Source organism: Mytilus californianus, unplaced genomic scaffold (assembly GCF_021869535.1).
Source record: "Mytilus californianus isolate M0D057914Y unplaced genomic scaffold, xbMytCali1.0.p SCAF_3, whole genome shotgun sequence".
Lineage (NCBI taxonomy): Eukaryota > Metazoa > Mollusca > Bivalvia > Mytilida > Mytilidae > Mytilus > Mytilus californianus.
In genome coordinates, this window is record NW_026262679.1 from 89,646,581 (window position 1) to 89,790,759 (window position 144,179).

Genomic DNA, 144,179 nt, shown 5'->3' on the forward strand with positions numbered 1-144,179 from the left:
GGCTAATTAATTAGTGTATTTAAGCCACTGTACATAATGTGAATATGTTTAACATTAAGCTACAACTAATGTTATTTTAAATTGTAATTGAACTGTGGCAAATATTTTTATCTTATAACAAAATTTTCGACATCCATTTGCATGTACATAGCGCCACAGTTCCGGGATATTCCACACTCCGGCACCGGAGTCTTTCCCGTATACCAGGAAGAAGAAGAAGATAAAAGTAAACCATTATAGGTCAAGGTACGTCCTTCAACACGGAGCATTGGCTCACACCGAACAGCAAGCTATAAAGGGCCCCAAAAAATTACTAGTGTAAAACCATTCAAACGGAAAAACCAACGGTCTAATCTATATAAAAACGAGAAACGAGAAACACGTATGAACTACATAAACAGACGACAACTACTGTAATCAGATTCCTGACTTAGGACAGGTGCAAACATTTATAGCGGGATTAAACGTTTTAATGGTACCAAACCTTCTCCCTTTTCTGAAACAATAGTATAACATCACAACATAGAAAAACACACTATAAAATATCAATTGGAAGGCTTAACTCAATCAAAAAACGTAAATTAACACACAATGAACGAATAAATTTGACCTGTGACACCTGAATGCAAATACACAGTTAATAAAAAATAACAAGGGATAAATAATTAAAGTCAAAAGTAAATAAACAGGTTTAAACAAAGTTAAAGTATGATATCACTGTGAAATTTCAAACTATTTATAGAAAATCATCACTTTTGAAGAAACCTGCGTCATATTATACACTGGTAAATGAAAATAATTTTGTTGTTTAGTATACTGCATGTATTTAGGATAATTATGTTCTTATTCGCCAAGCTTAACCGAACATAAATTATTTAGTCAATAAAACTCAACACATGTATACTATATAGGAATGAGCTCTCCTTGTGAGTAGCACACTTTAATACTTTATTCATTATCAAACATCAAAACCATTTTATATCAAATATTCTTTTAAATGTTCTTCTACATCTAATAACTAATCTCAGAAAAATATATCACACAAATTTCACCAATACACAGTCCGTATCGGAACTCCATCCAACAAAAATCAAAACCTACGACAATCTACAAAACACAATAAATACATCATTATTACAATTTTTATATCACATCATTAAACTGGCTAACTAAAATCTATCAAATGGGTGGGGTGGGGTGGGGGTTTATGTATAACGAAAATAAGTAAGTAAGTAAGTAAGTAAAACTTTATTTTGATTCGGCATATTGACAAACATACAAACATAAGCTCTAATGAGCTTTTCACCAAATATAAAAACATGTGCAATAACAAACAAGAAATGATTGTAACAGGATGCTGTTACGAAGTCTCCCAAACGAAGCTCCCATAATTTGTAATTCCCAGTGTCGCCTGACATTGGACAAAGTCCAGTGAAAATTGGTTTGGTCCAGTAAAGTTAATGCATTAGTGATGCCTGGGGACTAACCCTGTATACCATTCAAATCATCTTGGCATGACAAACCAGAATATATATGGTTTAGGGGTGGGGATCTCGACCATTTACAAGATACTAGAACATTGGGGGTGGGGGGAACCCCTGGGGACTGACCCTATACATCATTCAAATGTTCGAGAAACGACGAACAGGAATATATATGGTCTAGGGGTGGGGATCTCGACCATTTACAAGATATTAGAACATTGGGGGTGGGGGGAACCCAGTGGGGACTGACCGTATACATCATTCAAATGTTCGAGACATGATGAACAGGAATATATATGGTTTAGGGGTGGGGATCTCGACCATTTACAAGATATTAGAACTTTCTCAAATGGCAGGAGGTCGGCATGACCCCTGGGGACTAACCCTGTATATCATTCAAACTATCTTGGTATGACAAACCAGAATATATATGGTTTAGGGGTGGGGATCTTGACCACTTACAAGATATTAGAACTTTCTTAAATAGCAGGGGGTGGGGGTGACCCCTGGGGACTAACCCTGTATATCATTCAGACCATCTTGGTATGACAAACCAGAATATATATGGTTTAGGGGTGGGGATCTTGACCACTTACAAGATATTAGAACTTTCTTAAATAGAAGGGGCTGGGGGTGACCCCTGGGGACTAACCCATTATATCATTCAAACCATCTTCGCATGACAAACCAGAATATATATGGTTTAGGGGTGGGGATCTTGACCACTTACAAGATATTAGAACTTTCTTAAATGGCAGGGGGTGGGGGTGACCCCTGGGGACTAACCCTGTATTTCATTTGATGTGCTTTATCATGACAAACCAGAATATATATGGTTTAGGGGTGGGGATCTCGACCATTTACAAGATATTAGAACTTTCTCAAATGGCAGGGGGTCGGGATGACCCCTGGGGACTAACCCTGAATATCATTCAAACCATCATAGCATGACAAACCAGAATATATATGGTTTAGGGGTGGGGATCTTAACCACTTACATTAGAACTTTCTTAAATGGCATGGGGTGGGGGTGACCCCTGGGGACTAACCCTGTATTTCATTTCATGTGGTTTATCATGACAAACCAGAATATATATGGTTTAGGGGTGGGGATCTCTACCATTTACAAGATATTAGAACTTTCTCAAATGGCAGGGGGTCGGGATGACCCCTGGGGACTAACCCTGTATATCATTCAAACCATCTTAGCATGACAAACCAGAATATATATGGTTTAGGGGTGGGGATCTCGACTATTTTCAAGATATTAGAACTTTCTCAAATGGCAGGGGGTCGGGATGACCCCTGGGGACTAACCCTGTATATCATTCAAACCATCTTAGCATGACAAACCAGAATATATATGGTTTAGGGGTGGGGATCTTGACCACTTACAAGGTATTAGAACTTTCTTAAATGGCAGGGGGTGGGGATGACCCCTGGGGACTAACCCTGTATTACATTTAATGGGTTTTATCATTTAGAACATTTTCAATTAAAAAGATTGTGTCTATCACAAACGGTTTTCAATTTATAATCATTTGAAAATTTAAAAAAATAAAATCCCATAGGGTTCTATAGTAAAACCCTCTTTTCTTTTTTCCCCTCAAAGTACCCCTTTATAAACCCCATTGCATAAACAAAACCCTGATTGCACCACTAGACATGTTAGTCTAACATATTGTGAAACCCTAAGTTAATCTGACAAGCGGTTTTGGAGAACGGGTGCGGACAAGTTCAAATTTAAAAGCGGCGGAAGAGGAAGAGGAAGAGGAAGAAGAATAATAATAATAATAAGAACTGAGCAAAAACAATAAGTCTTCCCAAACTTCGTTTGGGAGACTTAATAAAACAAGGCATGCAGCATGCAAATAAATAATAAAAAACAGCACCACATTTAACTCTAGCATATACATGTATCTTGATAAATGCCAAAACATATATATGAAGCACTAATACAGGAATTTAAGTTTTTGTTGCCCATTGTCCTTAATGTCATTTTCATTTGTTCAGTGTTGGCTTGAAAAACTAGTTTTTATACGACCGCAAAAATTGGTATATTGTTATGACGTTGGCAATAACTTAAGTTTAAGTGAATGGATCTCTATGCAATTTTACCATAAGGTTTAATACCACAAAAGGAAGGTTGGGATTGATTTTGGGGGTTATGGTATTAACAGTTAAGGAATTAGGGGCCAAAAATAAGCATTTTTGTATCTTCCAGACAATAACTTGTGTTTAAGTGTATGGATCTCTCTGAAATTATACCACAAGTTTCCATACCACAAAGGGATGGTTAGGATTGGCTTTGGTGGGTTATGGCTCAAACCGTTTAGGAATTAGGGGCAAAAAAGGGGAAAAAACAAGGGTTTCCTGGTTAATGGACAATTCAAAAGCAGTGTAAGGGAGGTAATCCAAAAACAAAATTGTACAATGTTGGATTACCTCCCTTACATTGCTTTTAAATTATCTATTTAAGACTTTTATGATGCATTTGAATTGGTAATTATGGTTGGAAACTCCATTGGAAATTTGAATTGAGATTATGACCATATCTTGAGGGAGAGAATTTTTTTTTTGGAAAAAGGGGGGGGGGGGGGGGGAGAGAGGGGGATAAAAAAGAAATTGTGGGGGGCAATTTTTTTTTTATTTCAGATTTCAGAAATTAAAAAGAAAATTTCTTCAAATATTTATTTTTTTTGCAAAAAAAAAGGGGGGGGGGGGGTAAAAAAAAAATTTTTTTACGGGGGAGGGTCAATACGCAACAGCATAGTGTATTTCACAAAAGCAAAAAAAAGGGGGGTAATTTTTTGTTTTTTGTTTTTTTTGTTTGGGGGGGGGGGGGGGGGGGGGGGGGGGCGGGCGGGGGCAATTCGCAGCAGCTTTCTAGATTATTAAATAGATTAACAGTAACCCAACTATTTAAAACAAACGGACACTTTTGCCGACTTCACGCACCTTTATCCTATTTAAAGTTAAAGTTCATTTTTAACTTTATTCTAAAAACTTAGATATTTAAGAAGACAAGAAAACTATTAAAAATTCTGACTCCGTTGAAAATTGGAAACTGGAACAATATTAGATTCCTTTAGAGGAACTGCAATAAATAATTAAATTGCATTTATAATGCAATATTCAGGAACTTTAAACTTCTGTATTAGAGAAACTGTACCTTCAAATTTAATCAGACACGTCAATATTTATAAGCTGCTAACCGGCGATAGGGACACGCTGGAACTGAAGTAAAATACAATGTTTGTTTTAACGAATTACTTTAGATTGTTTTAATTGGATTAAATTAAGCATCGCGTCATTATAACAGCTGATTTTACGTTAGGATAATTCTGACCATAAAGTTAGCCTCTATATTTGCCATGTATTATCTGTTTCATTGTCAGGCCAAGTTATTCTATAATATCTTTCCATATATGACAGAGTTCGTCTGGAATATATTTGAACGTTTGCTTTACCTGATTATTTTTTGTAAGAAATTTGCATCTTTCTCATATCTAGCACGGTCTATTTCAAACCGTAGCCATTGTTCATCTTTAGAATCTTTTGAAAAATATAACATAAAATTGAGATTGGAAACCGTGAGGAATGTGTCAATGAGACAACAACCCGACCAAAGAGCAGAAAACAGCACAAGACCACCAATTGGTCTTCAACACAGCGAGAAGATCCGACACCCGGAGGCGGGCTTCAGCTGGCCCCTAAACAAAAATGTATACTAGTTCATCGAAAATGGACGTCACATTAAATTCCGAAACATATAAATGAACCAAAATTTAAAAAAAAACATACAAGACTAACAAAGGTCAGAGTTTCCTGACGGGACAGGCTCAAAAATGCGGCGGGGTTAAACATGTTTTGCGAGATCTCAACCCTGGCTTCCCCTATACCTCTAGCCTGAGACTACTATAACACATGTGTTATAGTAGTCTCAGCTCTAGCCAATGTAGAATAAACAAACATACAGCAATACGCACAGTAAAACTCAGTTTAAAAGAAGTCCGAGTCCGATGTTAGAATAGGTAACAGAAAAAACTAAGCAAAATGACAATGATCAACATAAATTAACAAAAGACTAGCCAGCAGTTACTGACATGCCAGCTCAAGGCCTCAATTAAACTGATTGAAAGATTATATCTTTATCATATGAAAATCAAGCACAATCCCTCCCGTTAGGAGGGGGTGGACAGGGGGTACCCTTCTCCCACCTCCCACTTTTAAAATCTTTTTTTCTCCCACCTATTTTTTGTCTCCCACCTCCCGCCCCCTTCCTCCAACCTCCCGTCCCCTTCTCCCACCTCCCGCCCCCACCTCCCACCTCCCTCAAAAGCTGTCCACCCCTCAAAGATGATAGTCCTACAGAATGGAGGAAACTTGATGAAGAGGCAAATAATATAGTACTCAACCATATAGATACACAGAGAGGTCGCAGAGGCATAGTCATGACCTTGCACCATGGAATAGGGTAAGAGTACATTTTTATTTAAATAAAAGTTGTGTCATCATCTTACAAAAAGGAATAGGGTAAGCTAAGGTTTTTATTTAGAAATTATGACTCTCTGTCAAGAATATGTATTATCTGACATAATAATAATAGTGGAAATTGGATCGAGGGGGGGGGGGGGGGGCTAATTCAATACTTAATTGATAGGGGTGCCGCTGTTCTGTTACCCCACCCTTTTCATATAATTTAGATTTTAAAAATGTATACCTTTTCATATATTGCGTAGGTAAAAATGTAACATTTTCCCATATTGTTTGGGTTTCATGTGGTGTGTAATGTAAGAGTGGAATACCAAAGTGTCAAAAGAGAAAAATTGGTTGATAAAAACAGACGGGAACACCAAGAAAGATGACAGACGAAGAAGTTATGGGAACTTTATTGACCTTATCATATATTTTGGATAATTTTCCCCGACCTTTTCACATATTTTCAAGCTTGAAAAGGTGACCTATTCCAGCGGCACGTCCTATCACCTTGTACATAGGAAGTGGCCCTTTCGAGGTAGCTCCAAAAGTATTATGATGAGATGTGTGTGTTCTATGATAGATAATGATACTTGATGATGTCTCAGTAAAGTTTCCACCCAATGTTCAAATTTCATTTTACAAAGGGATGAAAATTGGTCCATCTGATAGAATAAACCACATAAAGTAAAAACTGAGTTAAAATACATTTTTGTATTGAAATTAATTTGCCTTTTCATACCTGTTAATAAATGAAAATAATGTATTTGAAGTTCCAGAATTATCTTTTTTTTAGAATCTGTTTGTATTTGTATCTACATGTATATTGAATTATTTTACAGTTATAACTTTGACCTTGACAAAATGGAGTATGTAAATGTAAATGATTCATCTATAAAAGGAGAAATAAATTTTTTACGTAAGTATTCTTAATTATGACAAATCATCTCTTGTAAGAAAATGATGTTTAACTCGAAAGAATTGGTTCAAATTTAGGATTTCTATGTTTTATTATGCTTCCTGAAAATAGTCTTGCAAGCAGCTTGCCTATCTGTTTGTCCCATACAACTTATTTCTGTTTTTTTAAGTTCCTATTTTGTGTAGGACCATATAACTTAGCAATACATGTACTACCTACCATAAAATGCATTTGAAAGTTGATTTCTACAGTTGCAACAATCACTGTCCCATAGTTATACCCTTGATTTACCTCCGAATGGTAAAATGGTTTTTGGATGGTACTTCAAAAGTTAGCTTTAGTGTAAGACTTTATAACAATACTACCTTCAATGAAATGCTGGTCAATTTACTGTTTTAGATTGATGCTTTCAAATTTTACACAATAGTAAAATATTATTGAGCATTCAGAGTTATTCCCCTTGAAATACTAAAAAAAATGGTAAAGTCTCTGTTGAATTATTAATCTAATATTCAATGGTTTTGTATGAGTATATATGTGCTTAAGGTGGTACCCAACACCTTGACTAATATTAATTTGGCTCGTTTAATTTTCATAAAAATTTGACAAAATGTTTACTTTGACCCTTTGACAAAAATATAAAAATTTCAAAAAATTTGAACCAACCACTTTATCAGAAAAATTTCATTGGTTATATAGCAATTTGACAAACACTAATTTTGATCATTGTGAAGCTTAATATTTCCTTAACAATACAACGTAATTAAAACGTTTAGCTGATTTTTACAGAGTTATCTCCCTGTAGTGTTAGGTACCACCTTAAATGCAATTTTCCATCCTTTGAAAGGCTGTTTTGAAGTATTCAGTTTATATAATGAAGAATTTCAACAGAATTTGGTCAACATCCCTTTAGGGCCAAATCCTGTATAAAAGATGGCAGGGGTGCCTTTGATGTAAACATATTACTTACCATGAAATACATGTTAAAGTTTTATATTTGACTGCTGCTGCAACTACCATTTCAAAGTTGTGATCACTTTAACTTGTTTCTTAGTGAACATAGTAAAATTCGGTTTCAGAATAATAACTTTAGAATACTATGAGCTATAGCTAGCATTTCATTTTTTTGTATAACTCTATTAACTCTATTTATCTTTTACTTTAGTTCAAATGATCTTATATATTAAAGTATAGAATATATTGAAATTTTAGCAATTTGGAAACAAAAAGGAATCCATACAATATGTTTTTCTAGATTCATTTATAGTTCATCCCTATGTTAAATAACTCAATACTTGTGTTATCCTTGTCCCGTTACACACCATTGAACTAACGAACAGGCTATACTTAATTTAGCTTTTTGTTATAACTTATTAATTGAAGTTGCTTTTACTTATCTAGGTATGTCAGTAGATGAACAAGATAGACTTAGAAAACATGAGTGGGATTTGTGTAAGTATTTTACTTACTGTAATGTAATAAGATGTTTTTTATGCATATTATTGTTTTTTATTCCCTCATCATTGTTTAATTGGGTGATTTAGCAAAATTCGCCATATGTCGAATCTTCTGCTTGGACACACTTTTTTGTTTGCATAGAAGCATTTTGGGTAAAGGTTTACAATATGTAAATCTTTTATCAGTACTTACACAGAAAAAAATCAACAAACAGTTTATATAAAATCTATTGTCTGATGTAAAAAAAAAACCAAGGAGTTTGAGATTTGATTCTTGTTTACATGAAAACTTGTCAATAAGTAACTCAATTTGATTTAAAAAAAAAAATTGCACGAAGACTGCATGTGAAGGTGATAATATGATTGGAGCCATACTTTGACCCTTGAAATTGTAAAATATTAAAGATATTCAGTCCTTTCAATAATATGTTTGACCCAAATGTCCTCCCATAATACATCTGTATTGCATGATCTCATTATCATTTTAGATAAAGAAAAAAAGATGAGAGCTCAACAGGCACAGGCAGGCGGTGCAGGCGGAATGGATTTCTTAGCTCAACTTCAACAGGGTGGAGGAAGAGGTGGAATGAATTTACTGAATCAGATGGCGCAAGGAGGAGGGGGAGGGTTAGCAGGACTTATAGGTCAGGGAGGGATGGGTGGACAAGGCCTGGCAGGAATGATGGGCCAAGCTGGAATGGGGGGACAGGGCTTAGCAGGATAAATGGGTCAAGGTGGATTGGGAGGTGGACAAGGAGGTCAAGGACTGGCAGGAATGATAGGTCAAGGAGGTCAAGGTCTGGCAGGAATGATGGGACAAGGAGGTCAAGGTCTAGGAGGAATGATGGGGCAAGGTCAAGGACTTGGAGGAATGATGGGTCAAGGTGGTCAAGGACTTGGAGGAATGATGGGACAAGGAGGTCAAGGATTTGGAGGAATTCCAGGGCAGGGAGGTCAAGGGTTTGGAGGAATGGGAGGAGGTGGTGGACCAAAATGGAACTGTGCACAATGTACTTATGAAAATGGACCAAATTCATTACAATGTGAAATGTGTCAGGCAGTTAAAGCATAGAAATGAAAAATGTCTCTTGACTAAATTAACTTGTTATGGTTGAAGTTTGTGAACAGTCTTATATATATAGAGAATATCATATGGCTTTTTCAATATCACACCTGTGTCAACCCGAGACACCAATATAATCCAAAGAGCTCTGCTCGAAGGATTATATTGGTTGAGGGTTTGATTTGGTGTGTGATATTGAAAAAGCCATATCATATAATACCATTTATTATATATATCAAGTAGATTTTTTTTCATGTAATGTGACGTCATACAGATAAGGGGTTTGATAAAGCCTTTGCAACAGTGATTGATATTGTTGACGTGACGCCATACGGATTAATGGTGTGATAAAGATTTGATTTGATTTTTGTGTTTTTAACGCCACTTTTAAGCACCGCTTTTGGGCTATTTCGTGGCGGCCAGTTTTTATTGGTGGAGGAAGCTGGAGTGCCCGCAGTGGCGTAGCTAAGCCATTTTTAAGTGTACGCCCGAACCTCGGCGAAGGGTTTGAGGGTCCCCAGCGGGTACAGGGCAAGGGACCACCCAGCAGGGGTCCGACGGAAGCTAACGATATATTGAGAGAGAGATACTATTTCTGTCATTAAAACTCATCAATAGCAACATACTTTAAAGTCTAATTTCTTGATTTTTTCATGTATAATAACGAAATCCGAGATCTATATTTTAATTAGATTGAATTTATTCAGTGTGTTGATTTGGAATCTAATGGCCAATAGTTGTTACTATGAAATATGTTTAAAAGGAGATGTGGGGTAAAACAATCAATCGACCGAAGATCCAAACCTTTCGAAATATAAAAAAAGCAAGTCTACATTTTCAATGGTGTCGTTCTTTTGATTATTATGACTTAATCTAGTTTTCTCCCCTTTTATGCGCAAATTTCGTTAATGGATAAGTACATGCAATAATAAATTCTCATAGATGGTTATGTGTAATATAAAAATACTCAAAGGGTTCCGTGGAATCCTGTGTTTCGCCGCCTGGGATTGCTGCTGTCGGTTAAACTATAAAAAGTGAATCCATTTATCAGTCAAATACAGGATTTAAAAGAAATCAAACGTTTTCTTTAAATGTTTTTCTTGATCTTGGAAGATAAGCTTCTGTTCAAGTTTCATAACAATCTATGAAAGTTTACAAATGTAGCAGGTGAAAAATATTTAATTCAAGACCGTCTGCTAATTGCTCCCCAAAAAAAATTTTTAGACTGAAATTTGCTGACTGTTGTTAATGTTTTGAAATCATTTAAAAATAAAGGAATATATCTCCCCCATGCAAAGCTCTGATTCTTTGTCCGGAATTGGCTATACTTTAGGTACGTTTTATTTTGATCAGCACTTCCAATGTTTTTATTAGGTTTTGGATTTTCAAATATTTCGGCCTCGAGCATCACTGATGAGACATTCATTGTCGAAATGCGCATCTGGTGCAAAATAAAAAATTTGTAGAGTTGGTGTTAACATTTTTACATAAAATTCGATGAAGTTTTGACAAAGTAATTGATGCGTAACAAACAGTATCTACTTGTTAACTAATAAAAACAATGTTCTTTTCAGTAAATTGCGGAAAAATTAAAAGTAAATTTTCATAATTATGCTCTGGATACTCTTTTGATCATAAAAACATTTCTGCCTATATTCTGTAAAATTTCATAAAGGTTTAACAAATTTATTGATGTTTAAAAAAAAATTTAACCACAGGCTGAACATAAATATTGACGACGCCAACGCCGATTACGGAATGTCTCGCAGGCTCGACAAAACTGCATATCGTATCTCAGCAGATAATGAATTGCTTTAAACTATAGGAAAGGGAGGATAATTCACAGTAGATTCAGATTTTGACAGAAAACGAACAAATAAATAATATGATACAATTTGATTAAAAAGTAAATTTCCTCCGACTGTTATCTTCAATTACAAGTCAGTGGAGAAAGAACTACAAGGCTCATGTGCTTTTGGCCAGATATTTTAATTTATTTAGATTAAAATATTTTTTCTCCAAAATTCATTTGTACGCCCGGGCGTTTTGACGTCAACGTAGCTACGCGCCTGGCCCGGAGAAAACCACTGACCTTCGATAGGAAAACTGACAATCCTAGTCAATTAAGATTGGAATCGAGTGCAACCGCACGAGCGGGGTTCGAACTCACAACCTCAGTGTTGACTGGCTAGTGGTTACAGTAGTAGAACTACTTAGACCACTTGGTGTGATAAAGCCTTTGAAACTGTAATTGATATCGATATCATGTATTCACTACTAAGTATATAATAAATTATTTTATTGTGATTCTTTTTCATTATTGTAGCATTTGTGATGTAAGTTATTTATTATTATGATTTATTTTGTCAGTGAGTTGAATTGAAAAAATGTGTCTAATAATGAAACAACACACTTATATTCACCCATAATAAAATTTCTTATATTGTCATTCATAAAAATAAAAAAAATATCTAGTCTGTTAAAAAGTATCTTAAACAGTGTCCATATTCCTATGTTGCAACCTCTAGTCAAACTTTTGGATATTCAGTTCAGTGTCTGGACAAATTCTCTTCATATTTGATTAACAGCAGTAAAAAAAGCATTCAGCAATGGAAATATATTGGGAAAGTCTAAATTCAAAATTTATTCATTTGATTTCTATCAAGAAACAGCAAATTTCAAACTGGCTGACCTCAATCTGACTAAGAACAAGTTTCACTTTTGCCAAAATATGGCCTTGAGTGTCAACTTCATAATAAAGATTAAAAAGGTCACTGTTTGCTTCTTCAATGGGTCCATTTAAAAAAATATTGCCAAGCCATTACAAATCTCTGAATAAAAGTACTATTAGTTACATAGTGTGCTAGTGACCTAATACGATATATATGGGGTCAGTAAATTCAATATGGGGATTCGAGCTTCGCTCTCACCCCATATGGAATTTACTGACCCCATATATATCGTATTAGGTCACTAGCACACTATGTAACAAATTTATCTTACCGACTATCTTAACATGTGGTATTTATACTAGTGACCTATCAAAGTGATCAAGTCTTCAATACCGTTAGTATTAAGAACCTACTTCAATTAGCCTATACAAAAACAAATGCCAACAATAACAACTTGTTAGCTTTAAATGTGTATTGTGAATTTATTTCAATTGTTCATCATCAATTTCTTCGTCTGTTGAAACCTTTAAGATTTTTCCTCAACATCGTGTTGTTTTTATAAAGGGACGTAACACCACTACTAACCGTGTATTGAAATAAGCCCCGCCTACTAACCCAATATGAAATATACACGGTCTCCATGCGGTTGCTTTCAACCAATCATATTCCTAGAAATGTAGAGGAGGTAAGATAAATTATAATACATGCTCCAAGGTTAGCATATTTCTAATATGTTTATATTATCCCTAGACACAACAATAATTCCTAGATCCGGAATTGCAGCCAAAAGTAACTATTCAAAAACTGTTATAAACTATAGAAAATTGGACGTTTCAACACAAATTATGAATAATTAAGGGGTCATAGCAGTTACTTCATAAATTATAGTGTTATGTTCCAAATAGATAAATAGTTATATCACAACCATATCCATAAACTATTTGTAATACTCCGGCTAGATTAAAAAAATATTTAAATCTTAGGACCAATTTTGACCCTTCTGCTCTTATGGGTTGAAATTTAAAAAAAAATTTATGTGATAAGTTTAAGGTATACCCAGTTAGTGTTTCTATTTCCTGAAAATTACATATATGTTTATGCTTTATGGCATTATATCAAGTTTATTATAGAAATACTTAGAGGGTATGCTATTAACCTAATGACAAATATGTCCAATTGAATTAAAAGATATTTTTCTTTTGCATCATGGTTTTAAAAACACAAAATATCAAAAATTAAGACTTGTCAACACCAGCAATGGATCCCGAATTAGAAACGCAAAGGATATGGGGGTATTCATCCATGACACAAAATCAGTGTATACACAGCAAAAAAACACACAAAAAGCCAAGGAACAGCACTTGTATTGCTGTTCTTCATCTTAAAAGTCACAGTATGGCCTTCAACAGGGAGCAAAAAAAACCCACAAAAACTCTCACCTAACTGCAAGTTTGAGACAGCATCTAGCACCGGTTTGAACATAACTGATTCAGATAGACTTTGAAGTCATTTTTGAGCTTTTGCCATCACTTGGCTTCTGGCGTCGTCCGGCGTTGTCGTCCGTCCGGTGTAAACTATTTCAAACATATTCTCCTCTGAAACTATTGAACCAATTCCAACCAAACTTAAGCTGAATGATCCTTAGGGTATCCAGAATAAAGTTTGTGTTTTATTTTCTGTTTCGTCAAAAAACATGGCCGCCATGGCTAAATATAGAACATAGGGGTAAAATGCAGTTTTTGGTTTATATCTCAAAAACCAAAGCATTTAGAGCAAATCTGACATAGGTAAAAATGTTCATTAGGTCAAGTTCTATCAGCCCTGAAATTTTCAGTTGAATCTAACAACTCATTGTTGGGTTGCTGCCACTAAATTGGTAATAATAAGGAAATTTTGCAGTTTTTGGTTATTATCTTGAATATTATTATAGATAAAGATAAACTGTAAACAGCAAAAATGTTCATCAATGTAAGATCTACAAGTAAGTTTAATGACCAAAATTGTCAATTGACCCCTTAAGGAGTAATTGCCCTTTAAGGACAATTTTACACAATTTGTTTATCATGTTTTCTAACTTTAAAAAATCTTCTCCTCTGAAACAATTGAACCAATTCCAACCAAACTTAAGCTGAATGATCCGTAGGGTATCTAGAATAAAGTTTGGGTTTTATTTTCTATTTAGTCAAAAAACATGGCCACCATGGCTAAAAATAGAACATAGGAAAAATGCAGTTTTTGACTTATATCTCATAAACTAAAGCATTTAGAGCAAATCAGACAAGAAGTGAAAGTATTCATTAGGTCAAGGTCTACCTGCCCTGAAATTACCAGCCAAATCGGGTATCTGATTTTAAGTTATTGCCCCTGAATTGATGATTATAAGGACATTTTGCAGTTTTCAGTTATTATCTTGAATATTATTATAGATAAAGATAAACTGTAAACAGCAAAAATGTTCAGCAAAGTAAGATCTACAAATACGTTTATATGACCGAAATTGTCAATTGACCCCTTAAGGAGTTATTGTCCTTTAAAGACAATTTTTCACAATTAATTTGTTCATCTAATCTAGTTTGCTTACTTTAAAAAATGTTCTCCTTTGAAACTGCTGAATCAATTTCAGCCAAACTTGGGCTGAATGAGTTTCAGAGTAACTTGTGTACATTTTGTATTTTATTTATTTTTTATAAAATGGAACATAGGGGTAAAATGCATTTTTTTGCTTTTGAAGAAAATATGACAGATACAAATAACATTTAAATGGCATTTTTAAGCCACTCATTAATATATATTGAAAAGCAAAAATAATCATTGATGAAAGATTTAAGCAAAAATTACAGGTGAGCGATTCAGGCTCTTGAGAGCTCTTGTTTTAATTCCAGTTCAAACAATTGTTTATTTTTTTTATAAATTGGAATATATCCCAAAATATAAACAAGTTGTATTAGTTTAAAATGATATAAATTTTTATCACATTATCTTATTGTTGAATTTTATTTGTTTAAAAGCAATTTCCCTTTTACAGCAAAATGCCTTGAGTGTGTAGGTAAAGGTTATATCTTTGGTTAGCTTGCTTGCTAGCTTAACCGTGAAGTCATTATTAAGTAAGGTTTACTATCCTCCTTTAAGAGTAGACTAGTCCGACAGATAACCAATCTATCTGTCTGTAGGACTAGACTACTCCGAAAGGAGGGTAGTATACCTAACCTAATAATGATTTCACGGTTCAGCTAGCAAGCAAGGTAACCAAAGATATTACCTTTACCTACACACTCAAGGCATTTTGCTGTATTCGAAAGTTTTAGTTTATTGAAAGACCCTTTTGTCCGATTTTTTAAATTGCTTTTTGTTTAAATGTTTGAAATAGCCCTCCACATGACATAGCCATTTTTTGCGCTGTTACACATTGTGCTCCCCTGCACAACTCTGTCCTTGAACAAAATACAGCATACAGTGAACCTTGTGTCATATTGAATTATAATTTACTCAATAAATGATAGAAAACTTTAAAAGTCTATATCTTTCCTACTTCAATATTGATAATTTCAACACTCAGTACTAGTACTTTGTAATATAAGAAAAAGTCATGAATATTTAAAAAGCCAACAAAATTGTTATAACATAGACAAGGGTCTGGATGGGGTTTACAGACTAGAGAATGATTGGTGAAATGTGCAGAATAAATGGCCAAATAAATAAAGCATAAAGAAAAGTAGGACAAAAAAATAAAGAATAGAGAAAAATTACGTACAAAATTAAAAGAATACAGAAACGAGGGACCTCTCATCCAGACCCTCATAAACATCTTCCGATTTTTTGTCTTGTTGGTTTGCTGCCACTTTAACATACACTCTAAATCTTAGTCATATAGCACATTGTTATTAAAATAAAGGATTTACGCAGATGTAAAATAAATTTTATTATGTACATCTTATTTATTTCTTTAAAGGAAATAACCTACATGGGTACTGAATACCTTATGCCTGTCTGGTTTTTTTTTCAGGGTAAGCAGCAACCTTAATTGATTGTTCTTCTAGACAAATGTGTTATTTCATTCATATCTACTTGAATGTTATATAAATTTACATCATCTTCTGTCAACTTGCATTTCAGACTGATTGCAAAATAAAATTTAGGAAAAAATATTGATAATTAGCTGATCATCTAGTTTGCATTATTTTGTTTCATAATAATAAAATTGTATGTTTTAGTACAACTATATATATGGTCTATAATATGTTTGTAAGGTGTACATTGGTTGTCTGGCAGGTCTCAGTTGACCTTGACTTCTTCAAATACTTCATGATTTCGTACTTGGATTAGTCTATCTTTTACCGGTCAACAGGAGACATCTCACCCTTGACATCATTTTAATGATTCAATTATAAATCTATGGTTTCGTTCTTAGACCAATTTCTTAGCATTAAATATCTAGAAATGTTTGCCACTGGACATTAAGTAAGAAACAATCAATTAATCAATCATTGATTCAGGTGAATTTTCTTGATACATTGACTAGATATAAGAAGATGTGGTATGAGTGCCAATGAGACAACTCTCCACTCTCCATCCAAGTCACAATTTGTAGACAGTAAACCATTATAGGTCAAAGTACGGCCTTCAACACGGAGCCTTGGCTCACACCGAACAGCAAGCTATAAAAAGGGGGGGGGTTAAAATTCTCTCTATTCTTTATATTTTTTTCCCATTATTCGCAATTCTATAAACCCCATCCATATCCTCATATAATGTCTCTGGTAAGATTAAATCAACATGATCCTAATTTTTAGTACATTTGTAAATTTGTCTACAAAAGACTGAATCAAACTCGCAACAGACTCTTTAACGTGAAGTTATAGTACACATGTTTTTGAATTTTAACTTGATATATTCCTTAGGTTTCTTGTGGACAAGAAGATTAATTTCAATGTGATATTGTGTGGCATTAAAGGGTTCCATGTAAGCATAGATGTATAAACCCATTATACATCTATGATGTAAGAGACACACGTCTACAATGGAAGACTTATATTTGAGTAATTGTAGTAGATAAAATCGGAATAAAGGGACATTTTTTGGGTTTGGCCAATGAAACAACAATAAAACAGCAAATAAAAACGAAAGGCATTTTACGATGTGGTCTTTAAACAGATTCTAAAAACGTCAATAAATTTAACCAAGGATTTGTAAAGTGAGAAGGATTGGAATCTCGTGGACTATTTGCATTGCCTGTATTGAAATAAGCTGCGTATGATGAGATTTTGCGAGATTTACCGTGATGCATCTCGTTAGTCGTTTGATTTAACACAGACTTTCAAAGATGTACCATCAACAGTAATTTTTCAGATAAAATCCAGCTAGGTTTGTCTGTCTATTAAAAAGCAATCATCAATTAAGGATAATGTGCCCTTTTGGTGTTTCTATGTTGAACATATGGGAATTTTATTTTTAAAAATCCGCTGCCTTTCCCCTAGTACTCCTATATTTGACAATTAGGTGCTTAATAGATATAGTATTATTGCATGCAGCGCTAGCAATGATTCCCCTATAACAAATATATATATTTAAAGATATTGGGTAAAACTGGGAATAGTATATCTGTCAATATATATCTTCCTGGGTAAAACAAGTATAAATAAACAACTGCGCCATGAGCGCATGATACGCCCGTCCCCTTTTCAAAGAATAAAGTTGAATAACTTTTCCATGTCATATTAGAAACTTATGAAAAACTAAAGGGAGGTTATCTTAATAGATATAAATCAGTCACCAAAGTTGATGAAAACTGCTCAAAGCACTTTAAGGATATTGTCCGAAAACTGGAAAACTAGTCACCCCTTTTTTATGAATAAAATCCCATAACTCGGAAAAGTAAAATCTAAAATTTATAAAAATCGAATGGGAGCTTATATGAATGACAATATATATAAACAATTTACCAAAGTTTCATGAAAACTACTGAAAGCATTTTTGAGTTATTGTCCGAAAACTGGAAAATCCCCCCTTTTTTAATGAATAAAACCCCATAACTAGTAAACGTAAAATCTGAAATTTATAAAAATCGAAAGGGAGCTTACGTCAATAGATGTAAACAATTCACCAACGTTTCTTGCAAATTGGTGAAAGTGTTTTTGAGTTATTGTCCGAAAACTGGAAAATTCCTCTTTTTTTAATGAATAAAAACCCATAACTCGGAAACGTAAAATCTAAAATTTATTAAAAAAAAACGAAAGTAAGCTCACGTCAATAGATATAAACAATTCACCAAAGTTTCATGCAAATTGGTTAAAGCATTTTCGAGTTAATGTCCGACATGTTGACGACGGACGGACTGACAGACAACGGTAAACCATAATACTTCCCGTAAACGGGCATATAAAAATGGACTTGTTGATCTACACCTTCTAGTATAGGGTGTACTCGACTTTAGTTTTGGATTGTAAAGGTTGTTTATGGCTTTCTGTAAACAATTAACGCCAGCACATCAAGGACCACTGTCTGTAATGTGCGAATCCTGAAATGCCATGTTTACTGTATCCGTGATGAATTTCTGATGACGAATGATAAATAAACAGAAGACAAATTCATGATTTTTGTCGAGCCTGCGACTTTTGTCGCAGAAAGCTCGACATAGGGATAGTGATCCGGCGGCGGCGGCGTTAGCTAACTTCTTAAAAGCTTTATATTTTAGAAGCTAGAAGACCTGGATGCTTCATACTTTGTATATGGATGCCTCATGTTACGAAGTTTCCGTCAGTCACATGTCCAATGTCCTTGACCTCATTTTCATGGTTCAGTGACTACTTGAAAAAAAAGTTAACATTTTTTGTAATGTTAAATTCTCTCTTATTATAAGTAGTAGGATAACCATATTTGGTATGTGCGTACCTTGCAAGGTCCTCATGCCCGTCAGACAGTTTTCACTTGACCTCGACCTCATTTCATGGATCAGTGAACAATGTTTAGTTTTGGTGGTCAAGTCCATATCTCAGATACTATAAGCAATAGGTCTAGTATATTCGGTGTATGGAAGGACTGTAAGGTGTACATGTCCAACTGGCAGGTGTCATCTGACCTTGACCTCATTTTCATGGTTCAGTGGTTATAGTTTAGTTTTTGTGTTTTGGTCTGTTTTTCTTATACTGTATGCAAAAGGTCTTCTATATTTGGTGTATGGAATGATTGTAAGGTGTACATGTCTAGCTGGCAGGTGTCATCTGACCTTGACCTCGTTTTCATGGTTCAGTGGTCAATGTTAAATTTTTGAGTTTTCTTTTTTTCTAATACTATATGCAATAGGTCAACTATATTTGGTGTATGGAAATATTTTATGATCTATATGTCAGTCACGCAGGTTTTATATGACCTTGACCTCATTTTCACGGTTCATTGCTCAGTGTTAAGTTTTTGTGTTTTGGTCTGTTTTTCTTAAACTATAAGCAATAGGTCAACTATATTTGTTATATGGAAGAATTGTTAACTGTACATGTCTGCCTGGCATGGTTCATCTGACCTTGACCTCATTTTCATGGTTCATTGGTCAATGTTTAGTTTTCTTGGTTAATGTTAAGTTTATGTGACAGTTGTAATAAAGCTTTATATTTAGAACTATCAACATAATATCAATGATTAGTAAAGAAGGCGAGACATTTCAGCGTGTGCACTCTTGTTGAAAAAAATAAGAAATTATATATAATATGTATTGTTATTATAAATTCATGATATAGATATGAGATGCGGACGGGTTTTCATCGCGCCTACAGCCATCCAGGTGTAAAATTGATACACAAGTAGATAAATATAAGGAATAGTTCACGAACAGAGCGCACACGAGATTTATAAGTAGCAGTTAAGTTTCATTTGCAGAATTTGTTTTTTTTTGGTGCTTTACCGCCACTTGTAAGCACCGCTTTTGGGCTATTTCATGGCGGCCAGTTTTTATTGGTGGAGGAAGCCGGAGTGCCCGGTGAAAACCACCGACCTTCGATAGGAAAACTGACAATCCTAGTCAATTAAGATTGGAGTCGAGTGCACCCGCACGAGCGGGGTTCGAACTCACAACCTCAGTGTTGACTGGCTAGTGATTACAGTAGTCACTACTTAGAACACTCGGCCACCGAGGCCCCTTCATTTGCAAAAAATGTATACCTTTTAACATAATTATTAATGTTGTATAACTTAAAACAGGTTTTGTTATTAAGCTTGTTGATACGGAATCAAATTCCACTATGCTGTTTTTGTGATGCGATTCATGTTTACTGTCGAATAATGATATTAGACTTTCATTTTCACTCTAGGGCGATTCATTTCTATTGTACATGCGATGCATTTTCACAGAAGGACATTAATTGATTTTCATTATTTAAAGTCTTAATTCAGTCAACTCTCTAACAAAATTTATGAAGTCAGAAGGATTGATTATATATGCATATTTAGTGAGTGAAAGTCTGAGGTAATATATCAATAAATTCCGTAAAAAGGCATTTATTGCTTATATAGTCAATTCTATTTTCTTTAATAATTTGTCCAGATCCAGATCCAGATCTATATGTAGGATTAAATTTATCCTTTCCTATGACACGCCATCGTTGAATAGATATATCTTGGACAGCTAAGCGAATCCACGTCACCGAAAAACGTCATTAGAGCTATTTTCCTAATGCTTGTAGTTTAAAAGTGTGGTTGGTTGCTTAAGGATTGTAATTAAGATTACGCATACATTTATACTAAAAAAAAGCAAGCAAGCCAACCAAACCTTTAAACTACAAGCATTAGGAAAATAGCTCTAATGGATGCATCTTAGATAAAACAGAGCAGTCACAAAACGATCTTCATTTCAGTGATAGTTATACACTGAGGGATAGGTGTTTCTTATCCAGACACGCCGTATCCCGAAGTGTATAACTATCTTACACCCGATGCTAAACCCTATATTTGTTTACATTGAATACTAGTATTAAATGAAAAAGAACGGATAGCATTTTTATTGACAATATCAAACCATGATTAATAAGAATTTTTTTTTTTAAATGAAAACCCACTTGTAACCTTATTCTGACGATCTTCATTCAAACTTTGACAATTTGGCCGTATCGTGCATTCTCGTATGCAGTTGTCAATATGGACGGGTATAAGACGGACGACATTATGAGTCAGGCGTTTGATTTGGCAGAAGAGACTGAGGATAACGCAATATTAATAACCCAAAGTACTTACATGTATCAGTTAAATGAAGGTAATCATAAATGTATTATACATATTACAGTTTTATAAAAAAAATCCCCCCCCCCCTTTTCTCAACATTAATTATAAACATTCATATTCGAACATACTGAGGGATAGGTGTGTTTGGATTAGAAACCCGACAACTGGATGCGCTTAACCTTCAAAAATACAGATTGCATACTAGTATGTAGGAACCCCCCTTTTTGGAAATAAGCCCACTCCTAGTAAAATATGTCTTGCACTTATTTTCCTATGAAAATTTTTATATATCCGTATTCTCATTTTTTTTCAATGAAAAAGTCCCTGTTAAATTTTATTTTTAAGACATTCTTTAAATTAATTAATATTAAAATTTAGAAAGGAACAATTATAATTATGTACATCATAAAAATCTGTGATATCCATTTTCCTATGAAAACAAGTCCGTGTAACTAAATAAAAAAACGAACACCCATATTTTTTTTATATATAGTGAAATATTATTGTCTGTTACCAATTTTAAAACATATAACAATTAAAAAACAAATTATTTCTTTCATTACAAATTTTCCTATAAAATTAAAGGACATGAATTTTATGCATCTTATAGATGTGTTTTTACTTCAATTATAGTTTGAAGCTTCGAGATATTTGTAAACTTTTAAATTATAGACACATTTTCATAAAAAAGTCGAATGTGCATAAGCAGAAATTCCGCCGAAAAAAAATCCACAGAAAGAGAATAAATTGATCTTTTTAAAGTAATAAGGATGGACACCTCAGTCTGAGGAGCCAAACATTTCTAACTTTTTTCTTTACCTGATTTTTTTCATTTTTGTTACTGTAAAAAAGTAATTGATGAAGGAAAAGATCATATGGTGGTGCACTTCTTATTTTGCTTCGGCCATTTGAATTACCCCATTTTTATGATTTCGACATTTGTCATCAATTTTTACCCATTTTTGGGCTATTATCATGAAAAAAATCAAAGTTATAAAATTAAACTCTTGTTCATTCTTTGACTATAAAAGACGAAGTGGACCAATCTGAATAATCTAGCTTTAAAAAACGAATTATAGATCGTGTTAATATAAGAAAGTTTATAAAATGTTGTTGCTTTTTCGTGTCAAATTGAACATGCTTAAAATTTTTAAATTTTAAGATTTTTTTTTACCAAAAAGCATATTATATTAACTTTTTGGCAATGAATGATTGAAAAATACATATCTAAGAAATTGAAAAGAAAAAAATGACATGGGATGTACATATTTTTGGTAAAATCACTTCTTTGTACAATTCATCAATTTTCTCAACATTTTGGATGATTACACTGACCGGATTGCTTATTAAAATTAAAAAAATATATATCTAAAAAACTACTTATTGTTAGTACACAATTTTTTCACATAGTTCAGTTTGATTGTAATATTTTTTTAAAATTCATTGATATTTTCCACTTGTATCACATGTTTTGGAAAAGAAATCCCGAAAGAGATTTCAACGTGACTGAAACAGCGGAAGAATACATCCTTTATTTGCATCTCTGCCCCCGGCGACAGTTTTTTTTTTGAAAAAAAATCCTAAAAAGGATTAAAAATTTCATCAAAAAAGAGAAAGTCGAGTGCACCTTTCTATGTTCAGGCGTGTTTGAGTTTACCATTCTGTCTTGAAAACTTATAAAGCAAATATATTTGATACATGATCTCGCATCATATTCTATTAGTTTTATATTTTAGGATACAGGTTGATTTAATATCATTAAAAAATCACAGTACTAAAAAATGAAATATGTGGGTCAAGTGAAATACCTTTCCGATGAGTCATAAAAGCAGAGTGTGTTCGAATAACAAATTTTTACTAAAAGTACTTGACGACAGACTTTTCAAGTGGGTCTTTGAAATGCATGATTTCTAAAAAACTTTATTTTATGTGCGAGTTATCTTGGGTTATTTGTCTTCAACCTTTGAAAATATTTAGTCTGCCCTTCCACGAAATATTTAATTAGAATTTTTAAAATGTTTTTGAACTTTCGAAAATTACACCTGACAACAGATTAGACAATAATTGTTAAGTTGACGAAATGCAGAAGTACGAAATGATGCTCAAAAGCTAATAGAGATACACATGTCTTTTAAAATACAACTTGCATGGTCGTTATGTTGCTATGTGGATAAATTTGTCGGTTTTCAAGAACTAAATTGGCAGCGCGTCATCCCTATAATAGCTTCCATTTTTACGATTGTACAAATTGGCTGGCGTAATTGGGAGATATTTTTGACGGAGTCGAATCCTGACTGATTAAAAGATTAATTCACAACTGTTACAGAACATAAAAACATAAGAATTAAAAATAAAAATCCATTGTTAACATGTAAATGATTTCTTTAATTTCACATTTTCTGAGTAAAATAAAGGACATGGACGTTTTTACTTTGAAATATTGATGACCTGAACATGAATTCTTATGAAAATTTGTCTGGGGACATACATTACTGACATCGGACTCACGACTTAATATATTATTATACTTCACGTTAAAATGCCAAATTTTGATTGGCTTATACGAGGGTGTTAATTCACTCTATCACATGGCTGAGCAGGTGACAATTTTTTTGAATGTCACCCTCTCGTCCAGACCAATCAAAAATCGATAATTTAAAGGACAATAAATTGAATTTACATCAAGTTATTACAGACGATGCTTAAGTTCTACGCTTTGGCTCACATTCTATTATTTGACTGTCAAAATAAAAAAATAAAATATCTTGCTTCACTTCTGTTGATTTTTCTAATACCCGTAACGTTGTTATGTACGTGACGTCATAGAAAATACTTTTGAATAAAATTCATCTGTAAAGACAATAATGATAGGACATTCAGTATAATAAATTAAATAACATATAGCTGAGAGGGTGATAGAGCAATTTGGTACCCCTCGAAAAAGCATTGTCAACCTTGGCTTCGCCGCGGTTGACAATGTTTTCTCGGGGTACCAATCTGCTCTATCACCCTATGTACATTTTATAATGGTAATATTTCGGTGTCCGCCCAGACACATTTATTAGGACTAATTTATCTATTACACTTGAACACTAAGTATTTGTTTCTTTTGTGACAACCCTGTGATGAAATATAAAAGTTCAACAAACGCTATAACTGTTTTATCTTTATGAAACTTCTTTCTGGTAATATTTCTGGTGTTGCTGCGGACAAAATATATTGTTTCTCCTTGCCTTATAAAAAGTTCAACTATTTTTTTTTATCAGAAGTTGCACTTGGCTCATAATAGGTTATTTGAAGTATTCCCAGGATGGAGCAACTAAATACATGCTTAATTCGATTCTTTATAACTTACGGTCACAATTAACTCGGTAAATCCGACAGAAGCCCAAATAAAATTAACCGAAATCTAATAAAAAGTGGTAATGAAAGAAAAAAAAAAACAAGTCTTTTCAAGAAAACAAAAGCTGGTGTAAATTTATTATATTTCGAAGCACTTCTCCAATATTAATCTCGTGTTTTTGATAAGTTTTGTTTTACTGTAAAAAGTAGTCTTTACAAGGGTATTAATAACAGAGACGGACTTAGAGGAGGACTCCGAGTGGGGGTCCGCCCCCCCCCCCCCCCCCCGTTTTTGTGGAAAAAAAATTTGGTTGACTATATAGGGAATAACTGAAGCATGACTGGACCGGCCCACCTCTTAGGCAGTCGGTGGACTCCCCTTATGAAACTTTCCTGATCCGCCACAGTGACTGAATAAGCCAGGTTCTTCATTTTGTATTCTTCGCTCATTTTTTTTTAATCATTCGCTCATTATTCTTTATCTTTAAAACTATAATTAATTGATAACTGTATTCTGGACTTTGTTCTGTTCTGTAATCAGTATACATAGCCGGATCCAAGGGGGTGGCCTGAGGGGCCCGGGCCCCCCTTTCGTGGGAAAAATTTGGTTGATTATATAGGGAATCACTGAAGCATGACTGGAGCGGGCCCCCCCCCTTTAGGTCAGTCAGCGGCCCCCACCCCCTTATGAAAAGTTCTGGATCCGCCACTGGTATAATTTTAACCCAATTCTTTATTTTTTGCAGTTATTCATGTTCTTTTCTGTAATCGGTATATTTTTTATCCATTTCTTTAATTTTCCCAATTTTTCTAATTATTCAGTTTATATTTTAGCACTCTACTATTCTCTATTCTTTATTATGTTTGCCCATTTTTCTCTATTTGTTATTTTTTTTGCCATTAAATAAATTAATTAAATTAAGGTAAACCCCCTTCCTTTACGGTTCATTGCACCACATGCATTCTGTTTTTTATTGGCTACTATTGGCGGGATTTTCTATTGTTCTAATTTTTCAACTCTTGCTGGTGAATCCATTTTGATGTTCTAGCTAACACGTTACACTGAACGACTGTTCACACATTTTACATTTTTTTTGAAAATTTCATCTATAAGGTAGGTTTTATTCTTTCTTTATAAATAACATATGGTTTAGTTATGTTCGCAGTGTGAATATCAAGTTTTAAATGTTGCACAGTATCGGAATGTCAAGTTTAGTTTGGTGACTATCGAAAACTTGTTGTAATCACTTTATGAAAAATACATTTGTGAATAAAGATAAGAAGGGAAGATTTCATCATTCAACATGCATCTATAACTATAACTAGCCAAAATACTCTCATTTTCCAGTGGGAATCTAAATTTCCCTTAGGCCAAATAAAAATATGTGTGGTTCCAGTTACCCTATCTAACCCTATCTTTTTGTCTCAATAATAGCCTACCCTAAATATTTTTTGTTGTCTAGTCTGCGACTTCTGTCGCAGAAAGCTCGACATAGGGATAGTGATCTGGCGGCGGTGTTAGCTAACTTCATAAAAGCTTTATTTTAGAAGGTGGAAGACCTGAATACATCTTATCGCTATTCTCGCTTGACCCGAGAATCTGTCCCGCTTGAACTTTTGACGTCATACAACAATCACTTTTCCATTGTGGCGTCAGATATTTTCTATAATGACGTCAAAATTTTACCGGAACTTTTGTGATGTCCAGTAATGGCGGACAAATAGTGATAAGGTGTATGCTACATACTTTGTATATAGATGCCAAAGTTTCCGTCTGCCATATGTCCATTGTCCTTGACCTCATTTTCATGGTTCAGTGACTACTTAAAAAAAGTTCAGAGTTTTTGTAATGTTAATTTCTTTCTTATTATGAGTAATAAGATAACTATATTTAGTATGTGCGTACCTTGCAAGGTCCTCATGTCCGTTGGACAGTTTTCATTTGACCTCGACCTGATTTCATGGATCAGTGGACAAGGTTAAGTTTTCATTGTCAAGTTCATGTATTATATACTATAATCAATAGGTCTACTATATTTGGTGTATGGAATGATTGTAAGGTGTACATGTCCAACCGGCAGGTGTCATCTGACCTTGACCTCATTTTCATGGTTCAGTGGTCAAAGTTAAGTTTTTGAGTTTTGGTCTTTTTTTCTAATATAATATGCAATAGGTCAACTATATTTGGTGTATGGAAATATTTTATGATGTAAATATCAGTCTTGCAGGTTAAATTTGACCTTAACCTCATTTTCATGGTTCATTGCTATTAAAGTGTTAAGTTTTTGTGTTTTGGTCTGTTTTTCTTAAACTATTAGCAATTGGTCAACTATATTTGTTGTATAGAAGAATAGTAAGCTGTATATGTCTGTCTGGCAGGTATCATCTGACCTTGACCTCATTTTGGTGGTTCATTGGTCAATGTTAAGTTTTCATGGTTAAGTTTGTTTCTTAGCGATACTATAAGCAATAGGTCAACTATATTTAGTGTATTGAATGATTATTAGGTGTACATGTATTTCTCGTTTGGTTTATCTGACCTTGACAGGGCTCGACATTACCGTTTGTCCGATTGTCCGGGACAAGTGGACACAGGCGTCGGGCAAGTAGATTCACCATACTACTTGTCCGATGGGACAAGTGAAAAATCGAGGTAAGATGTAAAATAGATCAAATTCAAGACTTATATAGTCCCAAAAATATGAATGATTGTTTTATTGATCATACTAAATGAAATAAATATTCATTCATTGAACCAGAGACATATAATACTTGTATAATACGTCTCTGATTGAACGTATTTGAACATGCTGGCAGCTATTGACCGGGGGAATATAAGTAAAGGGGAAAGAAACGAATGTTAATGCTTCTTCTTAGTATAAGCCTCCTTGCATTAGGAGCACCTCCATATGGAGTTTTACCACAACTTAAAATTTTTAAGTTAAAGTATGTTTCATTTGATTTTGCTTTTATGCATAACAATACATTAAAAGAGGTTATATTTAATAAGATCTATATATAAAAATAATACGTTAAGATGTAAAAATCAAATAAAATCTAAAAAGGCAGATTTTTTAGTGAAATGTTTTATGTACTTCATGATCATATATCAATGTATATACAAATAAAAAAAAAATGGTAAAAGCTTGTTTTGACACCATTAATAAATTAAAAAGGTTTAATCATATACAAGGTGGCCAGGTGTATTTACATCCTTAGTTTAACCCATACCACTACTACAGAATGAATAGGTCCATAGGAGAACCTAGTGGTTTGGGAAGAAATGATGATTTAATGATCGACACATGATAGTGACATTGAGTCAGAGAACTCAGTCTTGCAAATAATCTTTCAGTCTGAAATAATAATATGAATTTTGATGTGGTATTCATATAACATAACAAAATGCTCCCTTTATTAGATACAATCAAAGCGCAAGTGTTATTATTGCATATCATCAATATGTAAGATTTTCAATTATGAATTCGGACAAGTCCGAAGGGACAAGTTAAAAAAAATGATAATGTAGAGGCCTGCCTTGACCTCATTTACTTGGATCGTGGTACTTGTAGTAAAGCTTTATAATTAGGACTATCAAATCAATGATTAGTAAAGAAGGCGAGACATTTCAGCCTGTGCACTCTTGTTTTTCATTAAGCACTGTGAAAGTCAGAATGTTGCTCCCATAGGCCTGAGGTAAAAAAAACAACATAAAATAAAAAAAAATCCCTACCTACCTACCCTTACTTATTTTTAGATGTAAATGGAACCACACATACTATTTTATTTGGCCTTTCCGAACATCCAGAGACCACTTACAGGACTTACTTTTTGTATTTGTTGTTAATTTGTTCTTGTCCTGAATATGCATGAGATATTTGCCACTGGACGTAAAGCAAAAAATGTACCCTTTGGCTTAGAATTTTAAGTATAATAAATGGCTAGTGTTTTGACCTAAACATTTACTTTTGACTGCTGTGTATCTGGAAAAGTTTTGACAAAGCATGGACTAGATAATTGAAATTCGAATACATTTTCTGTTTTAGAAAAATTGAAACTTAAAGTTAAAAAATTCATGAAAACAATGGTGATAGTCTTTTTTTTGTCTAAATGCCTTCACATATTTAGCTGATGTTAAGTATGTGAGTTTACAATGATGATGGTTATACAGTCTTTTTAGCTTACCTGGCCAAAAACTGTTCTTAATAGAGGAATTTTGATGTGGGGGAGGGGGGTAAAAATGTTCAGAATATTGAGCTCTACCAATTGTTCCATGTCAAAACTGTCAGGTGAATTCTTATAGAAGTTATTGCCCTTTAATGAATTTTTTTTTATCATTTCCTTTGATGACAATTTTGACCATTTTTTTTGCAATTTTGCTGTATATCTTTAACATTATAATAAATAGATAGAAACTTAAATAAGCAAAGGTGATCGGAAAGACAAGATCTTCATTTAATTCAATATGAGTAATTTTTCTGACATTTCCTTATTGGAGTTATTGCCTTTTAATGACACTTTTTTTTTCTCAGGTTTTTTGTATTTGCCTTATATGATTAATTAAATTATAATAGATAAATAGAGACTATAATGAAAAACAAAAATAATCAGCCAGGCAAGGTCCACAAACAAGTCAAATTTTTTTCGATATACATGTAGTGAGTCGACTATCACTTATCATAGGAGTGATTGCTCTGAAATGAGGATTTTTTAACCCTCTTTTGTGTTTTGAGCAAAAACTGAAGGAGACAGAGGGAAACTAAACAGACAAAATGATCAGCTATACAAGATCAATTTTTTTGTGATGAACTTTATTCTTGTCTACAATGTTTTATAGAGTCCATTGTTGATTATGCATTTAGACCTAGATGAGCGACACGGGCTCTTTAGAACCTCTAGTTTCTAAACACCTTCACATATTTAGCTGATAATTAGTATGCGAGTCTACAGTGAAGAGTTACAGAATATACATTAAATTCTGCACCGCTGATTTGTGCAGAAATTATGTGCTTTGGACTTCGAATATGTCATGAAAATAGCTGTTAATCAGACTCTTTTTTTGTTTTTTAAATGCCTTCACATAATGAGCTGATTTTCAGTTCTACTATGATGAGTTACAGATCATGTAAATGTTTATTTCCACTCTGCTGATTTTAGTATGTGAGTTTATTATGAGTTACAGATCATGTTAATGTTTGTTTCCACTCTTTGTCTATGTTATAATTAGTCTATGAAAAGGTATATACTATCCAATTTAGCACATATTTACAATTCGAGTAATCTTTTAATTGCTCTATTGATACTTTATTTTGGCTGACTACTTGTATCACAGGTGTTGTAAAACGGAGCTCATTGACAAAGTTTTGTAAATCTACTCACTAGTATCATTGTAAATTATGTGATTTTAAAAGGCCCTTGACTCCAGAATGAAAAGATGGTAGCTGCTGGTGTAAGTATGTTTATTGATATAAAGCGGTGTTTTAACATCATGTACTTCTTTATATGGTAAGATGACAAAACAAATTGACCAAAAGCAGGCAATAATTAAATTGCAGTGGAAGCTTTAATTTACATGTCTTGAAAACAAAACATTTTTCAATTTCACAGTAAAACTAAAGCTATAATAAATTTGAAGCATATAGATAGTATGTAGTGGTGGATCCAGGGGTTGGGGGTTGGAAAACCCCTTTTTTGGACAATCAATGCTTTTAAATGGGACATTTGGTTAGAACCCCCCCCCCCCCCCCCCCCTTCCCCCCTTTATCCTGGGTTGGAACCCCTTTTAAAAATGACTGGATCCGCCCCTGGTATGTCCCCAAAGATAGTCTAGCAGATAGTCATTAAAAAGCAACTACCAATAGATCAAAGATACTAGGGTTTACGTTTTGTTTTTTTTTATTTCAAAGTAAAAACTAAAAGATTTATCAGAACATGTATTTATATATATATATATATATATATGTGGCACATTCTCTTCAGACATTATCACGGTTTTTGGTGGAAGAAGACTTTGAAGTCTTCTGAAATCCTATACTGCCGGCTGTAAAATCATTGAAGCGTCACCAGGAGTGTTGCTGTATCCCTTTCTGTGCTTTATAATTTCATAACTTCCGTGCTATATCTTGACACTGATGTTTACACATGATTGGTTTCAAGTTTGTAAAAGAGCATCTGCATCATTTTAGACAACAAATGTACAGCTAGACCTGAAAAAATAATCACTATCGTTAGTGTTATAATTTCTCATGTTTAAATGTTTTTTATTTATGTTGATTTATTAATATTAGATTTCATCTCATCTTACATATACGTTATTTATTTACTTGTAACAGGATGTTTTTAAAGTAGATTTGGTAGTAAGCATGTGTTAATTTAATTATAATCCAAAACTAACTCGAATGGTGTGTTGGGTATTTTTTCTTCGTTATATACCGGAGCACTCCCACTTGGAATATAGGTTTAACACTTAGCAGATAATTACATATCGTGATGGGGTGCTAAAGTTTTAAAAGTATAAAAAGATTCAGCGCCCTCCATCCACTGCCGTTTTTCGTTGGAGTAATCGTAATAAAACAACTGGATTATTCAGGTTAATCCAAACCACGTTGGTTACGTATCTTCGCATGTGCACCTCAACTGTGAATCCGAAAGTTTCAAAATAATGATAAACAGATTTTTCCTGAATTTAACAATGCATTTTATGTTAATTTCGAGTATCTTCGATGAGATTACGACTTCAACTCAACGATGCTTGACAAAAATACACGGATTTAGTTGTTCCGTCTGTGTTTAGATCTTTAAGGCAATCAAGTCATATTCCGGTTTGAGAAAACATGGGTTTTTTAAAACGAAAGTTATATTATTTCAGCATGTTATTTCGATATTGAAGAGTCAAGCACACACGTAAATCTGCTGGTGCTTTACACTTCAAACGATGCACCATCAGTTCACAGAAATATCAATGTACGAACTAATGTCAGTTGACAGAATTCATATCGAAAGTACGTAGTTTTCATGGGCAGTCATTGTAGGAATGTCCCCAATGATAACCTTTATTGCCTTACGTTTCAAAGTTGTAAGTGATCAAAATCGGGTTTTAACAAATAAATAGTCCAGCTTTTTACCGTTATTCTTCATGAAGGTAACCACATTACGACCCAGAGTACGGAACCAGTAATTCGCTGCTATCAATCATATTTTTCATGAAACATTTCAGAAAATGACTGTTTGACACCTGACGAAAAAGGGCATTCTTACCCTCATACTTTTGTGTAAATTTTTTAGATGAAAAACAAATATGATTAACAGCAGAAACAAGCACATACAGAAAATGAACGGGTTAAAATTTAAAAAGTGCTCAAAAGACCTGAGACAAATCGACATTGGATATATTTAGCATTTTTCAATATATGTTTATAATGAAGAAAACAAGTAACTGTGAACAACTATAACAATTCATGATTAACTGATTGATGTTGGTGTTAAACCCTACTTTAAGCACACTTGACTAAAGTCATCATACATGGTGGCCAGTTTTTGTCGAGCCTGCGACTTTTGTCGCAGAAAGCTCGACATAGGGATAGTGATCCGGCGGCGGCGTTAGCTAACTTCTTAAAAGCTTTATATTTTAGAAGGTGGAAGATCTGGATGCTTCATACTTTGTATATAGATGCCTCATGTTACGAAGTTTCCGTCAGTCACATGTCCAATGTCCTTGACCTCATTTTCATGGTTCAGTGACTACTTGAAAAAAAAGTTAACATTTTTTGTAATGTTAAATTCTCTCTTATTATAAGTAATAGGATAACTATATTTGGTATGTGAGTACCTTGCAAGGTCCTCATGCCTGTCAGACAGTTTTCACTTGACCTCGACCTCATTTCATGGATCAGTGAACAAGGTTAAGATTTGGTGGTCAAGTCCATATCTCAGATACTATAAGCAATAGGTCTAGTATATTCGGTGTATGGAAGGACTGTAAGGTGTACATGTCCAACTGGCAGGTGTCATCTGACCTTGACCTCATTTTCATGGTTCAGTGGTTATAGTTAAGTTTTTGTGTTTTGGTCTGTTTTTCTTATACTGTATGCAATAGGTCTACTATATTTGGTGTATGGAATGATTGTAAGGTGTACATGTCTAGCTTGCAGGTGTCATCTGACCTTGACCTCATTTTCATGGTTCAGTGGTCAAAGTTAAGTTTTTGAGTTTTGGTCTTTTTTTCTAATACTATATGCAATAGTTCAACCATATTTGGTGTATGGAAATATTTTATGATCTAAATGTCAGTCACACAGGTTTTATTTGACCTTGACCTCATTTTAAAGGTTCATTGCTCAGTGTTAAGTTTTTGTGTTTTGGTTTGTTTTTCTTAAACTATAAGCAATAGGTCAACTATATTTGTTGTATGGAAGAATTGTTAGCTGTACATGTCTGCCTAGCATGGTTCATCTGATCTTGATCTCATTTTCATGATTCATTGGTCAATGTTTAGTTTACTTGGTTAATGTTAAGTTTATGTGACAGTTGTAATAAAGCTTTATATTTAGGACTATCAACATAATATCAATGATTGGTAAAGAAGGCGAGACATTTCAGCGTGTGCACTCTTGTTTTTATAGGAAGGATATGCCTTTTATAGCTGACTATGTGGTATGGGCTTTGCTAATTGTTGAAGACTGTACGGTGACCTATAGTTGTTAATTTCTGTGTCATTTGGTCTCTTGTGAAGGGTCGTCTCATTGGCAATCATACCACATCTTTTTTTATATCTACCTTTGACAGAAAAACTTTCAAGTGAAACGTAATCAATTACTGCTATAATTGTGTGCATCAAGTTTACCATGCTGAGACGAATGTATGGAATTATAGAAAAATTTAATTTGAATCAACAGTATTTGTAGATTTTTATGTTTAGTATAGTCAGTTTTGGTTGAGACATGAGTATTATTTAAGAATATTATTTTTGGAAGAAAAAAATACGTCTTCTTCTTATGGTATCCAGTTATCCATCAGATATTTTATGATTACTAACTGCTGCGCATGCGTAGGATAATTATAAATAAATATTTACAAAAGAATAGTGCCAGAAATAAATACTAACATGACATGTGGTTATAACTATTTAGGCCAAAAAAAAAATGTCTGTTTAAGGTTACATACTTTTAAAAAATAGGGTAGGTAGGCCGGTATTTCCATTTTATTCTATTTTTTCATTTTATTTTTTGTGACATGATTTTGAGTCGTGCGGTTTCGTCTTGTCGTGGTCCGAGTTGATCATGGGCCGAGTTTACCAGTATTTTTAATGATTGGATTATTTCCCTTGGTAATTGGTTGGAAAAAAATGGCGGCAAAGTGTTTATATCTTCACACGAGTCGCGAATTTCCTTAAAACAGCTCACGATTGTGAATATTGGGATGTATCAGGCAATTGATTTATATTATTTGCAACACTAACTTCGCTTTTGACACGAGTTCAGTTTATTTTTCACTTTACGACGGAAATAAAATAACTTAGGGCAGGCGCTCAAAAATAGGGTCAGTCGGGTAACCGTAAACAGACACATTTTTTTTTGGCCTTACATAGCTACTAAGGTTTACTGTTCTATATTGTAGAGAACAGTAGGTGTCAACTGTTCTCTAAAAATATTTAGTGATGGGGAAAGTACTACATTTGGAGGTAGTAAATTCCATTGTCTAATTGTAAAAGGAAAATATGAATATTTGTAACAGTCTTTAAATGTAACTAGGTGTCTGTAAGTTTGTGGATGAATTTGTCGGGTTCTATTGTCTGTTGGTACAAGTAATTCTGATGGTACTGCAACAATATGGTGAACAATTTTATAGAACATTATGAGTCTAGTTTTAAGTCTGTGTTGTTGTGAGGTAGGCCAGTTTAGAGTATTGAGCATGTCTGTAACGCTACTGGTGTTATGATAACAATTACAGGCATACCTAGCAGCCTGACGCTGAACCATCTCAAGTTTATTGCATTGTTCAGCAGTATGAAGGTTCCAAACTGAGCAAGCATACTCTAGTTAAAGCATTAATGGGACACAGCAGGCTGGGTTGGTGTGGGCTGCTTTCATGGTAATTCAAGTAACCTTTTATGCATCTTCTTCCACCTCAGAGCTATCAGCTCTTTGATTCAATTCATGACATCGTCCTGAACATGCATGACATATTTGCCACTGGACATTAAGCAACCAATAATCAATCAATCAATTCATGACGAAATAGATCAAGTTGCCTTAATTTCCCTTCACAAGGTTTCATAGTACACACTTTTTTGTGTACAAAGTAATTGCATGGATGATAAATTATCACAATTTTAAGATGGTATTGTACTCTAATCAAGGTAGGGGGCCTCGGTGGCCGAGTGGTCTAAGTAGTTACTACTGTAATCACTAGCCAGTCAACACTGAGGTTGTGAGTTCGAACCCCGCTCGTGCGGGTGCACTCGTCTAAGTAGTTACTACTGTAATCACTAGCCAGTCAACACTGAGGTTGTGAGTTCAAACCCCGCTTGTGCGGGTGCACTCGACTCCAATCTTAATTGACTAGGATTGTCAGTTTTCCTATCGAAGGTCAGTGGTTTTCTCCGGGCAATCCGGCTTCCTCCACCAATAAAAACTGGCCGCCATGAAATAGCCCAAAAGCGGTGCTTGAAGTGGCGTTAAAACACCAAAAATCAAAAATCAAATCTAATCAAGGTATAAAAAAACATATTTGTTACTCTTTATTTAAATGAAATAAACTTACAATCGTCGAAAACATTTTTTAATAGCAGGATATTTAAAAATCAATGTGAAAACTAATTACAAACTATTTAATTTAATTTGGAACACAGCATTTTATTTCAAAATAGAGGGTGGCAATTTTTGTTTTTATATCTTAATTATGATACAATGAAATCTTACCCTTGTGGTCATTCATGCGTAGTTACTTAGTACACAGAAAAAGTATGTACTAAGAAAATTAGAAGGCAAATTCAAGCAATTTGATTGGACACGAAGTTGTAAGTATGTGCTAACATGATCTGTAACTCATCATAATAGTATGTGAGTTTATTATGATGAGTTACAGATCATGTTAATATTTGTTTCCACTCTGCTGATTTTTAGTATACATGTGAGTCTACTATATAGGATTAGTTACAGATCATGGTAAATATAATGTTTTTTTTTCACTTTGCTGATAATTTGCCATTACAATGGGCTTTGGACTGAACATTTTGTGACAAAAATAATAGTTATACAGACTTTTTTTTAGCTCACCTTGCCCACCTGCCAACCAACATGGCCAACATGGCTAAAAATAGAACAATGGGGAAAAATGCAGATTCTGACTATTATCTCTAAAAAATGTTTGCGTGCATTGTTTTATCGTGTATAGACATCCCATGTTGTTCTGTATTTCTATAGTTTCCCTTTCCCTCCGAGCAAATCTGATGGAATAAAAATGTTCATCAGGTTAAGATCTATCTGACCACTGCCCTTGAACATGTTGAATTGATAATTTGAGGAATTTTTGGTTATTATCTTTAATATTATTATTAGAAAGATAAACTGTTAACAGCAATAATGTTCAGCAAAGTAAGATCTACAAATAAGTCAAACATACTACCAAAATTGTCAATTGACCCCTTAAGGAGTTATTGCCTTTTATAGTAAATTTTTAACAATTTTTTTGTAAATTTTTGTAATCTTTTACTAGAATCCTCTTCACTTAATCTACTGGTGCAAACAGAATTTTAACTTCTTGATTGAAAAATGTATCCGATGACCCTGCCATCCAACCAACATGGCCAACATGGCTAAAAATAGAACATAGTTGTTTATAGAAGGCTACAGGATAATTGTAAAAATAAAAATTTCACGATTTGAAAACTAATTATATATAATTAATTTTAATAATAAGGGGTCTTCAGTTACTATTGTAAACAGATATAAGATGTGGTATGAGTATATATATAAGAAGATGTGGTATGAGTGCCAGTGAGAGTTGTCTCACTGGCACTCATACCACATCTTCTTATACAGTACACACAGAGAGGATGTAATCTCATACTCCCAACACTGATTCTGGTGTAACACAGTGTCACACTGTGAAACACAGATTTCTCTCCCAAAAAACACCAAGTAATTACTCCCATCTGGGAGGGTTTTATGACCTGTTGATTGCAGGTAAGAGTAATAAAAATCAACAAAGCACGACTGCATGGTCTGACAGTGACATAATTACATGTCAACTATTCTCTCACTTCTTCCTATTTCAATCATTTCCTATTTAGTTTTATTTCTGAAAGCTATAAAAAAAGGTTAACGAAATGATTTTTAAAATTTTTATACAAATATGTATTTTTAGATTGGAAAATTATTTACATTCTTTCATAATCTCATAATCAAGAATGGCAACTTGATATTTACAATAAGTTGTATTCATAGTCAATGATAGTCAGTTTAAACATATAGATATTAGTATATACATGGTTTAAAAAATAATAGTAATGATACAAAAAAAAATAATGAATAAAATAAAATAATGTAGATAAATTACATATATATATTATATTTATATAATCTTCCTTTATTTCTTATCATTTAAATTTAGAAAAAACGATTGAATAAATTCAATTAAAATATATGTCTTTATTTTCTATTAATAATACTCCACTTACAGGTGATGGTTTGTTTGTTTTTGTATGTTTCTTAGGTATGAAAACCCAACACTGTCAGAACAAATGCTGAATATAATTTTAATAAATAAAGTTGTACAGGATTCTTTAATAAAATCAGATTATAATATGTCTCCGATTAAATTTAACAAATCTCACACTTTTCATCATTTTTGTGACTGTCATTTAATGACAGAAAACACAAGAAATGTTTATTGTAGTCATCAACTACTGGCACACTTCAAAGGTAATCATAGCAATAAAAATCATGTTGTTGGGAGAAACCACACCAAGGTAATAAACAATTAAGGAGTTTTAGGGAGGAATTACTCCAAGTTTCTCCCAATTTCCTCCCAAGATTTGGAGAGAGTTGCTGGAGTTTCTTGGTGTGACACCAAGTTTTTACACAGTGTAGGGAGTATGAGATTACATCCTCTCTGTGTGTACTGTATATATACTCATACCACATCTAAGTCACAATTTGTAAACTATTATAGGTCAAAGTACGGCCCAAGACTCAAAATGGAGCCTTAGTCTACAATGGGATGACCTGATTTTTTTTCATGGGACGGTGCAATTTTGCGGGGTTGGGGGGTTATAACTTCTGCTTGATATTTTCCATTTTCAGAATTTTTAATTAACTTTTCTATAAACCATCATCATATTGTCTCTTTCGGCATCCTTATATTGGGTGAATGCTTCCCTGCCCAATTTTTTTGAAGGTCATTCTAGGTTTAGTTTCTAAATACTCTCTCATTTTGAGCTGATTTATAGTATGTGAGTCTACTTTAAAGAGTAACATATCAAGGTTAGGTTTGATATAGTTTCATTGATTTTTGCTGAAATTACGGGCTTAGTGGACTATGTGAAAGTAACATGTATAGAGACTTTTTTTCTTAACTATCACATATTGAGCTGATTTTCAGTATGTTAGTCTGCTTATGATGAGTTACAGATCAAATTTATGTTTAGTTCTGCTCCGCTGATATTTGCAGAAACAACAAGCTTTGGACTAGTACTATTTTTTTTAAATAACAGTTATGCAGACATATTTTGGTTCTGCTCCACTGATTTGTGCTGAAATAACAGGCTTTGGACATTGAAAATTTTTATGTGAGCCGGGCTATTCATGTTGTTCAGACATGTCTAGTATTTAAAAACATTTTTATGGCCCTGCAACAGAGTTGTTGTTCATATAGTTTTACCCTTGTCCCTCATTCCATCATTCCATCATTCCCCAACAAACCATTATACGCAATTTTTAGCTCACCTTTCCAAGGCTTTTGCCATCACTTGGCGTTCGTCGTCGTCAATGTCATCCATTGTCGTCCTCCATACGGTGTGGACTTTTTTGAACATCTCCTGAAACTACTGAACCAATTCCAACTAAAGTTAAGGTGAATGATCCTTAGGGTATCGAGAATAAAGTTTGTGGTTTATTTTCTGTTTCGTCAATGCGACCATGGCTAAAAACAGAACATAGGGGTAAAATGCAGTTTTTGGCTTATATCTCAAAAATAAAGTATTTAGAGCAAATCTGACATGGGGTAAACATGTTCATTAATGATAAGGTCAAGTTCTATCAGCCTTGAAATTTTTAGATGAATCTAACAACCCATTGTTGGGTTGCTGCCACTACAGTGAACAAGGTTAAGTTTTCATGGTCAAGTCCATATCTGAGATACTATAAGCAATAGGTCTAATATATTTGGTGTATGGAATGATTATTAGGTGTACATGTCCAATTGGCAGGTGTTATCTGACCTTGACCTCATTTTCATGGTTCAGTGGTTATAGTTAAGTTTTTGTGTTCTCGTCTGTTTTATTATTACTGAATGCAATAGGTCAACTATATTTGGTATATGAAAATATTTTACGATGTACATGTCGGTCTGGCATGTTTTATTTGACCTCATTTTCACGGTTCATTGCTCAATTTTAAGATTTTGTTTTTTGGTCTTTTTTTCTAATACTTTAGGCAATAGGTCAACTATATTTGGCGTGTGGAATGATTGAAAGCTGTACATATCTGTCTGGCAATTATCATCTGACCATGACCTCATTTTCATGGTTCATTAGTCGATCTTAAGTTTTCCTGGTTAAGTTTGTTTCTGAGATACTATATACAATAGGTCATCTATATTTAAAGCATGTAATGATTGTAAGGTGTACATGTCTGTCTGGCAGGGTTCTTCTGATCTTGACCACATTTTCATGGCTCATTGATCATGGTTAAGTTTTCCTGGTTAAGTTTGTTTGATTGAAGTGCAATAGGTCAAATATATTAAAAGCATATTTGGTTAATGGAATGATTGTAATATTTACATGTATTTCTAGTTTGGTTTATCTGACTTTGACCTCACATTCTTGGATCATGTTTGTTTTTCCTGAAACAACAGATTGAAGCTTTATAACAAATTGGTCTAAAATTTCTTTCATTCAAATTTATACTCTAATGCTGAATATTTTAATAAGAACGTATAGTAATTGTAATTATATACTTTTCTCTATTTTGGGATTTAACATAAAACATGCATCACATTATTTTCTGAATTGATTGCAACAGCAAAAAGTCTGGATTTAAAGCGTAAACTAATTAATTATTTTTTTTTTTGTTACTGATTATACAGCCTAAATATGTAACACTCCTATACCATGAAAGATGCTTTCACACATTAGGATGTTGCACATGTAGGTATTTGGTCATTACAATTGTTCTTAAAACTATGTTTATGTTTGTTAGGTAATAAAAATCCGTTTTTTCCTGAACAGTTTGACAAAAAGATGCTTTATTTTAAAATGGGTCTCGTAAAAGCAGACCTCTGCAGAGAGCAAACTGAATTTAATGGGCGCTAATCTCGTAAAAGCAGATCCCCCAGCAGAGCTGATTACATAGTATGATAACTTGTGTTTATGGTAAAATGTATTTAGTTTTTTTGTCTGGCTCTATTTCATTATCAACCAATTTGAAACTTTATTACAAATTGGTCTCAAAAAAATTTCTTCAAATTTATACTCTTATGAAATATATTCTTAATGGAGTGTATAGTAATTATAAATATTCTTGTCCAACATGCAAAGATTAAATTCTGAAAAAATTGCAACAGCAAATAGTCTGTATTTAAAGCTGATATTAATTTATAGTTTTTGTTAAAGATACATCTAAATATGTTGCACTCCTAGACAGAGAAGATGGATTCATGGCAGATAGGAAGAGTCAACATGTAAGTATTTGGTCATTACAATTGTACTTAAAACTATGTTAATATTTGGAAGTCAATAAAAATCTGTTTTCACTGAAACAATAGCTTAAAATTTTATTACAGATTGGTCTAAAATATCTTTTATTCGAATTTCAAATGTGGTATATTTTAATAAGAATGAAAGAGTAATTGTAAATTAATTGTCCGTAATTTAAGATTTGACATAAAACATGAATCACATTAATTTTTTAACAGCCATTAAATATTCTTTATCTAAAGCTGATGCTAATTTAAATTTTTTCTTTTGTAACAGATACAGCCCAGATATGTTCCACTCCTACCCAATGAATATGGTTTCATGGTAGATGCACATTAGGATGTTTAACATGTAGGTAGTCATTACAATTGTACTTTAGACTATGTTTATATGTGTTGGGTAATAAATATCAGTTTTCCCTGGAACAACAGCTTAAATAAAATTTTATTTCAAATTAGTGTACATATTTATTTTGTTCAAATTTATAATCTAGTGAAGTAAATTTTAACATGAATGCGTAGTAATTTTAAATATTCTTGTGTCCAATTTAGGATTTGACATAAAATATGAGTGACATTTATTTTATAATTGTTGCAACAGCCAATAGTCTCTATTTGAAGCTGACACTAATTGATGATTTGGTTTTTGTCTCGCCTGCGACTTTCGCAGAAAGTGAGACATAGGTATTACTATCCAGCGGCGACGGCGGCGTAAACTATTTGTATAAAGCTTTATATTTCAGAAGATAGAAGACCTGGATGCTTCATACTTTGTATGCAGATACCTTATGTTACGAACTTTCCGTCTGTCATATGTCCAATGTCCTTGACCTTATTTTCATGGTTCAGCGACTGCTTGAAAAAAAAGTTTAGTTTTTTTTGTTATGTTAATTTCTCACTTATTATGAGTAATAGGATAACTATATTTGGTATATGGGTTCCTTGCAACGTCTACATGTCCATCAGACAGGGTTCACCTGACCTCAGCCTCATTTCATGGATCAGTGATCAAGGTTAAAGTTACGTGATTAGGTCCGTTTCTCAGATACTACAAGCAGTAGGTCAGCTATATGTGGTGTATGGAATGATTATAAGGGATACATGTCAGTCTGGCAGGTTTCATCTGACCTTGCCCTCATTTTCACGGTTCATTGGTCAATGTTAAGTTTTTGTGTTTTGGTCTGTTTTTCTAATACTATAAGCCATTGGTCAACTATATTTGGTGTATGGAAAGATTGTAAGGTGTACATGTCTGTCTGGCAGGTGTCATTTGTCCTTGACCTATTTTCATGGTTCATTGGTCAATGTTAAGTTTTTCTGTTTTGATCTGTTTTTCTAATACTATAAGCAATAGGTCAACTATATTTGGTGTATGGAATGATTGTAAGGTGTACATGTCTGCATGGCAGGTGTCATTTGTCCTTGACCTCATTTTCATGGTTCATTGGTCAATGTTAAGTTTTTGTGTTTTTGTTCTGTTTTTCTAATACTATAAGCAATAGGTCAACTATATTTGGTGTATGGAATGATTGTAAGGTGTAAATGTCTGTCTGGCAGGTGTCATTTGTCCTTGACCTCATTTTCATGGTTCATTAGTCAATGTTAAGTTGCTCTTGTTTGGTCTTCTTCTCAGATACTATAATTTATAGGTCAACTATATGTGGTGTATGGAATGATTGTAAGGTGTGCACGTCTGTCTGACAGGTTTCATCTGACCTTGAGCTTATTTTCATGGTTCATTGGTCAATGTTAAGTTTCTGCTGTTTGGTCTTCTTCTCAGATGCTATAAGTAATTGGTCAACTATATTTGGTGTATGGAATGTATTTTATTATTTAACTGCTGATTACTTACATTGAAATAGATTATTTTATAAAAATCTTTAAATAACATTAATAATGATAATAAATAATACAAACTTTTAAGGGATCATTACTAAACCGTGATTAACAAAAACATTGGAAGGTGTGAAAATGTTAAAATAAGGTCACTCATGCAGGAATGTTTAACATAGAATACAGTTCACTCCAGTCCCTTCATAAAGATTAATTGGCTGAATATGTACAGATTGAAGAAATTTTGAAATTTTGTTTGCACAACAGAATCACATTTACTGATTTTTGATACATATGAAATAAAATAAGTATTGAGATAAGTAAAAAATATTTTAGCATAGCAACATAAATAGATAAATAGATAATATGAAAATATGACTTTTTACAATATTTTGATCAAAGATTGAAGATAATTTTAGTTTTTTTTTTTTTTTTTTGGGGGGGGGTGGGGGGGTCTTTCAGGTTCATCTCAAGGAATTGACAAATATTTATCCAGTTTCTGCAATGCCTTAAAACTTTTCCTTGTGCACAGGTTTGTCTGTACTCAAGAGGAAATAAAAAAAAAATGGCCATATTTGTCAATCCCTTCTGATGAACCTTAAATCTAGATGAAAAATTATTTCATAAGAAATTTAAAAGTTTGCTTTTAGTAGTCATTTGACTTAATGTTTCAAAAAAAAAATTTGTATAATGCGATTTTATTTACTCAAATGTTGTTGCTATATTTGCCTGTGATTTATTAGCCAAAAGTGTATCCCATGTGATTTTATGATGCTGTTTTTTCTAAAAGCATGTTACTCAACATGAATGTAAAAGCATTACAGACCTATATTTAAGCCTAAGGTCAAGGTAACTAAAAAAAACTAAAATTTGAACATAGGTTTCAGGATGTATTCAATGGGATTGCAACTTAACCTGGATATGTGGCTACATAAATTAACAGAAAGAAGAGGAAGATCCCTGGCTATTGTTTTTCAAGTCGCAATGTCTTAGTTCGAGGTCCTATTTACTAACAATAGATTTGCAGAAGACCATATTACTGTCTTAAATCATGATTTATATGGGGGCCATGGTAATGTGAGCTTGCTCACTAAAGGTCTATTATATTTCGTTAAGAATGTCAAGAACTGTAAAACAAAATCTACAAATATGCAAATATTACTCAAATCATCAGATCACTTATTCAAAGATGTATTTCCCTTTCATGCATTTAATGCTAAGTAGTCACTTCTTTTTTAAGCTTACCTGGCCAAAATTGCCATTGTGAGCTTTTGCCGTCAATTGGCATCCATCGTCTGTCTTCATTGCATACGTAGGCCGATAATTTTTACAAAAATCTTCTCCTGTTTGAAGATACAATAACGAGAATTTTTCATCAAAGTCTAATCAAGGAGTGGAGGTATACTCTGCAGGACATAGCGGGCAACTCGTTGCAATTAGCAAATGTGTCATTTTTATATTGTGTTTTACAGATATGTATACATGCAATGAGTACCACAAAGCTTACAAGACTAGAAAAGGTCTTCAAAACCATGCATGTAATATATGCAAATTATGCCAAAAAACTTTCGCATCTGCACAGAATTTAAAAAGACATTGTTGTAAACAACAGACATTAAGCAGAGAAATTCATAAATGCAGATTTTGTCATAAGGAATATGTGTATATGTCTGTCTGACAGGTGTCATCTTACCTTGACCTCATTTTATGGTTCATTTGTCAAAGTTCACTTTCCTCAATGAGGTTTGTTTCTAAGATACTTTAGGCAATATATGTTAAATAAATTTGGTGTATGGAATGATTGTACGGCCTACAATGTTTGTCTGATAGGGTTTATCTCACCTTGACTTCATGTTCATTCATCATTAAAATGTTAATTAAATGTAAAGCTTATATAAACTTATTTTTTTTACTTTCAACATAAATTCAATTATGAACACTAAAACAGGCGAGACATTTCAGTATGTCCACTCTTGTGTTATAGATACAGCCTAAATATGTTACACTCCTAGACAATGAAGATGGTTTCATGGTAGATTGATCACACATCTGGATACGTAGCATGTAGGTATTTGGTATTTTTAATTGTACTTTAAACTATGTTTATATGGTTTGCAGGTAACAAAAATAAGTTTTCCCTGGAAGCTTAAATTAGTTTTGATTACAAATTGATTTAAAATTTCTTCAATTCAAATTTATACTCTTGTGAAGATTATTTTAATGATAATGTATAGAAATTGTTTATATACTTGTCTTCAAATTAGGATTTTTCATCAAAAATGCATCATATTAATTTTGAATTAATTGCAACAACCAATATTCTCTATTTAAAGCTGATACTGATTTAGAGTTTTTGTTTTTGTTACAGATACAGACTAGATATGTTACCCTCCTAGACAATGAAGATGCTTTCATGGTATACAGCACACGAAGATTTGTATCATGTAGGTATTTGGTCATTATAATTGTACTTTTAACTCTTTTTATATGTGTTGGGTAACAAAAATCAGTTTTCCCGTTGAACAACAGTTTAAAATTTTATTACAAATTTGTCGAACATTTCTTTTATTCAAATATTTACTGTAATAAGTTAAGTAATTGTAAATATTCTAGTCTCCAATTTAGGATTTGACATAAAACACGCATCACATTAATTTCTGAATTGATTGCAACATCAAATATTCCCTATTTAAAGCTGATACTAATTTACAATTTTTGTTTTTGTTACAGATAACGCCTAAATATATTACACTTTTCGACAATGAAAATGGTTTCATTGTAGATAGCACATTAGGATTAGTCACATGTAGGTATTTATTCATTACAATTTTTTATTTAAACTAGGTTTATTAGCTCACCTGGCCCACAGGGCCAAGTGAGCTTTTCTCATCACTTGGCATCTGTCGTCGTCCGTTTACCTTTACAAAAATCTCCTCTGAAACTACTGGGCCAAATTTAACCAAACTTGGCCACAATAATCACCAGGGTATCTCGTTTTAAAAATGTGTCCGATGACCCCGCCTGCCAACCAAGATGGCCGACATGGCTAAAAATAGAACATAGGGGTAAAGTTCAGTTTTTGGCTTATATCTCTGAAACTAAAGCATTTAGAGCAAATCTGACTATGGGTAAAAATGTTCATCAGGTTAAGATCTATCTGCCCTGAAATTTTCAGATGAATCAGACAACCCGTTGTTGGGTTGCTGCCCCTGAATTAGTAATTTTAAGGAAATTTTGCAGTTTTTTGTTATCTTGAATATTATTATAGATGGAGATAAACTGTAAACAGCCATTATGTTCAGCAAAGTCAGATCTTCAAAGAAGTCAACATGACCAATATGGTCAATTGACCCCATAAGGAGTTATTGCCCTTTAAAGTCAAATTTGACAAGTATTCGTAAATTTTTGTAATCTTCTCTCCTGATCAACTGAGACAAATTTAACCAAACTTAGCCACAATCATCACTAGGGTATCTAGTTTAATAAATGTGTCCGATGACCCTGCCTGCCAACCAACATGTCAGACCTGGCTAAAAATAGAACTTTGGGGGAAAATGCAGTTTTTGACTTGTATCTCTGAAACTAAAGCAAATGTATAACGGTTGCATTATTTCATGCATCAATTGTAAATAAAAATATCAGGTGAGCGACACAGGCTCCTTGGAGCCTCTAGTATTTGTTAGGCATTAAAATCAGTTTTCACTGAAACAACAGATTGAAGCTTTATAACAAATTGGTCTAAAACTTCTTTTATTCCTATTTATATCCTAATGAAGTATATTTTAATAAGAATGTATAGTTATTGTAAATATACGTCTCCAATTTAGGATTTGACATAAAACATGCATCACATTAATTTCTTTAAATTAATTAATTTAAAATATTTGTTTTTGTTACAGATTCTGCCTAAATATGTAAGACTCCTATACCATGAAAGATGCTTCCATTGCAGATAGCACATTAGGATTAGTCACATGTAGGTTTTTATTCATAACAATTGTTCTTGAAACTTTGTTAGGTAATAAAAATCAGTTTTTCCTGGAACAACAGCTTGAAATTTTATTACAAATTGGTCCTACATTACATTTATTGAAATATTCACTGTAATGAGATATATTTTAATAAGAATGTATAGTGATTGTAAAAATTCTTGTCTCCAATTAAGGATTTGACATTACAACATGCATCACATTAATTTCTGAATTGATTGCAACAGCAAATAGTCTGGATTAAAAGCTGAAATTAATGTTTATTTTTTTTGTTTTCATTACAGATACAGCCTGAATATGTAAGACTCCTATACCATGAAAGATGCTTCCATTGCAGATGCACATTAGGATAAGTCACATGTACGTATTTGGTCATTACAATTTTCCTTCAGACTATATTTATATTTGTTAGGTAATAAAAATCTGTTTTTTCCTGAAACAACAGATTGAAGCTTTATAACAAATTGGTCTAAAATTTCTTTCATTCAAATTTATACTCTTAATGCTGAATATTTTAATAAGAACGTATAGTAATTGTAATTATATACTTTTCTCTATTTTGGGATTTAACATAAAACATGCATCACATTATTTTCTGAATTGATTGCAACAGCAAAGAGTCTGGATTTAAAGCGTAAACTAATTAATAATTTTTGTTTTTGTTACAGATTATACAGCCTTAATATGTAACACTCCTATACCATGAAAGATGCTTTCACACATTAGGATGTTGCACATGTAGGTATTTGGTCATTACAATTGTTCTTAAAACTATGTTTATGTTTGTTAGGTAATAAAAATCCGTTTTTTCCTGAACAGTTTGACAAAAAGATGCTTTATGTTAAAATGGGTCTCGTAAAAGCAGACCTCTGCAGAGAGCAAACTTTAGATTTTGATATAACATTGATGAATTTAATGGGCGCTAATCTCGTAAAAGCAGATCCCCCAGCAGAGCTGATTACATAGTATGATAACTTGTGTTTATGGTAAAATGTATTTAGTTTTTTTGTCTGGCTCTATTTCATTATCAACCAATTTGAAACTTTATTTCAAATTGGTCTCAAAAAAATTTCTTCAAATTTATACTCTAATGAAATATATTCTTAATGGAATGTATAGTAATTATAAATATTCTTGTCCAACATGCAAAGATTAAATTCTGAAAAAATTGGAACAGCAAATAGTCTGTATTTAAAGCTGATATTAATTTATGGTTTTTGTTAAAGATACATCTAAATATGTTGCACTCCTAGACAGAGAAGATGGATTCATGGCAGATAGGAAGAGTCAACATGTAAGTATTTGGTCATTACAATTGTACTTAAAACTATGTTAATATTTGGAAGTCAATAAAAATCTGTTTTCACTGAAACAATAGCTTAAAATTTTATTACAGATTGGTCTAAAATATCTTTTATTCGAATTTCAAATGTGGTATATTTTAATAAGAATGAAAGAGTAATTGTAAATTAATTGTCCGTAATTTAAGATTTGACATAAAACATGAATCACATTAATTTTTTAATTTTTTTAATAGCCATTAAATATTCTCTAAAGCTGATGCTAATTTAAATTTTTTCTTTTGTAACAGATACAGCCCAGATATGTTCCACTCCTACCCAATGAATATGGTTTCATGGTAGATGCACATTAGGATGTTTAACATGTAGGTAGTCATTACAATTGTACTTTAGACTATGTTTATATGTGTTGGGTAATAAATATCAGTTTTCTCTGGAACAAAAGCTTAAATAAAATATTATTTCAAATTAGTGTACATATTTCTTTTGTTCAAATTTATAATCTAGTGAAGTAAATTTTAACATGAATGCGTAGTAATTTTAAATATTCTTGTGTCCAATTTAGGATTTGACATAAAATATGAGTGACATTTATTTTATAATTGTTGCAACAGCCAATAGTCTCTATTTGAAGCTGATACTAATTGATGATTTGGTTTTGTTATAGATACAGCCTAAATATGTTACACTCCTAGACAATGAAGATGGTTTCATGGTAGATTGATCACACATCTGGATACGTAGCATGTAGGTATTTGGTATTTTTAATTGTACTTTAAACTATGTTTATATGGTTTGCAGGTAACAAAAATAAGTTTTCCCTGGAAGCTTAAATTAGATTTGATTACAAATTGATTTAAAATTTCTTCAATTAAAATGTATACTCTTATGAAGATTATTTTAATGATAATGTATAGAAATTGTTTATATACTTGTCTTCAAATTAGGATTTTTCATCAAAAATGCATCATATTAATTTTGAATTAATTGCAACAACCAATATTCTCTATTTAAAGCTGATACTGATTTAGAGTTTTTGTTTTTGTTACAGATACAGACTAGATATGTTACCCTCCTAGACAATGAAGATGCTTTCATGGTATACAGCACACGAAGATTTGTATCATGTAGGTATTTGGTCATTATAATTGTACTTTTAACTCTTTTTATATGTGTTAGGTAACAAAAATCAGTTTTCCCGTTGAACAACAGTTTAAAATTTTATTACAAATTTGTCGAACATTTCTTTTATTCAAATATTTACTGTAATAAGTTAAGTAATTGTAAATATTCTAGTCTCCAATTTAGGATTTGACATAAAACATGCATCACATTAATTTCTGAATTGATTGCAACATCAAATATTCCCTATTTAAAGCTGATACTAATTTACAATTTTTGTTTTTGTTACAGATAACGCCTAAATATGTTACACTCTTCGACAATGAAAATGGTTTCATTGTAGATAGCACATTAGGATTAGTCACATGTAGGTATTTATTCATTACAATTTTTTTATTTAAACTAGGTTTATTAGCTCACCTGGCCCACAGGGCCAAGTGAGCTTTTCTCATCACTGGCGTCCGTCGTCGTCCGTTAACTTTTACAAAAATCTCCTCTGAAACTACTGGGCCAAATTTAACAAAACTTGGCCACAATCATCACTAGGGTATCTCGTTTTAAAAATGTGTCCGATGACCCCGCCTGCCAACCAAGATAGCCGACATGGCTAAAAATAGAACATAGGGGTAAAATGCAGTTTTTGGCTTATATCTCTGAAACTAAAGCATTTAGAGCAAATCTGACCATAGGTAAAAATGTTCATCAGGTTAAGATCTATCTGCCCTGAAATTTTCAGATGAATCAGACAACCCTTTGTTGTGTTGCTGCCCCTGAATTAGTAATTTTAAGGAAATTTTGCAGTTTTTTGTTATCTTGAATATTATTATAGATGGAGATAAACTGTAAACAGCCATTATGTTCAGCAAAGTCAGATCTACAAAGAAGTCAACATGACCAATATGGTCAATTGACCCCATAAGGAGTTATTGCCCTTTAAAGTCAAATTTAACAATTATTAGTAAATTTTTGTAATCTTTTACAAAAATCTTCTCTCCTGAAACAACTGAGACAAATTTAACCAAACTTGGCCACAATCATCACTAGGGTATCTAGTTTAATAAATGTGTCCGATGACCCTGCCTGCCAACCAACATGTCAGACATGGCTAAAAATAGAACTTTGGGGGAAATGCAGTTTTTGACTTGTATCTCTGAAACTAAAGCAAATGTATAACGGTTGCATTATTTCATGCATCAATTGTAAATAAAAATATCAGGTGAGCGACACAGGCTCCTTAGAGCCTCTAGTATTTGTTAGGCATTAAAATCAGTTTTCACTGAAACAACAGATTGAAGCTTTATAACAAATTGGTCTAAAATTTCTTTTATTCCTATTTATATCCTAATGAAGTATATTTTAATAAGAATGTATAGTTATTGTAAATATACGTCTCCAATTTAGGATTTGACATAAAACATGCATCACATTAATTTCTGAATTGATTGCAACAGCAAATAGCTTTGATTTTGAAGCTGAAACTAATTTAAAATATTTGTTTTTGTTACAGATTCTGCCTAAATATGTAAGACTCCTATACCATGAAAGATGCTTCCATTGCAGATAGCACATTAGGATTAGTCACATGTAGGTTTTTATTCATAACAATTGTTCTTAAAACTATGTTTATATTTGTTAGGTAATAAAAATCAGTTTTTCCTGGAACAACAGCTTGAAATTTTATTACAAATTGGTCCTACATTACATTTATTGAAATATTCACTGTAATGAGATATATTTTAATAAGAATGTATAGTGATTGTAAAAATTCTTGTCTCCAATTAAGGATTTGACATTACAACATGCATCACATTAATTTCTGAATTGATTGCAACAGCAAATAGTCTGGATTAAAAGCTGAAATTAATGTTTATTTTTTTTGTTTTCATTACAGATACAGCCTGAATATGTAAGACTCCTATACCATGAAAGATGCTTCCATTGCAGATGCACATTAGGATAAGTCACATGTACGTATTTGGTCATTACAATTTTCCTTCAAACTATATTTATATTTGTTAGGTAATAAAAATCTGTTTTTTCCTGAAACAACAGATTGAAGCTTTATAACAAATTGGTCTAAAATTTCTTTCATTCAAATTTATACTCTTAATGCTGAATATTTTAATAAGAACGTATAGTAATTGTAATTATATACTTTTCTCTCTTTTGGGATTTAACATAAAACATGCATCACATTATTTTCTGACTTGACTGCAACAGCAAAGAGTCTGGATTTAAAGCGTAAACTAATTAATAATTTTTGTTTTTGTTACAGATTATACAGCCTTAATATGTAACACTCCTATACCATGAAAGATGCTTTCACACATTAGGATGTTGCACATGTAGGTATTTGGTCATTACAATTGTTCTTAAAACTATGTTTATGTTTGTTAGGTAATAAAAATCCGTTTTTTCCTGAACAGTTTGACAAAAAGATGCTTTATGTTAAAATGGGTCTCGTAAAAGCAGACCTCTGCAGAGAGCAAACTTTAGATTTTGATATAACATTGATGAATTTAATGGGCGCTAATCTCGTAAAAGCAGATCCCCCAGCAGAGCTGATTACATAGTATGATAACTTGTGTTTATGGTAAAATGTATTTAGTTTTTTTGTCTGGCTCTATTTCATTATCAACCAATTTGAAACTTTATTTCAAATTGGTCTCAAAAAAATTTCTTCAAATTTATACTCTAATGAAATATATTCTTAATGGAATGTATAGTAATTATAAATATTCTTGTCCAACATGCAAAGATTAAATTCTGAAAAAATTGGAACAGCAAATAGTCTGTATTTAAAGCTGATATTAATTTATAGTTTTTGTTAAAGATACATCTAAATATGTTGCACTCCTAGACAGAGAAGATGGATTCATGGCAGATAGGAAGAGTCAACATGTAAGTATTTGGTCATTACAATTGTACTTAAAACTATGTTAATATTTGGAAGTCAATAAAAATCTGTTTTCACTGAAACAATAGCTTAAAATTTTATTACAGATTGGTCTAAAATATCTTTTATTCGAATTTCAAATGTGGTATATTTTAATAAGAATGAAAGAGTAATTGTAAATTAATTGTCCGTAATTTAAGATTTGACATAAAACATGAATCACATTAATTTTTTAATTTTTTTAACAGCCATTAAATATTCTCTAAAGCTGATGCTAATTTAAATTTTTTCTTTTGTAACAGATACAGCCCAGATATGTTCCACTCCTACCCAATGAATATGGTTTCATGGTAGATGCACATTAGGATGTTTAACATGTAGGTAGTCATTACAATTGTACTTTAGACTATGTTTATATGTGTTGGGTAATAAATATCAGTTTTCTCTGGAACAAAAGCTTAAATAAAATATTATTTCAAATTAGTGTACATATTTCTTTTGTTCAAATTTATAATCTAGTGAAGTAAATTTTAACATGAATGCGTAGTAATTTTAAATATTCTTGTGTCCAATTTAGGATTTGACATAAAATATGAGTGACATTTATTTTATAATTGTTGCAACAGCCAATAGTCTCTATTTGAAGCTGATACTAATTGATGATTTGGTTTTGTTATAGATACAGCCTAAATATGTTACACTCCTAGACAATGAAGATGGTTTCATGGTAGATTGATCACACATCTGGATACGTAGCATGTAGGTATTTGGTATTTTTAATTGTACTTTAAACTATGTTTATATGGTTTGCAGGTAACAAAAATAAGTTTTCCCTGGAAGCTTAAATTAGATTTGATTACAAATTGATTTAAAATTTCTTCAATTAAAATGTATACTCTTATGAAGATTATTTTAATGATAATGTATAGAAATTGTTTATATACTTGTCTTCAAATTAGGATTTTTCATCAAAAATGCATCATATTAATTTTGAATTAATTGCAACAACCAATATTCTCTATTTAAAGCTGATACTGATTTAGAGTTTTTGTTTTTGTTACAGATACAGACTAGATATGTTACCCTCCTAGACAATGAAGATGCTTTCATGGTATACAGCACACGAAGATTTGTATCATGTAGGTATTTGGTCATTATAATTGTACTTTTAACTCTTTTTATATGTGTTAGGTAACAAAAATCAGTTTTCCCGTTGAACAACAGTTTAAAATTTTATTACAAATTTGTCGAACATTTCTTTTATTCAAATATTTACTGTAATAAGTTAAGTAATTGTAAATATTCTAGTCTCCAATTTAGGATTTGACATAAAACATGCATCACATTAATTTCTGAATTGATTGCAACATCAAATATTCCCTATTTAAAGCTGATACTAATTTACAATTTTTGTTTTTGTTACAGATAACGCCTAAATATGTTACACTCTTCGACAATGAAAATGGTTTCATTGTAGATAGCACATTAGGATTAGTCACATGTAGGTATTTATTCATTACAATTTTTTTATTTAAACTAGGTTTATTAGCTCACCTGGCCCACAGGGCCAAGTGAGCTTTTCTCATCACTGGCGTCCGTCGTCGTCCGTTAACTTTTACAAAAATCTCCTCTGAAACTACTGGGCCAAATTTAACAAAACTTGGCCACAATCATCACTAGGGTATCTCGTTTTAAAAATGTGTCCGATGACCCCGCCTGCCAACCAAGATAGCCGACATGGCTAAAAATAGAACATAGGGGTAAAATGCAGTTTTTGGCTTATATCTCTGAAACTAAAGCATTTAGAGCAAATCTGACCATAGGTAAAAATGTTCATCAGGTTAAGATCTATCTGCCCTGAAATTTTCAGATGAATCAGACAACCCTTTGTTGGGTTGCTGCCCCTGAATTAGTAATTTTAAGGAAATTTTGCAGTTTTTTGTTATCTTGAATATTATTATAGATGGAGATAAACTGTAAACAGCCATTATGTTCAGCAAAGTCAGATCTACAAAGAAGTCAACATGACCAATATGGTCAATTGACCCCATAAGGAGTTATTGCCCTTTAAAGTCAAATTTAACAATTATTAGTAAATTTTTGTAATCTTTTACAAAAATCTTCTCTCCTGAAACAACTGAGACAAATTTAACCAAACTTGGCCACAATCATCACTAGGGTATCTAGTTTAATAAATGTGTCCGATGACCCTGCCTGCCAACCAACATGTCAGACATGGCTAAAAATAGAACTTTGGGGGAAATGCAGTTTTTGACTTGTATCTCTGAAACTAAAGCAAATGTATAACGGTTGCATTATTTCATGCATCAATTGTAAATAAAAATATCAGGTGAGCGACACAGGCTCCTTAGAGCCTCTAGTATTTGTTAGGCATTAAAATCAGTTTTCACTGAAACAACAGATTGAAGCTTTATAACAAATTGGTCTAAAATTTCTTTTATTCCTATTTATATCCTAATGAAGTATATTTTAATAAGAATGTATAGTTATTGTAAATATACGTCTCCAATTTAGGATTTGACATAAAACATGCATCACATTAATTTCTGAATTGATTGCAACAGCAAATAGCTTTGATTTTGAAGCTGAAACTAATTTAAAATATTTGTTTTTGTTACAGATTCTGCCTAAATATGTAAGACTCCTATACCATGAAAGATGCTTCCATTGCAGATAGCACATTAGGATTAGTCACATGTAGGTTTTTATTCATAACAATTGTTCTTAAAACTATGTTTATATTTGTTAGGTAATAAAAATCAGTTTTTCCTGGAACAACAGCTTGAAATTTTATTACAAATTGGTCCTACATTACATTTATTGAAATATTCACTGTAATGAGATATATTTTAATAAGAATGTATAGTGATTGTAAAAATTCTTGTCTCCAATTAAGGATTTGACATTACAACATGCATCACATTAATTTCTGAATTGATTGCAACAGCAAATAGTCTGGATTAAAAGCTGAAATTAATGTTTATTTTTTTTGTTTTCATTACAGATACAGCCTGAATATGTAAGACTCCTATACCATGAAAGATGCTTCCATTGCAGATGCACATTAGGATAAGTCACATGTACGTATTTGGTCATTACAATTTTCCTTCAAACTATATTTATATTTGTTAGGTAATAAAAATCTGTTTTTTCCTGAAACAACAGATTGAAGCTTTATAACAAATTGGTCTAAAATTTCTTTCATTCAAATTTATACTCTTAATGCTGAATATTTTAATAAGAACGTATAGTAATTGTAATTATATACTTTTCTCTCTTTTGGGATTTAACATAAAACATGCATCACATTATTTTCTGACTTGACTGCAACAGCAAAGAGTCTGGATTTAAAGCGTAAACTAATTAATAATTTTTGTTTTTGTTACAGATTATACAGCCTTAATATGTAACACTCCTATACCATGAAAGATGCTTTCACACATTAGGATGTTGCACATGTAGGTATTTGGTCATTACAATTGTTCTTAAAACTATGTTTATGTTTGTTAGGTAATAAAAATCCGTTTTTTCCTGAACAGTTTGACAAAAAGATGCTTTATGTTAAAATGGGTCTCGTAAAAGCAGACCTCTGCAGAGAGCAAACTTTAGATTTTGATATAACATTGATGAATTTAATGGGCGCTAATCTCGTAAAAGCAGATCCCCCAGCAGAGCTGATTACATAGTATGATAACTTGTGTTTATGGTAAAATGTATTTAGTTTTTTTGTCTGGCTCTATTTCATTATCAACCAATTTGAAACTTATTTCAAATTGGTCTCAAAAAAATTTCTTCAAATTTATACTCTAATGAAATATATTCTTAATGGAATGTATAGTAATTATAAATATTCTTGTCCAACATGCAAAGATTAAATTCTGAAAAAATTGGAACAGCAAATAGTCTGTATTTAAAGCTGATATTAATTTATAGTTTTTGTTAAAGATACATCTAAATATGTTGCACTCCTAGACAGAGAAGATGGATTCATGGCAGATAGGAAGAGTCAACATGTAAGTATTTGGTCATTACAATTGTACTTAAAACTATGTTAATATTTGGAAGTCAATAAAAATCTGTTTTCACTGAAACAATAGCTTAAAATTTTATTACAGATTGGTCTAAAATATCTTTTATTCGAATTTCAAATGTGGTATATTTTAATAAGAATGAAAGAGTAATTGTAAATTAATTGTCCGTAATTTAAGATTTGACATAAAACATGAATCACATTAATTTTTTAATTTTTTTAACAGCCATTAAATATTCTCTAAAGCTGATGCTAATTTAAATTTTTTCTTTTGTAACAGATACAGCCCAGATATGTTCCACTCCTACCCAATGAATATGGTTTCATGGTAGATGCACATTAGGATGTTTAACATGTAGGTAGTCATTACAATTGTACTTTAGACTATGTTTATATGTGTTGGGTAATAAATATCAGTTTTCTCTGGAACAAAAGCTTAAATAAAATATTATTTCAAATTAGTGTACATATTTCTTTTGTTCAAATTTATAATCTAGTGAAGTAAATTTTAACATGAATGCGTAGTAATTTTAAATATTCTTGTGTCCAATTTAGGATTTGACATAAAATATGAGTGACATTTATTTTATAATTGTTGCAACAGCCAATAGTCTCTATTTGAAGCTGATACTAATTGATGATTTGGTTTTGTTATAGATACAGCCTAAATATGTTACACTCCTAGACAATGAAGATGGTTTCATGGTAGATTGATCACACATCTGGATACGTAGCATGTAGGTATTTGGTATTTTTAATTGTACTTTAAACTATGTTTATATGGTTTGCAGGTAACAAAAATAAGTTTTCCCTGGAAGCTTAAATTAGATTTGATTACAAATTGATTTAAAATTTCTTCAATTAAAATGTATACTCTTATGAAGATTATTTTAATGATAATGTATAGAAATTGTTTATGTACTTGTCTTCAAATTAGGATTTTTCATCAAAAATGCATCATATTAATTTTGAATTAATTGCAACAACCAATATTCTCTATTTAAAGCTGATACTGATTTAGAGTTTTTGTTTTTGTTACAGATACAGACTAGATATGTTACCCTCCTAGACAATGAAGATGCTTTCATGGTATACAGCACACGAAGATTTGTATCATGTAGGTATTTGGTCATTATAATTGTACTTTTAACTCTTTTTATATGTGTTGGGTAACAAAAATCAGTTTTCCCGTTGAACAACAGTTTAAAATTTTATTACAAATTTGTCGAACATTTCTTTTATTCAAATATTTACTGTAATAAGTTAAGTAATTGTAAATATTCTAGTCTCCAATTTAGGATTTGACATAAAACATGCATCACATTAATTTCTGAATTGATTGCAACATCAAATATTCCCTATTTAAAGCTGATACTAATTTACAATTTTTGTTTTTGTTACAGATAACGCCTAAATATGTTACACTCTTCGACAATGAAAATGGTTTCATTGTAGATAGCACATTAGGATTAGTCACATGTAGGTATTTATTCATTACAATTTTTTTATTTAAACTAGGTTTATTAGCTCACCTGGCCCACAGGGCCAAGTGAGCTTTTCTCATCACTGGCGTCCGTCGTCGTCCGTTAACTTTTACAAAAATCTCCTCTGAAACTACTGGGCCAAATTTAACAAAACTTGGCCACAATCATCACTAGGGTATCTCGTTTTAAAAATGTGTCCGATGACCCCGCCTGCCAACCAAGATAGCCGACATGGCTAAAAATAGAACATAGGGGTAAAATGCAGTTTTTGGCTTATATCTCTGAAACTAAAGCATTTAGAGCAAATCTGACCATAGGTAAAAATGTTCATCAGGTTAAGATCTATCTGCCCTGAAATTTTCAGATGAATCAGACAACCCTTTGTTGGGTTGCTGCCCCTGAATTAGTAATTTTAAGGAAATTTTGCAGTTTTTTGTTATCTTGAATATTATTATAGATGGAGATAAACTGTAAACAGCCATTATGTTCAGCAAAGTCAGATCTACAAAGAAGTCAACATGACCAATATGGTCAATTGACCCCATAAGGAGTTATTGCCCTTTAAAGTCAAATTTAACAATTATTAGTAAATTTTTGTAATCTTTTACAAAAATCTTCTCTCCTGAAACAACTGAGACAAATTTAACCAAACTTGGCCACAATCATCACTAGGGTATCTAGTTTAATAAATGTGTCCGATGACCCTGCCTGCCAACCAACATGTCAGACATGGCTAAAAATAGAACTTTGGGGGAAATGCAGTTTTTGACTTGTATCTCTGAAACTAAAGCAAATGTATAACGGTTGCATTATTTCATGCATCAATTGTAAATAAAAATATCAGGTGAGCGACACAGGCTCCTTAGAGCCTCTAGTATTTGTTAGGCATTAAAATCAGTTTTCACTGAAACAACAGATTGAAGCTTTATAACAAATTGGTCTAAAATTTCTTTTATTCCTATTTATATCCTAATGAAGTATATTTTAATAAGAATGTATAGTTATTGTAAATATACGTCTCCAATTTAGGATTTGACATAAAACATGCATCACATTAATTTCTGAATTGATTGCAACAGCAAATAGCTTTGATTTTGAAGCTGAAACTAATTTAAAATATTTGTTTTTGTTACAGATTCTGCCTAAATATGTAAGACTCCTATACCATGAAAGATGCTTCCATTGCAGATAGCACATTAGGATTAGTCACATGTAGGTTTTTATTCATAACAATTGTTCTTAAAACTATGTTTATATTTGTTAGGTAATAAAAATCAGTTTTTCCTGGAACAACAGCTTGAAATTTTATTACAAATTGGTCCTACATTACATTTATTGAAATATTCACTGTAATGAGATATATTTTAATAAGAATGTATAGTGATTGTAAAAATTCTTGTCTCCAATTAAGGATTTGACATTACAACATGCATCACATTAATTTCTGAATTGATTGCAACAGCAAATAGTCTGGATTAAAAGCTGAAATTAATGTTTATTTTTTTTGTTTTCATTACAGATACAGCCTGAATATGTAAGACTCCTATACCATGAAAGATGCTTCCATTGCAGATGCACATTAGGATAAGTCACATGTACGTATTTGGTCATTACAATTTTCCTTCAAACTATATTTATATTTGTTAGGTAATAAAAATCTGTTTTTTCCTGAAACAACAGATTGAAGCTTTATAACAAATTGGTCTAAAATTTCTTTCATTCAAATTTATACTCTTAATGCTGAATATTTTAATAAGAACGTATAGTAATTGTAATTATATACTTTTCTCTCTTTTGGGATTTAACATAAAACATGCATCACATTATTTTCTGACTTGACTGCAACAGCAAAGAGTCTGGATTTAAAGCGTAAACTAATTAATAATTTTTGTTTTTGTTACAGATTATACAGCCTTAATATGTAACACTCCTATACCATGAAAGATGCTTTCACACATTAGGATGTTGCACATGTAGGTATTTGGTCATTACAATTGTTCTTAAAACTATGTTTATGTTTGTTAGGTAATAAAAATCCGTTTTTTCCTGAACAGTTTGACAAAAAGATGCTTTATGTTAAAATGGGTCTCGTAAAAGCAGACCTCTGCAGAGAGCAAACTTTAGATTTTGATATAACATTGATGAATTTAATGGGCGCTAATCTCGTAAAAGCAGATCCCCCAGCAGAGCTGATTACATAGTATGATAACTTGTGTTTATGGTAAAATGTATTTAGTTTTTTTGTCTGGCTCTATTTCATTATCAACCAATTTGAAACTTATTTCAAATTGGTCTCAAAAAAATTTCTTCAAATTTATACTCTAATGAAATATATTCTTAATGGAATGTATAGTAATTATAAATATTCTTGTCCAACATGCAAAGATTAAATTCTGAAAAAATTGGAACAGCAAATAGTCTGTATTTAAAGCTGATATTAATTTATAGTTTTTGTTAAAGATACATCTAAATATGTTGCACTCCTAGACAGAGAAGATGGATTCATGGCAGATAGGAAGAGTCAACATGTAAGTATTTGGTCATTACAATTGTACTTAAAACTATGTTAATATTTGGAAGTCAATAAAAATCTGTTTTCACTGAAACAATAGCTTAAAATTTTATTACAGATTGGTCTAAAATATCTTTTATTCGAATTTCAAATGTGGTATATTTTAATAAGAATGAAAGAGTAATTGTAAATTAATTGTCCGTAATTTAAGATTTGACATAAAACATGAATCACATTAATTTTTTAATTTTTTTAATAGCCATTAAATATTCTCTAAAGCTGATGCTAATTTAAATTTTTTCTTTTGTAACAGATACAGCCCAGATATGTTCCACTCCTACCCAATGAATATGGTTTCATGGTAGATGCACATTAGGATGTTTAACATGTAGGTAGTCATTACAATTGTACTTTAGACTATGTTTATATGTGTTGGGTAATAAATATCAGTTTTCTCTGGAACAAAAGCTTAAATAAAATATTATTTCAAATTAGTGTACATATTTCTTTTGTTCAAATTTATAATCTAGTGAAGTAAATTTTAACATGAATGCGTAGTAATTTTAAATATTCTTGTGTCCAATTTAGGATTTGACATAAAATATGAGTGACATTTATTTTATAATTGTTGCAACAGCCAATAGTCTCTATTTGAAGCTGATACTAATTGATGATTTGGTTTTGTTATAGATACAGCCTAAATATGTTACACTCCTAGACAATGAAGATGGTTTCATGGTAGATTGATCACACATCTGGATACGTAGCATGTAGGTATTTGGTATTTTTAATTGTACTTTAAACTATGTTTATATGGTTTGCAGGTAACAAAAATAAGTTTTCCCTGGAAGCTTAAATTAGATTTGATTACAAATTGATTTAAAATTTCTTCAATTAAAATGTATACTCTTATGAAGATTATTTTAATGATAATGTATAGAAATTGTTTATATACTTGTCTTCAAATTAGGATTTTTCATTAAAAATGCATCATATTAATTTTGAATTAATTGCAACAACCAATATTCTCTATTTAAAGCTGATACTGATTTAGAGTTTTTGTTTTTGTTACAGATACAGACTAGATATGTTACCCTCCTAGACAATGAAGATGCTTTCATGGTATACAGCACACGAAGATTTGTATCATGTAGGTATTTGGTCATTATAATTGTACTTTTAACTCTTTTTATATGTGTTGGGTAACAAAAATCAGTTTTCCCGTTGAACAACAGTTTAAAATTTTATTACAAATTTGTCGAACATTTCTTTTATTCAAATATTTACTGTAATAAGTTAAGTAATTGTAAATATTCTAGTCTCCAATTTAGGATTTGACATAAAACATGCATCACATTAATTTCTGAATTGATTGCAACATCAAATATTCCCTATTTAAAGCTGATACTAATTTACAATTTTTGTTTTTGTTACAGATAACGCCTAAATATGTTACACTCTTCGACAATGAAAATGGTTTCATTGTAGATAGCACATTAGGATTAGTCACATGTAGGTATTTATTCATTACAATTTTTTTATTTCAACTAGGTTTATTAGCTCACCTGGCCCACAGGGCCAAGTGAGCTTTTCTCATCACTTGGCGTCTGTCATCGTCCGTTAACTTTTACAAAAATCTCCTCTGAAACTACTGGGCCAAATTTAACAAAACTTGGCCACAATCATCACTAGGGTATCTCGTTTTAAAAATGTGTCCGATGACCCCGCCTGCCAACCAAGATGGCCGACATGGCTAAAAACAGAACATAGGGGTAAAATGCAGTTTTTGGCTTATATCTCTGAAACTAAAGCATTTAGAGCAAATCTGACTGGGTAAAAATGTTCATCAGGTTAAGATCTATCTGCCCTGAAATTTTCAGATGAATCAGACAACCCTTTGTTGGGTTGCTGCCCCTGAATTAGTAATTTTAAGGAAATTTGGCAGTTTTTTGTTATCTTGAATATTATTATAGATGGAGATAAACTGTAAACAGCCATTATGTTCAGCAAAGTCAGATCTACAAAGAAGTCAACATGACCAATATGGTCAATTGACCCCATAAGGAGTTATTGCCCTTTAAAGTCAAATTTAACAATTATTAGTAAATTTTTGTAATCTTTTACAAAAATCTTCTCTCCTGAAACAACTGAGACAAATTTAACCAAACTTGGCCACAATCATCACTAGGGTATCTAGTTTAATAAATGTGTCCGATGACCCTGCCTGCCAACCAACATGTCAGACATGGCTAAAAATAGAACTTTGGGGGAAATGCAGTTTTTGACTTGTATCTCTGAAACTAAAGCAAATGTATAACGGTTGCATTATTTCATGCATCAATTGTAAATAAAAATATCAGGTGAGCGACACAGGCTCCTTAGAGCCTCTAGTATTTGTTGGGCATTAAAATCAGTTTTCACTGAAACAACAGATTGAAGCTTTATAACAAATTGGTCTAAAATTTCTTTTATTCCTATTTATATCCTAATGAAGTATATTTTAATAAGAATGTATAGTTATTGTAAATATACGTCTCCAATTTAGGATTTGACATAAAACATGCATCACATTAATTTCTGAATTGATTGCAACAGCAAATAGCTTTGAATTTGAAGCTGAAACTAATTTAAAATATTTGTTTTTGTTACAGATTCTGCCTAAATATGTAAGACTCCTATACCATGAAAGATGCTTCCATTGCAGATAGCACATTAGGATTAGTCACATGTAGGTTTTTATTCATAACAATTGTTCTTAAAACTATGTTTATATTTGTTAGGTAATAAAAATCAGTTTTTCCTGGAACAACAGCTTGAAATTTTATTACAAATTGGTCCTACATTACATTTATTGAAATATTCACTGTAATGAGATATATTTTAATAAGAATGTATAGTGATTGTAAAAATTCTTGTCTCCAATTAAGGATTTGACATTACAACATGCATCACATTAATTTCTGAATTGATTGCAACAGCAAATAGTCTGGATTAAAAGCTGAAATTAATGTTTATTTTTTTTGTTTTCATTACAGATACAGCCTAAATATGTAAGACTCCTATACCATGAAAGATGCTTCCATTGCAGATGCACATTAGGATAAGTCACATGTACGTATTTGGTCATTACAATTTTCCTTCAAACTATATTTATATTTGTTAGGTAATAAAAATCTGTTTTTTCCTGAAACAACAGATTGAAGCTTTATAACAAATTGGTCTAAAATTTCTTTCATTCAAATTTATACTCTTAATGCTGAATATTTTAATAAGAACGTATAGTAATTGTAATTATATACTTTTCTCTATTTTGGGATTTAACATAAAACATGCATCACATTATTTTCTGAATTGATTGCAACAGCAAAGAGTCTGGATTTAAAGCGTAAACTAATTAATAATTTTTGTTTCTGTTACAGATTATACAGCCTTAATATGTAACACTCCTATACCATGAAAGATGCTTTCACACATTAGGATGTTGCACATGTAGGTATTTGGTCATTACAATTGTTCTTAAAACTATGTTTATGTTTGTTAGGTAATAAAAATCCGTTTTTTCCTGAACAGTTTGACAAAAAGATGCTTTATGTTAAAATGGGTCTCGTAAAAGCAGACCTCTGCAGAGAGCAAACTTTAGATTTTGATATAACATTGATGAATTTAATGGGCGCTAATCTCGTAAAAGCAGATCCCCCAGCAGAGCTGATTACATAGTATGATAACTTGTGTTTATGGTAAAATGTATTTAGTTTTTTTGTCTGGCTCTATTTCATTATCAACCAATTTGAAACTTTATTACAAATTGGTCTCAAAAAAATTTCTTCAAATTTATACTCTAATGAAATATATTCTTAATGGAATGTATAGTAATTATAAATATTCTTGTCCAACATGCAAAGATTAAATTCTGAAAAAATTGGAACAGCAAATAGTCTGTATTTAAAGCTGATATTAATTTATAGTTTTTGTTAAAGATACATCTAAATATGTTGCACTCCTAGACAGAGAAGATGGATTCATGGCAGATAGGAAGACTCAACATGTAAGTATTTGGTCATTACAATTGTACTTAAAACTATGTTAATATTTGGAAGTCAATAAAAATCTGTTTTCACTGAAACAATAGCTTAAAATTTTATTACAGATTGGTCTAAAATATCTATTATTCGAATTTCAAATGTGGTATATTTTAATAAGAATGAAAGAGTAATTGTAAATTAATTGTCCGTAATTTAAGATTTGACATAAAACATGAATCACATTAATTTTTTAATTTTTTTAACAGCCATTAAATATTCTCTAAAGCTGATGCTAATTTAAATTTTTTCTTTTGTAACAGATACAGCCCAGATATGTTCCACTCCTACCCAATGAATATGGTTTCATGGTAGATGCACATTAGGATGTTTAACATGTAGGTAGTCATTACAATTGTACTTTAGACTATGTTTATATGTGTTGGGTAATAAATATCAGTTTTCTCTGGAACAAAAGCTTAAATAAAATATTATTTGAAATTAGTGTACATATTTCTTTTGTTCAAATTTATAATCTAGTGAAGTAAATTTTAACATGAATGCGTAGTAATTTTAAATATTCTTGTGTCCAATTTAGGATTTGACATAAAATATGAGTGACATTTATTTTATAATTGTTGCAACAGCCAATAGTCTCTATTTGAAGCTGATACTAATTGATGATTTTGTTTTGTTGTAGATACATCCTAAATATGTTACACTCCTAGACAATGAAGATGGTTTCATGGTAGATTGATCACACATCTGGATACGTAGCATGTAGGTATTTGGTATTTTTAATTGTACTTTAAACTATGTTTATATGGTTTGCAGGTAACAAAAATAAGTTTTCCCTGGAAGCTTAAATTAGATTTGATTACAAATTGATTTAAAATTTCTTCAATTAAAATGTATACTCTTATGAAGATTATTTTAATGATAATGTATAGAAATTGTTTATATACTTGTCTTCAAATTAGGATTTTTCATCAAAAATGCATCATATTAATTTTGAATTAATTGCAACAACCAATATTCTCTATTTAAAGCTGATACTGATTGATAGTTTTTGTTACAGATACAGACTAGATATGTTACCCTCCTAGACAATGAAGATGCTTTCATGGTATACAGCACACGAAGATTTGTATCATGTAGGTATTTGGTCATTATAATTGTACTTTTAACTCTTTTTATATGTGTTGGGTAACAAAAATCAGTTTTCCCGTTGAACAACAGTTTAAAATTTTATTACAAATTTGTCGAACATTTCTTTTATTCAAATATTTACTGTAATAAGTTAAGTAATTGTAAATATTCTAGTCTCCAATTTAGGATTTGACATATAACATGCATCACATTAATTTCTGAATTGATTGCAACATCAAATATTCCCTATTTAAAGCAGATACTAATTTACAACTTTTGTTTTTGTTACAGATAACGCCTAAATATGTTACACTCTTCGACAATGAAAATGGTTTCATTGTAGATAGCACATTAGGATTAGTCACATGTAGGTATTTATTCATTACAATTTTTTTATTTAAACTAGGTTTATTAGCTCACCTGGCCCACAGGGCCAAGTGAGCTTTTCTCATCACTTGGCATCCGTTGTCGTCCGTTAACTTTTACCAAAATCTCCTCTGAAACTACTGGGCCAAATTTAACCAAACTTGGCCACAATCATCACTAGGGTATCTCGTTTTAAAAATGTGTCCGATGACCCCGCCTGCCAACCAAGATGGCCGACATGGCTAAAAATAGAACATAGGGGTAAAATGCAGTTTTTGGCTTATATCTCTGAAACTAAAGCATTTAGAGCAAATCTGACTGGGTAAAAATGTTCATCAGGTTAAGATCTATCTGCCCTGAAATTTTCAGATGAATCAGACAACCCTTTGTTGGGTTGCTGCCCCTGAATTAGTAATTTTAAGGAAATTTGGCAGTTTTTTGTTATCTTGAATATTATTATAGATGGAGATAAACTGTAAACAGCCATTATGTTCAGCAAAGTCAGATCTACAAAGAAGTCAACATGACCAATATGGTCAATTGACCCCATAAGGAGTTATTGCCCTTTAAAGTCAAATTTAACAATTATTAGTAAATTTTTGTAATCTTTTACAAAAATCTTCTCTCCTGAAACAACTGAGACAAATTTAACCAAACTTGGCCACAATCATCACTAGGGTATCTAGTTTAATAAATGTGTCCGATGACCCTGCCTGCCAACCAACATGTCAGACATGGCTAAAAATAGAACTTTGGGGGAAATGCAGTTTTTGACTTGTATCTCTGAAACTAAAGCAAATGTATAACGGTTGCATTATTTCATGCATCAATTGTAAATAAAAATATCAGGTGAGCGACACAGGCTCCTTAGAGCCTCTAGTATTTGTTGGGCATTAAAATCAGTTTTCACTGAAACAACAGATTGAAGCTTTATAACAAATTGGTCTAAAATTTCTTTTATTCCTATTTATATCCTAATGAAGTATATTTTAATAAGAATGTATAGTTATTGTAAATATACGTCTCCAATTTAGGATTTGACATAAAACATGCATCACATTAATTTCTGAATTGATTGCAACAGCAAATAGCTTTGAATTTGAAGCTGAAACTAATTTAAAATATTTGTTTTTGTTACAGATTCTGCCTAAATATGTAAGACTCCTATACCATGAAAGATGCTTCCATTGCAGATAGCACATTAGGATTAGTCACATGTAGGTTTTTATTCATAACAATTGTTCTTAAAACTATGTTTATATTTGTTAGGTAATAAAAATCAGTTTTTCCTGGAACAACAGCTTGAAATTTTATTACAAATTGGTCCTACATTACATTTATTGAAATATTCACTGTAATGAGATATATTTTAATAAGAATGTATAGTGATTGTAAAAATTCTTGTCTCCAATTAAGGATTTGACATTACAACATGCATCACATTAATTTCTGAATTGATTGCAACAGCAAATAGTCTGGATTAAAAGCTGAAATTAATGTTTATTTTTTTTGTTTTCATTACAGATACAGCCTAAATATGTAAGACTCCTATACCATGAAAGATGCTTCCATTGCAGATGCACATTAGGATAAGTCACATGTACGTATTTGGTCATTACAATTTTCCTTCAAACTATATTTATATTTGTTAGGTAATAAAAATCTGTTTTTTCCTGAAACAACAGATTGAAGCTTTATAACAAATTGGTCTAAAATTTCTTTCATTCAAATTTATACTCTTAATGCTGAATATTTTAATAAGAACGTATAGTAATTGTAATTATATACTTTTCTCTATTTTGGGATTTAACATAAAACATGCATCACATTATTTTCTGAATTGATTGCAACAGCAAAGAGTCTGGATTTAAAGCGTAAACTAATTAATAATTTTTGTTTTTGTTACAGATTATACAGCCTTAATATGTAACACTCCTATACCATGAAAGATGCTTTCACACATTAGGATGTTGCACATGTAGGTATTTGGTCATTACAATTGTTCTTAAAACTATGTTTATGTTTGTTAGGTAATAAAAATCCGTTTTTTCCTGAACAGTTTGACAAAAAGATGCTTTATGTTAAAATGGGTCTCGTAAAAGCAGACCTCTGCAGAGAGCAAACTTTAGATTTTGATATAACATTGATGAATTTAATGGGCGCTAATCTCGTAAAAGCAGATCCCCCAGCAGAGCTGATTACATAGTATGATAACTTGTGTTTATGGTAAAATGTATTTAGTTTTTTTGTCTGGCTCTATTTCATTATCAACCAATTTGAAACTTTATTACAAATTGGTCTCAAAAAAATTTCTTCAAATTTATACTTTAATGAAATATATTCTTAATGGAATGTATAGTAATTATAAATATTCTTGTCCAACATGCAAAGATTAAATTCTGAAAAAATTGGAACAGCAAATAGTCTGTATTTAAAGCTGATATTAATTTATAGTTTTTGTTAAAGATACATCTAAATATGTTGCACTCCTAGACAGAGAAGATGGATTCATGGCAGATAGGAAGACTCAACATGTAAGTATTTGGTCATTACAATTGTACTTAAAACTATGTTAATATTTGGAAGTCAATAAAAATCTGTTTTCACTGAAACAATAGCTTAAAATTTTATTACAGATTGGTCTAAAATATCTATTATTCGAATTTCAAATGTGGTATATTTTAATAAGAATGAAAGAGTAATTGTAAATTAATTGTCCGTAATTTAAGATTTGACATAAAACATGAATCACATTAATTTTTTAATTTTTTTAACAGCCATTAAATATTCTCTAAAGCTGATGCTAATTTAAATTTTTTCTTTTGTAACAGATACAGCCCAGATATGTTCCACTCCTACCCAATGAATATGGTTTCATGGTAGATGCACATTAGGATGTTTAACATGTAGGTAGTCATTACAATTGTACTTTAGACTATGTTTATATGTGTTGGGTAATAAATATCAGTTTTCTCTGGAACAAAAGCTTAAATAAAATATTATTTGAAATTAGTGTACATATTTCTTTTGTTCAAATTTATAATCTAGTGAAGTAAATTTTAACATGAATGCGTAGTAATTTTAAATATTCTTGTGTCCAATTTAGGATTTGACATAAAATATGAGTGACATTTATTTTATAATTGTTGCAACAGCCAATAGTCTCTATTTGAAGCTGATACTAATTGATGATTTTGTTTTGTTGTAGATACATCCTAAATATGTTACACTCCTAGACAATGAAGATGGTTTCATGGTAGATTGATCACACATCTGGATACGTAGCATGTAGGTATTTGGTATTTTTAATTGTACTTTAAACTATGTTTATATGGTTTGCAGGTAACAAAAATAAGTTTTCCCTGGAAGCTTAAATTAGATTTGATTACAAATTGATTTAAAATTTCTTCAATTAAAATGTATACTCTTATGAAGATTATTTTAATGATAATGTATAGAAATTGTTTATATACTTGTCTTCAAATTAGGATTTTTCATCAAAAATGCATCATATTAATTTTGAATTAATTGCAACAACCAATATTCTCTATTTAAAGCTGATACTGATTGATAGTTTTTGTTACAGATACAGACTAGATATGTTACCCTCCTAGACAATGAAGATGCTTTCATGGTATACAGCACACGAAGATTTGTATCATGTAGGTATTTGGTCATTATAATTGTACTTTTAACTCTTTTTATATGTGTTGGGTAACAAAAATCAGTTTTCCCGTTGAACAACAGTTTAAAATTTTATTACAAATTTGTCGAACATTTCTTTTATTCAAATATTTACTGTAATAAGTTAAGTAATTGTAAATATTCTAGTCTCCAATTTAGGATTTGACATATAACATGCATCACATTAATTTCTGAATTGATTGCAACATCAAATATTCCCTATTTAAAGCAGATACTAATTTACAACTTTTGTTTTTGTTACAGATAACGCCTAAATATGTTACACTCTTCGACAATGAAAATGGTTTCATTGTAGATAGCACATTAGGATTAGTCACATGTAGGTATTTATTCATTACAATTTTTTTATTTAAACTAGGTTTATTAGCTCACCTGGCCCACAGGGCCAAGTGAGCTTTTCTCATCACTTGGCATCCGTTGTCGTCCGTTAACTTTTACCAAAATCTCCTCTGAAACTACTGGGCCAAATTTAACCAAACTTGGCCACAATCATCACTAGGGTATCTCGTTTAAAAATGTGTCTGATGACCCCGCCTGCCAACCAAGATGGCCGACATGGCTAAAAATAGAACATAGGGGTAAAATGCAGTTTTTGGCTTATATCTCTGAAACTAAAGCATTTAGAGCAAATCTGACCATGGGTAAAAATGTTCATCAGGTGAAGATCTATCTGCCCTGAAATTTTCAGATGAATCAGACAACCCTTTGTTGGGTTGCTGCCCCTGAATTAGTAATTTTAAGGAAATTTTGCAGTTTTTTGTTATCTTGAATATTATTATAGATGGAGATAAACTGTAAACAGCCATTATGTTCAGCAAAGTCAGATCTACAAAGAAGTCAACATGACCAATATGGTCAATTGACCCCATAAGGAGTTATTGCCCTTTAAAGTCAAATTTAACAATTATTCGTAAATTTTTGTAATCTTTTACAAAAATCTTCTCTCCTGAAACAACTGAGACAAATTTAACCAAACTTGGCCACATTCATCACTAGGGAATCTAGTTTAATAAATGTGTCCGATGACCCTGCCTGTCAACCAACATGTCAGACATGGCTAAAAATAGAACTTTGGGGGAAATGCAGTATTTGACTTGTATCTTTGAAACTAAAGCAAATGTATAACGGTTGCATTATTTCATGCATCAATTGTAAATAAAAATATCAGGTGAGCGACACAGGCTCCTTAGAGCCTCTAGTATTTGTTAGGCATTAAAATCAGTTTTCACTGAAACAACAGATTGAAGCTTTATAACAAATTGGTCTAAAATTTCTTTTATTCCTATTTATATCCTAATGAAGTATATTTTAATAAGAATGTATAGTTATTGTAAATATACGTCTCCAATTTAGGATTTGACATAAAACATGCATCACATTAATTTCTGAATTGATTGCAACAGCAAATAGCTTTGAATTTAAAGCTGAAACTAATTTAAAATATTTGTTTTTGTTACAGATTCTGCCTAAATATGTAAGACTCCTATACCATGAAAGATGCTTCCATTGCAGATAGCACATTAGGATTAGTCACATGTAGGTTTTTATTCATAACAATTGTTCTTAAAACTATGTTTATATTTGTTAGGTAATAAAAATCAGTTTTTCCTGGAACAACAGCTTGAAATTTTATTACAAATTGGTCCTACATTACATTTATTGAAATATTCACTGTAATGAGATATATTTTAATAAGAATGTATAGTGATTGTAAAAATTCTTGTCTCCAATTAAGGATTTGACATTACAACATGCATCACATTAATTTCTGAATTGATTGCAACAGCAAATAGTCTGGATTAAAAGCTGAAATTAATGTTTATTTTTTTTGTTTTCATTACAGATACAGCCTGAATATGTAAGACTCCTATACCATGAAAGATGCTTCCATTGCAGATGCACATTAGGATAAGTCACATGTACGTATTTGGTCATTACAATTTTCCTTCAAACTATATTTATATTTGTTAGGTAATAAAAATCTGTTTTTTCCTGAAACAACAGATTGAAGCTTTATAACAAATTGGTCTAAAATTTCTTTCATTCAAATTTATACTCTTAATGCTGAATATTTTAATAAGAACGTATAGTAATTGTAATTATATACTTTTCTCTATTTTGGGATTTAACATAAAACATGCATCACATTATTTTCTGAATTGATTGCAACAGCAAAGAGTCTGGATTTAAAGCGTAAACTATTAATAATTTTTGTTTTTGTTACAGATTATACAGCCTTAATATGTAACACTCCTATACCATGAAAGATGCTTTCACACATTAGGATGTTGCACATGTAGGTATTTGGTCATTACAATTGTTCTTAAAACTATGTTTATGTTTGTTAGGTAATAAAAATCCGTTTTTTCCTGAACAGTTTGACAAAAAGATGCTTTATGTTAAAATGGGTCTCGTAAAAGCAGACCTCTGCAGAGAGCAAACTTTAGATTTTGATATAACATTGATGAATTTAATGGGCGCAAATCTCGTAAAAGCAGATCCCCCAGCAGAGCTGATTACATAGTATGATAACTTGTGTTTATGGTAAAATGTATTTAGTTTTTTTGTCTGGCTCTATTTCATTATCAACCAATTTGAAACTTTATTACAAATTGGTCTCAAAAAAATTTCTTCAAATTTATACTCTAATGAAATATATTCTTAATGGAATGTATAGTAATTATAAATATTCTTGTCCAACATGCAAAGATTAAATTCTGAAAAAATTGGAACAGCAAATAGTCTGTATTTAAAGCTGATATTAATTTATAGTTTTTGTTAAAGATACATCTAAATATGTTGCACTCCTAGACAGAGAAGATGGATTCATGGCAGATAGGAAGAGTCAACATGTAAGTATTTGGTCATTACAATTGTACTTAAAACTATGTTAATATTTGGAAGTCAATAAAAATCTGTTTTCACTGAAACAATAGCTTAAAATTTTATTACAGATTGGTCTAAAATATCTTTTATTCGAATTTCAAATGTGGTATATTTTAATAAGAATGAAAGAGTAATTGTAAATTAATTGTCCGTAATTTAAGATTTGACATAAAACATGAATCACATTAATTTTTTAATTTTTTTAACAGCCATTAAATATTCTCTAAAGCTGATGCTAATTTAAATTTTTTCTTTTGTAACAGATACAGCCCAGATATGTTCCACTCCTACCCAATGAATATGGTTTCATGGTAGATGCACATTAGGATGTTTAACATGTAGGTAGTCATTACAATTGTACTTTAGACTATGTTTATATGTGTTGGGTAATAAATATCAGTTTTCTCTGGAACAAAAGCTTAAATAAAATATTATTTGAAATTAGTGTACATATTTCTTTTGTTCAAATTTATAATCTAGTGAAGTAAATTTTAACATGAATGCGTAGTAATTTTAAATATTCTTGTGTCCAATTTAGGATTTGACATAAAATATGAGTGACATTTATTTTATAATTGTTGCAACAGCCAATAGTCTCTATTTGAAGCTGATACTAATTGATGATTTGGTTTTGTTATAGATACAGCCTAAATATGTTACACTCCTAGACAATGAAGATGGTTTCATGGTAGATTGATCACACATCTGGATACGTAGCATGTAGGTATTTGGTATTTTTAATTGTACTTTAAACTATGTTTATATGGTTTGCAGGTAACAAAAATAAGTTTTCCCTGAAAGCTTAAATTAGATTTGATTACAAATTGATTTAAAATTTCTTCAATTAAAATGTATACTCTTATGAAGATTATTTTAATGATAATGTATAGAAATTGTTTATATACTTGTCTTCAAATTAGGATTTTTCATCAAAAATGCATCATATTAATTTTGAATTAATTGCAACAACCAATATTCTCTATTTAAAGCTGATACTGATTTAGAGTTTTTGTTACAGATACAGACTAGATATGTTACCCTCCTAGACAATGAAGATGCTTTCATGGTATACAGCACACGAAGATTTGTATCATGTAGGTATTTGGTCATTATAATTGTACTTTTAACTCTTTTTATATGTGTTGGGTAACAAAAATCAGTTTTCCCGTTGAACAACAGTTTAAAATTTTATTACAAATTTGTCGAACATTTCTTTTATTCAAATATTTACTGTAATAAGTTAAGTAATTGTAAATATTCTAGTCTCCAATTTAGGATTTGACATAAAACATGCATCACATTAATTTCTGAATTGATTGCAACATCAAATATTCCCTATTTAAAGCTGATACTAATTTACAACTTTTGTTTTTGTTACAGATAACGCCTAAATATGTTACACTCTTCGACAATGAAAATGGTTTCATTGTAGATAGCACATTAGGATTAGTCACATGTAGGTATTTATTCATTACAATTTTTTTATTTAAACTAGGTTTATTAGCTCACCTGGCCCACAGGGCCAAGTGAGCTTTTCTCATCACTTGGCATCCGTCGTCGTCCGTTAACTTTTACCAAAATCTCCTCTGAAACTACTGGGCCAAATTTAACCAAACTTGGCCACAATCATCACTAGGGTATCTCGTTTTAAAATGTGTCCGATGACCCCGCCTGCCAACCAAGATGGCCGACATGGCTAAAAATAGAACATAGGGGTAAAATGCAGTTTTTGGCTTATATCTCTGAAACTAAAGCATTTAGAGCAAATCTGACCATGGGTAAAAATGTTCATCAGGTGAAGATCTATCTGCCCTGAAATTTTCAGATGAATCAGACAACCCTTTGTTGGGTTGCTGCCCCTGAATTAGTAATTTTAAGGAAATTTTGCAGTTTTTTGTTATCTTGAATATTATTATAGATGGAGATAAACTGTAAACAGCCATTATGTTCAGCAAAGTCAGATCTACAAAGAAGTCAACATGACCAATATGGTCAATTGACCCCATAAGGAGTTATTGCCCTTTAAAGTCAAATTTAACAATTATTCGTAAATTTTTGTAATCTTTTACAAAAATCTTCTCTCCTGAAACAACTGAGACGAATTTAACCAAACTTGGCCACATTCATCACTAGGGTATCTAGTTTAATAAATGTGTCCGATGACCCTGCCTGTCAACCAACATGTCAGACATGGCTTAAAATAGAACTTTGGGGGAAATGCAGTATTTGACTTGTATCTCTGAAACTAAAGCAAATGTATAACGGTTGCATTATTTCATGCATCAATTGTAAATAAAAATATCAGGTGAGCGACACAGGCTCCTTAGAGCCTCTAGTATTTGTTAGGCATTAAAATCAGTTTTCACTGAAACAACAGATTGAAGCTTTATAACAAATTGGTCTAAAATTTCTTTTATTCCTATTTATATCCTAATGAAGTATATTTTAATAAGAATGTATAGTTATTGTAAATATACGTCTCCAATTTAGGATTTGACATAAAACATGCATCACATTAATTTCTGAATTGATTGCAACAGCAAATAGCTTTGAATTTAAAGCTGAAACTTATTTAAAATATTTGTTTTTGTTACAGATTCTGCCTAAATATGTAAGACTCCTATACCATGAAAGATGCTTCCATTGCAGATAGCACATTAGGATTAGTCACATGTAGGTTTTTATTCATAACAATTGTTCTTAAAACTATGTTTATATTTGTTAGGTAATAAAAATCAGTTTTTCCTGGAACAACAGCTTGAAATTTTATTACAAATTGGTCCTACATTACATTTATTGAAATATTCACTGTAATGAGATATATTTTAATAAGAATGTATAGTGATTGTAAAAATTCTTGTCTCCAATTAAGGATTTGACATTACAACATGCATCACATTAATTTCTGAATTGATTGCAACAGCAAATAGTCTGGATTAAAAGCTGAAATTAATGTTTATTTTTTTTGTTTTCATTACAGATACAGCCTGAATATGTAAGACTCCTATACCATGAAAGATGCTTCCATTGCAGATGCACATTAGGATAAGTCACATGTACGTATTTGGTCATTACAATTTTCCTTCAAACTATATTTATATTTGTTAGGTAATAAAAATCTGTTTTTTCCTGAAACAACAGATTGAAGCTTTATAACAAATTGGTCTAAAATTTCTTTCATTCAAATTTATACTCTTAATGCTGAATATTTTAATAAGAACGTATAGTAATTGTAATTATATACTTTTCTCTATTTTGGGATTTAACATAAAACATGCATCACAGTATTTTCTGAATTGATTGCAACAGCAAAGAGTCTGGATTTAAAGCGTAAACTATTAATAATTTTTGTTTTTGTTACAGATTATACAGCCTTAATATGTAACACTCCTATACCATGAAAGATGCTTTCACACATTAGGATGTTGCACATGTAGGTATTTGGTCATTACAATTGTTCTTAAAACTATGTTTATGTTTGTTAGGTAATAAAAATCCGTTTTTTCCTGAACAGTTTGACAAAAAGATGCTTTATGTTAAAATGGGTCTCGTAAAAGCAGACCTCTGCAGAGAGCAAACTTTAGATTTTGATATAACATTGATGAATTTAATGGGCGCAAATCTCGTAAAAGCAGATCCCCCAGCAGAGCTGATTACATAGTATGATAACTTGTGTTTATGGTAAAATGTATTTAGTTTTTTTGTCTGGCTCTATTTCATTATCAACCAATTTGAAACTTTATTACAAATTGGTCTCAAAAAAATTTCTTCAAATTTATACTCTAATGAAATATATTCTTAATGGAATGTATAGTAATTATAAATATTCTTGTCCAACATGCAAAGATTAAATTCTGAAAAAATTGGAACAGCAAATAGTCTGTATTTAAAGCTGATATTAATTTATAGTTTTTGTTAAAGATACATCTAAATATGTTGCACTCCTAGACAGAGAAGATGGATTCATGGCAGATAGGAAGAGTCAACATGTAAGTATTTGGTCATTACAATTGTACTTAAAACTATGTTAATATTTGGAAGTCAATAAAAATCTGTTTTCACTGAAACAATAGCTTAAAATTTTATTACAGATTGGTCTAAAATATCTTTTATTCGAATTTCAAATGTGGTATATTTTAATAAGAATGAAAGAGTAATTGTAAATTAATTGTCCGTAATTTAAGATTTGACATAAAACATGAATCACATTAATTTTTTAATTTTTTTAACAGCCATTAAATATTCTCTAAAGCTGATGCTAATTTAAATTTTTTCTTTTGTAACAGATACAGCCCAGATATGTTCCACTCCTACCCAATGAATATGGTTTCATGGTAGATGCACATTAGGATGTTTAACATGTAGGTAGTCATTACAATTGTACTTTAGACTATGTTTATATGTGTTGGGTAATAAATATCAGTTTTCTCTGGAACAAAAGCTTAAATAAAATATTATTTGAAATTAGTGTACATATTTCTTTTGTTCAAATTTATAATCTAGTGAAGTAAATTTTAACATGAATGCGTAGTAATTTTAAATATTCTTGTGTCCAATTTAGGATTTGACATAAAATATGAGTGACATTTATTTTATAATTGTTGCAACAGCCAATAGTCTCTATTTGAAGCTGATACTAATTGATGATTTGGTTTTGTTATAGATACAGCCTAAATATGTTACACTCCTAGACAATGAAGATGGTTTCATGGTAGATTGATCACACATCTGGATACGTAGCATGTAGGTATTTGGTATTTTTAATTGTACTTTAAACTATGTTTATATGGTTTGCAGGTAACAAAAATAAGTTTTCCCTGGAAGCTTAAATTAGATTTGATTACAAATTGATTTAAAATTTCTTCAATTAAAATGTATACTCTTATGAAGATTATTTTAATGATAATGTATAGAAATTGTTTATATACTTGTCTTCAAATTAGGATTTTTCATCAAAAATGCATCATATTAATTTTGAATTAATTGCAACAACCAATATTCTCTATTTAAAGCTGATACTGATTTAGAGTTTTTGTTACAGATACAGACTAGATATGTTACCCTCCTAGACAATGAAGATGCTTTCATGGTATACAGCACACGAAGATTTGTATCATGTAGGTATTTGGTCATTATAATTGTACTTTTAACTCTTTTTATATGTGTTGGGTAACAAAAATCAGTTTTCCCGTTGAACAACAGTTTAAAATTTTATTACAAATTTGTCGAACATTTCTTTTATTCAAATATTTACTGTAATAAGTTAAGTAATTGTAAATATTCTAGTCTCCAATTTAGGATTTGACATAAAACATGCATCACATTAATTTCTGAATTGATTGCAACATCAAATATTCCCTATTTAAAGCTGATACTAATTTACAACTTTTGTTTTTGTTACAGATAACGCCTAAATATGTTACACTCTTCGACAATGAAAATGGTTTCATTGTAGATAGCACATTAGGATTAGTCACATGTAGGTATTTATTCATTACAATTTTTTTATTTAAACTAGGTTTATTAGCTCACCTGGCCCAAAGGGCCAAGTGAGCTTTTCTCATCACTTGGCATCCGTCGTCGTCCGTTAACTTTTACCAAAATCTCCTCTGAAACTACTGGGCCAAATTTAACCAAACTTGGCCACAATCATCACTAGGGTATCTCGTTTTAAAATGTGTCCGATGACCCCGCCTGCCAACCAAGATGGCCGACATGGCTAAAAATAGAACATAGGGGTAAAATGCAGTTTTTGGCTTATATCTCTGAAACTAAAGCATTTAGAGCAAATCTGACCATGGGTAAAAATGTTCATCAGGTGTAGATCTATCTGCCCTGAAATTTTCAGATGAATCAGACAACCCTTTGTTGGGTTGCTGCCCCTGAATTAGTAATTTTAAGGAAATTTTGCAGTTTTTTGTTATCTTGAATATTATTATAGATGGAGATAAACTGTAAACAGCCATTATGTTCAGCAAAGTCAGATCTACAAAGAAGTCAACATGACCAATATGGTCAATTGACCCCATAAGGAGTTATTGCCCTTTAAAGTCAAATTTAACAATTATTCGTAAATTTTTGTAATCTTTTACAAAAATCTTCTCTCCTGAAACAACTGAGACAAATTTAACCAAACTTGGCCACATTCATCACTAGGGTATCTAGTTTAATAAATGTGTCCGATGACCCTGCCTGTCAACCAACATGTCAGACATGGCTAAAAATAGAACTTTGGGGGAAATGCAGTATTTGACTTGTATCTCTGAAACTAAAGCAAATGTATAACGGTTGCATTATTTCATGCATCAATTGTAAATAAAAATATCAGGTGAGCGACACAGGCTCCTTAGAGCCTCTAGTATTTGTTAGGCATTAAAATCAGTTTTCACTGAAACAACAGATTGAAGCTTTATAACAAATTGGTCTAAAATTTCTTTTATTCCTATTTATATCCTAATGAAGTATATTTTAATAAGAATGTATAGTTATTGTAAATATACGTCTCCAATTTAGGATTTGACATAAAACATGCATCACATTAATTTCTGAATTGATTGCAACAGCAAATAGCTTTGAATTTAAAGCTGAAACTAATTTAAAATATTTGTTTTTGTTACAGATTCTGCCTAAATATGTAAGACTCCTATACCATGAAAGATGCTTCCATTGCAGATAGCACATTAGGATTAGTCACATGTAGGTTTTTATTCATAACAATTGTTCTTAAAACTATGTTTATATTTGTTAGGTAATAAAAATCAGTTTTTCCTGGAACAACAGCTTGAAATTTTATTACAAATTGGTCCTACATTACATTTATTGAAATATTCACTGTAATGAGATATATTTTAATAAGAATGTATAGTGATTGTAAAAATTCTTGTCTCCAATTAAGGATTTGACATTACAACATGCATCACATTAATTTCTGAATTGATTGCAACAGCAAATAGTCTGGATTAAAAGCTGAAATTAATGTTTATTTTTTTTGTTTTCATTACAGATACAGCCTGAATATGTAAGACTCCTATACCATGAAAGATGCTTCCATTGCAGATGCACATTAGGATAAGTCACATGTACGTATTTGGTCATTACAATTTTCCTTCAAACTGTATTTATATTTGTTAGGTAATAAAAATCTGTTTTTTCCTGAAACAACAGATTGAAGCTTTATAACAAATTGGTCTAAAATTTCTTTCATTCAAATTTATACTCTTAATGCTGAATATTTTAATAAGAACGTATAGTAATTGTAATTATATACTTTTCTCTATTTTGGGATTTAACATAAAACATGCATCACAGTATTTTCTGAATTGATTGCAACAGCAAAGAGTCTGGATTTAAAGCGTAAACTATTAATAATTTTTGTTTTTGTTACAGATTATACAGCCTTAATATGTAACACTCCTATACCATGAAAGATGCTTTCACACATTAGGATGTTGCACATGTAGGTATTTGGTCATTACAATTGTTCTTAAAACTATGTTTATGTTTGTTAGGTAATAAAAATCCGTTTTTTCCTGAACAGTTTGACAAAAAGATGCTTTATGTTAAAATGGGTCTCGTAAAAGCAGACCTCTGCAGAGAGCAAACTTTAGATTTTGATATAACATTGATGAATTTAATGGGCGCAAATCTCGTAAAAGCAGATCCCCCAGCAGAGCTGATTACATAGTATGATAACTTGTGTTTATGGTAAAATGTATTTAGTTTTTTTGTCTGGCTCTATTTCATTATCAACCAATTTGAAACTTTATTACAAATTGGTCTCAAAAAAATTTCTTCAAATTTATACTCTAATGAAATATATTCTTAATGGAATGTATAGTAATTATAAATATTCTTGTCCAACATGCAAAGATTAAATTCTGAAAAAATTGGAACAGCAAATAGTCTGTATTTAAAGCTGATATTAATTTATAGTTTTTGTTAAAGATACATCTAAATATGTTGCACTCCTAGACAGAGAAGATGGATTCATGGCAGATAGGAAGAGTCAACATGTAAGTATTTGGTCATTACAATTGTACTTAAAACTATGTTAATATTTGGAAGTCAATAAAAATCTGTTTTCACTGAAACAATAGCTTAAAATTTTATTACAGATTGGTCTAAAATATCTTTTATTCGAATTTCAAATGTGGTATATTTTAATAAGAATGAAAGAGTAATTGTAAATTAATTGTCCGCAATTTAAGATTTGACATAAAACATGAATCACATTAATTTTTTAATTTTTTTAACAGCCATTAAATATTCTCTAAAGCTGATGCTAATTTAAATTTTTTCTTTTGTAACAGATACAGCCCAGATATGTTCCACTCCTACCCAATGAATATGGTTTCATGGTAGATGCACATTAGGATGTTTAACATGTAGGTAGTCATTACATTTGTACTTTAGACTATGTTTATATGTGTTGGGTAATAAATATCAGTTTTCTCTGGAACAAAAGCTTAAATAAAATATTATTTGAAATTAGTGTACATATTTCTTTTGTTCAAATTTATAATCTAGTGAAGTAAATTTTAACATGAATGCGTAGTAATTTTAAATATTCTTGTGTCCAATTTAGGATTTGACATAAAATATGAGTGACATTTATTTTATAATTGTTGCAACAGCCAATAGTCTCTATTTGAAGCTGATACTAATTGATGATTTGGTTTTGTTATAGATACAGCCTAAATATGTTACACTCCTAGACAATGAAGATGGTTTCATGGTAGATTGATCACACATCTGGATACGTAGCATGTAGGTATTTGGTATTTTTAATTGTACTTTAAACTATGTTTATATGGTTTGCAGGTAACAAAAATAAGTTTTCCCTGGAAGCTTAAATTAGATTTGATTACAAATTGATTTAAAATTTCTTCAATTAAAATGTATACTCTTATGAAGATTATTTTAATGATAATGTATAGAAATTGTTTATATACTTGTCTTCAAATTAGGATTTTTCATCAAAAATGCATCATATTAATTTTGAATTAATTGCAACAACCAATATTCTCTATTTAAAGCTGATACTGATTTAGAGTTTTTGTTACAGATACAGACTAGATATGTTACCCTCCTAGACAATGAAGATGCTTTCATGGTATACAGCACACGAAGATTTGTATCATGTAGGTATTTGGTCATTATAATTGTACTTTTAACTCTTTTTATATGTGTTGGGTAACAAAAATCAGTTTTCCCGTTGAACAACAGTTTAAAATTTTATTACAAATTTGTCGAACATTTCTTTTATTCAAATATTTACTGTAATAAGTTAAGTAATTGTAAATATTCTAGTCTCCAATTTAGGATTTGACATAAAACATGCATCACATTAATTTCTGAATTGATTGCAACATCAAATATTCCCTATTTAAAGCTGATACTAATTTACAACTTTTGTTTTTGTTACAGATAACGCCTAAATATGTTACACTCTTCGACAATGAAAATGGTTTCATTGTAGATAGCACATTAGGATTAGTCACATATAGGTATTTATTCATTACAATTTTTTTATTTAAACTAGGTTTATTAGCTCACCTGGCCCACAGGGCCAAGTGAGCTTTTCTCATCACTTGGCGTCCGTCGTCGTCCGTTAACTTTTACCAAAATCTCCTCTGAAACTACTGGGCCAAATTTAACCAAACTTGGCCACAATCATCACTAGGGTATCTCGTTTTAAAATGTGTCCGATGACCCCGCCTGCCAACCAAGATGGCCGACATGGCGAAAAATAGAACATAGGGGTAAAATGCAGTTTTTGGCTTATATCTCTGAAACTAAAGCATTTAGAGCAAATCTGACCATAGGTAAAAATGTTCATCAGGTTAAGATCTATCTGCCCTGAAATTTTCAGATGAATCAGACAACCCTTTGTTGGGTTGCTGCCCCTGAATTAGTAATTTTAAGGAAATTTTGCAGTTTTTTGTTATCTTGAATATTATTATAGATGGAGATAAACTGTAAACAGCCATTATGTTCAGCAAAGTCAGATCTACAAAGAAGTCAACATGACCAATATGGTCAATTGACCCCATAAGGAGTTATTGCCCTTTAAAGTCAAATTTAACAATTATTCGTAAATTTTTGTAATCTTTTACAAAAATCTTCTCTCCTGAAACAACTGAGACAAATTTAACCAAACTTGGCCACAATCATCACTAGGGTATCTAGTTTAATAAATGTGTCCGATGACCCTGCCTGCCAACCAACATGTCAGACATGGCTAAAAATAGAACTTTGGGGGAAATGCAGTTTTTGACTTGTATCTCTGAAACTAAAGCAAATGTATAACGGTTGCATTATTTCATGCATCAATTGTAAATAAAAATATCAGGTGAGCGACACAGGCTCCTTAGAGCCTCTAGTATTTGTTAGGCATTAAAATCAGTTTTCACTGAAACAACAGATTGAAGCTTTATAACAAATTGGTCTAAAATTTCTTTTATTCCTATGTATATCCTAATGAAGTATATTTTAATAAGAATGTATAGTTATTGTAAATATACGTCTCCAATTTAGGATTTGACATAAAACATGCATCACATTAATTTCTGAATTGATTGCAACAGCAAATAGCTTTGAATTTGAAGCTGAAACTAATTTAAAATATTTGTTTTTGTTACAGATTCTGCCTAAATATGTAAGACTCCTATACCATGAAAGATGCTTCCATTGCAGATAGCACATTAGGATTAGTCACATGTAGGTTTTTATTCATAACAATTGTTCTTAAAACTATGTTTATATTTGTTAGGTAATAAAAATCAGTTTTTCCTGGAACAACAGCTTGAAATTTTATTACAAATTGGTCCTACATTACATTTATTGAAATATTCACTGTAATGAGATATATTTTAATAAGAATGTATAGTGATTGTAAAAATTCTTGTCTCCAATTAAGGATTTGACATTACAACATGCATCACATTAATTTCTGAATTGATTGCAACAGCAAATAGTCTGGATTAAAAGCTGAAATTAATGTTTATTTTTTTTGTTTTCATTACAGATACAGCCTGAATATGTAAGACTCCTATACCATGAAAGATGCTTCCATTGCAGATGCACATTAGGATAAGTCACATGTACGTATTTGGTCATTACAATTTTCCTTCAAACTGTATTTATATTTGTTAGGTAATAAAAATCTGTTTTTTCCTGAAACAACAGATTGAAGCTTTATAACAAATTGGTCTAAAATTTCTTTCATTCAAATTTATACTCTTAATGCTGAATATTTTAATAAGAACGTATAGTAATTGTAATTATATACTTTTCTCTATTTTGGGATTTAACATAAAACATGCATCACAGTATTTTCTGAATTGATTGCAACAGCAAAGAGTCTGGATTTAAAGCGTAAACTATTAATAATTTTTGTTTTTGTTACAGATTATACAGCCTTAATATGTAACACTCCTATACCATGAAAGATGCTTTCACACATTAGGATGTTGCACATGTAGGTATTTGGTCATTACAATTGTTCTTAAAACTATGTTTATGTTTGTTAGGTAATAAAAATCCGTTTTTTCCTGAACAGTTTGACAAAAAGATGCTTTATGTTAAAATGGGTCTCGTAAAAGCAGACCTCTGCAGAGAGCAAACTTTAGATTTTGATATAACATTGATGAATTTAATGGGCGCAAATCTCGTAAAAGCAGATCCCCCAGCAGAGCTGATTACATAGTATGATAACTTGTGTTTATGGTAAAATGTATTTAGTTTTTTTGTCTGGCTCTATTTCATTATCAACCAATTTGAAACTTTATTACAAATTGGTCTCAAAAAAATTTCTTCAAATTTATACTCTAATGAAATATATTCTTAATGGAATGTATAGTAATTATAAATATTCTTGTCCAACATGCAAAGATTAAATTCTGAAAAAATTGGAACAGCAAATAGTCTGTATTTAAAGCTGATATTAATTTATAGTTTTTGTTAAAGATACATCTAAATATGTTGCACTCCTAGACAGAGAAGATGGATTCATGGCAGATAGGAAGAGTCAACATGTAAGTATTTGGTCATTACAATTGTACTTAAAACTATGTTAATATTTGGAAGTCAATAAAAATCTGTTTTCACTGAAACAATAGCTTAAAATTTTATTACAGATTGGTCTAAAATATCTTTTATTCGAATTTCAAATGTGGTATATTTTAATAAGAATGAAAGAGTAATTGTAAATTAATTGTCCGCAATTTAAGATTTGACATAAAACATGAATCACATTAATTTTTTAATTTTTTTAACAGCCATTAAATATTCTCTAAAGCTGATGCTAATTTAAATTTTTTCTTTTGTAACAGATACAGCCCAGATATGTTCCACTCCTACCCAATGAATATGGTTTCATGGTAGATGCACATTAGGATGTTTAACATGTAGGTAGTCATTACATTTGTACTTTAGACTATGTTTATATGTGTTGGGTAATAAATATCAGTTTTCTCTGGAACAAAAGCTTAAATAAAATATTATTTGAAATTAGTGTACATATTTCTTTTGTTCAAATTTATAATCTAGTGAAGTAAATTTTAACATGAATGCGTAGTAATTTTAAATATTCTTGTGTCCAATTTAGGATTTGACATAAAATATGAGTGACATTTATTTTATAATTGTTGCAACAGCCAATAGTCTCTATTTGAAGCTGATACTAATTGATGATTTGGTTTTGTTATAGATACAGCCTAAATATGTTACACTCCTAGACAATGAAGATGGTTTCATGGTAGATTGATCACACATCTGGATACGTAGCATGTAGGTATTTGGTATTTTTAATTGTACTTTAAACTATGTTTATATGGTTTGCAGGTAACAAAAATAAGTTTTCCCTGGAAGCTTAAATTAGATTTGATTACAAATTGATTTAAAATTTCTTCAATTAAAATGTATACTCTTATGAAGATTATTTTAATGATAATGTATAGAAATTGTTTATATACTTGTCTTCAAATTAGGATTTTTCATCAAAAATGCATCATATTAATTTTGAATTAATTGCAACAACCAATATTCTCTATTTAAAGCTGATACTGATTTAGAGTTTTTGTTACAGATACAGACTAGATATGTTACCCTCCTAGACAATGAAGATGCTTTCATGGTATACAGCACACGAAGATTTGTATCATGTAGGTATTTGGTCATTATAATTGTACTTTTAACTCTTTTTATATGTGTTGGGTAACAAAAATCAGTTTTCCCGTTGAACAACAGTTTAAAATTTTATTACAAATTTGTCGAACATTTCTTTTATTCAAATATTTACTGTAATAAGTTAAGTAATTGTAAATATTCTAGTCTCCAATTTAGGATTTGACATAAAACATGCATCACATTAATTTCTGAATTGATTGCAACATCAAATATTCCCTATTTAAAGCTGATACTAATTTACAACTTTTGTTTTTGTTACAGATAACGCCTAAATATGTTACACTCTTCGACAATGAAAATGGTTTCATTGTAGATAGCACATTAGGATTAGTCACATATAGGTATTTATTCATTACAATTTTTTTATTTAAACTAGGTTTATTAGCTCACCTGGCCCACAGGGCCAAGTGAGCTTTTCTCATCACTTGGCGTCCGTCGTCGTCCGTTAACTTTTACCAAAATCTCCTCTGAAACTACTGGGCCAAATTTAACCAAACTTGGCCACAATCATCACTAGGGTATCTCGTTTTAAAATGTGTCCGATGACCCCGCCTGCCAACCAAGATGGCCGACATGGCGAAAAATAGAACATAGGGGTAAAATGCAGTTTTTGGCTTATATCTCTGAAACTAAAGCATTTAGAGCAAATCTGACCATAGGTAAAAATGTTCATCAGGTTAAGATCTATCTGCCCTGAAATTTTCAGATGAATCAGACAACCCTTTGTTGGGTTGCTGCCCCTGAATTAGTAATTTTAAGGAAATTTTGCAGTTTTTTGTTATCTTGAATATTATTATAGATGGAGATAAACTGTAAACAGCCATTATGTTCAGCAAAGTCAGATCTACAAAGAAGTCAACATGACCAATATGGTCAATTGACCCCATAAGGAGTTATTGCCCTTTAAAGTCAAATTTAACAATTATTCGTAAATTTTTGTAATCTTTTACAAAAATCTTCTCTCCTGAAACAACTGAGACAAATTTAACCAAACTTGGCCACAATCATCACTAGGGTATCTAGTTTAATAAATGTGTCCGATGACCCTACCTGCCAACCAACATGTCAGACATGGCTAAAAATAGAACTTTGGGGGAAATGCAGTTTTTGACTTGTATCTCTGAAACTAAAGCAAATGTATAACGGTTGCATTATTTCATGCATCAATTGTAAATAAAAATATCAGGTGAGCGACACAGGCTCCTTAGAGCCTCTAGTATTTGTTAGGCATTAAAATCAGTTTTCACTGAAACAACAGATTGAAGCTTTATAACAAATTGGTCTAAAATTTCTTTTATTCCTATGTATATCCTAATGAAGTATATTTTAATAAGAATGTATAGTTATTGTAAATATACGTCTCCAATTTAGGATTTGACATAAAACATGCATCACATTAATTTCTGAATTGATTGCAACAGCAAATAGCTTTGAATTTGAAGCTGAAACTAATTTAAAATATTTGTTTTTGTTACAGATTCTGCCTAAATATGTAAGACTCCTATACCATGAAAGATGCTTCCATTGCAGATAGCACATTAGGATTAGTCACATGTAGGTTTTTATTCATAACAATTGTTCTTAAAACTATGTTTATATTTGTTAGGTAATAAAAATCAGTTTTTCCTGGAACAACAGCTTGAAATTTTATTACAAATTGGTCCTACATTACATTTATTGAAATATTCACTGTAATGAGATATATTTTAATAAGAATGTATAGTGATTGTAAAAATTCTTGTCTCCAATTAAGGATTTGACATTACAACATGCATCACATTAATTTCTGAATTGATTGCAACAGCAAATAGTCTGGATTAAAAGCTGAAATTAATGTTTATTTTTTTTGTTTTCATTACAGATACAGCCTAAATATGTAGACTCCTATACCATGAAAGATGCTTCCATTGCAGATGCACATTAGGATAAGTCACATGTACGTATTTGGTCATTACAATTTTCCTTCAAACTATATTTATATTTGTTAGGTAATAAAAATCTCTTTTTTCCTGAAACAACAGATTGAAGCTTTATAACAAATTGGTCTAAAATTTCTTTCATTCAAATTTATACTCTAAATGCTGAATATTTTAATAAGAACGTATAGTAATTGTAATTATATACTTTTCTCTATTTTGGGATTTAACATAAAACATGCATCACATTATTTTCTGAATTGATTGCAACAGCAAAGAGTCTGGATTTAAAGCGTAAACTAATTAATAATTTTTGTTTTTGTTACAGATTATACAGCCTTAATATGTAACACTCCTATACCATGAAAGATGCTTTCACACATTAGGATGTTGCACATGTAGGTATTTGGTCATTACAATTGTTCTTAAAACTATGTTTATGTTTGTTAGGTAATAAAAATCCGTTTTTTCCTGAACAGTTTGACAAAAAGATGCTTTATGTTAAAATGGGTCTCGTAAAAGCAGACCTCTGCAGAGAGCAAACTTTAGATTTTGATATAACATTGATGAATTTAATGGGCGCTAATCTCGTAAAAGCAGATCCCCCAGCAGAGCTGATTACATAGTATGATAACTTGTGTTTATGGTAAAATGTATTTAGTTTTTTTGTCTGGCTCTATTTCATTATCAACCAATTTGAAACTTTATTACAAATTGGTCTCAAAAAAATTTCTTCAAATTTATACTCTAATGAAATATATTCTTAATGGAATGTATAGTAATTATAAATATTCTTGTCCAACATGCAAAGATTAAATTCTGAAAAAATTGGAACAGCAAATAGTCTGTATTTAAAGCTGATATTAATTTATAGTTTTTGTTAAAGATACATCTAAATATGTTGCACTCCTAGACAGAGAAGATGGATTCATGGCAGATAGGAAGAGTCAACATGTAAGTATTTGGTCATTACAATTGTACTTAAAACTATGTTAATATTTGGAAGTCAATAAAAATCTGTTTTCACTGAAACAATAGCTTAAAATTTTATTACAGATTGGTCTAAAATATCTTTTATTCGAATTTCAAATGTGGTATATTTTAATAAGAATGAAAGAGTAATTGTAAATTAATTGTCCGTAATTTAAGATTTGACATAAAACATGAATCACATTAATTTTTTAATTTTTTTAACAGCCATTAAATATTCTCTAAAGCTGATGCTAATTTAAATTTTTTCTTTTGTAACAGATACAGCCCAGATATGTTCCACTCCTACCCAATGAATATGGTTTCATGGGAGATGCACATTAGGATGTTTAACATGTAGGTAGTCATTACAATTGTACTTTAGACTATGTTTATATGTGTTGGGTAATAAATGTCAGTTTTCTCTGGAACAAAAGCTTAAATAAAATATTATTTGAAATTAGTGTACATATTTCTTTTGTTCAAATTTATAATCTAGTGAAGTAAATTTTAACATGAATGCGTAGTAATTTTAAATATTCTTGTGTCCAATTTAGGATTTGACATAAAATATGAGTGACATTTATTTTATAATTGTTGCAACAGCCAATAGTCTCTATTTGAAGCTGATACTAATTGATGATTTGGTTTTGTTATAGATACAGCCTAAATATGTTACACTCCTAGACAATGAAGATGGTTTCATGGTAGATTGATCACACATCTGGATACGTAGCATGTAGGTATTTGGTATTTTTAATTGTACTTTAAACTATGTTTATATGGTTTGCAGGTAACAAAAATAAGTTTTCCCTGGAAGCTTAAATTAGATTTGATTACAAATTGATTTAAAATTTCTTCAATTAAAATGTATACTCTTATGAAGATTATTTTAATGATAATGTATAGAAATTGTTTATATACTTGTCTTCAAATTAGGATTTTTCATCAAAAATGCATCATATTAATTTTGAATTAATTGCAACAACCAATATTCTCTATTTAAAGCTGATACTGATTTAGAGTTTTTGTTTTTGTTACAGATACAGACTAGATATGTTACCCTCCTAGACAATGAAGATGCTTTCATGGTATACAGCACACGAAGATTTGTATCATGTAGGTATTTGGTCATTATAATTGTACTTTTAACTCTTTTTATATGTGTTGGGTAACAAAAATCAGTTTTCCCGTTGAACAACAGTTTAAAATTTTATTACAAATTTGTCGAACATTTCTTTTATTCAAATATTTACTGTAATAAGTTAAGTAATTGTAAATATTCTAGTCTCCAATTTAGGATTTGACATAAAACATGCATCACATTAATTTCTGAATTGATTGCAACATCAAATATTCCCTATTTAAAGCTGATACTAATTTACAACTTTTGTTTTTGTTACAGATAACGCCTAAATATGTTACACTCTTCGACAATGAAAATGGTTTCATTGTAGATAGCACATTAGGATTAGTCACATGTAGGTATTTATTCATTACAATTTTTTTATTTAAACTAGGTTTATTAGCTCACCTGGCCCACAGGGCCAAGTGAGCTTTTCTCATCACTTGGCATCCGTCGTCGTCCGTTAACTTTTACCAAAATCTCCTCTGAAACTACTGGGCCAAATTTAACCAAACTTGGCCACAATCATCACTAGGGTATCTCGTTTTAAAATGTGTCCGATGACCCCGCCTGCCAACCAAGATGGCCGACATGGCTAAAAATAGAACATAGGGGTAAAATGCAGTTTTTGGCTTATATCTCTGAAACTAAAGCATTTAGAGCAAATCTGACCATGGGTAAAAATGTTCATCAGGTGAAGATCTATCTGCCCTGAAATTTTCAGATGAATCAGACAACCCTTTGTTGGGTTGCTGCCCCTGAATTAGTAATTTTAAGGAAATTTTGCAGTTTTTTGTTATCTTGAATATTATTATAGATGGAGATAAACTGTAAACAGCCATTATGTTCAGCAAAGTCAGATCTACAAAGAAGTCAACATGACCAATATGGTCAATTGACCCCATAAGGAGTTATTGCCCTTTAAAGTAAAATTTAACAATTATTCGTAAATTTTTGTAATCTTTTACAAAAATCTTCTCTCCTGAAACAACTGAGACAAATTTAACCAAACTTGGCCACATTCATCACTAGGGTATCTAGTTTAATAAATGTGTCCGATGACCCTGCCTGCCAACCAACATGTCAGACATGGCTAAAAATAGAACTTTGGGGGAAATGCAGTATTTGACTTGTATCTCTGAAACTAAAGCAAATGTATAACGGTTGCATTATTTCATGCATCAATTGTAAATAAAAATATCAGGTGAGCGACACAGGCTCCTTAGAGCCTCTAGTATTTGTTAGGCATTAAAATCAGTTTTCACTGAAACAACAGATTGAAGCTTTATAACAAATTGGTCTAAAATTTCTTTTATTCCTATTTATATCCTAATGAAGTATATTTTAATAAGAATGTATAGTTATTGTAAATATACGTCTCCAATTTAGGATTTGACATAAAACATGCATCACATTAATTTCTGAATTGATTGCAACAGCAAATAGCTTTGAATTTAAAGCTGAAACTAATTTAAAATATTTGTTTTTGTTACAGATTCTGCCTAAATATGTAAGACTCCTATACCATGAAAGATGCTTCCATTGCAGATAGCACATTAGGATTAGTCACATGTAGGTTTTTATTCATAACAATTGTTCTTAAAACTATGTTTATATTTGTTAGGTAATAAAAATCAGTTTTTCCTGGAACAACAGCTTGAAATTTTATTACAAATTGGTCCTACATTACATTTATTGAAATATTCACTGTAATGAGATATATTTTAATAAGAATGTATAGTGATTGTAAAAATTCTTGTCTCCAATTAAGGATTTGACATTACAACATGCATCACATTAATTTCTGAATTGATTGCAACAGCAAATAGTCTGGATTAAAAGCTGAAATTAATGTTTATTTTTTTTGTTTTCATTACAGATACAGCCTGAATATGTAAGACTCCTATACCATGAAAGATGCTTCCATTGCAGATGCACATTAGGATAAGTCACATGTACGTATTTGGTCATTACAATTTTCCTTCAAACTATATTTATATTTGTTAGGTAATAAAAATCTGTTTTTTCCTGAAACAACAGATTGAAGCTTTATAACAAATTGGTCTAAAATTTCTTTCATTCAAATTTATACTCTTAATGCTGAATATTTTAATAAGAACGTATAGTAATTGTAATTATATACTTTTCTCTATTTTGGGATTTAACATAAAACATGCATCACATTATTTTCTGAATTGATTGCAACAGCAAAGAGTCTGGATTTAAAGCGTAAACTATTAATAATTTTTGTTTTTGTTACATATTACAGCCTTAATATGTAACACTCCTATACCATGAAAGATGCTTTCACACATTAGGATGTTGCACATGTAGGTATTTGGTCATTACAATTGTTCTTAAAACTATGTTTATGTTTGTTAGGTAATAAAAATCCGTTTTTTCCTGAACAGTTTGACAAAAAGATGCTTTATGTTAAAATGGGTCTCGTAAAAGCAGACCTCTGCAGAGAGCAAACTTTAGATTTTGATATAACATTGATGAATTTAATGGGCGCAAATCTCGTAAAAGCAGATCCCCCAGCAGAGCTGATTACATAGTATGATAACTTGTGTTTATGGTAAAATATATTTAGTTTTTTTGTCTGGCTCGATTTCATTATCAACCAATTTGAAACTTTATTACAAATTGGTCTCAAAAAAAATTCTTCAAATTTATACTCTAATGAAATATATTCTTAATGGAATGTATAGTAATTATAAATATTCTTGTCCAACATGCAAAGATTAAATTCTGAAAAAATTGGAACAGCAAATAGTCTGTATTTAAAGCTGATATTAATTTATAGTTTTTGTTAAAGATACATCTAAATATGTTGCACTCCTAGACAGAGAAGATGGATTCATGGCAGATAGGAAGAGTCAACATGTAAGTATTTGGTCATTACAATTGTACTTAAAACTATGTTAATATTTGGAAGTCAATAAAAATCTGTTTTCACTGAAACAATAGCTTAAAATTTTATTACAGATTGGTCTAAAATATTTTTTATTCGAATTTCAAATGTGGTATATTTTAATAAGAATGAAAGAGTAATTGTAAATTAATTGTCCGTAATTTAAGATTTGACATAAAACATGAATCACATTAATTTTTTAATTTTTTTAACAGCCATTAAATATTCTCTAAAAGCTGATGCTAATTTAAATTTTTTCTTTTGTAACAGATACAGCCCAGATATGTTCCACTCCTACCCAATGAATATGGTTTCATGGTAGATGCACATTAGGATGTTTAACATGTAGGTAGTCATTACATTTGTACTTTAGACTATGTTTATATGTGTTGGGTAATAAATATCAGTTTTCTCTGGAACAAAAGCTTAAATAAAATATTATTTCAAATTAGTGTACATATTTCTTTTGTTCAAATTTATAATCTAGTGAAGTAAATTTTAACATGAATGCGTAGTAATTTTAAATATTCTTGTGTCCAATTTAGGATTTGACATAAAATATGAGTGACATTTATTTTATAATTGTTGCAACAGCCAATAGTCTCTATTTGAAGCTGATACTAATTGATGATTTGGTTTTGTTATAGATACAGCCTAAATATGTTACACTCCTAGACAATGAAGATGGTTTCATGGTAGATTGATCACACATCTGGATACGTAGCATGTAGGTATTTGGTATTTTTAATTGTACTTTAAACTATGTTTATATGGTTTGCAGGTAACAAAAATAAGTTTTCCCTGGAAGCTTAAATTAGATTTGATTACAAATTGATTTAAAATTTCTTCAATTAAAATGTATACTCTTATGAAGATTATTTTAATGATAATGTATAGAAATTGTTTATATACTTGTCTTCAAATTAGGATTTTTCATCAAAAATGCATCATATTAATTTTGAATTAATTGCAACAACCAATATTCTCTAAAGCTGATACTGATTTAGAGTTTTTGTTTTTGTTACAGATACAGACTAGATATGTTACCCTCCTAGACAATGAAGATGCTTTCATGGTATACAGCACACGAAGATTTGTATCATGTAGGTATTTGGTCATTATAATTGTACTTTTAACTCTTTTTATATGTGTTGGGTAACAAAAATCAGTTTTCCCGTTGAACAACAGTTTAAAATTTTATTACAAATTTGTCGAACATTTCTTTTATTCAAATATTTACTGTAATAAGTTAAGTAATTGTAAATATTCTAGTCTCCAATTTAGGATTTGACATAAAACATGCATCACATTAATTTCTGAATTGATTGCAACATCAAATATTCCCTATTTAAAGCTGATACTAATTTACAACTTTTGTTTTTGTTACAGATAACGCCTAAATATGTTACACTCTTCGACAATGAAAATGGTTTCATTGTAGATAGCACATTAGGATTAGTCACATGTAGGTATTTATTCATTACAATTTTTTTATTTAAACTAGGTTTATTAGCTCACCTGGGCCACAGGGCCAAGTGAGCTTTTCTCATCACTTGGCGTCCGTCGTCGTCCGTTAACTTTTTCCAAAATCTCCTCTGAAACTACTGGGCCAAATTTAACCAAACTTGGCCACAATCATCACTAGGGTATCTCGTTTTAAAATGTGTCCGATGACCCCGCCTGCCAACCAAGATGGCCGACATGGCTAAAAATAGAACATAGGGGTAAAATGCAGTTTTTGGCTTATATCTCTGAAACTAAAGCATTTAGAGCAAATCTGACTATGGGTAAAAATGTTCATCAGGTTAAGATCTATCTGCCCTGAAATTTTCAGATGAATCAGACAACCCTTTGTTGGGTTGCTGCCCCTGAATTAGTAATTTTAAGGAAATTTGGCAGTTTTTTGTTATCTTGAATATTATTATAGATGGAGATAAACTGTAAACAGCCATTATGTTCAGCAAAGTCAGATCTACAAAGAAGTCAACAAGACCAATATGGTCAATTGACCCCATAAGGAGTTATTGCCCTTTAAAGTCAAATTTAACAATTATTCGTAATTTTTTGTAATCTTTTACAAAAATCTTCTCTCCTGAAACAACTGAGACAAATTTAACCAAACTTGGCCACAATCATCACTAGGGTATCTAGTTTAATAAATGTGTCCGATGACCCTGCCTGCCAACCAACATGTCAGACATGGCTAAAAATAGAACTTTGGGGGAAATGCAGTTTTTGACTTGTATCTCTGAAACTAAAGCAAATGTATAACGGTTGCATTATTTCATGCATCAATTGTAAATAAAAATATCAGGTGAGCGACACAGGCTCCTTGGAGCCTCTAGTATTTGTTAGGCATTAAAATCAGTTTTCACTGAAACAACAGATTGAAGCTTTATAACAAATTGGTCTAAAATTTCTTTTATTCCTATTTATATCCTAATGAAGTATATTTTAATAAGAATGTATAGTTATTGTAAATATACGTCTCCAATTTAGGATTTGACATAAAACATGCATCACATTAATTTCTGAATTGATTGCAACAGCAAATAGCTTTGATTTTGAAGCTGAAACTAATTTAAAATATTTGTTTTTGTTACAGATTCTGCCTAAATATGTAAGACTCCTATACCATGAAAGATGCTTCCATTGCAGATAGCACATTAGGATTAGTCACATGTAGGTTTTTATTCATAACAATTGTTCTTAAAAACTATGTTTATATTTGTTAGGTAATAAAAATCAGTTTTTCCTGGAACAACAGCTTGAAATTTTATTACAAATTGGTCCTACATTACATTTATTGAAATATTCACTGTAATGAGATATATTTTAATAAGAATGTATAGTGATTGTAAAAATTCTTGTCTCCAATTAAGGATTTGACATTACAACATGCATCACATTAATTTCTGAATTGATTGCAACAGCAAATATTCTGGATTAAAAGCTGAAATTAATGTTTATTTTTTTTGTTTTCATTACAGATACAGCCTAAATATGTAAGACTCCTATACCATGAAAGATGCTTCCATTGCAGATGTACATTAGGATAAGTCACATGTAGGCATTTGGTCATTACAATTTTCCTTCAAACTATATTTATATTTGTTAGGTAATAAAAATCAGTTTTTTCCTGAAACAACAGATTGAAGCTTTATAACAAATTGGTCTCAAAAAAATTTCTTCAAATTGATACTCTAATGAAATATATTCTTAATGGAATGTATAGTAATTATAAATATTCTTGTCCAACATGCAAAGATTAAATTCTGAAAAAATTGGAACAGCAAATAGTCTGTATTTAAAGCTGATATTAATTTATAGTTTTTGTTAAAGATACATCTAAATATGTTGCACTCCTAGACAGAGAAGATGGATTCATGGCAGATAGGAAAAGTCAACATGTAAGTATTTGGTCATTACAATTGTACTTAAAACTATGTTAATATTTGGAAGTCAATAAAAATCTGTTTTCACTGAAACAATAGCTTAAAATTTTATTACAGATTGGTCTAAAATATCTTTTATTCGAATTTCAAATGTGGTATATTTTAATAAGAATGAAAGAGTAATTGTAAATTAATTGTCCGTAATTTAAGATTTGACATAAAACATGAATCACATTAATTTTTTAATTTTTTTAACAGCCATTAAATATTCTCTAAAGCTGATGCTAATTTAAATTTTTTCTTTTGTAACAGATACAGCCCAGATATGTTCCACTCCTACCCAATGAATATGGTTTCATGGTAGATGCACATTAGGATGTTTAACATGTAGGTAGTCATTACAATTGTACTTTAGACTATGTTTATATGTGTTGGGTAATAAATATCAGTTTTCTCTGGAACAAAAGCTTAAATAAAATATTATTTCAAATTAGTGTACATATTTCTTTTGTTCAAATTTATAATCTAGTGAAGTAAATTTTAACATGAATGCGTAGTCATTTTAAATATTCTTGTGTCCAATTTAGGATTTGACATAAAATATGAGTGACATTTATTTTATAATTGTTGCAACAGCCAACAGTCTCTATTTGAAGCTGATACTAATTGATGATTTGGTTTTGTTATAGATACAGCCTAAATATGTTACACTCCTAGACAATGAAGATGGTTTCATGGTAGATTGATCACACATCTGGATACGTAGCATGTAGGTATTTGGTATTTTTAATTGTACTTTAAAACTATGTTTATATGGTTTGCAGTTAACAAAAATAAGTTTTCCCTGGAAGCTTAAATTAGATTTGATTACAAATTGATTTAAAATTTCTTCAATTAAAATTTATACTCTTATGAAGATTATTTTAATGATAATGTATAGAAATTGTTTACATACTTGTCTTCAAATTAGGATTTTTCATCAAAAATGCATCATATTAATTTTGAATTAATTGCAACAACCAATATTCTCTATTTAAAGCTGATACTGATTTAGAGTTTTTGTTTTTGTTACAGATACAGACTAGATATGTTACCCTCCTAGACAATGAAGATGCTTTCATGGTATACAGCACACGAAGATTTGTATCATGTAGGTATTTGGTCATTATAATTGTACTTTTAACTCTTTTTATATGTGTTGGGTAACAAAAATCAGTTTTCCCGTTGAACAACAGTTTAAAATTTTATTACAAATTTGTCGAACATTTCTTTTATTCAAATATTTACTGTAATTAGTTAAGTAATTGTAAATATTCTAGTCTCCAATTTAGGATTTGACATAAAACATGCATCACATTAATTTCTGAATTGATTGCAACATCAAATATTCCCTATTTAAAGCTGATACTAATTTACAATTTTTGTTTTTGTTACAGATAACGCCTAAATATGTTACACTCTTCGACAATGAAAATGGTTTCATTGTAGATAGCACATTAGGATTAGTCACATGTAGGTATTTATTCATTACAATTTTTTTAACTGATACTAATTGATGATTTGGTTTTGTTATAGATACAGCCTAAATATGTTACACTCCTAGACAATGAAGATGGTTTCATGGTAGATTGATCACACATCTGGATACGTAGCATGTAGGTATTTGGTATTTTTAATTGTACTTTAAAACTATGTTTATATGGTTTGCAGTTAACAAAAATAAGTTTTCCCTGGAAGCTTAAATTAGATTTGATTACAAATTGATTTAAAATTTCTTCAATTAAAATTTATACTCTTATGAAGATTATTTTAATGATAATGTATAGAAATTGTTTACATACTTGTCTTCAAATTAGGATTTTTCATCAAAAATGCATCATATTAATTTTGAATTAATTGCAACAACCAATATTCTCTATTTAAAGCTGATACTGATTTAGAGTTTTTGTTTTTGTTACAGATACAGACTAGATATGTTACCCTCCTAGACAATGAAGATGCTTTCATGGTATACAGCACACGAAGATTTGTATCATGTAGGTATTTGGTCATTATAATTGTACTTTTAACTCTTTTTATATGTGTTGGGTAACAAAAATCAGTTTTCCCGTTGAACAACAGTTTAAAATTTTATTACAAATTTGTCGAACATTTCTTTTATTCAAATATTTACTGTAATTAGTTAAGTAATTGTAAATATTCTAGTCTCCAATTTAGGATTTGACATAAAACATGCATCACATTAATTTCTGAATTGATTGCAACATCAAATATTCCCTATTTAAAGCTGATACTAATTTACAATTTTTGTTTTTGTTACAGATAACGCCTAAATATGTTACACTCTTCGACAATGAAAATGGTTTCATTGTAGATAGCACATTAGGATTAGTCACATGTAGGTATTTATTCATTACAATTTTTTTATTTAAACTAGGTTTATTAGCTCACCTGGCCCACAGGGCCAAGTGAGCTTTTCTCATCACTTGGCGTCCGTCGTCGTCCGTTAACTTTTACCAAAATCTCCTCTGAAACTACTGGGCCAAATTTAACCAAACTTGGCCACAATCATCACTAGGGTATCTTGTTTAAAAAATGTGTCCGATGACCCCGCCTGCCAACCAAGATGGCCGACATGGCTAAAAATAGAACATAGGGGTAAAATGCAGTTTTTGGCTTATATCTCTGAAACTAAATCATTTAGAGCAAATCTGACTATGGGAAAAATGTTCATCAGGTTAAGATCTATCAGCCCTGAAATTTTCAGATGAATCAGACAACCCTTTGTTGGGTTGCTGCCCCTGAATTAGTAATTTTAAGGAAATTTGGCAGTTTTTTGTTATCTTGAATATTATTATAGATGGAGATAAACTGTAAACAGCCATTATGTTCAGCAAAGTCAGATCTACAAAGAAGTCAACAAGACCAATATGGTCAATTGACCCCATAAGGAGTTATTGCCCTTTAAAGTCAAATTTAACAATTATTCGTAATTTTTTGTAATCTTTTACAAAAATCTTCTCTCCTGAAACAACTGAGACAAATTTAACCAAACTTGGCCACAATCATCACTAGGGTATCTTGTTTAAAAAATGTGTCCGATGACCCCGCCTGCCAACCAAGATGGCCGACATAGCTAAAAATAGAACATAGGGGTAAAATGCAGTTTTTGGCTTATATCTCTGAAACTAAATCATTTAGAGCAAATCTGACTATGGGAAAAATGTTCATCAGGTTAAGATCTATCAGCCCTGAAATTTTCAGATGAATCAGACAACCCTTTGTTGGGTTGCTGCCCCTGAATTAGTAATTTTAAGGAAATTTGGCAGTTTTTTGTTATCTTGAATATTATTATAGATGGAGATAAACTGTAAACAGCCATTATGTTCAGCAAAGTCAGATCTACAAAGAAGTCAACAAGACCAATATGGTCAATTGACCCCATAAGGAGTTATTGCCCTTTAAAGTCAAATTTAACAATTATTCGTAATTTTTTGTAATCTTTTACAAAAATCTTCTCTCCTGAAACAACTGAGACAAATTTAACCAAACTTGGCCACAATCATCACTAGGGTATCTAGTTTAATAAATGTGTCCGATGACCCTGCCTGCCAACCAACATGTCAGACATGGCTAAAAATAGAACTTTGGGGGAAAATGCAGTTTTTGACTTGTATCTCTGAAACTAAAACAAATGTATAACGGTTGCATTATTTCATGCATCAATTGTAAATAAAAATATCAGGTGAGCGACACAGGCTCCTTAGAGCGTATTTGTTAGGCATTAAAATCAGTTTTCACTGAAACAACAGATTGAAGCTTTATAACAAATTGGTCTAAAATTTCTTTTATTCCTATTTATATCCTAATGAAGTATATTTTAATAAGAATGTATAGTTATTGTAAATATAAGTCTCCAATTTAGGATTTGACATAAAACATGCATCACATTAATTTCTGAATTGATTGCAACAGCAAATAGCTTTGATTTTGAAGCTGAAACTAATTTAAAATATTTGTTTTTGTTACAGATTCTGCCTAAATATGTAAGACTCCTATACCATGAAAGATGCTTCCATTGCAGATAGCACATTAGGATTAGTCACATGTAGGTTTTTATTCATAACAATTGTTCTTAAAACTATGTTTATATTTGTTAGGTAATAAAAATCAGTTTTTCCTGGAACAACAGCTTGAAATTTTATTACAAATTGGTCCTACATTACATTTATTGAAATATTCACTGTAATGAGATATATTTTAATAAGAATGTATAGTGATTGTAAAAATTCTTGTCTCCAATTAAGGATTTGACATTACAACATGCATCACATTAATTTCTGAATTGATTGCAACAGCAAATAGTCTGGATTAAAAGCTGAAATTAATGTTTATTTTTTTTGTTTTCATTACAGATACAGCCTAAATATGTAAGACTCCTATACCATGAAAGATGCTTCCATTGCAGATGCACATTAGGATAAGTCACATGTAGGTATTTGGTCATTACAATTTTCCTTCAAACTATATTTATATTTGTTAGGTAATAAAAATCAGTTTTTTCCTGAAACAACAGATTGAAGCTTTATAACAAATTGGTCTAAAATTTCTTTCATTCAAATTTATACTCTTAATGCTGAATATTTTAATAAGAACGTATAGTAATTGTAATTATATACTTTTCTCTATTTTGGGATTTAACATAAAACATGCATCACATTATTTTCTGAATTGATTGCAACAGCAAAGAGTCTGGATTTAAAGCGTAAACTAATTAATAATTTTTGTTTTTGTTACAGATTATACAGCCTTAATATGTAACACTCCTATACCATGAATGATGCTTTCACACATTAGGATGTTGCACATGTAGGTATTTGGTCATTACAATTGTTCTTAAAACTATGTTTATGTTTGTTAGGTAATAAAAATCCGTTTTTTCCTGAACAGTTTGACAAAAAGATGCTTTATGTTAAAATGGGTCTCGTAAACGCAGACCTCTGCAGAGAGCAAACTTTAGATTTTGATATAACATTGATAAATTTAATGGGCGCTAATCTCGTAAAAGCAGATCCCCCAGCAGAGCTGATTACATAGTATGATAACTTGTGTTTATGGTAAAATGTATTTAGTTTTTTTGTCTGGCTCTATTTCATGATCAACCAATTTGAAACTTTATTACAAATTGGTCTCAAAAAAATTTCTTCAAATTTATACTCTAATGAAATATATTCTTAATGGAATGTATAGTAATTATAAATATTCTTGTCCAACATGCAAAGATTAAATTCTGAAAAAATTGAAACAGCAAATAGTCTGTATTGAAAGCTGGTATTAATTTATAGTTTTTGTTAAAGATACATCAAAATATGTTGCACTCCTAGACAGAGAAGATGGATTCATGGCAGATAGGAAGAGTCAACATGTAAGTATTTGGTCATTACAATTGTACTTAAAACTATGTTAATATTTGGAAGTCAATAAAAATCTGTTTTCACTGAAACAATAGCTTAAAATTTTATTACAGATTGGTCTAAAATATCTTTTATTCGAATTTCAAATGTGGTATATTTTAATAAGAATGAAAGAGTAATTGTAAATTAATTGTCAGTAATTTAAGATTTGACATAAAACATGAATCACATGAATCACATTAATTTTTTAATTATTTTAACAGCCATTAAATATTCTCTAAAGCTGATGCTAATTTAAATTTTTTCTTTTGTAACAGATACAGCCCAGATATGTTCCACTCCTACCCAATGAATATGGTTTCATGGTAGATGCACATTAGGATGTTTAACATGTAGGTAGTCATTACAATTGTACTTTAGACTATGTTTATATGTGTTGGGTAATAAATATCAGTTTTCTCTGGAACAACAGCTTAAATAAAATATTATTTCAAATTAGTGTACATATTTCTTTTGTTCAAATTTATAATCTAGTGAAGTAAATTTTAACATGAATGCGTAGTAATTTTAAATATTCTTGTGTCCAATTTAGGATTTGACATAAAATATGAGTGACATTTATTTTATAATTGTTGCAACAGCCAATAGTCTCTATTTGAAGCTGATACTAATTGATGATTTGGTTTTGTTATAGATACAGCCTAAATATGTTACACTCCTAGACAATGAAGATGGTTTCATGGTAGATTGATCACACATCTGGATACGTAGCATGTAGGTATTTGGTATTTTTAATTGTACTTTAAACTATGTTTATATGGTTTGCAGGTAACAAAAATAAGTTTTCCCTGGAAGCTTTAATTAGATTTGATTACAAATTGATTTAAAATTTCTTAAATTCAAATTTATACTCTTATGAAGATTATTTTAATGATAATGTATAGAAATTGTTTATATACTTGTCTTCAAATTAGGATTTTTCATCAAAAATGCATCATATTAATTTTGAATTAATTGCAACAACCAATATTCTCTATTTAAAGCTGATACTGATTGAGAGTTTTTGTTACAGATACAGACTAGATATGTTACCCTCCTAGACAATGATGATGCTTTCATGGTATACAGCACACGAAGATTTGTATCATGTAGGTATTTGGTCATTATAATTGTACTTTTAACTCTTTTTATATGTGTTGGGTAACAAAAATCAGTTTTTCCGTTGAACAACAGTTTAAAATTTTATTACAAATTTGTCGAACATTTCTTTTATTCAAATATTTACTGTAATAAGTTAAGTAATTGTAAATATTCTAGTCTCCAATTTAGGATTTGACAAAACATGCATCACATTAATTTCTGAATTGATTGCAACATCAATTATTCCCTATTTAAAGCTGATACTAATTTACAATTTTTGTTTTTGTTACAGATAACGCCTAAATATGTTACACTCTTCGACAATGAAAATGGTTTCATTGTAGATAGCACATTAGGATTAGTCACATGTAGGTATTTATTCATTACAATTTTTTTATTTAAACTAGGTTTATTAGCTCACCTGGCCCACAGGGCCAAGTGAGCTTTTCTCATCACTTGGCGTCCGTCGTCGTCCGTTAACTTTTACAAAAATCTCCTCTGAAACTACTGGGCCAAATTTAACCAAACTTGGCCACAATCATCACTAGGGTATCTAGTTTTAAAATGTGTCCGATGACCCCGCCTGCCAACCAAGATGGCCGACATGGCTAAAAATAGAACATAGGGGTAAAATGCAGTTTTTGGCTTATATCTCTGAAACTAAAGCATTTAGAGCAAATCTGACTATGGATAAAAATGTTCATCAGGTTAAGATCTATCAGCCCTGAAATTTTCAGATGAATCAGACAACCCTTTGTTGGGTTGCTGCCCCTGAATTAGTAATTTTAAGGAAATTTTGCAGTTTTTTGTTATCTTGAATATTATTATAGATGGAGATAAACTGTAAACAGCCATTATGTTCAGCAAAGTCAGATCTACAAAGAAGTCAACATGACCAATATGGTCAATTGACCCCATAAGGAGTTTTTGCCCTTTAAAGTCAAATTTAACAATTATTCGTAAATTTTTGTAATCTTTTACAAAAATCTTCTCTCCTGAAACAACTGAGACAAATTTAACCAAACTTTGCCACAATCATCACTAGGGTATCTAGTTTAATAAATGTGTCTGATGACCCTGCCTGCCAACCAACATGTCAGACATGGCTAAAAATAGAACTTTGGGGGAAATGCAGTTTTTGACTTGTATCTCTGAAACTAAAGCAAATGTATAACGGTTGCATTATTTCATGCATCAATTGTAAATAAAAATATCAGGTGAGCGACACAGGCTCCTTGGAGCCTCTAGTATTTGTTAGGCATTAAAATCAGTTTTCACTGAAACAACAGATTGAATCTTTATAACAAATTGGTCTAAAATTTCTTTTATTCCTATTTATATCCTAATGAAGTGTATTTTAATAAGAATGTATAGTTATTGTAAATATACGTCTCCAATTTAGGATTTGACATAAAACATGCATCACATTAATTTCTGAATTGATTGCAACAGCAAATAGCTTTGATTTTGAAGCTGAAACTAATTTAAAATATTTGTTTTTGTTACAGATTCTGTCTGAATATGTAAGACTCCTATACCATGAAAGATGCTTCCATTGCAGATAGCACATTAGGATTAGTCACATGTAGGTGTTTATTCATAACAATTGTTCTTAAAACTATGTTTATATTTGTTAGGTAATAAAAATCAGTTTTTCCTGGAACAACAGCTTGAAATTTTATTACAAATTGGTCCTTCATTACATTTATTGAAATATTCACTGTAATGAGATATATTTTAATAAGAATGTATAGTGATTGTAAAAATTCTTGTCTCCAATTAAGGATTTGACATTACAACATGCATCACATTAATTTCTGAATTGATTGCAACAGCAAATAGTCTTGATTAAAAGCTGAAATTAATGTTTATTTTTTTGTTTTCATTACAGATACAGCCTAAATATGTAAGACTCCTATACCATGAAAGATGCTTCCATTGCAGATGCACATTAGGATAAGTCACATGTAGGTATTTGGTCATTACAATTTTCCTTAAAACTATATTAATACTTGTTAGGTAATAAAAATCAGTTTTTTCCTGAAACAACAGATTGAAGCTTTTTAGCAAATTGGTCTAAAATTTCTTTCATTCAAATTTATACTCTAATGCTGAATATTTTAATAAGGATTTACATACAACATGCATCTCATTAATTTCTGAATTGATTGTTTTTTTTTACAGATGCAACTTATATGATGTTTCAGTAGTAGAAGGTGCAGCATGGCAGCAGAAGATGTTAAATTGAGAATGGTGAAGAGACAGTTTAATTCAGAGAATTTGCCAAGTGCCCTCAATATGTCTACAATGATATAACAATCATAATTAAGCCAAAAGATCAATTGTTGGTTGTAATTAATGCCAGCTCTAAATAAGATCTTAAAATAGAAACTATCTTCAAATTTGACAAGTTACCATATCTACATATGAATAAATTAGAATAGTCTGTAAATATTCTGTATTTTCCTTTTTGCATCATCTTTTGAGTAACCAAATCAGAACACCCAATTTGGTGAAATACTTTTTCCTGTTATATCTGTCATTGCTTTTGTAAGATAAAAACAAAAATGTATATGCAGTTTTGTTAAATATATTTAAATTCAAAATTAAAAAAAAAAATCAATTTCAAATTAACACAAACAAAATTGACTTTAACTTTAGTTCATGCACCCTTTAATGTATATCTTAAAAGATTTGTTGTGGACTAAGCAAATATCAAATTATCATTTCAGAAGTACATTTTGCTTGCATGGTATCATCTTCACTAACATTTAACATAGTGGGTTTCGGAGTTACTGAGGTAGTTCTTATTGAGATGTTTCTTGTTTTTTCTATGGAGGAATCAGTGGTTTCTATGTCTTCAGGATATGGTTTTGTCATTCAAAGGGAACTGTCAATGTAATTCTGAAATGATATACATTTGGTATTTTTATTGTCATTGAAAAAGAAACAATATTAGTGCATGAACATTTGAACTGTGAATATATAATATTTAAACTTTATAATTTATAATTTTTAAATCGATTTTGGAAAGTTATTGTATCAAAATTAAATTGTATTTGACACAGTTTGATGGATGAAAATTAGAAAAACTTAATTTATGTTCTAAATTTAAGCACAAGTGAAACAAAATTCCAAATATAAATTTCTGCTTCATTAAAACATTTGGTTAAATGGATCTGCAAAATCACTGATAGCTAACACGGTTAATCCATTTAATTAGGTAGTGTCGTTAAGTATAGTCTAATGGATCCTGTTGATATCCTATTATAAGTATTGATGTATTATAAATCATATTCCTAAATCTAACAAGTCAGATGGGACTGCCCTTGCATCAGTGTCTTACAAATTGTACTGTAATATACTGAACTATAGATTAGCTCAGTGGGTAGATGATAACAATGTACTGGTTGAGGAACAGATTGGTTTACCGCAACTTTGTAGTACAATAGACCAATTATCTACTCTTACTAATTTGATAGATGTGAGAAAAACACTTCCTAAATCAATCTTTTGTGCCTTTATTGATTTTAAAAAGGCTTACGACACTACAAAGAGTTATTTTATGGTATAAACTAAATAAAATTGGTGTTGCACAGACTTTTGTTCTGCTATTAAGTCAATTTATACAAATGTTCTGTAAGAATAAACAGTCATTTCACAGACTGGTTTGATGTAAACACTGGCTTGAAACAAGGATGTCCCTTGTCGCTCATTTTGTTCATCTTGTATATTAATGATTACCATTTCTTAAGTCCTTTGACTGCGGAATAGAAATTGGTGATGAAAAACTGTATTTTATTATATGCTGATGATGATGTTATTATAGCAAACGATGAAAAAGAGCTACAACTTTTGGTAAATGCTTTTTCTACATGATTTGAAGACAATTGTATGACAATTGATACAAACAAGAGTAACATTGTACAATTTAGACCACCATCTATACCTAGATATGATGTAATTTTTAATTGTAATGGTCATACTATAAAGTCTTCTTGTAATGATACTTGGTCTCGTTTTAAACAAGCATTTAGACTAATATCACTGCAAAAGCCGTTGCATCTTCAGCGAATAGAGCTTTAGGGATGGTAATAGCCAAGTGTAAACTTTTAGGGGGTGTTTGTTTCGATGTATTTGTAAAATTATATGAAAGTTTGGTTTGTCCTATAATAGAATATAAAAAGGTATATGGGGTGTAAAAAGATATTCTTGTATAAATTCCATACATAATGGGGCCTATAGATTTTCTAGAAGTAGAAAAATATGCACCAAATGCTGCAGTTACCGGAGACTTGGGTATTATTGTATTATACGTTGATAATTTTATTTTATATTGCATTTTGATTTGTCAATACACACATGTTTTATGGTGTAGGTCAGAGCACCTGACCCTGGAGACGGGATTGCGCACTTGGCATCCACTGACACAGGTTTCTAGAGCTTTTTGATCGATTATATCGTTTTTTATCTCTAGTTGTTCCTGGCCGGCCTTGACTGTCTATGAAGGGGTGCATTTAGTCAAAAGTTGGTTTTGGTGTATTTAGGAAAATCATGGAAGTATTATATTTTACTTCCATGGGATAATATATACATAGGAATTCTATGATTTTGAATTATATATGCATTGCAATAATGATTTATTGAATTTGTGAATATTTATAATACAATCTGGCGTCCATCGAGCATGACGGGCTGTCCGCAAACTAAGATTATGTTTGCATTGTTTATATTTGGCACAAGTATGTAGTTAATACCACCTATTTTTGATAAGCAGTGGAAAAGTATTATTCGTTTGTGGTGTAGATTAAATCATATGAGCTAAGGTCGGATAAATTCAAAAGTTCATTAGTGGGCTGATAGAATGAGTATTAAGCATAAGTTTGCTGAAAACTGGAACTTTTTAGTAAGGAAAACCTTCTCTGAACTGAATTCAAGTCATTTATCGTGTCCTGAAAATATGGACACTAATTATGTTGTTAAACTTTTAATGTCAAAATGAATTTCAGTCACAGAAGTGCTTTTCTCAAATTTAGATGTGGTGTTGCTCCACTAAGGATTTAAACTGGGAAATATGAAAATATTGTTTTAGCTTGTGCCATATATGTTATAGTTTTATTGAAGACGAAGCACATGTTTTATTAAGATGTACTCTTTATGGAGATTTTAGAAACCATTTATATTATGTTGCTGAAAATTTTAATACTTTTGGTTATCATCTTAAGTTTGTGTTTTTATTCTCAGATGTGTTATTCTCAGATGTAAATATGATACATGTGTTCCAAAACCTGTTATTTGATTTTAAAAAGGCGTTGAAATTTTATATATGGAAAATACATGTAGTACTTTATTTCATATTGTTTAATGTATTATATCTATGCATTTTAATAGTCTTTATAATTCTGTATAGAATGGCTCATTTTATTTAGTGTTGTTTTACAATGTATAAATATCGATTGTAATTGTTGAGAGATGACACATGCATAAAACATTGAATTAATTGAACTGAGTTTGTTAGTATTACAATCAATATTTGTGTATGCCTCGCACAAAAAGGTGCAAGCAGGGCCGTACTGGACATCTTCAGTTATCAAGTTTGTTTTTTTATAACAAACACACTGAGATCTGGTATCCAGGAAATTAAAATGAATCAACAATACTTTCATGTATTTTGTACAATAATATTTTTTCTAATTACACCTTACTCATGATGCAGATATGTCTTCATCTAATACTATGATGATGTACTACAGTGGCATAAAAGTAGTTACGATAGGTTTAGGAAGTGTCATTTTGGTATTTATCATGATGCATTAGAATTAAATTTCCCCATGTTTCAAGGAATAACATTGAAAAATAATTTATAAGCCAACACTTCTGGCCAGCAGTCTGTTTTTGAATAATAAGGATTTCTTTAAAACTGTTCAAGTATACCTCCTTTGACAATCTTCCTAGCATTGGGTTATGGAATTTTTCAATTTTTTACCCACTACATTTTCAGTTTTTAGTTGGTTGTTCCATGTCGGCGGGGTCGTCGATGATAGAATTTTTGCCATTATTTGATATTTCACATAAAATACAATGTAAGAGCATTTCATCAATTATAATTGCTACGATTTTCTTTATGTATTTATGCTTATCCTTGTATGCATGTTTATTGTTTTAATGAAGATAAAATCCGATGTCCAAGTTATCGGCAATATGAATATATTATTTGTTTTGTTTAAGCCTAAATATTTGGAAAGATTCGTATATGAATTTTTTTTTGACAAAACCTATGTTACAGCTCATTAACCCCTTCCATGGTGATGTACATGTTCATCAATCCCTTTGTCCTGTCTCAAGTTTGCTTTCCACTCCGATTAATTACAATTTGCCCAATGTCATGGACAACAATAAAATGTAGGTCAAGTTCGATTTTGTCTTAGTTACCTTTAGAGGTGTAATATTACCATTGTTTTCCCCCATTAGTCTTTGTTAAATTTGCACTCTTCTAAAAATTTATCTTTGTTCCAAATAAAGAAATACTTGGCTTTAATCAAGTTTTATTCTTTCTAGCTGTATGGCTACAGACAAAATGTCAAATAACATGTCATTGTATATACGATGATTACCATCGCTGGAAGTTCACCAATCAAATGTTCTCCCCTTTTTTCCTGTGTACAAGCTTTTGTAACCATGTAACCTCAAGATTCCTAAATAGTCTATAGAAACACCAAACCAGAGGCTCTGACGATCCTGTGTCGCTCACCTGGTTCTACTTTGGTTGTGGAAATCATGTAAAAATAGATTAAAATCATAACAGATACCCTAATAATAATTGAGACCACGTTTGCTACAAAGTAACACTTGATCAGCACCTCATAAGGAACATTCATGCCATGTTTAGTTTCATTACATTCAGTGGTTCTTCAAAAGAAGACTTTTGTATGTATTTCACATAGGGTCCTTTGTTAAACTAAGTTCCCCGCTGGAAACCATCTTGGATAATTGATTGGCTACAAAGTAACAACACTTGGTCAGCGCCTCATTAGGAACATTCATTTCATGTTTGGTTTCATTCCATTCAGTGTTTCTCTAAAAGAAAACATTTGTATGTATTGTCCATATGGTCCTATATTAAACGAAGCCCCCCTCTGGCGGGCATCTTGGATGATGGATCAGCTACAAAGTAACAACACTTGGTCAAAACCTCATAAGGAATATTCATGCAATGTTTGGTTTCATTCCAATTAATGATCCTTAAAAGAAGTTCAAAATGTAAAAAGTTACGACGACGGACGACGGACGCCAAGTGATGAGAAAAGCTCACTTGGCCTTTTAGGCCAGGTGAGCTAATAAAAAAAGAATGGTGCTTTGAAACACCCAAGCTGTGATTATGACTCGGAATTTTTTTTTTACTGCAATGAAATGTTGGATAAATTGCCTTCAACTGGCAAATTCAAGGGGATATTTTTTTCGAACCTTCTTCGTATGCAACCGGATGTGACGTACTATAATATGATAATACTGCATGCTCACATCTTTTGAAACAAACACGGGTCTAGTTTGTTTTTGATATGGTTTTGACATTTATCCTTCAAAAGACCTGCCTTGGAATTGCTTAAAAACTACATTTCTTTGCATTCTGGATGGTGATTCATGATAGTACCACTTGATCCAATCCTTAGAAATTTGTTCAGTTTCATTGATCATCGAGTACAGGTCAATGTCCACATAAATGGTTTTGACATTGACAGTACACTTTGACAGTACATTGAGTGTCCTTTAGCCTGGGTTACCTTATTTATTTATTCTCATCACTGTGTGCGTCGTTGTTAATTTTAGAAAAAATATCTCTGAAACTGCTAGGCCAAATTTAACCAAACTTGACCAAACTATTCATTGGGGTATCTAGTTGAGCGCTTTCCAACCAACATGGTCGACATGGCTTACAATAGAACATAGGTGTCAAATGCAAATCTGTTTTATCTTGAAAACTCTTAATAAATAGAGAAAATCTTCATTTTTGCCTTTTATCTTGAAAACTAAAATAAATAGAAACTTTAACAGCAGAAAATACTAGCAAGATCTACAAATAGAAAAGTCAACATGGCTGAAGTTGTCTTGGCGATTTCTTATTTAAGTAATTGCGACCCTTTTCGGATGATTTTTACTGCATTTTGTGGGCGGTTTGTTAATATAGTAATACTCTTCACAGAGGTGAAAATATTTTTATTGCACCTTTTTGTATGTCCAAAATAGGGGGCATTGTTCTTTGAACCACAAAAATAAACCTTGTAGCCTCCAGTTTCCATAATTTTTATATAGAAATAACCTTGTGTCCATTTGTTTCCGCCTGTATCCTTTGTTTCTTTAATTCTTAATAATATATGGAAAAAGATTTGAGTCCACTTGTGTCCGCTATTTATATATAAAGAGGTAGGGCCAATTTCCCCTGAAATTTCTTCACAGAAGGGCCAATTTCAAAAAGTGCTGAAAGGATAAAATTAACGATAAAAACATGAAATAGAAATGTTTTTTGGTCAATATCTCGATTTTTATGTATTATGTTATTTCTGGAAAATAGTTAATTTAACCTCCAAACTAGAGGCTCTCAAGAGCCTATGTCGCTCACCTGACTCTACTTTGGTTTTAGAAATCATGTAAAGATAGATAAAAATCATAACAGATACCCAAATAATGATTGAGGCCAAATTTTGATTAATATTGGTCCCGTTATTTAATAAAATATCCTGGTGGCCATCTTGAACAGTAAATCGGCAACAAAGTAGCAACACTTGGTCAGCACTTCATAAGGAACATTCATGCCATGTTTGGTTTCATTCCATTCAGTGGTACTCTAAAAGAAGACATTTGTATGTATTTCCCATAGGGTCCTATGTTAAACTAAGCCCCCCCCCCCCCCCCCCCTAGCTGCCATGTTGGATGATGGATCGCCTGCAAAGTAACAACACTTGGTCAGCAACTCATAAGGAACATTCATGCCATGTTTGGTTCAATTCCATTCAGTGGTTCTCTAAAAGAAGACAATTGTATGTATTTCCCATAGGGTCCTATGTTAAACTAAGTCCCCCGCTGTCGGCCATCTTGGATGATGGATCGGCTGCAAAGTAACAACACTTGGTCAACATCTCATAAGGAACATTCATGCCATGTTTGGTTCCATTCCATGTATTGGTTCTCTAAAAGAAGACATTTTTATGTATTTCCCAAAGGGTCCTATGTAAAACTAAGTCCCCTGCTGGCAGCCATCTTGGATGATGGATCGGCTACAAAGTAACAATTCTTGGTCAGCATCTCATAAGGAAGATTCATGCCATGTTTGGTTTCATTCCATTCAGTGGTTCTCTAAAAGAAGACATTTGTATGTATTTCCCATAGGTCCTTTGTTAAACTAAGTCCCCTGCTGTCGCCCATTTTGGATGATGGACCAACTGCAAAGTAACAACACTTGGTCAGCATCTCATAAGGAACATTCATGCCATGTTTGGTTCCATTCCATTCAGTGGTTCTCTAAAAGAAGACATTTTTATGTATTTCCCATGGGGTCCTATGTTAAACTAAGTCCCCCGCTGGCGGCCATCTTGGATGATGGATCAGCTACAAAGTAACAACACTTGGTCAGCACCTCATAAGGAACATTCATGCCATGTTTGGTTTCATTCCATTCAGTGGTTCTCTAAAAGAAGACATTTGTATGTATTTCCCATAGGGTCCTATGTTAAACTAAGTCCCCCGCTGGCGGCCATCTTGGATGATGGATCGGCTATAAAGTAACAATACTTGGTCAGCACCTCATAAGGAACATTCATGCCATGTTTGGTTTCATTCCATTCAGTGGTTCTCTAAAAGAAGACATTTGTATGTATTTCCCATAGGGTCCTATGTTAAACTAAGTCCCCCGCTGGCGGCCATCTTGGATGATGGACCGACTGCAAAGTAACAACACTTGGTCAGCATCTCATAAGGAACATTCATGCCATGTTTGGTTCCATTCCATTCAGTGGTTCTCTAAAAGAAGACATTTTTATGTATTTCCCATAGGGTCCTATGTTAAACTAAGTCCCCCGCTGGCAGCCATCTTGGATGATGGATCGGCTACAAAGTAACAACACTTGGTCAGCACCTCATAAGGAACATTCATGCCATGTTTGGTTTCATTCCATTCAGTGGTTCTCTAAAAGAAGACATTTGTATGTATTTCCCATAGGGTCCTATGTTAAACTAAGTTCCCCGATGGCGGCCATCTTGGATGATGGACTGACTGCAAAGTAACAACACTTGGTCAGCATCTCATAAGGAACATTCATGCCATGTTTGGTCTTATTCCATTCAGTGGTTCTCTAAAAGAAGTCATTTGTATGCATTTCCCATAGGGTCCTATGTTAAACTAAGTCCCCCGCTGGCGGCCATCTTGGATGATGGATCGGCTACAAAGTAACAACACTTGGTGAGCACCTCATAAGGAACATTCATGCCATGTTTGGTTTCATTCCATTCAGTGGTTCTCTAAAAGAAGTCATTTGTATGCATTTCCCATAGGGTCCTATGTTAAACTAAGTCCCCCGCTGGCGGCCATCTTGGATGATGGATCGGCTACAAAGTAACAACACTTGGTCAGCACCTCATAAGGAACATTCATGCCATGTTTGGTTTCATTCCATTCAGTGGTTCTCTAGAAGAAGTTCAAAATGTAAAAAGTTAACGCCGACGACGGACGACGCCGGACGACGACGGACGACGGACGACGGACGCCAAGTGATGAGAAAAGCTCACTTGGCCCTTCGGGCCAGGTGAGCTAAAAAGGATGAAAGTCAAATATGAGGAATTTACCGTGTTTTTAGGTTGGAAAAACAGGGAATCCCCCTAGAAGGACACTTCAAACCAAAACATAGTTATGTTTTTTGTTGTTGTTGTAATTTATACAACTTTTCCCCTCAAAAATGAAATTGGTTTAGTGTGTCCTTAATACCTAAAAAACAACTTTTTTAATAAAAAGTGGAACATCGCTAAATTTTACCTATATAGATGCTTAATATCATGTTTTCAAGAGTCGCCGTGGCTCCATCGGTAGCGCTTAAAACTGTAAATAATGGATTGTTTTTAAGATGGGGTTCAAATCTCACGCCAATTTTTCTCATTTTTTATGTTGAAATATTAAAATGTTATGTTTCTATCACATTTTTTCGGATGTTTGTTTAATTCAAAGAGTCACACTGAAGTAGGTGCTTTCAAGTACATAACCAATAACACGAGAATTGATTATAAGCCCAAATGCTGTGTGTGTTATACACATAACGAAAAAAGGCCATAGCAGGAAAATTTCAAAACAACAAAAATATTTTTTCTAAATCTTGAACAAGAACGTTTTAGAAAATGGTATGATTTGTAAAAAATGCAGACAATAATTTTATCGCCAATCCACCAACTATGTAGATACTAGTTCTGGCATTGTTACATTGTACCACCGTCCCTACACCGGAACCTAAGTCATCAGAAAATGAAACAACACCACAGAAAAAATCAATTACACTACCAATCGTGACTGTAGGTAAAACATTAAGAAAGTGTTGAATCTGTATCACAACATAGGGTCGATCCATTTGGTACAATGCCATGCAGAAAAGACCAGATTACATGTGTTTGTTACGCAAGCCGTTCTAGTACCAACTGGTGTAAGCTGTTGTCCGGTTCATATAGACGGTAAACCTTAAAAGCTGGAACAGTGTATAGATATAGATACATCCAGATTGAGGAAAAAAACATCCCAGTTAAATGCGTCCGATATTTTTTGGCTTAATGGCATTAAAACAGAGACCGATCTTGAATTAGATTAGCTGATTTATATCAGATAATTAGATTATTAAATGTTTCTCGTATTTATATTCAACCTCCTTTTTAGGCGCCACGTAGGGGCATTCAGTTTTTCGGTCTGTGCGTCAGTTCGTTCGTTTGTCCGTCCGTCCCTTCGTTCGTCCGTCTGTTCGTTCGTCCGTCTGTCCAGTTTCAGGTTAAAGTTTTTGGTCAAGGTAGTTTTTGATGAAGTGGAAGTCCAACCAACTTGAAACTTAGTACACTTGATCCCTATGATATGATCTTTCTCATTTTAAGGCTAAATTACAGTTTTTATCCCAATTTCATAGTTCACTGAACATAGAAAATGATAGTACGAGTGGGGCATCCGTGTACTATGGACACATTCTTGTTTAATATTTTGTTAGTTTTCAGTTAAACAAAGCTGTGAAATACGTGTACGCTACAAATCACCTACCAACATTAACACGCTAACTGAAGCACCATGTTTTTTTAATACAAAACTAATTTTGAATATCTATTAGTTGATACTTCATATTTTAATGCTCCTCAGGGGCATTTACAAACAAAATATTGGTTTTGATAAACAAAAAAAATCAATAGTCTTGGCCTTGATTATTGTAGGAATACCTGTTCAAGGTATGAAAGTAGATGATGTGACGTGTTTTCATATACTATAATTAGTATCTATCGGGCTATTTAAAAACATGATTTAGCTAGCTAATCAAATGAAAAAAACTCATTGGAAAATTTCCCTACCTCTTTATCGCGGTGTCTAGATTTGTACTAATTTGTTTACCCCATACATATACGTGTATCCTGGACACCAAATGCACGCTAACTATATTTTGCATCGAAAATAAGACATATCTAGCCATTCATTGCAAAGGATTTTAAAATTAGTGTATTCAGATTCCTTTCAAAGGTCAGTTTTATGCCTCTTTCAATTTTCTATTTTTACAACGTTTGTTCGGTTTTAGGGGTTGAAAATGGGTTCCAAAACAGAACTTCTGTCAAAATTATAATTATTTGTTTATGCCTTTTCAATCCAATTGCGTAATGCGCGTGTTTTTAATCTTAAATTCCAATTCGTAAACTCAAACGAACATAAAATATTTATCAAATAACCACAAACTCTCACATAGGAGACACCACTTGCAGAGACAAGCGCTCATTGTCGAGCCTTCGACATTTGTCGAAAAAGCGAGACATAGCGATCCTACATTCCGTCATCGGCGTCGTCGTCGTCGTCGTCGGCGGCGTCCACAAATATTCACTCTGTGGTTAAAGTTTTTTGAATTTTAATAACTTTCTTAAACTATCCTGGATTTCTACCAAACTTGGACAGAAGCTTGTTTATGATCATAAGATAATATTCAAAAGTAAATTTTGTAAAAAAAAATATATATTTTTTTCAATATTTTACTTATAAATGAACTTAGTTTTTCTGCCAGTTAACATTACATTCACTCTGTGGTTAAAGTTTTTAAAATTTTAACAACTTTCTTAAACTATCTTGGATGTGTACCAAACTTAGACAGAAGCTTGTTTATGATTAATAGCTAGTATCTAGAAGGAAATTTTGTTAAAAATTTGTTCCATTTTTTCCTTATTTTTACTTATAAATGGACTTAGTTTTTCTTCCAGTTAACATGACATACAGTCAGCGGCTGCAGTTTAAGTTTTTAAAATATTTATTAGATTCATAAACTATCCTGGATTTTTACCAAACTTGGACAGAAGCTACTTACAATCAAAAGATTTGTTCCTCATTTTTTTTTAGCCTGCGATTAACAGCAAAAATGGGCGAGACACTGGGTTCCGCGGAACCCTTACGAATTTTTTTTATTATGAGTATTATGATGTGGAAAGTTCGTGTGAATACACCGAAATTAAGCAGCTGGTACTGTACACTTTGAATGCAATGGCTCTAATGACTTGAAACCAACTTATTTCACTCGTGCATGAACTCAATATCCAAATGAAACCGACCTTACTATAAATAACCAAACACGTGTCAACTATAAACAAACAACATTTTTACATGTTCGATTTTTGTACAACTTTGATAAATACATTGTCAGAAACATTAGTCATTTTGCATAGATATACTTTTCATTCGCAATGTCTCCAAAACCACCGAATGAGATTATCATCCAAGAATCATCAATGCTATCTTACATGTACATCGATTAATGAACCCGAGGTCTTATCAAAATTCAAAGTTCAAAATTCTTTATTTAACCTCAGACACCTTGAGTGTTTAAGAGGACAATAAACAAACATTATATACATAAATGATGGCAGGCGAGACTGTAAAAATACAGAGAACATACACCCAGATCGAAAATATGATATCATGTTTCAACAAATTATTAAGTGCTATAAAAGCACAATCTGAAACATGATTTTTCTAAAAAAAAAATCGAGATTTTTTTCAGGAACAAGGACAGATTTTTGTATAGTCGAACATGACATAATGATAACGTATTTTTCATTTTATATCTCATTTGGATTTGTACTATTAGTAACTAGGTACATATTTTTTCGAAGTTGTTCAAGTGGTGGAAATGCACATTGGAATAAATAATCAATTCATTCCTGATTTCGTTTATTCAAATGTTACATATTCTTTTCTCTTTAGGTATCGTGGCCCATCTTTCAGTTTCTACAGGAAATCTAATATTTGCACATCTCAATTTAGTAATTTTCCTTATCGGGAGTCGATAGCAGTAGCAAAATTTGAAAAATTAGCGAATTGAACTGAATGACTGAACCGAATTATTTTGACGATTTAATTAGTAAAATTAACCACGTTAATCTCCATTTTGTATAAATGAAGTATACATTTTGTAAGAAATTATGAAATTTTGAATATCGGTTAACTTAAAACTGTGAGTTTCAAGATTACCGAATGGTAATATTTCAGAGTTGGAATACTCAATGCATGTGTATGCAATATAATTGAATATTGTGTAATAATTGGCATTTTGCCTTTTGTTTCATCACATTTCATTAAAATAATTACATGTATACTTTAACGACCTTCATTGCGTTTTGGTAATCATTTTTAGTCATTTCTTTCATCCCTGAAATCATGGCGGAAAAGGGCCATATCCGCTATGACTTCGCATTTCAATATAACAGTAAAAAATGCCTAAAACGTAGAAAGCGAAAAAAAATGAGATTTTATATGACTCTCTGACATGGTGCTAGCCTGTCCACAATGAGGTTGTAAGTTCAAATCCCGCACGTGAAAGGTGCGCTCGACTCCGATCTTAATTGACTAGGATTGTCAGTTTTCCGACTGAGGGTCGTTTGTTCTCTCCGGGAACTCCGGCTTCCTCCACCAATACAAACTGACAGCCATGAGAAATAGCAAAATAGGATTGAAATTGGCGTTAAACACCAATCAATCAATCAATCAATCTGGCATGATGCGCCTCGCCACCTGATTAATTTTGTTTGTATGAACCTTTATGTTGTTTTCGAGATCTACACAAATATGAGAGTAACGGTGGTATATGCATTCGGGATATCTGCTCACAGTTTTTCAAGTCTGACACCTCCAATTATGATATTGTACAGCACTCCTTGATCCTTAAATTGTTTAGAAGGGGTTTTAAAATATGATTTATGTACTAAAATAATCGCCAATCCTATCACCGGAATGTCCCAGTTTTTTTAAGATATTAAGGAACTAATATTATACTGTAATCGGCTTTCCATTCATCGGTCAATTATGTTTTCTGAAGAACTGTCATTAGGCATTATAGTAAGAGGTAGGGACAGTATTCCCTAAATTTGATTCACATCATGACCGTTTTCAAAAAGTATTTCAATCTTTACTTATTCGATAGCAGCAGAGCCCAAGTATCTAATTTAAGGTTCTTACAATATTATATAAAAAGATCTGGTATGATTTCCAATGAGACAACTATTCACAAGCGACCAAATGACACAGAAATAAACTATAGGTCATCGTACGGCCTTCAACAATGAACAAAGCCCATACCGCATAGCCAATTTAAAAGGCCCCTAACGGACAAATGTAATAATCCAAACGAGAGAACTAACGGCCTAATTTATGTACAAAATAATGAACGAAAAGCAAATATGTAAAACAGCAACAAACGACAACCACTGAATTACAGGCTCCTGACTTGGGACAGGCACATACAGCATCTGGCGGGGTTAAACATGCGAGCAGGCGCCCAACCCTCCCCTAACCTGGGACAATGGTTGAAAAGTACAACATAAGAACAAACTATTATGGCTTGTTTCCATATCTAAATTATAAACGCCTGAAGATAGACCAAAATCGTGATTTTGACTTGTAAATTTTGAGCAGTTTCCCCAAAAGTGTACAAGGACATCGTTAATCAAAACCAAATTTCTTTGAAAGTAAAGATATAAATAGTTTTGCGGATACAAATTAAGAACTTTCGTTTCAAAATGACTTTAACAGCAACTAGTTGTAGCAACGAGTTTCATTTTGAGTAAGGGAAATATAAATTGTTCAAAAAAATTTAAGTATATGATTTAGACTCTTTTAAATATTCAATTTCCAATTAGTATTTGACAAGAGCTTTAAGATTTTGACCATGCGATTGAAATAAATACAAATGTAGAGGGGAAATCGCCCTATCGTTCTATTGACAACACGCTTCGGCGGCGGATTCAGCCATTTTTAACAGGAAGGGGGCGGGGTTGTCCAACCATATGTCCCCATTCAAATTACAGGCGCGTAGCTACGTTTACGTCAAAACGCCCGGGCGTACAAATGAATTTTGGAGAAAAAATATTTTAATCTAAATAAATTAAAAGATCTGGCCAAAAGCACATGAGCCTTGTAGTTCTTTCTCCACTGACTTGTAATTGACGATAACAGTCGGAAGAAATTTACTTTTTAATCAAATTGTATCATATTATTTATTTGGTCGTTTTCTGTCAAAATCTGAATCTACTGTGAATTATCCTCCCTTTCCTATAGTTTAAAGCAATTCATTATCTGCTGAGATACGATATGCAGTTTTGTCGAGCCTGCGAGACATTCCGTAATCGGCGTTGGCGTCGTCAATATTTATGTTCAGCCTGTGGTTAATTTTTTTTTAAACATCAATAAATTTGTTAAACCTTTATGAAATTTTACAGAATATAGGCAGAAATGTTTTTATGATCAAAAGAGTATCCAGAGCATAATTATGAAAATTTACTTTTAATTTTTCCGCAATTTACTGAAAAGAACATTGTTTTTATTAGTTAACAAGTAGATACTGTTTGTTACGCATCAATTACTTTGTCAAAACTTCATCGAATTTTATGTAAAAATGTTAACACCAACTCTACGAATTTTTTTTTTTTGCACCAGATGCGCATTTCGACAATGAATGTCTCATCAGTGATGCTCGAGGCCGAAATATTTGAAAATCCAAAAACTTATAAAAACATCGGAAGAGCTGATCAAAATAAAACGTACCTAAAGTATAGCCAATTCCGGACAAAGAATCAGAGCTTTGCATGGGGGAGATATATTCCTTTATTTTTAAATGATTTCAAAACATTAACAATAGTCAGCAAATTTCAGTCTAAAAATTTTTTTTGGGGAGCAATTAGCAGACGGTCTTGAATTAAATATTTTTCACCTGCTACATTTGTAAACTTTCATAGATTGTTATGAAACTTGAACAGAAGCTTATCTTCCAAGATCAAGAAAAACATTTAAAGAAAACGTTTGATTTCTTTTAAATCCTGTATTTGACTGATAAATGGATTCACTTTTTATAGTTTAACCGACAGCAGCAATCCCAGGCGGCGAAACACAGGATTCCACGGAACCCTTTGAGTATGTTTATATTACACATAACCATCTATGAGAATTTATTATTGCATGTACTTGTCCATTAACGAAATTTGCGCATAAAAGGGGAGAAAACTAGATTAAGTCATAATAATCAAAAGAACGACACCATTGAAAATGTAGACTTGCTTTTTTTTATATTTCGAAAGGTTTGGATCTTCGGTCGATTGATTGTTTTACCCCACATCTCCTTTTAAACATATTTCACAGTAACAACTATTGGCCATTAGATTCCAAATCAACACACTGAATAAATTATACATGAAAAAATCAAGAAATTAGACTTTAAAGTATGTTGCTATTGATGAGTTTTAATGACAGAAATAGTATCTCTCTCAATATATTGTTAGCTTCCGTCGGACCCCTGCTGGGAGGTCCCTTGCCCTTTACCCGCTGGGGACCCTCAAACCCTTCGCCGAGGTTCGGGCGTACACTTAAAAATGGCTTAGCTACGCCACTGCAAAAGCATTAATCGTAAAAAAAAAAGCGGGTTCTAACCCCTGACCCCCCCTCCTTTATGGGGATCCGCCACTGAGGTTATTCTTATTATTCGGCAAAATGGAAATGGATGTTACACGAACCAGTAGTTTTCTTGACGTCCAAAATATTTGAAAACTTCAATTTTAGTAATTCATTCGACTACCCCACCGTTTTCTGAATGACTGGAAACGTAATGGATGAGGTGCGAGTTTTTCTTTTCTTAGGAATATTCGGACCCTGTTAATGAATTGGGAGGATTTTGTAAGAATTTTTTTTTTCATTTCTAGAAGTGAATATATTTACCAAGCTAAGGCAAACAGACAAGAAAGTTACTTAAGTAAAAACTACCACTATTATGATTCTAATAGAATAAACAAAAGAGTATAAGAAAACAACGAAACTGTGACCATCACAGAATTGCATACTAAATAGACTACACGAAAACGACGATTGATAACTTCAAATAGTACCGGTTAACAAAATTAATCAAAACAAGATAAGTAAAAATCTTATTTAAAGTCGGTAACATACATGATAAAATAACATATGGCTATTATTGGCTTTAAAACCGACATTAAATGATATAAAACACGTATGCAATAAAACAATATAATACCTTCAAACTTTAGCACATAAATATATAAACATGGCAATTAATGCGATAATATTATTAATATAAAAACGATTCAGTCTTTCTGACTCTGCTAGTTTGTGCGTGTAATAGAACCCTCTTTCTGTGACAGTCGTATCATTCGATATTATATTAAACAAAGGTGAAAGATACCAAAGGGAAACTCAAACTCGCAAGTCGAAAATAAACTGACAATGTCATATCAAAAAAAGAAAAATGACGAAACGACAAACAATAGTATACAAAAACACAACATAGAAAACTAAAGACTGAGCAACACGAACCGCATCAAAAACCTCGGGTGATCTCAGGTGCCCTGGAAGGGTAAGCAGACCCTGGCACCCGTCGTGTAAATTAGAGAACATAATCATAGCGACAGACAACAGGGAGAAAAAGTATAAGTTAACATACAAGGTTTGACAATTTGGTGGCACAAAAAAAGCATTAAGACACAATTGGGCTCGTGTTTGCCTCCCGGCAGTAAATATGACTCTTTGTACAATGTGATTGAAGCCAAACTGAAGATGAAACATGATCTTTTTATCCAAAAGTCAATATTATTCCTTTGATTTTTTTAAAATCTGAGGTAGCAATCAAGAATAGCTTTTATTCTGATAAGTTCAAAGTCACGAGTTGGCAAATTGTTAAAAGTTAGTGCCCTATAGCTGATAAAATCTATCATAAACACAATTTATTTTACTGAGATAGGGAACCAGTATATATCCCATTTTTTTCTTCTAGGGAGCCCAAGATTGGCCATTCACAATCGTTAGAATAAGACGTAAATTATGGATATTCGTGTAATAGGTTTTTTTTTAAGTACTTGATAAATATCGTTAAAAGTTGCAAAGGAATACAATACAACCTTTTAAATCATTAAATATTTATTACGTAACCAGAACAAAACTAAAATCAATAAAACTTGATTTATCTGATACTTATTTTGAAAAATATATAACACGTGCTTTGTCGCATGAGATTTTTTGTTTGTTTGGTTTGACAAACAGTCATATCTTTTATGTAAAACCATAAAGTCCCATTTTGGATGTGTAGTCTAACAAACAAAAAAACTCTTAAGTGAAGATATCCAATCGTAGTATTGTTTATCGCAGGACATGTAGAAAAATCCGTCCGATTGGAACAAATCTTAACTTGTTTTATTTAGTAGCTTTATCCATATCAGCCCACTTATTTATTATCACTTTATGCTTAGTTACAGAAATTTGTTTTAAAAATAGTATTTGATGTTGATTTTGCAATGAAAATTTAAATGAATGTGTTAGTAATGATAATTGACATGTTGCAGTAACATTGACTGTCTTTTTAAAACTTACCATTCTCTATGGTAAAAATCGTTTAATTCTCTGTTGTTAAATTCTAGAATTAATATGAGAATAAGGGCCCAACTCCCTGAAACGAAGTTGACCTTAGATGATCTAAGATGTATATTTTTTGTTCCTTTTGTGATAAAGCTCCTCACCTATTCAAACATATATAATCCTTTAAGGTAAACTAGATAAAACGCTTCGAGCGCACCAACATGAAAAAAAAGACCTGACAAAAAAACTATCCCAGATGAAATACAACAACCAAATACACGCCTATTAGTAGGGTGCCCAATGTCTAAAAAGTCCTCTAGTTAACGAGTTTAAGTTAACGGATAACACACGGCTGATTTTTTTGCACATTATAGGAAAATCATTATATTTTACAATCATGATTGTCGTCGTAAGTTCCCGTGGTCACGATTTCTAAATTTCGTGTTTTACAGGGTACCACCAGATACAGTATTGTAAGGGGAATCTTTAACAGGAAAAATAAAATTATTGCGTTCATTGTTGGTAGTTAAAACAATACCTATAATATAGTTAATATATTAAATATATCGTATAACAAAATCGGAAAGTATTTAAGTGATTTTGATAAAGTATTTCAGCATTTTAGTAAGAGTAAAATTTTACCCGAAATTTACCGTATTTTCATCGAAAGCAAAATTATTACGTGTATCATCACAATATTTTTTACTCTGATTTAAGCAATAAGACACAGTGCATGTGTGTGCCAAATTGCATGCGTGAAATAAAAATCGTTTTGAAGAAATTAGCAATTAAAAACACAAATTAAGTCAACATTTTGGTATTGATTAAACACGGATTATCTCGTGCCTTTAATCATTTTGTTGCTTACACTATTAAGTCATTAACAAGGACAGAGGTCACTCAAAACATTTGTTTTTTTTGCTTGTTGTGTGGTTGATTTATTTGTTGTGAATAGCCAGCTAACTTTATCGATTGTCACTTTGTTCGGAGAAATCTGTTTTGTGTCTGTTTTTTAAAACTTTAAACTTTTTATTGAATAAATATTTTGTTATAATTGTAGTATAAGAATCAAATCGGTCGGTTTTGTTTCACACCCGGAATATGGCACACCAAAAGTCTTGTATGATGTTTTCGACCCTCTCGATGGGAACGACAACAAAAATATACCACCGTTTGTGCAACAACAAAAAACGGATACAACAGACAGCAACCAACGACAGCCACGTTGCAGGCTCCTGATTTTAGACAGACATATACAGAATTTAGAGGGGTTAAACATGTTTGTGATCCTTCAACCCTCCCCTGACCTGGATAATGGTATAACAACACAGCATAAGAAAAATCTGATGAAAAACAGTTTGAAATGGCTAGACTTATCAAATCGGCATGAAGCACAAAAACAACTAACATGAAGACAAAAAACATAAAGTACCGATATAATAGTACTCGCCGTTAGGGTCAGTAGAACATTTTATATTCTGAAGAAAGGGATGGGGCTGGCGGCGCGAAAATTTATTTTCACTTTTGTACACATTCATTTCCTCAACTATCCTGCACTTCATGTTGAAGAGTGTTCATTCTCATCCTGTCTTGTGCAAAGTCAATTATTTCAGTTCATACCAGGACAGGCCAAGTAATTCATTTTCAAAATCCTCATTCCCTCCCTGTTTTCGAAATCAAATGGGTGTTCCCTTACTGAAAACTAATGAAAGGACGTCATCAATAGTCTGAGAAAAGTATGACCATAAACATCATTACCGTAAAAACTAGCTATTGTTATAAATCAGGCCGTTAGTTTTTTTTCGAATGAATTCTTTCATTTTTTTCATAACTGCATGGCCTTTTTATAGCCGACCATACGGTATGAGTTTTCGCATTGTTGAAGGCTGTACGGTTGCCTATAATTGCTTGCTTCCACATCTCCTAATTTTATATTATACAACAAGTATTACATAAAATTAACACTATCTATGTTCCATGTAAACGAGGTAAGGTCAGATGAACTCTGCCACAAAATCACGTACACCTTGTTACCATTCCATACACAAAATATATTTAACCCACTACTATCTGAGACTGTACGGACTTGACCACTGAAACTTAACCTTATTCACTGATCCGTGAAATTAGGTCGAGGTCAGGTGAATCATGTCTGATGGTCATGTAGACCTTGCAAGGATACCATATATTAGACAGTAACCAAATATAGTTATCCTAGAACTCGAGATAATTGAGACATTCATATGACGAAAAAAGCTATACAGTTTTTCAGCAGTCACTTAACCATGAATATGAGGCAAGGATAATGATTATATGACGGAAACTTCGTAACACAATGGATCTATATACAAAGTATGAATCATCCAGTTCCTCTGCCCTCTGAAATATAAAGCTATACAAATAGTTTACGGTGTTGCCGCCGCCACAATCAGATTGTATTCTGTATGCCTCGCATTCTGCTACTTGCGTCGAATGCGATTTAAAAAAAGAACAACTGAAATTAGCTCACTTACCTAAACCTAGTCGATGGGCTTTCAACTTAACAGTAGACAATGAAACGTAATAGCTACTACTAGCTTCGGTAATTTTTCTATGTTGTTTCGCTCTTATTAAAATTCTGATCTTTATTAACTCGCGTGTTCTTATATATAAGCTCAAATGAGGATAACGAAATCAGAGATCTATTATATTTTAATTAGATTGATGTTGTTTACAAGTGTTTGTAAAATACATCGATGCTGTACAAAACTTTCTTTTTGTTGATAATCTTTAACTTTATGTCAATTGTTGGCCAATTTATGTTCGATAAGTCGTGTACATTACACTTAATATAATTGTGTAAGATGGAGTGATTAGCCTGCTGTTTCTAATTCTCATTTTGTTTTCATAACTTGTAACATAAATCCTCCCCCTTTTTTCACCGTTTGCAGTTTGTTTCTTTATATCTGTAAAGCAAATATATACTCAGACCTGCTAATTCAATCAATTCTGCGTTAATATTCATCAGTTTTGGAACTAAGTACTATTTGATGTGCTTCCACGTTCACCAAAAGAAAATTGGATATTTACCCAGAATATCATGACGAACACCTTCTATCAAAAGACGGAAAAAAATAACATTTTGGGAGGGCAACTTATAAATGTTAATATCTAAAAAAACATCTCTAAAGATCACTTGTATCGAATCTTATGTAAAAATTCCAATTTTGGAACTTTTAAAAGGTCAAGGTCACTGTTTTTTAACAGCTGAATGAAAATTGTAAATGTGCACCCTATAAGTACAAATGTCAATCTCGAACTAAATTTGGCAATAAAATTATCAAATTAGTCCTAAATATAGAAACTTTAGATATAATCCTTTGAATTATTCGAATTTATTTTGCTATAAACGCAAATATGTAGGGGTGGCCAGCTGTCTAAACGTGACTCGACGTTTTCCTTGAAATTTTAGATTTGACCTTTGACCCAAATTTAAGAAAATCGGGACCACTGTAGACAACGACGACATCAATATTTCGACGAGGCTTGTTCTCCTCTTTCCAATGATATAAGATATAGCCGTGTGTTATTCCGTTAACCCAAATCGATCAAATTTGTTGACTGGCCACCCTACTATATTGGACCTCAGACGGTCGTATATTTGTTAAAAGGGTTGAAAATAGTCGAAAGGAACTGATAAATAGCTTTGGTGACATCTCTGACATCGAACGGGGCATTACCGCATCACCTAACCAACAACGTTCAGATACTGATAGGAGTCCAGAAGCAAATGAAGTTAACAACTCACAACAGTATAATAATGGAGAGTAAAACTGTTTGAACAAAACTTAACTGTGTTTCTGTTTTTCTTATCTAGTTTGAGCTGTTGAAATAATTGCAGTACAATGTATATTGACTTATTTCCCACGTAAATACCATACACACGTTTTTCTTAACTTGAGTATTATAATAGCAGACAGATGGTCTAATCCAACGAAAGCTTTTTTTCTTTCTTATATTGTTTTAGTTATCTGAATAATTGTATTCACCTGCTAGATACACCATTTATCCAACACACTCTTTTTCCCCTGTTCACTTGTACATTCAATTGTAACTTATTTCTTTTTTCCACCAATTTAAATAATTCCAGGCTTGAAAATTCATGTAATACCAAACTCGTATTGTGACGATGTTTGTTTAAGTTCCTATGTGACTAAATACATTGAAAAACACATAATATCTGATACCCCTCTTTACCCCCCCCCCCCCTTTTTAAACTGGTTATAACAGTGAAAATGTTTAACCTTTAATAAAAAAATAATAACTTTATTCATATTTAATGCCTTTTTCTCACCTAAATAAAATCAATATAAATAATAAAACCGCAAAATAATCAAAATTTAATAAAACAGTTGTTTGTAAACCCGATAGAGTTTACTTCTGTGTTGATAATTAGATATAGGAAGATGTGGTATGAGTGCCAATGAGACAACTCTCCATCCAAGTAACAATTTATAAAAGTAAACCATTATAGGTCAAGGTACGGCCTTCAACACGGAGCCTTGGCTCACACCGAACAGCAAGCAATAAAGGCCCCCAAAAATTACTAGTGTAAAACCATTCAAACGGGAAAACCAATAATAAATTTACTTCTGTGTTGATAAATGTAATATGACTTCTTTTTGTTGAAAACCTTCAGATGCCCCCAGCTTTAAAGATCTATGTAAACAAAATGTTATAACCATGCAAAAACATGCAGTTCACTGACGTATACTTGGGTTTTTGTTTCAAATTTATGATAACAAATACTTAAGTATGAACAACTATTGAATACTATTGAATGATATTGAAATATAAAAGTAAACATTATTATCAAAACTATTAATGATGAAAAAACCTGCTTTACTTAAAAAAAAATTGAAGCAATTATTAATATTGTAATCCCTTACGGCCTCTTTTGACGATAATTGACAGATTGAAGTTATCGTTATTTAAATTGGGGTGCGTTTGACTAGAAAGTCCTAAAACATTAAAGACTTCTTGAAATTTGAATTCGCAAATACATATACGAATGTAGCTATATCGCTGTTATTATTATTTTTTGTTTTATTCTGTATTGCACCATGTAATGTATTTGATGTATTTTGTTGTATTGATGTCACTTGTAGTATTTGTTTTCGTTTTGCGTGGCTCTATGCATAAATTTTGATTTTATAGATGTTTCCCTTTTTTACTTATTTAATTTTTTTTTATATTTTACTGAAGTTCTATAATCATATGATTTTTCACGTATCATATCAGTATAATGCTTTTTAAAAAAAAGTTCCAAGTCTTCAAGTAGTAAAGCATTTCCGATTTCAAATACAAATGCTTTCTCTCATATTTCAAACCTTGTTTCTTTTGTTTTGTATAGTTTTCTTTTGTTTGTCTTTTTTGAACTTTTCCTCAATTATATGTGATGATGTGTGTGGTTGTTGTGACTTTTATACTGCAACTAGTTGTGGTTTTTTTTATACTGCAACTAGTTGTGTTTATTTCCTAAATATAGTAACACAGCTATATTTTGTGCAATGTCAATTTCATCATTGAACACTTTCTCCACACACAGGGGTTCATTAAGGGATAAAAATAAGTTTGACATTTGTATTACAATCTAAATAGCTATCAATGTGATAATTTAAGTTGCAGTATAAAAACAATATTATGTCAATGTCATAAAAATATAAACTTCTTTTGTATTTGGCACAAAACTGTGGATGGGCTCGGTAAAACCTCGCCCTTCCCCAGTTTCTCAGCCTCATACAAACAAGTTTATATTTTTCTGACATTGACCTAATATTGTATATATATATTTCGTTTTGCTGCCTTATGTGTATTATGATTTCTATGATAAAACCCAATGGGTAATTGTATAGAACAATATAGGGCAGCTATGTATATGCACTTTTAGACTCTTTAAAAGAAATATTACTTACCAATTTCAGATGCTCGTTACTCGTCGTCTCTCTCTCACTTCTCCAGAGCTTAATTCCGAATATAGATATTGTTTTTCTGTTATTTTGTTTTAAATTCCATCCTAATTATTGGAAATATTGAGACTAACCCAGGTCCGAATACAGATTTTATAACTGATTGTACTAGTATCAATGAAACCGCACTATCCATTTGAAACATAAACATACGTAGTCTAAGAAATAAGCTTAATTTTCTCCAACATTTTACTGATGAATTTGATAAAGTAACTATAACTGAAACTCATTTGGATCCAACTGTTAACATAGACGATTTGCAGCTTTCCTCATTTTCAAAGAATATAATCCGAAATGATCGTAACAGTGCTGGCGGAGGCATTGTCATCTATGTAAAGAATGATATATCCATCTTACGTAAAGGTGAACTCGAAAACCACATTGATGAGACAATATGGGTAGAGATTAAAGGTAAAGGCCAGTCATTTCTTCTTTGTTATACTTATAGACCTGAGTAGACGGACAATGACTATTGGACAAGACTTATTTTTTCACTGGAATTGAGTTACCTACTAAGTTTGAATATTGTGATAACAGGAGATTTGAACTCTGATTTATTTTCAATTCATAATAATAAATTATATGATACAATGAATCTTTTTAATTTGGAAAATGTAACAAATAAACCGACTGGACTGGATTGTTTTAGGTAAAATGTTCTACATTTTCTTCACAAATACCTCAACACGATGATTGAACATTATATTACTAGTATTCAGTCGAAGCTCGAGGATACTGAAGGAGCCATCTGTTTTAACAGTTATAAATTTGCAAATGATTGCTTTGCTTTTCATTTATACATATGCAGTCAGAGGCGGATTTTATATTTATTTCTTTTCTTTTCTTTTTCTTTTTTTTTTTTTGGGGGGGGGGGGGGGGGAGGGGGGGGGGGGCACAGGGAAACGGACTGAGCTGGAGTTACATATAGGGTAAATGTGTTTACCTTTTTCTAGTGCCGCTTCTAACGTTGCCTAATTGATTTAGAAATGTCGAATATTGAACGTTATATTCCATGGGTTAACACAACACCCAAAAATTAAAAAAAAATACATAAAATTCAAAACAGAAAATTAAAATAAAGGCAAAATATATATTGAAGTTCATTATCAATTTAACAGCTACATATGTGTGTGCATTTTTTTTAGGACAAGAGTTATCAGTAAAGCGCTTTTAGTGTATAAACTATTTTTCTTAGTGACTAAACAATTTGTATTTTTATAATTTGTCAATATGCACATCTTGCAACATATCTGTTGATATATTCAAATATACACAAAATGTTCATGTATATATCAACAGATGAAGTATTCACTGGAGAAAGTAAAATCTACGGAAACGTCGCCATGCAACGACCAAAACTTTTAAAATATGTTACTGACATCCATTTCTTGAAGAAACAAAAAAGGAACAGTAAGCATAGACTATTGTTATAAATATTTGGAGATATAAAACAAAATATCAGTTATTCGATTTTTACGGTGGGGAATTAAAGCATAGATGCAATTTGGGTACTCCACATTATATCATAGAACTTTAGGAGGTCGGTTCAAACTTATTTTTCTATGACTCAATAAAGATGCAAAGATAAAATGGTGGAACTATCTATAGTATATAAGGATACATCTATGAAATAAACACAGAATAGAAACTTTTGTCAGGATCACAAACAAACATATTCAGTGGTTGTCGTTCATACATGTAAGTTTTTCTCGTTATTCGTTTTTTTTATATATAAATTTGACCTTTGATTTTCCTGTTTGAATGGTTTAACACTAGTCATTTTTGGGCCCTTTATAGCTTACTGTTCGATGTGTACCAAGGCTCCGTGTTGAAGGCTGTACTTTGACCCATAATTGTTTACTTTTTACACATTGTGACTTGGATGGAGAGTTGTCTCATTGGCACTCATAGCCTATCTTCGTATTTCTAGTAAGTGAAAAACCTGTTTATATAGGTCCTATGTGGGTACCCTCACGTTAAGATTGCATATTAGCAGTCGTTGTGGAGTTGTATCATTATTGAAGAAAATACTCGCAAGTTCGAGCCGCAAATGTATGATATATTTTTTGAGAGGTAAAACGTTTGTAAGTTGAAAGTTAGAATAATAGATAATTTCGATTGACAATGGACTCTTCAAAGATAATCTACTGATAGAACAATAGACTGATGTCTGAGAAATGGGCTACAGACCAGTACCCGGAGTTCTCTCTTATCTAAAAAAGCAAATGTCGTTAAAAAAAGAGGGGCGAAAGATATCAGAGGGACAGTCAAACTCACAGATGTATTTTCATTTCATCATTGATATCTTTACTTTATTCTGAAAAAACCGGATCCCATTTATCAAAATCCTTCATCAACTCCTGCGGATCAAACTTAATACCCGAAGTAAAGAAACAGACCACACTTTAATACTAATACCGAATCATTCCTCACAACTCGGCCGATAAGTAGCGGATTCACCCGAGGATTGCCGATTGATACTAAATATCAAAAACCTGACGCGAGCGTTACAGACGTAAACGAAGTTACTAAAATTTGGTATACAAAAAGGCAAACCATGTATCTGAAAAAGAAATTTGTTTTTCTAAAGCTTTTAAAATATAGTTGCCATGTTTCACTTATTCAAAATCGTTAGGGGTTTAGTATCATACCATCATGAAATATTCGAGAAGAACATAACCCATATCATGCCAACAACTGGTTTTGAAATAAATGTGTTTATTTCCGATGCAAATACCCTATGAGTGAATCAATATTTATTCAAAAAAACTGTCATCTTTAATGACCTGACAACAGTATCGTAACTATATCCCTTCTGAATAAGTCTGTTTAAAGGTTTGGTTAACTTAGCTTTTCAGGTGAATGACGACATTGTTGTGCTTTGTATAGAATATTACCATAAAAGATGGGATGTGAAATACCTGAACGTATAAGATGCCTGCACGTTGATTTATATTTACGAATGATGTCCTTGTGCCGATGATAAAATTTAGTAAATGTTTTGACAAGTTTGTGATATCGAAAACCCTGGTGTAATAATTTTTCAGTAATAAAGAGATTTCTTTCGTTAAAATCAAATATTTTGTTACATACATGAGCGAATCGAACAAGTTGAGATATATAAACACCATTATATAAATAACACATAGCTGAGAGGGTGATAGAGCAGATTGTTACCCCGAGAAAACATTGTCAACTGAGGCGAAACCAAGGTTGACAACGTCTTTTCGAGGGGTAACAATCTGCTCTATCACCCTCTCAGATATGTGTTATTTAATTTATTATACTGAATGTTCTGTTATTACTGTCGATTAAATTTCAAATTCAAAGTAATAAACTATGACGTCTTGTACATAACAACCATCCGTATTTAATAAAGCGCACACTTGATCAAGCGTCTCCATGAAGGGTAATAGAGTAAATTAACACCCTCGTATTAGCCAATCAAAATATGGCATTTTAACGTGAAGTATAATAAAAGATAATGACAAGGGAACGTGGTCACCATGTAAAAATGGATAATTAACAATAGGAAATGAAAAATCATCTCTTTCATAGTAAAGTTTGGTATTAAGCTTCCCGATAAAGATATAGATATCAAGATCCTGGAAAGGGCAGTGTTCATTGTTAGTATTAGCTTTATCTAATGTCAGTTCAGCAGGATAAATCTCTTTAGTGTACATATTGAAGTCGTCATTACTGAGAGCCAATATAGCATCCAAATATCTAAAAGTGTTATTAAATTTATGTATCAGATGTTGTTTCGATGGTTCATTGCTGATTTAAGTCATACATTGTAACTCGTAATAATACAGAAACATGTCCGCAATAAGTAGTTCACAATAAGTCCCCATTGGAATTCCGATAACTTGACCGGCCATGTTGACGATATACGGAATCTCCATAGCGAACAAAAAATTTTATTGAGTAAAATTCAAGTGCAGTTATCGTATCAAAGCAGGTCCAATTGACATAGTTCTTTTGTTTGTTGTTACTAAAAATTGACATACAAGAGCTTGAACATATATATTTTTTAAATGCCCATTTAATTAAGTATGTGAATTTTTCTAATGAGGTTATGAGGTAAAGTGGTATATAGGGTAGAAAAAATCAAAACTTTGAACAGATTCGAAATCACCAATATGAGCATGCAATTTATCAACTTACTTCCAACGAATTTTTGACGCTCCAAAAGTAAAAGTGACTCAAGTTTATCTGCGGGGACAACAACATATTTTTCATGGAGGTAGGACAGGTGTTTTGCAACATTTAGGTCTTTAACGATTGATGTAGCATGGCTATTCATAGATCCATTCAGTTTTTTAGTTCTGATTTGTATCAGCGCCGGACCTCACAGCCACAGCTATTGGCCCGACTCATATTAGCACTGAAACAGCAGCTGAGATATTCAACGATGACAAACTACTCCTGCACTGTATTCTGGATTGTTCAATGTTAACAAAGTTGGGGAAAATAGACAAAAAAGTGACAATATTCAGGACAAAGAAGAGATCAGTAGAAATCTCCTGTTTGAATTGCACAATCTTAGGGCAGTGAACTTGAATAAACTATTATAGTGTATAAACTGTATAAGTATTATGCATGACTGAACTATTGAATGGTATAGTTAATGGTTAATGAAATCCTTTTTGCCTTACATAACCACCATATACCGATATCATAGTACATGTAACAAATTTATACCCGTCTTATAACAGGGTGCTCCGAAGTCAACGGAGGAAATTACTAGCAACAACAACGTGGTATTCTCGTTTCGTTCCCCTGGATGTGTAGGACCCCTAAATATTCTATCGTCGAAAAATTTGAAAATGCAGAACATTTATTTCACACTGTTTTATGTAAAGGTATTATATACAATATGAATATATGCAAAATAAAAGTGACGATTTTTTTGGTAGTAATACGGGTGTTTGTGAAATGGCCCTCCCTTTCTTATTTTCGGTGCTACAGATATTTCCAAAAATTTTTTTAAGTTTATCTGTTTATCAATATCAGCTTATTCATGTTTTTTGGGGATTAATATTATCTGAGACTACTTTAACAGTTACAGATATTACTAGTTCCATGCCTATTTTCGTTTATCAGTTTATGAACGTGATACACAGTTCCTGCTCCTACATGTCATACCAAAACAATCGTGAAATAACATATCAGTATTATCTTCTTCAAGTTCTTGGCCTTCTACTCAAAATTTCCACATTGGCAATTAAGGTTCATTTTAAATACATCCGGGATCTCCATGACCTGTTTTAAGATAGCGCACTGGCATTGTTACATGTAACTTAAATTCCCCCATTGTATCCTATATTCTGTAGTGTAGGTGTCCCGTTGTGAAAAAATCTCCAAATAATCACTAATAACTGAGTCATTGTTAACATTGAAAAGGTGAAATTAAAATTTAGTTTTGTTTCGCTAAAGCCTGTAAAGGCGAAAGGTACAATTTATTTAGGATTTCAACTAATATGTACATGTGTAGTTTAAAAATATACGTAATTAGATAAAAATTATATATGTCATATATGATTTTTTATATTATTTAGTAACAATCCTATTGTTTGGATTTTAAACTAAAAAAAATCATCTTCTCATAAGAGTTTTACCAGGTTCTGTATATATATATATATTATCTGCAGTATAAGCTTAAATATCTTAATATGAAAATAAGAAGATGTGGTATGATTGCCAATGAGACAAATCTACACCAGACACCAAATGACATAAAAGTTAACAACTATAGGTCACTGTACGGCCTTCAACAATGAGAAAAATCCATAATATGGCTATATTAGCTCAATCAGGCTGTGAGAAATGAAAGTGCAATCTAAATCTTTGCAGACATTAATAAGAACCACTGCTGAATAAAATTTGCAACAGTTTATTACTGTTTTTAATACAATGAAAAATAATCCCCCCTAAATATTTGTTTAATGTTTTTAATAATGTGACACAAACTTTAATTTGATTGCTACAAAGAGTAGCTTTTACAACTAATGGGTCGATGCCACTGCTAGAAGACATTCCATCCCCAAGGGTATCACCAGCCCAGTAGTCAGCACTTTCGTGCTGTCAGACATAAAAATTTCATTGATATATATATACATATTCATTTTCTGTAACATGTGTAAATCTACAGTTAATAAAATGTTGAAATATTTAAAATGCTAAGGTTTTTTTACACTAGGTATAGATTTCCTTAGCTTTATTTGGCACAAGTTTTTTAGGCTCTGATGGTTTAGTTCAAATGTTCCCTTGACATTAGGTAGAGTAATCCCTCAGCATTTGACTTTTCATGATTTGCAAGAAGTGAACCTCCATGTATCAAACACTGACTTTAGACATCTTTGCTTAAGATATGGTTTCAAAATTTTGTTTCAGTCCATTTTCATATCTTACAGTCTTATTAGCCTCTGTACTCTGCTTTAATAGCTTGAAATATATTTACTAAATTTTGTTTGCATGCACATTTTTATATTTAACAATATTTCTTTTGCAAATTTTTTCTCTTCACATTTTTACATTATGCAGTATTTTGGACCTCTTTACACAGCCAAGCTTAAAATATGGTTTCCAAATCTTGTTTGCCAATGTTAATTTTTTAAAGTTATTGGGCTAACCTAAGGCATAGACCTATTTTAAGGGATCTAATTTTTTTTGCAAATTGTCACTTTTATCAATGCACTTTAAGCATACCTGTGAAACAGAATTAAGAGATTAGTTGTGTTTTGGACTTTCAAATATTCTAGCCTCAAGTCACTGAACAGACGTTTTTCTTCCAAGTGTGTTACTGGTGCATAATAATTGGTAACACTGATGTTATTACATCTCCTGTGACCACGATTTGCTTCAAAGATCTAAAAATGTTTCATTCTAGTAAAAAAGACTAGTTTCTCCAACTTATAATTATTTGGCTAATTAATGAAATTTCTGCCTTTAAATTTTGAAAGTACATGTCTTATTTTGACAAACCCAAGGACCTAAGAGAGCTTTTTGCTGCAGAGAGTAAATCAGAGCATTTCAGATCCTTTTAAGAAGTAGGTCTGGTAAGACCCCTTTTTGGCCCCCAAATATAGCATTTTTACAAATTTGTTGAAATGTAAACTTTTAGCTATTTACTGGAAAGTAGAATACTTCTGTTCCATAAATATGGGCTGTTTTTGACAATACAATGCACATGCATCAAGTAATAGCATCATCAATTCATGCAATATTACTGAAATCTTCACAATTTTAGCATTTATGCTAATTTTAAGACAGTTTTTGTCTAAAATGGAAGTGGCCACATTTGTGTTCTGTCTTAATATTTTAATATATGTTGTATTTGATAATACATAACATATATAAAGGTTTAGACTGAAAACGAATGCGGCCACATACATTTTAGACAAAAACCATCTGAAAAGTGACGTTTTATGGCATATTTGATAGATTTTTCATACTTAAGCTTCCATTTGAGAGTCTTTAATGACCAAATCTGTCCAAACCTTTTAAATAAACTAATTGAATCGAATGAAGTAGACACTTAAGTGTTCAAAAATGTCAAAAATCTTTCATTAGATGTATTTTGAATATTAGGCCAAAACTAGCCCTTACCGGACATTCTCCTTTATAAAAAGTGTAAACACTGGATCTGCATTTTGATACAGAAAAAAATTTCCAACATACCGTACCTAATATAGATTTAAAAGGTGCTAAAAAGTATGCACTCAGTTGTTTCACAGACTAATATACAATAAAATTATTCATCTCTTTATTTCAGCTGAAATCAGCCGAAGATATTTTTCAAAATAATCTTTCTGCAGAAGAAAAAGAGGAAGCCATTAATTTGTTAGTATCTTTCCAAACAAGATGTCTACAATCTGTTAGCACTTCCTTTAATACAACAGAAGTGCCATCTACCCAGTCATGCCAGTTATTTCCTTCAGTTGATGCAAAAAGCACTTTGGATCGGATATCTACCATTTATAGGGCCATTCAAGAGGACATAACCCATGAAGCCTCTTTAGTCAGTGAGGAAATGTGTAAATTCGATAGAAGTGGTATGAATAGTCCATCTACTAATAGGTTTGTTGCAGAGGCAATTAATATGAAAACCTGCAATAAAATCATAGATCAGGCTGTACAAGACTCAACAGAAGATATTACTGCCAAGCCAATAACTACAGACAGTTATAATACAAGTATAAAGAGACATGGCAGTGATGTTAGTAATGTTGTTGTTCTTGAGGAACCTTATTTTGACCATTCTGAGGTCTATGATATACATGATATAGGTGAAGATATTATTGCTGAGGAAATGACCCAGACACCATCGAAAACATGGCCAGAAAGACCGTCTGCTTTACAGGAGGAAATGATCATTGATGTTTTTCCAAGTTTGTCTAATAACTATGAGAAAGGTAAATGTGGTTCATCAAATGGAAAAAAAAAGTTGTTGAAAAAGTTCAAGATTAAAAGTGACAAAACTGTGGCATATAATTTCAAATGCAGTGAATGTGACATTGGATTTTATTTTGGAAGTCATTATGACAAACACATGGAAACACATGAGAATTGGCCATGGGATTGTGCTATCTGTGATAGAAAATGTCAGTCATTTATAGAGCTTTCTGATCACTACCAAATAGTACACAGTATGAACGTTTCCATAGACAATGCTGTCAAAAGAAAATACACATGTAACAAGTGTGATAAATCCTTTGACAAACCCAGTAGTTTGTTTACACATCAGAAAAGGGAAGGTAATAATCATGATAATTAATAAATACCAGGTAATTATTTTTTATACGGCCGCAAAATATTTTGCGGTAGTATATTGATATCACGTCGTCGTCGTTGTCCAAAGACATTTGGTTTCCGGACGATAACTTTAGTAAATGTAAATAGAAATCTACGAAATTTAAACACAAGGTTTATAATTACAAAAGGAAAGTTTGGATTGATTTTGGGGGTTATAGTCCTAACAGTTTAGGAATTAGGGGCCAAAAAGGGGCCCAAATAAGCATTTTTCTAGTTTCAAGACAATAACTTGTGGAACGGTGTATGGATCTCTGTGAAATTATACCACAAGTTTCCATACCACAAAGGGATGGTTAGGATTGGCATTTGGGGGGGGGGGGGGGGGGGGGGTTGGCTCAAACAGTTTAGGAATTAGGGACAAAAAAGTGAGAAAAAACAAGGGTGTCCTGGTTAATGGACAATTACTTAAGTACAAATTACAGTGTAAGGGAGGTAATTCAATGTTATGTTTGAATTACCTCCCTTACACAGCTTTTAAATTATGTATAAAGAAATGTTGTATTGTCTTGAGGTGATTAGCTGTCAATTTATTTTTAGAAATTACTATTTTAATAATTTTTAAAATGCTGATTAAGGTAAATTATGAGTGATGGATTTCTCTTAGAAGAAATTTAAAGGTCCCAGTGAATAAACTACACAGAGAACAATAGCTATTGTATTTATTCAATGGGACAATATAACAGACAAAAGTTTAAATACCTTGACCAAGAGCAGATGACTGTGGAAAACTTTCATTTGGTTTGCAATAAAGCATCTGAGCATTTGAATACAGTAAAAGAATGTGTTGCAAGAGATGTAAAATGTTTAAAACTGTATATGCAAATGTGTTGCATTTGAAATATGCTAACATTGAATTTTCTAATTTTTGCAGGACCTATTAAGTGTGAACCATGTCAACGTGTTTTCAAAACAAGAAATAGATTATTGATGCATGAACAATCTTACTCCCATTGCAAGAAAAGTGGACAGAAATTTACTTTGGAAAGAAATTTCTTGTGTACTGAATGCGGAAAATCATTTTACAAGTGAGTTATTAAATTAACTTAGATTTTGTATTGTCATTTTTGTCTCGCCTGCGCCTAGGACAGTCAGGGGTACTACTTGTACAAGTTATTTTTATTTACTTGAAGTAAATATTAATATACTTATATAAGTAAATTTGTTAGATACTTATGCAAGTGTATTTTATTTACTTGTATAGGTAAATAGTTTTAATGGATTAGCTATTCCCCTTAGACATTTAGACTTTTTTTACTTAGTACAAGTAAAAAAATCATACTTTCTGCTTTTCTTGAATTTCTCAGGACTTCTTTGCTCTAATAGAAATGATAGAGTTTTTAATTGTCTGTCCTTTGCAGATGTCTTAACTAATCATTTAAGTACAATTTCATGGATAATGAAAATTTCATTTGTCTGTTATCTTCAAAATACTGCTCATTTACAAGCCTCCAAGGGGCAATTTTTGAAGGCCTTGTGCAAATACTTAAGATCTTTGCGCAATTAGTTTCTTTGTTGAATTAATGAGATTAAAGTTTGAACTCTAATAAAAAATTATGAGCTAACCAGAGAAAAATTGTTTGAGGCATGTTTTTACATCCCAAAACTTCAGAATTTTCCATGATTTTAGGGATTGTAAAAAAAAATACTTATACATGTACAAGTAAATTTTTTGAGAAAATTAAGGGGAGATTATTCAAATTTTATAAGAAAATATGAATACAACAAATTTACTTATATAAGTATATTATTATTTACTTCTACAAGTAAATGAAAATAACTTGTATAAGTAGTACCCCTGACTGTAGGACATGGTCTAGTGACTTTGAATTTATAAGCAATTTTCAATGCTAAGTTTTTCTTCTTAAGTTAGATTGATAGGAACTTCTTGTGATAGATCAATGACATTTTCTATAAAGTTGCACTACTATCAGTCTTTCAGTGCATATCAGTTTGTAGACTATTTTTAGGCCCTGCTCCCTAGGTCATGGTACAGCAACTTTGAATTAACTAGCAATTTTCAATGATAAGTTTTCTGCTTAAGTTAGTTTGATATGAACTACGTACTTGCGATAGATCAATGACATTTTCTATAAAGTTGCACTACGATCAGTACATAACAGTTTGACGACTAAGTTTTCTGCTTAAGTTAGTTTGATAAGAACTACTTTCGATAGATCAATGATATTTTGTATAAAGTTGCACTATTACGATCAGTACATATCAGTTTGACGACTATTTCGAGGCCCTGCCCTTAGGTCATGGTTCAGTGACTATCAATCAATTAACAATTTTGCATGTCAAGTTTTCTGATTAAGTTAGTTTGATAGTAACTACTACAATAGACAATATTTTCTATAAAGTTACATTGCTGTCTGTATATCTCAGTTTGTCAACCATATTGAGGCCCTACCCACTAGTTGGTCCAGTGACTTTGAATTAATTAGCAATGTTGCTGTCCATTAGATTGTCTTTTTCTGAATTTTATGCTGACATGCGAGACATATATCTGTGACCACAGTTTATTAATCCAAAGTTTTACATTAATGTGATCCTTGTGCTTAAGTATACGTACACACATCATGCACATGTACCAGGTAAAAAAAATATTTAATGTCTTGATTTCACTTGAATGCAATCAAACAGTTGTGTATATATTTTTGAATATAAACATTGATAAATTATACCAGATACATTTAGGTCTGATTCATATCTTTCATCTTGAAATTGACAGTGAGAGGTTGTTGAGACTAAACATTATGACAAAAGAGATGATTCCATTTTTCCCATTGAAAACTTTCAATTTCTATGAAGCAACATTCCACCAGCACTGGCATTTACAGTACATTGCAGTATAAAAAGTTTATTTATTTAAGTTGAGATGACATTGACATAGTTATAAGAAGATGTGGTATGAATGCCAATGAGACAACTCTCCATCCAAGTCACAATTTGTAAAAGTAAACCATTATAGGTCAAAGTACGGCCTTCAACACGGAGCCTTGGCTGACACCGAACAGCAGGCTATAAAGGGCCCCAAAAATGACTAGTGTAAAATCATTCAAACAGGAAAACCAATGGTCTAATCTATATAAAAAAACGAGAAACACTTATGAACCACATCAACAAACGACAACCACTGAACAACAGGTTCCTGAATTAGGACAGGTGCAAACAAATGCAGCGGGTTTAAACGTTTTAACAGGCGCCATCCTTCACCCTAACCTGAAATAATAGTGTAACATCACAACATAGAAAGACACATGCATTTATTATCATGATTTCCTTTATGTATCTCTTTTATATATTACGACATGTGAATATTGGACACTAAACAGAGTTATTGAATGAAGTTATTTCGTTGTTGTGTAGTAGCTGAAAACTTATGTGTACATTGTATCTGTATTGATGGACACATTTCTCTTTTATTTTCAGATGGAAATATTTAAAGATACATATGATATGTCACAACACGGAAAAGCTTTATACCTGTAAACACTGTAGTTATAAGAGCCCACATTCTGGAGCAGTCAAGTCTCATATGAAAAGACACTTTGAATCAGAAAGAACACATTTGTGTGAATTATGTGGTGCATGTTTTCATGCAAATAACAATCTTCAAATACACATGACATTTAAGCATAATGACGTAAGAAATTTTAGCTGCAGTTCATGTTCATCAAAATTCAAGTCACGACAGGAACAGATCCGTCACACCAAACGTCATCATTCAGAGAACAAAATCGAAAAATGTTTTTGTGGGAAAGAGTACAGACACAGGGCAAGTCTACGTAAGCACATGAAATCTGTTCATGGGAGTGATGGAAACTTACCACCAATTATGAGAGTTAAGACACTAGACCAACCTTCCAAGTCAATATATAAAGAGGACCCATCAAAGCCAAAGCCAGCAAAGGAAAAGAAAAAGAAAAACCCTAAACCCCTGTCTGGCTTTAGAAAATTTATTATGGTGACATCTCGTGGTAAAGGAGCCATGAAGTCAAAACTAAAAACTGTCATATCTACTTCCAAAAGATTGAACGAGGAGTCAACAAATATACTGGTAAATAGTAAGAATATTGCTGAAGACAAAGTAACATCCTTACTTTCTGAGAAAGATGATCAAGATATTAACAAAATTACCAAGGAAAAATATAAAGAGATACTTCACAAGAAAAATGGTCAAAAGAAAAACATGAAGATAAATCAAGCCTCAAGTACTGTTACTGATTGTCAATCTAAACTTATGGAAAGTAGTCAAATTCCGTCAGAACAAGACAATCATTATAGTTCAGAAGAGAATCAGATTATTGAGAAACCTACAGTAGTCAATCAAACACTGGTTGAGCAGAAGGGAAAGAGTTACATACAGACTGAGCACAGTTACTGCGTCGAGAAACAACCAGTTTTTGATCAGCTTAATGGGAAATCTCAGCAGACCAGTTATGTTAATTCACAACAGACCTTTTATATTAACACACAACAGAACAATTATATCAATTCACAACAGACTGCCAATTATATAAACTTGCAACAGAACAGTTATGTTAATTTACAACCAACTGGTTATATTCATTCACAACCACTGTTTATTCCATTGTTTAACATTTATGGCTATGGATCAGTAGGCCCTCTTGCCCTTAATCAAGGGGTCATTTTACCACAATAAATGGATGGACTAAATTTTTTATGGACAAGTCTCAAAGTCCTTAAAAAAGAAAAATAATTTGTAATCTGGACTTTTGGTAATATTGGATAGGATTATTTGATTCATTCAAAAAATATTTATGATGATATGATTATCTACAAGTTCCCTGTAACGGTAATCATCAAATTATCTGTGCTCCTAACAGGTATTAATGTTATAATTATACATAGGTCAGGACCAATCTTCCTGAAAAAGATATAGATGTATCAATTGTCAGATTTTTAAAATGTTTCATTATCACTGTGTATCATCGCCACCGGAAATTGGGTACTAACGAAGCGGAGAGAAATGGAAAAAAAAAGTAAACAAGGTAAGAATTCATTCAATTTAAAGCATTTCTACTGATTTGACGAGGGTACTGCTTAAGAAATGATTTTCTGATATATAATTCTTTAAATTATTAGGCCGATAAGTACAAAATTAAGACAAGATTTTGTGTTATACTCCAAAGCTTGCCACTTAGTACCTGAAAGTTTCGAGGTCGATTGTCCACTGTCGCCCCATTGGCAAGATATTCAACTGTTTTTCATTATTTTTCCAGACACGTTTTTAGATTATGATAGTGTGACATCATATTGACTGAAATCTGTTGTCATAAAGATGATTTTAAAGAATATGGACCAAAACATTGTTTGTTTATTGTACGGCGAATTGCAGGACGTTGTACGGCGAATTGCAAAATAACAACTTTTGTCTGTACGGCGTCTTGCAATATTTTGTAATTTAAAGATGAAATTTATCACTGTTTTATTATAAATTAGATAATATCAAGTGACGACATTTTGGCTGTATCAAAGCTTTACCGGCTTACAAATATACAAAATAAACTACTTATCAAATATTATAAAATATATGCCGTTAATTTCAACCATATTATCCTGAATACATTCATATATCGTTATAATACTAACGACTGTGTTCTTATTTGTTGTCAGGGTGAAATTTTGTAAGTTCAATAAAAAAAAACGACCATTCATCTTTTGTTGGTGCTGTTTTTTTTTAAATATAAACAGTGGAGATGTTGTATCATTGCAAATAAGATAACTATCCACCAGGGTCAAATAAAGTGTATGTAAGCAATTATATGCTATCGTTTGGCCTTCAACAACGAAAAATCGTACCTTACAATCGGCTATAAAAAGCCTCGACATGAAAATTGTGGAAGGATTCAACAAGAAAACTAATGGCCTAACTCATAACAAAACAATTTACGAAAAATAACAGAACCGACGACAACCACCAAACTACAGGCTAGTGGCTTCGGACAGACACATAAAGAATGTGCTGGGTTAAATAGATATAGGAAGATGTGGTATGAGTGCCAATGAGACAACTCTCCATCCAAGTCACAATTTATAAAAGTAAACCATTATAGGTCAAGGTACGGTTTTCAACATTGTTTATTGTTTATTTTTTAAATTTCTGAAATGAATAATCTGTTAAAAGAAAAGTGAAGAAAATACTTTGTTTTCATTGAAAATTAGGAGAAATAAATCATGAATTATGTTTCGAATTAATTTTCTTGTTTCTTATTGAAAATAAGACTGTATTTTTTTTTTTTTTTAGTTTAAGTAAATTCAATCAATCTTTTTATTTACAGGGAAAAAATAATAAAAGACTGTTGCTAAGGCTGTTTGGCCTAAACTTAAATGAAAAGATGGAGGGGTAGTGAAAAGGAGTGTATTCGTCCGAATTTTCATTGTTACAGTAGTACATTTTCATGATTACTATGTATAATATTTCTCAGTAAATTTTAACGTGATATTGTGCCAATCAAATTATATAATTAATACAAGTAAGACTTGCATTTGCCTTAAAAGATATAGCAGTACGTGATTATTTGTTTTCAAACACACCTTCTCTGTTTTGAAACTTATAAAGGTATGGATCTCGGCCTATCTGTTTGGTTGAATATAAATGTGAATTCATAGAGTTTCAAAATCAACAGTAAGCCCTATTTTTGTGTGTGTGTAAATAATCTAATCTTTAGATAGATGCTAAAATCAAATCATTTTTCTTAATAAGAAGAAAAAAGTGCAACTTAAGCACGCCTGAATGTAAAAAGGTGTACCCGACTTATTCGTTCACGATAAGAATTTACCAATTTCGGTATTTTAACAAAACTGTTTACGAGGGCAAATAAATAAATGAACGCTATCAAATCAACATTTTAATTTACGTGGATTTTTCCAAAAGAATTTATGAGTATGCACCATCAGGATTCAAAAATATTTCAACCTGTCCTTATTAGATGTTATTTCATTATAATTCTTTAAACTTACAAGTCGAAGATGCTAGCTTTTGTGAATTGTATTAATAAGCATATAATATTAAGATGACAACAAAAAAAAAACTTCATACAAGGTCATCTTTATTCTCAAGTAGAAAGTTTATATAAATAGTTTATGCCGTAGCCACAGCCGGATTTGTATCCCTTGTATCGGATTCTTCTTTCATTCTTTCCAAAAAATGATTAATCTAAGGTTAATATTTTTTTTAAAATTTAAACAGTGTTAGCCACCGATCTTGTTCATTTCTTACTATATAGAGATGAAGTTTTTTTTAGAAAATTAATGTTCTTTATTCTAATATATTGGCTGTATCTTCCTTTTACAAATAAGACAATAACATT

The 144,179-nt window shown here is 31.6% G+C and overlaps 2 protein-coding genes and 1 long non-coding RNA gene across 31 annotated transcripts; all 3 read left to right on the top strand.

Annotated features, from left to right (window-relative positions):
- Positions 1–9,063: 9,063 nt before the first annotated feature.
- On the top strand, positions 9,064–9,411 carry LOC127733683 (acanthoscurrin-2-like). The gene has a single exon (XM_052242997.1). It carries the CDS (start codon positions 9,064–9,066, stop codon positions 9,409–9,411), a length of 348 nt encoding a protein of 115 aa, XP_052098957.1.
- A 35,711-nt stretch (positions 9,412–45,122) lies between these two features.
- On the top strand, positions 45,123–108,116 carry LOC127735357 (uncharacterized). Of its 29 annotated transcripts, XR_007998326.1 has the most exons (21): positions 60,032–60,111; positions 60,414–60,493; positions 60,798–60,873; positions 61,160–61,235; positions 66,782–66,857; positions 67,166–67,235; positions 67,724–67,791; positions 76,135–76,209; positions 88,581–88,660; positions 88,965–89,040; positions 89,327–89,402; positions 99,772–99,847; positions 100,156–100,225; positions 100,714–100,781; positions 101,088–101,162; positions 101,465–101,544; positions 101,843–101,918; positions 102,203–102,278; positions 103,419–103,495; positions 103,802–103,877; positions 104,095–108,116. It is a non-coding gene; the product is annotated as an uncharacterized LOC127735357 (long non-coding RNA). The 29 variants fall into 29 exon arrangements; XR_007998354.1 differs by lacking the exons at positions 60,032–60,111; positions 60,414–60,493; positions 60,798–60,873; ... (2 more) ...; positions 67,166–67,235; positions 67,724–67,791 and adding exons at positions 45,123–45,174; positions 62,759–62,834; positions 63,143–63,212; positions 63,701–63,768; XR_007998336.1 differs by lacking the exons at positions 60,032–60,111; positions 60,414–60,493; positions 60,798–60,873; ... (2 more) ...; positions 67,166–67,235; positions 67,724–67,791 and adding exons at positions 50,278–50,364; positions 62,759–62,834; positions 63,143–63,212; positions 63,701–63,768.
- Positions 108,117–132,809: 24,693 nt separating this feature from the next.
- LOC127735348 (zinc finger protein 287-like) lies at positions 132,810–141,779 on the top strand. The gene is made up of 4 exons (XM_052245509.1): positions 132,810–132,890; positions 135,803–136,784; positions 137,714–137,867; positions 140,275–141,779. The coding sequence occupies exons 1-4, from the start codon at positions 132,855–132,857 to the stop codon at positions 141,506–141,508; spliced, it is 2,406 nt and encodes an 801-aa protein (XP_052101469.1). The 5' UTR covers positions 132,810–132,854; the 3' UTR covers positions 141,509–141,779.
- Positions 141,780–144,179: the final 2,400 nt, after the last annotated feature.

Coding starts and splice junctions, on each gene's coding strand:
- LOC127733683 (XM_052242997.1), top strand. CDS start 9,064: ATGGGTCAAGGTGGATTGGGAGGTGGACAAGGAGGTCAAGGACTGGCA.
- LOC127735348 (XM_052245509.1), top strand. CDS start 132,855: ATGCAGAACATTTATTTCACACTGTTTTATGTAAAG. Junction 132,891..135,802: donor TCACACTGTTTTATGTAAAG/GTATTATATACA, acceptor TCTTTATTTCAG/CTGAAATCAGCCGAAGATAT. Junction 137,868..140,274: donor TGCGGAAAATCATTTTACAA/GTGAGTTATTAA, acceptor TTTTATTTTCAG/ATGGAAATATTTAAAGATAC.